This window comes from Oncorhynchus gorbuscha, linkage group LG04, assembly GCF_021184085.1.
Source record: "Oncorhynchus gorbuscha isolate QuinsamMale2020 ecotype Even-year linkage group LG04, OgorEven_v1.0, whole genome shotgun sequence".
NCBI lineage: Eukaryota > Metazoa > Chordata > Actinopteri > Salmoniformes > Salmonidae > Oncorhynchus > Oncorhynchus gorbuscha.
In genome coordinates this window covers 33428376-33534322 of record NC_060176.1, presented here as the reverse complement: position 1 = coordinate 33534322, position 105947 = coordinate 33428376, and the positions used below count along the sequence as shown (strand labels likewise).

The 105947-nt window shown below is 43.8% G+C and overlaps 2 protein-coding genes across 4 annotated transcripts; one reads left to right on the top strand and one right to left on the bottom strand.

The window, feature by feature from the left end:
- Window positions 1-5921: 5921 nt before the first annotated feature.
- Window positions 5922-35481, top strand: mfsd14bb (major facilitator superfamily domain containing 14Bb). The gene is made up of 12 exons (XM_046346535.1): window positions 5922-6149; window positions 20414-20506; window positions 26719-26781; window positions 27355-27482; window positions 27944-28058; window positions 28365-28583; window positions 28879-28992; window positions 29566-29637; window positions 29804-29916; window positions 30094-30191; window positions 30474-30628; window positions 32447-35481. The coding sequence occupies exons 1-12, from the start codon at window positions 6117-6119 to the stop codon at window positions 32660-32662; spliced, it is 1419 nt and encodes a 472-aa protein (XP_046202491.1). The 5' UTR covers window positions 5922-6116; the 3' UTR covers window positions 32663-35481.
- A 2440-nt stretch (window positions 35482-37921) lies between these two features.
- Window positions 37922-84018, bottom strand: lrrc2 (leucine rich repeat containing 2). Of its 3 annotated transcripts, none has more exons than XM_046346534.1 (11): window positions 83901-84018; window positions 79767-79803; window positions 78711-78858; window positions 65033-65163; window positions 63803-63864; window positions 63530-63686; window positions 63215-63348; window positions 54679-54824; window positions 53999-54151; window positions 38591-38715; window positions 37922-38400 (listed from the first exon to the last, which is right to left on the bottom strand). In XM_046346534.1, the coding sequence occupies exons 3-11, from the start codon at window positions 78845-78847 to the stop codon at window positions 38351-38353; spliced, it is 1095 nt and encodes a 364-aa protein (XP_046202490.1). In that variant the 5' UTR covers window positions 78848-78858; window positions 79767-79803; window positions 83901-84018; the 3' UTR covers window positions 37922-38350. The 3 variants fall into 3 exon arrangements, 2 of the variants coding, with proteins under 2 accessions (XP_046202490.1, XP_046202489.1); XR_006838481.1 differs by lacking the exons at window positions 79767-79803; window positions 83901-84018 and adding an exon at window positions 79118-79345 and having other exon boundaries at window positions 37946-37998; window positions 38184-38400; XM_046346533.1 differs by lacking the exons at window positions 79767-79803; window positions 83901-84018 and adding an exon at window positions 79118-79344.
- Window positions 84019-105947: the final 21929 nt, after the last annotated feature.

The following is a 105947-nucleotide window of genomic DNA, read 5'->3' as shown; positions in this document are numbered from 1 at the left end:
TTCCACTAGAAGACATTAGATGGCATATGCACATTTTGAAATCAATTATTTGAATCAATGAGGAAGATCCCAATGCCCCAGGGCAGTGATTGGGGACACTGCCCTGTGTAGGATGCCGTCTTTCGGATGGGACGTTAAATGGGTGTCCTGACTCTGTGAGGTCATTAAAGATCCCATGGCACTTATCGTAAGAGTAAGATTGTTGTTTAACAATATTTTTAAAAATGAATATAGCATTGACAATATGTTTTACAGAATTAGAAGTAATGATTACTAGATCGTTATTATGGTAGCAACAGTCATCCAAATAACAAAACATTATTTATAATGCAACTGTTAATGATAATATTAATAGCAATATTAATAATAATATTATAATAATCAACTTTAGAGAACCCATTTAAATCCCATTGTTATTTAGTCCATTAGTATTGAATGATGTTCAGTATGCTTTTCAATTTGCACCGTACATAATTGCCTGTACATTGTATCGCAGTAAAAGGGGGTCCATTCTACTCAGGAGCACTTTTACTTTCCAAAAGGGCCAGAGTTGCTGTTCATTTTGCGGCCCTTAAAGTAACAGTCCAGCGAAAATCTCACTTTTAAAAGTTAATCATCTGTTAACTCATACCCAAATAATGTTGTTGACTCATCATGATAACTAGCGTTGAAAAAGTGAATCCATTGTTCTATAATTCCCTAATTTTTGAATCACGTCTGTAATGTCAGTAGCTATAGTGAACTATGCATGCTTCAGAGGAAGGGGGAGGGGCAGGGCCCACACACACACACACACACACACACACACACACACACACACACACACACACACACACACACACACACACACACACACACACACACACACACACACACACACACACACACACACACACACACACACACACACACACACACACACACACACACAAATAATTTTTCTCTGCCAGGAGTACCCCCTCATGTACATTGTACTAGTAGGCCTATGGTCTCATGAGTCTTCTCAAGTACCTCCTGTGGATAGGACCCACAGGGGTCCTAGTACCCCTGGTTGGGAATCATTGACGTATAGCACCGCCCACCGGGTGAAATGGCTTGAAAAGAGTGGGCACATTCGAGCAGATTGACCAATGTTGATCACTGCCTTACAATGTGTGTTGCATTATGGGTATAAAAATTGTCTGACTTGCGGCTACATTCCCTCGGGGGAATCCCTGTTGAAACCGGATGCAGTTTGATTGCCATCTTAAGTGGAGGTCCAATTCACAAATGTTGCCCTCTCGTTCCCTCGGTTTAGTTCGAGGGAGCGAGTTAAGAACTTTGATCTCTTGTGGGGTTGATATGACCCACAATTCAATGCCAATTGTAGTCACTTGTCAAGCTCTGGTAACTGCGAAGTGTGAAATTTAATCAACACGGCTGCATTTTCGGCATGTCAGACAAAATTATGATGCTAGCGTGCTAAAATATATACATTTACAAGTAGATGACATTGATTTTAGCATTGGCAAAGTGGCTTAGTCACGTAGTGAAGAGCCTGTAAAATGTAGCTAGCTTCATGAACATATTTTTGGGAATTCTGAAATGTTATTGGAATAAATGACCAAACTGTAAAACTAGCTAGCCAGCTATGGGTAACTGTAGCTAGTTTCCTGACAGGAGTGCTAGCTAGCTACATTAGCTTGCTAAGTACAATAATAGCTTTAGGTTGGTTGTTTTTAGCTCAACTTCAAGATTTCTACCAAGAATGCTGCCTCTCCGGTCATCACTCTCCCTCGCATGGGCAAGAGACATTTAAGGTACACTTGGATGTGACGATGTAAAACGTCATTCAAGGGCTGAGGATTTAGGGCCGAGGGCTGTCTACTTTGAGTTTGGACTGCAGCCAATGTTGCCCATATGACCTTTATAACAAGCATGTGATCAAAGGTGATGAACTTTCGACAGCAGTTGACTGGAAATTTCTGCAGTTGCTTCCACAACTGCAACTTGAAGTCGGAACCAAAGCATTGTGGGAGACAACCTTTTTATGTTTGTTTTTTTTAAACGCAAAAGGCACTACAAGCTCATAAATGGTTGATTTCACCACCTATCATTGGTTATTATCAATGCATTTTTAGTGTTTTGGGTCTATGACTATTTAGAGCTTAAATACATGTTTATCCTTACAATCTAAATACATTGGCCTACATATGCTGCAAATTTCTAACATAAATAAATACAATATCCAGTTTGCAACAACATAGCTAATGTATTTATCTGTTTGGCCCTGTCCGGGGGTGTCCTCGGATGGGGCCACAGTGTCTCCTGACCCCTCCTGTCTCAGCCTCCAGTATTTATGCTGCAGTAGTTTATGTGTCGGGGGGCTAGGGTCAGTTTGTTATATCTGGAGTACTTCTCCTGTCCTATTCGGTGTCCTGTGTGAATCTAAGTGTGTGTTCTCTAATTCTCTCCTTCTCTCTTTCTTTCTCTCTCTCGGAGGACCTGAGCCCTAGGACCATGCCCCAGGACTACCTGACATGATGACTCCTTGCTGTCCCCAGTCCACCTGGCCGTGCAGCTGCTCCAGTTTCAACTGTTCTGCCTTATTATTCGACCATGCTGGTCATTTATGAACATTTGAACATCTTGGCCGTGTTCTGTTATAATCTCCACCCAGCACAGCCAGAAGAGGACTGGCCACCCCACATATGCTCTCTCTAATTCTCTCTCGGAGGACCTGAGCCCTAGGACCATGCCCCAGGACTACCTGACATGATGACTCCTTGCTGTCCCCAGTCCACCTGACCGTGCTGCTGCTCCAGTTTCAACTGTTCTGCCTTATTATTCGACCATGCTGGTCATTTATGAACATTTGAACATCTTGGCCATGTTCTGTTATAATCTCCACCCGGCACAGCCAGAAGAGGACTGGCCACCCCACATAGCATGGTTCCTCTCTAGGTTTCTTCATAGGTTTTGGCCTTTCTAGGGAGTTTTTCCAAGCCACCGGGTCAGGACCCGGTTACGAACCCGGGTCTCCAGAGTGAGAAACAGTCACTTAAACAACTGAGCCACGAATAGTCGGCAGAACCCAGAAGATGAGGCAGACACAGCAGTACTTGAGACGGTGTATTTAATGAAGTAAAAAGTGAAGTTCTTCAGGAAAACATGTAACTCCACAACCTCAAAAGGAATTCCATAAGAACAAAGGTAATCCTCCAAGAAAAAAAGGTAAATCCACAAGGTGGAAGGTATAGCACAAAAAGCCTCAAAAGATACTCCAAAACGAACAAACGAACAAACAAGAACAAACAAGAACAAACAAGAACAAACAAGAACAAACAAGAACAAACAAGAACAAACAAGAACAAACAAGAACAAACAAGAACAAACAAGAACAAACAAGAACAAACAAGAACAAACAAGAACAAACAAGAACAAACAAGAACAAACAAGAACAAACAAGAACAAACAACAGAATTCCTCAAGAGAGTCCACCGGGATCAACAAGCGTACACAGAGTACTAGGGCTTGGTGCTAACATACAAACCCAGAGCACAGAACTGAGGAAAACAAAGGGTTTAAATACAATCAGGGGAAACGAGGCACAGGTGCAAATAATAATGGGGATCAAGGGAAAACAAAAGGTCAAAAGGCACAATGGGGGCATCTAGTGACCAAAAACCGGAACAACCCTGGCCAAATCCTGACACACCGTGCTTCTACACCTGCATGGCTTGCTGTTTGGGGTTTTAGGCTGGGTTTCTGTACAGCACATTGAGATATCAGCTGATGTACGAAGGGCTACATAAATAAATTGGATTTGATTTATCTAGATGTTATTGTAATGTTTTGTCCAATGTTATAGTCTACACTTTCTCTTGTCTGTAATATTGTTCCCCAAACAAATTCAAATTTGTTGATCGTTTATTTTATGTGAATAAAATGTAATACATATTGTAGGATATATGTGTTATTGTAGTGGATTTCTACACTGGGGATTTCTACACTTGCAATTTTGGAGAATTAATCTGTGTCTGGGGAACTGTCCCTTAATGAGCAAGTACCCCAGACACCAGTTGTGGTGTCAATACCAAGCGTTTTTGACTGCTTAGCATATTGCTTGGAATATTGTTAACCCAGTAACTTATGTGAACTGATGTACATGTATTGTCTAATAGCTTTCTGCACAATGAGTGTTTTGTCCTTCATGTGATTGAATCAAATTCTGTTCTTTACATGCTTACTGACAAAAGCAACAACAGTTGAGAATTAAAGAAATACACTGCAGGCTGTAGTGATGCTGACATGCAATCAATTACCATACAGTAACAATCTTTGTGGACTGCATTTAATCACATCTATTACAATTCCATGTTGCACAATCACAAATAATAATGAGGAAGGTACAAGGGCATGAAGTAATGGCAAACAACAGAGTATAGCAGCCCATAGGCTGCAAAACACCTATATGTTCTCGTTCTAGTAGCCTATGTACTAACTACCAGGTTATATGGCATATAAATGGCATATATTATTATATAATATATTATTATTATTATTTTGAGAAACCATCACAAAAATACAAAACAAGTCTCGTGAATGTTAGAAATAGCTTGGACTGGTATATAATTTCCTTATCATCAGGATATTCATTCATTGGAACATGTTGATAATGTTCTGCTTTGTCTAGGAAAGGTGAATTTTCGATACCATCAACTTCATCGGCAATAACAAAGACGAATGCCAATGTGTGCCTTTTTCGTCTGTCCTAGAAACAGCAGAAGTTGTCCGACTTGCTATCGGGCAGATGTACCTCCCTCCACTTTACTCGTTGACTTCCGTCTACCGTCGGCTACTTTCGCCTTACCACTCAAACGTGTGTCCGTTATTTTGAAGGATTCCAAAAATCTTTGACCCAGACGTGCTTAGTTATTCTTGCCTGCTTCTCAAGGTTGTCACTAGATAACACAGCCACTGTCATAAACCTCACCTTTTTCTACAATTTATATTTTTAAAACCTTAACTACACTGCTAACCTAATGCCCAACCCTAACCTTAAATTAAGACCAAAAAGTTAATTTTTGTTTTCATTAATTTTCACGGTATATCCAATGTTTACTTTGTAGCTGTGCTAGCTGATGGAATCTTCTTCACACAGCCGAATCAGGGACGGAAGAGGAAGCGAGACATCCCACTCCCTAAGCTTTTGTGCTGAACCCACTAAAGTGTTTCAGATGCCAAGCTTATGGTCATGTTGCATCAGTGTGTAGAAGGGAGATTCTGAGATGTGATAAGTGTGCAGTAGGGCATGGGACAAAGGAATGTGTAGTATTGGTGGGGAAAATGGTGTCAATTGTGGTGGTGTCCATGTTGCTGGGGATCAGAAGTGCCTGGTGCGAGAGAGTCAGGTTGAGGTTTCCAGGGTCAGAGTAGAAAAGAAGGTGTCTTATGCTGAGAAAGTGAAGAGAGTAGAGGATGATGGATCAAGGGTGAGTAGTAGCCCTAGGCCAATACAGAGTGATAGGAATGTGTGCTTTAAGGTTGGCTTCTTAGCATTCATTGCCAACTGTACTGCAGAAATTGAATGTAAATCAGAGAAAATAAATGTTTTAGTGGCAGCTGCAGAGAAGTACTTAGGTGTATGGCGTTACAAGGTGTGTTGAACAAAAGAGGCCTGTCCTCCCAGGCAGTAGGCCTGGTGTAGAACCAGTTAAGGTCAAGGTAGTGAAATGGGGTGATACCTTCTTTTTTTGTAGTATTGGTATATACAGTAGGTGTATGGTTAGTTGGTAGAGTATTATTTTCCTTCCTTTTCCCTTTTTTATTTTTGTATCACAAAATGTAACGTGATCGACCACACACGACCGAACAGTAGGTGACCTCATGCGCAAACAAAATGTGCGAACGCCACATAATACCAAAGAAGAAGAACGTCATGACGTAAATTCAGAATCTGACAGAAAAACTCACAGCAGTTTACTCAGTCCGAGTAATAGTCATACTCATCAAGACAAACTGGAAGAGACGGATGTAAATCTAAGAATATTACACAGCATGGACTTTATGTAAATATCGTTACAGCAAGATGTGAATTGACCCAGGAGAAAATACCGACTGAGACCAAAGACGACATGTTGGTTCGAAACATGAGAGATGGGACCCCTGTAAGTTAAATTAACGTTACCCACGTTTGGACATCCTTCAAAAACATTAAGCTAGCTACTGTAGTTAGCTAGTAACGCGTTAGGTATGGCTATGCCGGAAGTGTCAATAACGTTATTTATAGCCGAAGTTAGCATGTTATTAACTAGCTACTAGCTAGTACGTTAGCTTTCTAGCTAACTTTAGCTATCTCTTCTGTTTTCGCTAGATAATATCTCTGCCATTTTGACAATCGTATTTTCACGAGGTTTATGTGTCCATAAAGCTTCGTATTTTCACATGATTCGATACATACACGTTAGATAGCTTTGTCGCTACATTTTGCGAACTCGTTAGCAATAAAGTTTGCTGTCCGTGCTCTTGAATTCCAATCTGATATGATTAGCTTGGCGAGGGTCGGTGTCATATGAACAGGGTACACATGACAGTAAGTGGCTATATCTACCACAATAACATACAGCTGGGTGCCCTAAAATGTCTTTATCCAACATAACATTGTAGTAAAGCAAAATGTTTGGTCTTGAGCTATGCATGTAACGTTAGCGAACTAGCAAATCCCATTACTTGGCTTTATTTATTTTTTGACTGATAGGACAGCTGAAAATACAACATTTTTGCTTATGGAAAATATATTTCACTGGTGTTTAGGTGTTACAATCATATTCTACACTATACTTGCTTGTTTTGTCACATAAAAAAAAAATAGTCGAACTATTTGAACTTTAGCAACCAGGAAATGGCGACGCGATTTCTGCATAGTGCATTTTTAATTGATACAATCAAGATGTTTTGGGGCACTGGCCTACACATAATACCCCATAATGTCAAAGTGGGATGATCATTTTCAAAAATGTTACAAATTAATTAAAAATAACATTGAATATCCCTTTGGGCATCGTAAAGTTAATAATTACACATTGGATGGTGTGTCAATATCAATACACCCAGTCACTACAAAGATACAGGCATCCTTCCTAATGCAGTTTCCGGAGAGGACATGAAGCCAAAGGTGACTTTAAAACAGTTAAGAGTTTAATGGCTGTGATGGGAGAGAACTGAGGATGGCTCAACAACACTAGTTACTCCACAATAGTGATTAACACCGGGATCCCGGGACCACTCTTCACATTTCCTGGAAAAATTTAATGACTAGACTTGGGAAATTACAAAATTGTCCCCCAATGTCGCACTAATGCAATTCCAAAAAAGACACAACATGTGCAACAGCAGATCGGCCAAAAGTAAAATTGCACATTATCCAAACAGGTTGTTGCATCGAATCCTTTAGACTAGCGTATTTCCTTCACACGAAGATGCAATAATTTCAAAGCACACGCATAATTGACACTGCCGGACTGCACACGAGAACCGAATGCAGTTTAGAGTTCTCATCAGAACTGAAAATTAGATTGTGGTACGACCCATGCCCGGTGAGTTGAAGCCCGAGCCCCAGTGTGTTAGAATAAAGTAGACTAATGCAATTGAAGATATGTATCAAATTCTTGCTTATACTGAAACTCCCAAAGTCATATCCAACCGTTAACTAATTTAAAGCAATAGTCGTGTGTGTTTGTGGTCACCTAGATTATAATTTCAGCACCATTTTGATTGGGACAGCACCATTGCATTGCTTTCAGACAAGCGTGGGGGACATGTTAGCTAAATTGAGTTGAGCGCTAATGTTTGCTCATATATTAGTAGAGCAGAATCTTTTGCTAGCACATTATACAAATCTGCTTGCTCTTCACTTGTGTAGTAGCCTGTCCTACTCTTGACCAAAAGCCTTTGGTTAATTCATCTCTGGCTGGACAAGTGGAAGTGGTAGCTCATTTATTCATTTACTCATCTATCTACTGATCAGAAACATTTAGCATAATGTAAATCAAGTGTATTATTTATCGATTGACTCATGTATTAGCCTTATATAAAGCCTAGGCTATTTTCCCACTGAATCCCGGTGAAAGAGTAGGCAAAAACACATCTGCCACGCTGATCCTTAACACTGGGTCCCCTCAGGGGTGTGTACTTTGTCCCCTCCTGTATTCCCTGTTCACCCATGACTGCGTGGCCTAACACTACTCCAACATCATCATTAAGTTTGCTGACGACACAACCCTGATCACCGACAGCGATGAGACGGCCCATAGGGAGGAGGTCAGAGAACTGGCAGTGTGGTGCCAGGACAACAACCTCTCCCTCAATGTGAGCAAGACAAAGGAGCTGAACCAGGACAGCGGAGTCAATCACCACCTTCCGGAGACACCTGAAACCCCACCTCTTTAAGGAATACCTAGGATAGGCTAAAGTAATCCTTCTCACCCCCCCCTCCCCCCCCTTAAAATATGTAGATGCACTATTGTAAAGTGGCTGTTCCACTGGATGTCATAAGGTGAATGCACCAATTTGTAAGTCGCTCTGGATAAGAGCGTCTGCTAAATGACTTAAATGTAAATGTAACGTGGACTACAGGAAAAGGCGTGCCGAACAGGCCCCCATTAACATCGACGGGGCTGTAGTGCAGCGGGTCGAGAGTTTCAAGTTCCTTGGTGTCCACATCACCAGCGAACTATCATGGTCCAAACATACCAAGACAGTTGTGAAGAGGGCACGACAAAACCTTTTCCCCCTCAGAAGACTGAGAAAAGATTTGGCATGGGTCCCCAGAGCCTCAATAGGTTCTACAGCTGCACCATCGAGAGCATCTTGACCGATTGCATCACTGCCTGGTTTGGTAACTGTCCGGCATCTGACCATAAGGCGCTACAAGGGTAGTGCGAACGGCCCAGTTACATCACTGGGGCCAAGCTTCCTGCCATCCAGGACCTACTATATAATAGGCGGTGTCAGAGGAAAGCCCTCCAGTCACCCAAGTTATACTGTTTTCTCTGCTACCGCCCGGCAAGCTGTACCAGAGCGCCAAGTCTAGGACCAAAAGGTTCCTCAACAACTTCTATCCCCAAGCCACTAGACTGCTGAATTGTTCATAAAACTGCCACCGGACAATTTATATTGACCACCCCCCCCCCCCCCCCCCCCCTTTTTGTATACTGCTGCTACTCGCTGTTTGTTACCTGTGCATAGTCACTTCACCCCCACCTACATATACAGATTACCTCAACTAGGCTGTACCCCCGCACACTGACTCTGTACCTGTGCCCCCTGTATATGTGTTACTTTTTATTATAACTTTTTATTTTAGCCTACTTGGTAAATATTTTCTTCTTCTTGTTCTGCACTGTTGGTTAAGGGCTTGTAAGTAAGCATTTCACGGTAAAGTCTACACTTGTATTCGGCGAATGTGGCAAATAAAGTTTGATTTGATTTTGAAACCCAGAATCGCATGAAAATTGATAACTTTATTTTGTAATCCATAGGTTGCATTATCAAAGCACGTCTCACCTAGTCATGTCAAAATACCGTTATAACATTTACCCCGCTGTCTCCTGTTGCGGCCCATATGAGAGCTTCGGGAGAGGATGTGTGATCAACAGACTGAATGAGAGTAGGTATGGATAGTTTGTTTACAGAGTTGGTCCCTGTTAAGATACCTTGATATTTAAACTATTTCCTCTCTTCATCTCCCTGTTTTATTCATGAGCTGATCTGTTTAATCAACAACTCAATTTAGCCAAATAGGGGATATTCTGTCATTTGTTGGGAGGTTATCGAGCAACGTTGGTAATTTGACGTTTGTTTGACTGTCGTTACAAAGTTTGTATGGTTCAAAAACGCTATAGCCTACTCTGGGTGCGTTCTGTGCATCCTGAGCACACTCTGTGGAGATAGCCTAGGCCTACTGCTTAATTGCGCTGAATTAATTGAGGAATATGATAACACTTGGAATTTATGAACAGCCTGTTTCACAATTGTCGATCAAAGTTACTCTATCATTACTAAATATCAGTTTCACTTGCTGTGAAATCTTAACATAGTGGTGTAGCTGGCAATGTGTCGCACCGACAATGTAATAGTGACCGTATCTTGGTTTTAAACACTTTAAATGGGCACTTCTAATTTTTTGCTGTATTTCCTGGGACACTAACCTAACTGAGAGAGTGAAAAGAGGGAAGCCTGTACAGAATAAAAATATGCCATAACATGCATCCTGTTTGCAGCTAAATGGCTTTAAATTAATACCGCAAAAAATGTGGCAAAGCAATTTAACTTTTTGTTCTGAATTCAAAGTGTTACTTTTGGGGTAAATCCAATCCAGTACATTACTGACTACCACTCCACATATTTCAAGCATTGTGGTGACTGCAGCATGTTATGGGTATGGTTGTAATCGATAAGAACTGTGGAGTTTTTCAAGATAAAAAAATAATGGGAGTAGAGCTAAGCACAGGCAAAACTTTGGAGTCTGCTTTCCACCAGACACTGGGAGATGAATTCACCTTTTAGCAGGACGATAACCGAAAACACAAGGCCAAATATACACTGGAGTTGTGCATTCGGAAAGTATTCAGACCCCTTCTCCTTTTATACATATTGTTATGCCTTATTTTAAAATGGTTTAAATACAAATTTCCCCTATTAAATCTACTCACAATACCCCATAATGATAAAGCAAAAACAGGTTTTTATACATTTTTGCAAATATATAAAAAAAAACTAAACAGAAATACCTTATTTACGTAAGTATTCAGACCTTTTGCTTTGAGCCTCAAAATTGTGCTCAGGTGCAACCTGTTTCCATTGATCATCCTTGATGTTTCCACAACTTGATTGGAGTCCACCTGGGGTAAATTCAATTGATTGGATATGGTCCCACAGTTGACAATTCAAAGGAATTGTCCGTAGAGCTCAGACAGGATTGTGTCAAAGGATTGGGGAAGGGTACCAAAAAATGTCTGCAGCATTGAAGGTTCCCAAGAACACAGTGGCCTCCATCATTCTTAAATGGAAGAAGTTTGGAACCACAAAGACTCTTCCTAGAGCTGGCCACCCGGCCAAACTGAGCAATCAGGGGGAGAAGGGCCTTGCTCAGGCAGTTGGCCAAGAAACCCGATGGTCACTAACAGAGCTCCAGAATTCCTCGTCTGAAGGAAACCTGGTACCATACCTACGGTAAAGTGTGGTGGCAGCATCATGCTGTGGGGATGTTTTTCAGCAGCAGAAACTGGGAGACTAGTCTGGATCGAAGAAAAGATGAACGGTGCAAAGTACAGAGAGATCCTTGATGAAAACCTGCTCAGGACCTCATACTGGGTTGAAGGTTCACCTTCCAACAGGACAATGACCCTAAACACAGCCAAGACAATGCATGAATGTCCTTGAATGGCCCAGACAGAGCCCGGACTTGAACCCGATCCAACATCTCTGGAGTGACCTGAAAATAGCTGTGCAGCGACGCTCTACATCCAACCTGAGAGTCTGCAGAGAAGAATGGAAGAAACTCCCCAAATACAGATGTGCCAAGCTTGTAGTGCCATACCGACAAAGAATTGATGCTGTAATCGCTGCCAAAGGTGCTTCAACAAAGTACTGAGTAAAGGGTCTGAATACTTATGTAAATGTTTTTATTTGCAATAAATTTGCAAAAATTTCTCAATGTGTTTTTGCTTCGTCATTATGGGATATTGTGAATAGACCAGGGGAGGACCTTCCTCAGTGAATTTCATAAAAATAATTAAACATTTTTAGATAACGATGCTAAATATAGTCACGTCACCAAATAATTTATTAAAACACACTGTTTTGAAATGAAGGTCTACAGTAGCCTTAACAGCACTCTATAGGGTAACACCATGTTGTAGCCAGAGGACAGATAGTTTCTATCCTCCTCTGGGTACATTGACTTCAATAAAAAACCTAGGAGGCTCGTTGTTCTCATCCACTTCCATTCGGGCTGGGCGATACTGTATATCGAATTAATTTGATTTAATTCAAATTTAGTTTTTGAGCTATATTACAAATGTCTGTAGGTTTTGTTGTTTTTCTTTTTTATGAGCGCTTACGTCCACTTGCTCTAATGTTGTATTTTTGGTCTCGTCTCCTTCACTCACTGGGGCGGCAGGTAGTCTAGTGGTTAGAGCGTTGGACTAGTAACCGAAAGGTTGCAAGATCGACTCCCCGAGCTGACAAGGTAAAAATCTGTCGTTTTGCTCCTGAACAAGGCAGTTAACCCACTGTTCCTAGGCTGTCATTGAAAATAAGAATTTGTTCTTAACTGACTTGCCTAGTTAAATTAAGATAAAATAAAACTCCTGTGCTGTGTGCACCTTCTCATTTACATCAGAGATCTGTATATAACGACGAAAGGCACATCTCCGCCCTAACAATGGGAGTCGTTGTCTCAAATGCGGGAAGGCAGGCGTCAAGCTTCGGTCCAAAATAAGCCCACACTCTAAGCCTCTTCCCCTGCCTCTCACACCAAAGTTGAGAGTTCACATCTTCCTCTTTCACCAGGGTTGCCATGTTCACGTTTTTCCTGCCAAATTGGGATACGTTCAAAATGTATTGGTTGCAGATTTTTGGGCTACTTCTAAGTTGCACTGCGGCTGCCATTTGTGTGTGTGTTGAGAGAGCATGCAGCTTAGTCCACTATTGGCTGAGTCATGTGAGTGAGAGGAGACAAAGCAGCACACATGCTCGGCAACTTATTACCAGTTGTAGGTAGACTATTTAACTTGTCATTATGCGCAAGTGGAAACTTGTCCTCCAATTAATATATTTTCATCTGTTGGCCATCAAGTAGCCTACTTGGAGCTGACAAACAGATTGAATAAATAGCCTATAACTTCAGTGTATTCTAGTTGTAGCCTTGTGTTATGCAATTATTAATGGCCACATTTAGTTAATCAAATTGGAAGTTATCAAAGCTGTATCGCAATTGCCAGTCAGTGGTTAGAATGCATTAGATTGATGGTAAGAGACAGATTTAGGCCCCAGGTAAAAAAAAGAAAAAAAAAGTAAAAAAAAAAAAGAGAATAATAACTATAAACACTGGCTGTTGACAAGCATATTCCGTTCATAAACATATTATTCATATTTAATTCAGTGATTGAAATTATGACCCCATTCTCAGTAGCCTATTCCAGCAGGCTATTGAGAAACACAAGCACTTCTTATCTTGAAATCGCCAAACTATTCATGTTCAAAAAATTAGTCTAACTTTGAACTAAGCAAGCTGCTAAATCGTTCAGATGACATCTTGCCTACGTTAGGCTACTATAGACTGAAGATGTAGGCCAATCAGGGGCTATAGGCTACTTGCATCTATCTAAGCAAACCATGGCAAAGTTGAAGTACAATCGTAAACCCAGATTTTAGTTTGTAGCCTATGCCTATTGAAATAACAAGTCAGTCTCGCAAATGGGCCATTTATAACTGTTTGTAGTCTTAATAGCTGGCACATAATAATGGCACAATGGCCAGAAATTAGCCTAACATTTAAAAAAAAAATGTAGTTCATCGAAGTGTTTCTTGCTCAGAGATTGAGATCCTTTGTCCATCTTTTATTACTCAAACTCCCCTGTCAGATTTATCTATAGTTATGCTCATGGCAAAAGGGGCGGCAGCCTAGTGGTAGCCTAGCGGTAGCCTAGTGGTTAGAGCGTTGGACTTGTAACCGGAAGGTTGCAAGTTCAAACCCCCGAGCTGACAAGGTACAAATCTGTCGTTCTGCCCCTGAACAGGCAGTTAACCCACTCTTCCTAGGCCGTCATTGAAAATAAGAATCTGTTCTTAACTGACTTGCCTGGTTAAATAAAGGTAAAATAAAAAATTTACTTATAATTATAAACCGGGTTCGAGCCCTGAATGCTGTTTGGTTGGCATATCAGACCATATACCATGGGAATGACACAATTACTTTTACGTTGGTAACCAGTTTATAATAGCAATAAGGCACCCTAAGGTATATGGCCAATATACAGTACCATGGCTAACGGCTCTATCCAGTCGGCTTGTTTGTGCCTTATTGCTTAATCGTAGCAGTCAAACAAGTTCAATCGAAATCCATTGATGGAAAATTCTGGCGACGTTAAGTGCAAATTCTTTTCTCTTGCGACAATCAACTTAGCTTATTAAGTCTAGTCATAATTTGCAAGGCCACTTGATTTCAACATCTGAACGAAGTGGAAAGGCTAACATGCTTTTCAAGCATTTGGAGACACACAGAAGGGTGTGTTTAACAATTAAACTGTTCAACCTTGTTAGCTAGCTAATAGATCCAAATAGGCTGAACTTGAAATATAAAAATTAGCTGGCTAATCACTAGCAGGTGGGTTTGACAGATTTTTGATGAGACCTGTGTTAATTTTTAATAACCTAATGCATGTTACAAGAAGTTTGTCATTTTTAGTGAATGTGCATTATGCATGGTTCTAGTTACATTAACAAAATAATTTAATTTTTGTGGATAGACTTGAAAGCCAGATCAGTGTTTTTTTTTTTTGCCCCAAAAAAGCAGGTTAAACTATTTTAAGAAAATAATAAAATTATTAGTGGGTCTTATGGTTGTGGAAGGCTTATATTTAGCCTAGTTATAACTTCACAAGCCCTGAATTCGTTAGATTATTGCTGACTGTTTGAAATGCAGTGCATTTGACCTTTAATTGTAGAACAACACTTATTTAGAGAACATAAAAACCATCAACATATATATTGTGAATCTCCCATAAGTTTGAAAAAAAAATCTGTATGATTTTTAGGCCATGTTGCCCACCCTTTACCTTCCATAGACTTACACAGTAATTATGACCTCACCCAGATGATGTCCTCCAACCTATCACAGCTCTTGCAACATGAACTGACATGTTGTCCACCCAATCAAAAGTTCAGAGAATGAATCTAGTACTGAAAGCTTAAGCTACAGCTTGGATCACTGCAATGGATGAAATGTGGTTGAGTAGTTTACTCAGAGAAAGTCAATAGTTGAACAGTTTTGAACAAATTAATTTGTTCAAAAATGAAAGAAGCGAGAGAGAGCTATATTTTGTATTTTTTTAACTTCGCTTGCGAAGGCTGTTAGCTAGTTTAGCATACTCAAGCAGACTGGGATCTTATGTTAGCTAGCTGGCTATGGCTTTCCAACACTAGAACTCTTCCAAGTCAAGGTTTTATAAATGTATTGCCACCGGGGCCCGCAAGTGTAACTGCTAAAATGCTTGCTGACTACACTGTACTGCATGATTGTAGCGGGTTTACTAACACGTTAGGTCTAGTAGATATGTTAACTAACATGGTGACAACGATGTAGGCAGTGTATAGCGGTTATAACATTAAGATTTGACTTGATAACTTTTCTTCACCTGGTTACACACAGCTGATGTCCACAAGCGAAGGGAAAAGATGAGTAGGAGGCGAGCGCATAGATGCGAGAAGGAATTATACAATGATCAAAGGGACCATACCTGTTTGTAGCTACTATGAAAGTGAACTGTGTTTGCGTGTGATCAGGGGTTTATTAATTCTGCCGACTCTGTTTGAAAACGTTTCTTAAATGGAACCAAGCGGAATGAAACAAGGGTAAACATACCTGAACTTGTTTGTAACTGTTGGCCTAATGATTACACCCTACATCAGCTAGATGCAGGCAAGAGTGTGAAGGTGATGTTGAGTGTGTTAGTGCCTGTCACCTTGATTACTCAAATTTCTCTCGACCTGTGCACCTATGTTTTAAACTTTTATTTAGGGCTGTCCCCAACTAAAAAAAATATGAGTTGCCCAAGAGTTGTCTGTTCTTTCCACAAATAGATTCATAAAAATTTTAACATGTATTTTTCCATATCGACATCCTGTGTGTTTTAACCTCTCTGGTACAAGTGGGATGCTAGCGTCCCACCTCAACAACAGCCAGTGAAATTGCAGGGCGCCAAATTCAAAACAGAATCCCATAATTAAAATTCCTCAAACATACAAGTATTTTACACCATTTTAAAGATAAAATTCTTGTAAATCCAGCCACAGTGTCCCATTTCAAATAGGCTTTACAGCGAAAGCACACCAACCATGGTCTAGGGCATCGCAGCGCTAGCTGTGCCACCAGAGACTGGGTTCGCGCCCAGGCTCTGACGCAGCCAGCCGCGACTGGAAGGTCTGTGGGGCGATGCACAATTGGCCTAGCGTCTTCCGGGTTAGGGATGGTTTGGCCGGTAGGGATATCCTTGTCTCATCGCGCACCAGCAACTCCTGTGGCGGGCCGGGCGCTCTCCGTGCTAACCAAGGTCACCAGGTGTTTCCTCCGACACATTGGTGCGGCTGGCTTCCGGGTTGGATGTGCGCTGTGTTAAGAAGCACTGCGTCTTGGTTGGGTTTCGGAGGACGCATGACTTTAGGCCTTCGTCTCTCCCGAGCCCATACGGGAGTTGTAGCGATGAGACAAGATAGTAACTACTAATAATTGGATACTACAAAATTGGGGAGTAAAAGGGGGTAAAAGAAAAAAAAGAAAAAATGCATAGTCTCAAACAAACATCTGGTGAAAGTGCAGAGAGCCACATCAAATAACAGAAATACTCATCATAAACATTGATAAAAGATACAAGTGTTAAACATACGAATACAGAAACTTCTCCTCAAGTCTTTATTACAGCAAAGTTAAAAATAATTGCTTTCATTTAATGAACGCAATTTCCGAAATGGAAAGGTTTATTTATTGTTTACTTTAATTATTCAAAAGTCTCTCTATTTTTATAAGTTTTGCACCTGTGTTCTTACTTAATATTAACATATACCATTTCAGTAGCATATGTCTTGTGATGGACTGTCATCCCCACAGCCTCCATGGTGAATTAGTCCACTCAGAGAGGCAGGAATCAGACTGGTTTCTTGTTCACCATGATAAAAAATATGTACTGTCAAATATCTGGACTCACCTCTACTCATTCAAGGATTTTTCTTTAGATTGTAGAATCATAGTGAAGACATCAAAACTATGAAATAACACCGATGGAATCATATAGTTACCAAAAAAAGTATTTAACAAATCTAAATATACATTATATTTGAGATACTTTGCCTTGACAGCTTCGCACACTCTTGGCTTTCTCTACATATGCTGAGCACTTTTTGACTGCTTTTCCTTCACTCTGTGGTTCAACTCATCCAAACCATCTCCATTGGGTTTAGGTCAGGTGATTGTGGAGGCCAGGTTGTCTGATGCAGCACTCAACCACTCTCCTTCTTGGTCAAATAGCCCTTACGCAGCCTGGAGGTGTGTTGGGTCATTGTCCTGTTGAAAAACAGTCTCACTAAGCTCAAACCAGATGGGATGGCATACTGCTGCAGAATGCTGTGGTAGCCATGCTGGTTAATTGTGCCTTAAATTCTAAATACGTTTCTGACAGTGTCAAAAGCGAAGCACCCCCACACCATAACACCACCTCTATGCTTCACGGTGGGAACCACACATGCGGAGATCATCCTTTCACCTACTCTGCGTCTTACTAAGAAGACACAGCGGTTAGAACCAAACATCTTAAATTTGGACTCATCAGACCAAAGGAAAGATTTCCACCATTCTAATGTCCATTGGTCGTGTTTGTTGGCACTAGCAAGTATCTTCTTATTACTGGTGTCCTTTAGTAGTGTTTTCTTTGCAGCAATTTGGCCTTATTCACACAGTCCCCTCTGAACAGCTGATGTTTCAATGTGTCTGTTACTTGAACTCTGAAGCATTTCCTTGGCTGCAATTTCTGAGGGGCAGTTAACTCTAATGAACTTATCCTCTGCAGCAGAGGTAACTCTGGGTCTTCCTTTCCTGTGGTGGTCCTCATGAGACAGTTTCATCTTAGCACTTGATGGTTTTTGCCACTGCACTTGAAGAAACTTTCAAAGTTCTTGAATATTTCCGGATTGACTGACCTTCATATCTTAAAGATAGGATGCATGGTCATTTCTCTTTCCTTATTTGAGCTGTTCTTGTCATAATATGACATATATAAATAGGGCTATCTTCTGTATACCACCCCTGCCTTGTCACAAAACTGATTGGCTCAAATGTATTAAGAGAAGGAAAGAAATTCACTTAACAAGGCACACCTGTTAATTGAAATGCATTCCAGGTGACTATATCATGAAGCTGGTTGAGAGCATTTTTATTTAATGTTTTTATTTTGTGTTTAACCTTTTATTTAACTAGGCAAGTCAGTTAAGAACAAGTTCTTATTTACAATGACTGCCTACCAAAAGGAAAAAGGCCTCCTGTGGGGACGGGGACTGGGATTAAAAATATATGACAAAATGCACATTACGATAAGAGAGACAACACTACATAGAGACCCTAAGACAACAACATAGCAAGGCAACAACACATGACAATACAGAATGCCAAGAGTGTGCAAAGCTGTCATCAAGGAAAAGGGTGGCTACTTTGAAGAATCTCAAATATAAAATGTATTTAGATTTGTTTAACACTTTTTTGTTTTTGTTGGTTACTACATGATTCCATATGTGTTATTTCATAGTTTTGATGCCTTCACTAATTATTAGACCAATGTAGACAATAGTACAAATAAAGAAAAACCCTGGATGAGTAGGTGTGTCCAAACTTTTGACTGGTACTGTAGGTGCTGGGCTTATAAAGAATTCTAGTAAAGAACAGTAATTCCCCCACACTGTTAAAGCTCCCAAATCACTGCTTATTGACAAAGTTTCGATCCGGAACGGATCTTCGTCAGGACAAACGCACAAACTGGGTGCTCACATCCCAAAAAATACACATTTCACCTCACATGACCATTGCAGACATGACGTATGTTGGGTGCAAAAACTATTTGTGTATCTCTAATAATTTGATAACAATGAGATGGGTACATGTAGTTGTTCCAGATAATTACAAAATGTCCAAGTAGGTGACCTGGAAGACGAGACAAATCAAAGTGACATAGTCATGTAAAAAATGGTCAGATATCAAACTCTTGGTTCAGACCTCCAGGAGGTATGGTACACATGGTGACTCCAATCCATTACATTTCTCTTCTTCAATAATAGATTATCAGTATCTTCCCCCCTCTTAGGAGTCTTAACATGTTCGATGCCAATGTATCTCAAAGAGCTAATGTGGTGACGAGCCTCCATTAAATTATTTAAACATCCAATTCTAATTTTCCCCTTAAAATCAGGGGTTCACATACTTTTTCACACATGGATATTGCATGTTGAATCATTTGTGGATAAATAAATGTTGAAAAAGTATCATGTTTTTGTGTAATTTGTTTAATCCGGTTATCTTTATCTATTATTAGGACATAGATCATAATCTAACATTTTAGGTTTGAAAATGATAAGGGGTTCACAAACTTTCTCCGCACTGTACATCTAATAGCCAATTAGCTATATTAGCTAGCTACTAGCTCCCTGTGTCCCCTCCACTGAGATTTATAGTCCCCTCTTGCAAACTCCTTGCGCACATTGTCTGTTTTTCTTAATCTGTGGGGTTTCACACTGGCTGTTGTTGCCTGGACAACTGGCTGCACACTGGCTGTTGTTGCCTAAAAACACACCACATCGATACAACTATGACTAAAAGTTACTGTTCCCAACAAGCATAGGCAACCTCTTCCGCCTCATGTTACCAAAACCCGCCCACAAGTCAAAACCGATAACCTAAACTAAATTGCAAAATGAAGAATTGCGATTTGATTTATTGAATTTGATCATTTGAATTTTGACATTCTTAAACCACACAGAGTATGGAAAAGCATTGTCAATTGCCAGTTGAGAATTCATTAGATTTGTCACAATTCATGTTATCACAACAATGCAATTTAAATGGCAAACATGAGAAATGATTTGTCATTTACACATTTACGTGAGATTTTTAAACGTGTCCGTGTTGTACTGGTTAGTACCATGGAAATTAAATGTCACACATTTTTCTTTTTCAAATTGACAGACATGCGTACTCAATCATGAAAATGATAATGCAATTTATTTTGCATTTCAATTTGAATTTTGTCACCCATTGAGGAAAAGGAATTGCAATCTTGATATTGATTTATCATTTGCCAATTTGCATTTCCAATTGAGTTTCGGCAGGTAACTCCTTCCATTAATATTAATCAGAATCAAGCAATGGGAAGCTTTAAGAGTCTACGTAACTAACTTACATTAATTCTGAGGTCCCGAATTTCCGACATGACATGAACGCGGCAGTAGTCCTCCTATTGTAGCATCTCCCCACTTTGACATATTTTCACTTTTGAAACAACAAGGAAGGGTGTGGCAAGTTCTTGCTCAATGCTGTTATTATAGATCAGGCACTGCTATTTTGCACCGTGGAATGTCCTAAACCGCCTCTGTCACTATCTTCCCATTGCAGCACACCACCGGCCGTGCCAAGGTGTCCCATGCAGTTGTGGTCATCTTTCTAGAGTTCTTTGCTTGGGGGCTGCTTACAACACCAATGCTGACTGTAAGTAAACACACCAGATACCCAAGTTTTAAGTTTGATATTTTATTAGTCATTTTAACACAGGAGACAGTTTTATTACTCATCCTTGAGATGTTTCTACCTGTGGTAAATTCAATTGATTGGACATGATTTGGAAAGGCACACACCTGTCTATATAACGTCCAATAGTTGACAGTGCATGTCAGCCAAAACCAAGCCATGAGGTCAAATTAATTTTCCCTATAGCTCCGAAACAGGTTTGTGTCAAGGCACAGATCTGTGGAAGGATACCAAAACATTTCTGCAGCATTGAAGGTCCCCAAGAACACAGTGGCCTCCATCATTCTTAAATGGAAGAAGTTTGGAACCACCAAGACTCTTAGAGCTGGCCGCCCGGCTAAACTGAGAAATCGGGGAAGAAGGGCCTTGTTCAAGGAGGTGACCAAGAACCCGATGGTCACTCTGACATAGCTCCAGAGTTCCTTTGTAGAGATGGGAGAACATTCCAGAAGGACAACAATCTCTGCAGCACTCTCCCAATCAGGCCTTTATGGTAGAGTGGCCAGACTGAAGCCACTCCCTATGACAGCCCACTTGGAGTTTGCCAAAAGTTACCTAAAGGACTTTCAGACCATGAGAAACAAGATTCTCTAGTCTGATGACTTCTCAGGACCGAAGGAAAGATGAATGGAGCAAAGTACAGAGAGATCCTTGATGAAAGCCTGCTCAGGACCTCAGACTGGGGAAGAGGTTCACCTTCCAACAGAACAATGACCCTAAGCACACAGCCAAGCCAAGCCAACACAGGAGTGGCTTCTGGACAAGTCTCAATGTCCTTGAGTGGCCCAGCCAGAGCCCGGACTTGAACCCCAATGAACATCTCTGGAGTGACCTGAAAATAGCTGTGTAGTGACGCTCCCCATCCAACCTGACAGAGCTTGAGAGGATCCACAGAAAACAATGGGAGAAACTCCCCAAATACAGGTGTGCCAAGCTTTTAACGTCATACCCAAGAAGACTCTAGGCTGTAATCACTGCCAAAGGTGTTTCAGTACTGACAAAGGGTCTGAATACATATGTACATGTGATATTTCAGTTTTAAAAATGTCTAATGAACTGTTTTGCTTTGACATGATGGGGTATTGTGTAGATTGATAATAAAAATATATATTTTTAGAATAAGGCTGTAATGAAACTAAATCTGGAAAAAGTCAAGGGGTCTGAATACTTTCCGAATGCACTGTAAATAGGTAGATGCTACCAAATGTCATTATTGGTGAGTTTGGACATTTACATGTGGATGTGAACGAGAGACATTGTGCAAATGAACAGTACTGGCTATGGAGCAGCATGTGTACATGCTGTGTCTGTGTGGAGTCTGGAGTTGTTAGGGCAATGGGCCTGCCTGGAGAAGAAGGCGAAAGAGCAGACAGGCCGAGAACGGAGAGGAGAAAAAATGCAAGGAAGTCAAAAGGCAATTCATCCAAAGGGCTTTGACTTCTCAAACACGACAGAAAGCCCAAACAATATGATGCCCCGTCACCTTATTAATTCAGCCACATACTTAGATAACTAGAAAGTTGAACTTAAGGGTTGCTTTAATGTAGAATTCTTTGTTTTTCACACTGGGAAAAAAAGTTTACGCATAAAAATCTTTCTTCTCGGCATCAGACAACTTTGTGCTTTTTTTGCACTTCTCCACTGGGATGAGAATTCAAAAACGGGCATTCTATCAGCAGACAGCGCTCTGACTGATGTGTAGCTACTTTTCTCTGGTACTTTTCAAGGTGTGGCCAGCCAACTTTTCTCCGGTAAAATGCAAGCCGGCTACATTCTTTCTGCGATCAACTGAAATATGATGGCCGTGCATTGATTTAGCAAAAAAATACCTTGCTTTTTCATTGTAAGCTAATTTAGCCTACTTCCCAGCCAAATAGCGTTCCACTTCTGTTGTCATCTGATGAAAATGACTATTTTCTGCCAATTGTGTTGCACTAAAGTACTTTCTGTAATGGGAAACTATAGTTGCACGTCCCTGAACAGTCTCTTGAAGCAAAAAATAAAGACTTTCAATATAAAACGCAACTGCTGTCAATAAACAGCTGTACTCATCTGCTTCTGCTTTCTCCAGTTGTGCTATTTACAAACAAACACGTGACTGGCTCAAATGTTCTGGGGAACTACGGTATGCTTCATATTGTGACAGGTGAAATGGAGAACGCAATCTGCTTTATCTTCTAACATATTGCACAAGTTGACAGCAGGTATTTACTTAAAAAAGTAGCTAATAATGTTAAAATGTATAGAAAAACATGTAATAAATAGTTTTACCGGTATTGAAAAACCATCCCGTGGCTATTTTCAAATACCTTGGAATACAGTATACCACCCAAGCCTAGTGTTCACCACCCGCTGGCGGTAGTTAGTGGAGCAATTCCGGTACCAGGCTGCGATGCAACTGGTCAGGATGCTCTCGATGGTGCAGCGGTAGTATTTGGAGAGGACCCGGGGTGGCATGCCACATTTCTTCAGCCTGCCTTAGGAAGTAAATGTGCTGTTGCACCCTCGACGAGAGGTGGTGTTGGTCCATGTCAAGTCCTCTTTGATGTGGATGCTGGCCCATGTGTTAAGAGTCTGTATGGAGGAGGGTCTGTTGCTATTCCTCACAGCCTGTGTTCTGCCCATCAGGAATTCCAGCGTCCAGTTTTAGAAGGTAGTGTCCAGAGTCGGGACTCTGACCTTAGAGGGAACAATAGTGTTGAATGCTGAACTGTAGTCAATGAACAGCATTCTCACATAGGTGTTCCTCTTGTTCAGATGTGTTAGGGCCGTATGAATAATGGTTGTAATGACATCTTCCGTGGATCTGTTGGAGCGGTAGGCAAATTGGAGTGAGTCCAGTGTGCCTGGCATGCTGGCCTTGATGTGAGCCATGACCAGCCTCTTGAAGCACTTCATGATGACCGGTGAGTGCGACTCAGTATTGTCTGCCTCGAAGAGTGCATAGATAGTGTTAATCTTATCTGAGAGGGAGGGCACCACACAGCTGGATTTGCCTTTGTAGTCCGTGATAGCCTGTATTCCTTGCCACATGCGTTGCCAGTCTGAGTTGTAAAACATTGATTTAAAATTTGAGCATCTTTTTGCATCCCTAAAGGTTTGTAAGCGCTCGTTCATCATGCTTGACCCTATCCCCTCCTCTCTTCTCCAGACCATTTCCGGAGACCTTCTCCCTTACCTCACCTCGCTCATCAACTCATCCCTGACCGCTGGCTACATCCCTTCCGTCTTCAAGAGAGCGAGAGTTGCACCCCTTCTGAAAAAACCTACACTCGATCCCTCCGATGTCAACAATTACAGACCAGTATCCCTTCTTTCTTTTCTCTCCAACTCTTGAACGTGCCGTCCTTGGCCAGCTCTCCCGCTATCTCTCTCTGAATGACCTTCTTGATCCAAATCTGTCAGGTTTCAAGACTAGTCATTCAACTGAGACTGCTCTCCTCTGTATCACGGAGGCGCTCCGCACTGCTAAAGCTAACTCTCTCTCCTCTGCTCTCATCCTTCTAGATCTATCGGCTGCCTTCGATACTGTGAACCATCAGATCCTCCTCTCCACCCTCTCCGAGTTGGGCATCTCCGGCGCGGCCCACGCTTGGATTGCGTCCTACCTGACAGGTCGCTCCTACCAGGTGGCGTGGCGAGAATCTGTCTCCTCACCACGCGCTCTCACCACTGGTGTCCCCCAGGGCTCTGTTCTTGGCCCTCTCCTATTCTCGCTATACACCAAGTCACTTGGCTCTGTCATAACCTCACATGGTCTCGCTTATCATTGCTATGCAGACGACACACAATTAATCTTCTCCTTTCCCCCTTCTGATGACCAGGTGGCGAATCGCATCTCTGCATGTCTGGCAGACATATCAGTGTGGATGACGGATCACCACCTCAAGCTGAACCTCGGCAAGACGGAGCTGCTCTTCCTCCCGGGAAGGACTGCCCGTTCCATGATCTCGCCATCACGGTTGACAACTCCATTGTGTCCTCCTCCCAGAGCGCCAAGAACCTTGGCGTGATCCTGGACAACACCCTGTCGTTCTCAACTAACATCAAGGCGGTGGCCCGTTCCTGTAGGTTCATGCTCTACAACATCCGCAGAGTACGACCCTGCCTCACACAGGAAGCGGCGCAGGTCCTAATCCAGGCACTTGTCATCTCCCGTCTGGATTACTGCAACTCGCTGTTGGCTGGGCTCCCTGCCTGTGCCATTAAACCCCTTCAACTCATCCAGAACGCCGCAGCCCGTCTGGTGTTCAACCTTCCCAAGTTCTCTCACGTCACCCCGCTCCTCCGTTCTCTCCACTGGCTTCCAGTTGAAGCTCGCATCCGCTACAAGACCATGGTGCTTGCCTACGGAGCTGTGAGGGGAACGGCACCTCAGTACCTCCAGGCTCTGATCAGGCCCTACACCCAAACAAGGGCACTGCGTTCATCCACCTCTGGCCTGCTCGCCTCCCTACCACTGAGGAAGTACAGCTCCCGCTCAGCCCAGTCAAAACTGTTTGCTGCTCTGGCCCCCCAATGGTGGAACAAACTCCCTCACGACGCCAGGACAGCGGAGTCAATCACCACCTTCCGGAGACACCTGAAACCCCACCTCTTTAAGGAATACCTAGGATAGGTTAAGTAATCCCTCTCACCCCACCCCCCCTAAGTTTTAGATGCACTATTGTTAAGTGACTGTCCCACTGGATGTCATAAGGTGAATGCACCAATTTGTAAGTCGCTCTGGATAAGAGCGTCTGCTAAATGACTTAAATGTAAATGTAAATGTAAATGTAATGCTTGCCTTGTACGCGTGTCACGCCACCGAATTGTTGAGGTTCGCGCTGCTGACATTGAATGCTGCAGTATGGGCTCTCTGCATGGTATGGATTTCTCTGTTCTTCCAGGGTTTTGTTTGGGGCATGTCCGGATTGTTTTTGCAAGTACATCAACACATTTCATAATGAAGCCTGTGACTGACAATGTATATACCTCAATATTGATGGATGAGTCCTGGGTGAATGAATCTTTGAACATATTCCAATTAATATTCTTAAACCCTCCTACAGCATTGAGTCTGCATCTGTCCAGCACTTCACTATTCTTTGTGTTGGTGGCTCCCTCTTGAGTTGCTGCTTCTAGGCAGGGAGTAGGAACAGAGACATGATCTGATTGGCCGTTGTGGAGGTGGGGAAGGCTTTATATGCATCACAAATGTTTGTGTACACATGGTCCAGCACGTTGCTTCCTCTTGTGGTCCCGGATACATTTTGATGATACTTTGAAATAATAAAAAATAAACTTGCTTTGTTAAAATCTCCGCCGTCCATAAAGACTTCTTCCGGGTGAGAGGATTCTTGCTGGCCAATCCTCTTGTACGATTCGCTGAGTGCTGCCTTGATGTTTGCTTGTAGCTGTATGTACGCAGCTGTGCTAATAACGCATGTGAATTCCCTCGGCATATCATGGGGTCTGAATTTTAGCACCAAAAACTCCAGGTAGGGTGAACAGGAGCTTGATGTTTTTAACTTCGGTACACCATGAACTGTTGACGAGGAAGCCTATGCCTCCCCCTACTCTTACCAGAAGCCTGCGTTCAATCAATACAGAAAATTGAAAAGTTGTCTGGTTGAATAACAGTCAAGTGAATTGTCCATATGCCTTGTCTCTGTAAAAACCAAGACTCAGCATTCCCTGATGTCCCTCTACAATTTGAAGCCTTGCTCGGAGTTCACAAAGTTAATTTTCCAGCGAAAAAAAAGCCATCAGGATGCTAGAAAGAGGAGGCCGTCTAGCCTGTCTTTTCAGCTTTGCTTGGAGTCCCCCTTTCGTTCTTCTTCGTCACCGGCATTGTTTTCTGTCGTCTCGGCCAGGAGCAACAGGTAAGCCAGCTGTGCGAGACATTTATTATTCCAGATCTGGGAGGCTGAGCGATAATTCTGTAGCTTCTGATTCATGATCCAGAAGTTTGTCGCTTGTAGGAAATTATTGCACAAACATTCTGAGCAAACATAGTCATAATTAATGCAAAAAAAATACCAATGAATAAAAGCAAAGTCGGGCAGGAAGCGGCAAGACGTGCGCCCTCCTCAGTGCCCCAAAGGTCATGAATAAATGACAGCATTATCTGTAGAGACTTTGCAAATGACCTAACAAGGGTATTTATATTGTCTCATTCCTTTGTCCTCCAGGTTCTTCATGAAACATTCCCCCAGCACACATTTCTCATGAATGGTTTGATTCAAGGTGTTAAGGTAAGAGGCATTTCCATTTGGGTTGCTTTTAAGAATCAATGTTTACTATATAATTTTTAATTAGGAACTTTTATTTCAAAGTTGCGATGAGAGGATATTTGGTCACTATGCTCACTTTGAGAGGTGCAGGGGGGAAAACCTGATTGTCAAGTTTCTACTAGGCATAGTCTTTTCGCCTATCTGGTTTGTTCAGATCAGCATTAGTCAATGGTGAAAAGAGCTCAGTATTACAGCATTGTAATATAACTTATTTTCATTTATGACATAGAGATGGTTGTCAGTCAAAATCACAGAGGATAGAGCTTGCCTGGTAACCCAGGTCTGCCTACGGCTTGGTCATCATCGTCTTTGTGCTGCATTTGCTACCCACAGCAAGACCCCATGTTACTATACTTCAGTTAGCTATGTCACAATCTTTATGTGCTTAGGTGAGCAATTTTAACACTGGTAATGTAGCTCTTTCACACCTAAATTGAGTTGTGTCAAACGCCTTCCCATATAGGTCTCATTCTTGATGCATTTTTGGCGTAGCATTGTGATGACATTTTACCCACCCCCCTGTGTCGTGTGTAGGGGTTGCTGTCTTTCCTGAGTGCCCCTCTGATAGGTGCCTTATCAGATGTTTGGGGCAGGAAGTCCTTCCTGCTGGTTACAGTGTTCTTCACCTGTGCCCCAATCCCCCTAATGAGGATAAGCCCATGGTAAGAGGCACCGGTAGACATAGCACCCTTTGTGCTCAGTCACATGCTTCTCATGTGAGTGATCTCTACAGCGCTCTCCGTGGCTTCTGACTGCAAACCTGCTGGGAACAAGGGTTGTATGTGTGCAATGGTTAAATCTCAATTGCATACTCCTCGTGTCCTCTCTCTTCGCCTCCTTCTCAAAACCTATTGGATGAGAAAGCCATAGGTCCCTCCCCTCTGATCTTCTCCTCCAATGGGTTTTGAGAAGGAGGAAAGAAGAGAGGAAGCGAGGAGTATGAAATTGAGATTCTCCCTATGTGTTTTCTGCTGATGCTTACCTTCTCACACTGAGACAAATGTGTCTTTGCTGCTGAATGTTTTCAACATTGTTCTCAACTATACATTTCTATCAGTGTTGAATATATGTGACATTTCCTCTGTTTTGAGTAAGATTTTTACTTTTGAATGTCTCTCTACAGGTGGTATTTTGCCATGATATCAGTCTCTGGTGTCTTCGCTGTGACTTTCTCTGTAATATTTGCATATGTTGCTGACATCACTGAAGAACATGAAAGAAGCACCGCATATGGACTGGTAATGGCTCTTGTCTGTCCCCCACCACTTTTTTTTTTTTTTAAACCTTTATTTAACTAGGCAAGTCAGTTAAGAACAAATTCTTATTTTCAATGACGGCCTAGGAACAGTGGGTTAACTGCCTGTTCAGGGGCAGAACGACAGATTTGTACCTTGTCAGCTCGGCGGTTTGAACTTGCAACCTTCCGGTTACTAGTCCAACACTCTAACCACTAGGCTACGCTGCCGCCCCATATGACTTATATGTTAAAGAGGATCAAATAAATTAACACACACATGTTGAGGATGTTCCACCTTCTGCTTCAGGTGTCAGCAACGTTTGCCGCCAGTTTGGTCACGAGTCCCGCCATCGGTGCCTACCTTTCTGCAAATTACGGCGACAGTTTGGTGGTGCTAGTGGCCACTATCATCGCAGTGGTGGATATCGCCTTTGTCCTTTTGGTTGTGCCAGAATCTCTCCCAGACAAAATGAGACTGACGTCCTGGGGGTCGCCTATCTCCTGGGAGCAAGCTGACCCCTTTGCTGTGAGTGACATTGACATAACCTTACCCAAATTGAATGAACTGTTATACCGTATGTACATATACAATGCAAGAAGGCAATTAGCTCCGTAAAATGGCCATTTTGTGGAGAAAAAAATTGAAGGGCTGCATACGTCTGCGTATTTTGGCTACGCAGGATCGTCATTTTGCATTCTTGCGTATGTTGGTTGGGTACAAATTAGCCTCATGTCTTACAGCTGTTCAATATGTTTAGAATTTCACTGTGATACTGAATGTTGACCACTTGGTTTTTCTTCCTCCCATGTCATTTGTCCAGTCTCTTAGGCGAGTGGGAAAGGACCCGACAGTGTTGCTTATATGTGTCACAGTGTTCCTGTCCTACTTGCCAGAGGCAGGCCAGTACTCCAGTTTCTTCCTCTACCTGCGACAGGTGCGACTGGTTATAAGTCAATTATAAGCATCATGGGAAGTCTTAAGTCATTCTAGCATTGTTATCAATCATTATGTAATGTTATCTGACCAGTGTTGCCAACAATTTTGCGGTGAGTTTCGCTATTGGCTCCTTGATTTGTCGCTAGAAGTCTCTAGATGTTTTGCCATTTCTGTGACGACGTCACAGCACATATTTGGCTTACTGCGGCATAGCTGCAGTCCCTGTTTTCGCACCCTCTCTCGCCGCACATCCTCTCCCCGTGTGCTTCTCAGCTGGTGTGTGTGTCGTTGCTGTGAATCCAACTCTCGTTTGTGGCAGAATTTAGTGTGCAAAGCCCTTGTGTCAAAACTTCCCAAAGGCACCCTGAAAAGTAGCTGAATTTGTCACTAGAACCAATAAAAGTCACTGGAGTGGTCTGAACTTGCATAGGATTAGCAACAAAGTCACTCAATTGGCAACATTGCATCTGCCTTGTCTAAATTAATTGGATATGGGGAGGGTGATGTGTATACTTCACTTTTATCCACGCTGTGTAATATGAGATGCACTGTGCTTTGCGTTCCCTTTCAGGTTATTGAATTCTCGCCTGCGGCAATTGCTGCTTTTATAGCAATGGTCGGGATCCTCTCTATTATCGCTCAGGTATTTTGTTGCTATATTAGTATTTCCTCTATTCATCAACTGTGAAAAGTGTCACTATTTACGATGTTCCACGTCAATATTTACCTCAGTAAACTATTAAAAGATAATGAAGAATACAATATTTTGGATTTACTGTAATTTTTCCTCTCCCCTTTTCTTTTAACAGACATTGCTCTTAACCTATTTTATGAGAACTATTGGAAATAAAAACACAGTGTTACTTGGACTGGGGTTTCAGCTGTTCCAGTTAGCCTGGTATGGCTTTGGATCAGAACCATGGTAAGTTTGTGTTTGATCCACAGCCAAAATGATATCTCATACGTGCTAGAATACATAGGGTTGGTCTTTAGTGTTGTCCAGCTGTCCAAGTGTTGGCACCGCGTCAGTGTGGAGGGGATTTGTCCATTGTCCGTGTGAAATAGCTCTAACCCCACTGTGGGACCTCCTGCCTTTCAGGATGATGTGGGCTGCGGGTACAGTCGCAGCCATGTCCAGTATCACCTTCCCTGCAGTCAGTGCTTTGGTGTCCCGGATAGCAGCCTCTGATCAGCAAGGTAAGACAACACTAGTCTCCTCTCTGTGGCTCTACCTTTTCCCCTCCACACATTGCCCTTACACGGAGCTGCAGAGGTCACTGCCACTGACCAACTAAAGAGCAACAGCTGACATGTGACAACTGATTCAAGCCTTGGTCTATGTAATCTCTACCTTGTTCTCCCTTTCACCATAACAGGCATTATGCTTTTATACCCTTTCTACCTGAGGTGTCTGAAAGGAGGTGAATTGTGAGTTTATCTGTGCCGTCAGAGTAAAATCTGGTTTTGTTACGCTTACAGGATGTGTCCAGGGAATGATTACGGGTATCAGAGGCCTATGCAATGGGCTGGGTCCAGCTCTGTACGGCTTCATATTCTTCCTGTTCAACGTGGAGCTGAACGAGCTTGACCCTATGACAGGAAGAAACAAAAGTACATCTCAGGAGCCCAGTGAGGTACAGAGCCCAGAATATGCTTACATCTTTAATTTCATGGCTGTGTAACTCTGAGATCATATGAGTACAGCTGTGATGGTGAATGTGATAGTCAGTTTGCTTTAGGCCCTTCGAGCACAAAAAACCCTTCTGTTGGCTAAAAAACAGTAGTTTTATTTTATGGAGTTGGATTAGAAAAACAAAGTTATCCCATTAAGAGAAGCTTCTTCTACTTTTTGATGATGGTTAAAATAATCATTATCAAAGTAAAACCTATCATCAATACATACACTGCATTACAAAAGTATTCAGACCCCTTCCTTTTTTCCATATTTGGTTATGTAAAAGCCTTATTCTAGAATGGATTAAATAAATAAAAAATCCTGATCAATCTACACACACTACCCCATAATGAAAAAGCATAAGCAGAAATACCGTATTTACATAAGTATTCAAACCCTTTGCTATGAGACTTGAAGATGAGCTCAGGGGCATCTTGTTTCTATTGATCATCCTTGAAATGTCCACCTGTGGCAAATTCAATTGATTGGACATGATTTGGAAAGGAACACACATGTCTATATACGGTCCCAAAGTTGACAGTGCATGTTAGAGCAAAACCCAAGCCATGAGGTCAAAGGAATTGTCCATAGAACTCCAAGAGGATTGTGTCAGCACAGATTTAGGGAAGGGTATCAACACATTTCTGCAGCATTGAAGGTCCCCAAGAACACAGTGGCCTCCATAATTCTTAAATGGAAGAAGTTTGGAACCACCAAGACTATTCCTAGAGCTGGCTTGCCCGGCCAAACTGGGCAGAGAGGTGACCAAGAACCCAACGGTCACTCTGACAGAGCTCCAGAGTTTCTCTGGGGAAATGGTTGTCCTTCTGGAAGGTTATCCCATCTCTGCAGCACTGCACCAATCAGGCCTTTATGGTTGAGTGGCCAGACGGAAGTCACTCCTCAGTAAAAGATGCATGACAAGCCCGCTTGGAGTTTGCCAAAAGGCATCTAAAGACTCTGACCATGAGAAACAAGATTCTCTGGTCAGATGAAACCAAGATTGAACTCTTTGACCTGAATGCCAAGCGTCACGTCTGGAGGAAACCTGGCACCATCCCTACGGTGAAGCATGGTGGTGGCAGCATCATGCTGTGAAGATGTTTTTCAGTGGCAGGCGCTGGGAGACTAGTCAGGATTGAGGCAAATTACAGAGAGATCCTTGAAAACCTGCTGCAGAGCGCTCAGGATCTCAGACTGGCTTGAAGGTTCACCTTCCAACAGGACAACGATCCTAAGCACACAGCCAAGACTAACGCAGGAGTGGCTAGAGGACAAGTCTCTGAATGTCCTTTAGTGGCCTAGCCAGAGCCCGGACTTGAACCCAATCGAACATCTCTGGAGCGACCTGAAAATATCTATGCAGCGACGCTCCCCATCCAACCTGACAGAGCTTGAGAGGAGGATCTGCAGAGAGGAATGGGAGAAAGTCCCCAAATACAGGTGTGCCAAGCTTGTTGCGTCATACCCAAGAAGACTCGAAGCTGTAATCGCTGCCAAAGGTGCTTCAACAAAGTACTGAGTAAAGGGTCTGAATACTTATGTAAAAGTGTAAGTTTTATTTGATACATTTGCAAAAAATATAATCCTGTTTTTGCTTTGTCATTATGGGGCATTGTGTGTTGATTGATGAGGGGGGGAAACAATTCAATCCATTTTAGAATAACACTGTAACGTAACACAATGTGGAAAAGATCAAGGGGTCTGAATACTTAACGACAGCATTGTACATGCAAGCGGTTCATTTTGGTAACCGTTATTGTGAATTTTCTTTCAGAAACCGACCATTCCCGGTCCGCCCTTCCTGTTCGGAGCCTGTTTAGTGTTGCTGGCTCTCCTTGTGGCCATCTTCATCCCTGACCACCACAGTATGGCAGTGAAGACCTACACGGACACGCGCAAAATCAGCACCAGCAACAACCTCCAGAGTTTAAACCCCCTGCCTGCCAGCGAAGAGGACATAGAGCCTCTCCTGCAGGACAGCAGCATGTGACTACCTGAAAGAGACTCCAACATGAGCCCCCCAAATGGCCCCTAAACTACAACCTCAACCAGCAGCAGCCGACATGGTGCCATGCCGGGTATATCCTTCAACCACGTTGAACACAGTTCTGTTTCTATGATTAGGGATCGGTCTTTTGTCCAGCGAGATGGTTTTATCGTTTACTGTGATTTTTACATTGCGACAAGGACAGAAACACTTCTTAATGCACCGGGTTGAGTGACAATGTGTTTTGGTGTCAAACATTGGCCTAGACAGTGTTTGTGGAGTTGAAGAGATGGCCGTAAACTCTGCTGGTTTCTCATATGCTTAAAGAACTCCCCTCCTATTAATGGGTTTAAAATGCCAATCAATGCCCACTCCAGCTTTATGTTAATAAAATATTGACCTGTATCTCATCAAAGTTACTGTGCAATCTAGATTGTAAACGGATTGGTGTATAGTTAGGTAAATACACTACATGACAAAGTATGTGGACACCTGCTCTTAGACCATCTCATTCCAAAATCATGGGCATTCATGTGAAAGTCACTGAGCTCTTCAGTAAGGACATTCTACAGCCAATGTTTGTCTATGGAGATTGCATGGCGGTGTGCTTGATTTTTTTTATACACCTATCAGCAACGGGTGTGGCTGAAATAGTCGAATCCACTAATTTGAAGGGGTGTCCACATGCTTTTGTGTGTATATATAGTGTATGTACCTTAAAGGTGATGCAATTTATTATAAATGCTGTGCCATATATTATTTTTTATTTTTGCCTTTTGTCATGCATTGTTGAATCAGCCGAGTGAGACTTGACTTGGACTTGAATGTTACAGAAATCGTTGCTGAAAGAGTTGAACATGACATTCCAAATATGCCTATCCACCCTACAAATCCCAACCTGAGTATATTGTCAGCTACCTCAAATTTTTACCTCTTCATAAGATGTAAATTAAAGACAAATCTTGGCCCCCTGATTTGGTATAGAATCTCATAACCTTTAAAAACTAAATCATCACTTTTACAGGAACTGTTACCTTTTTACATCTGAGTGTTAGTTCTTGTGTTGCATAAAGGTCTGGTGGGATTGTGGCTACCCGTGACGTATTAATGGATTTAACTTGAGACCCACAGTACAGTTGTACTCCTCAGTTTTTAACTTGAGACTTTAACATTTTAACTGCCAATCCTGAATTGAAATTAAAACCGTGATAATGGCATATTGTGGTACTTTAAAAATGTATTTTCAGAGTACAGTTGTTTGGCCTCATAACTATTGCAACTAGTTGGAAAGTGCTTTTTTTGTGGTATGGTACAGGTAACTGTCAAAATAAAGGATACACTTGAGTAAATGAGGGTTCTGGCCATTCTGTTATGGTGCATTTTCCTGGTATGGTTTAGTTCCACTCGACCCCTTTAGAGGACAAGGTAAACACCAATGAATACACAGCCATTGAGTGATCACCTTCAACCTATGGTGAATCCTTTCTGTCCTGATGGAAGTGGTCTCTTCTAGGATGACAATGCCCCCATCCACAGGGCACGAATGGTCACTGAATTTTTTGTTGAGCATGAAAACGATTTAAACCATATACCATGGCTGTCTGTTTCCAGATCTCAACCCAAATGAACACTTATGGGGGATTCTGGAGCGGAGCGTGAGACTACGTTTTCCACCACCAACAAAGCACCAAATTATGGATTTTCTCGTGGAAGACTGGTGTCTCATGTAGTTCCAGACAGTTGTAGAATCTATTGTATGCCAAGGTGCACTGAAGCTGTTCTGGCGTGGTGACCCAATGACCTATTAAGACACTTTGTTGGTGTTTCCTTTATTTTAGCGGTTTCCTATTATGACCCCAGACTGAATGGAGACCAAGATGTTGCTCTGTCAGATCTTAAGATTTTTTAAATGTTGCTCTCTAAGATAGTTGGTGTAAAAAAACACAATACAACCTATATTTTTGCATACAATCATAACTAACCTGTAAAAGTGGAATTTAGTGTTACATTTTCCATGTTGTGTACTGTATTAATTTTGCCAGCAGGTTTGAATCTAAATTATGACATATCTCATGTTGATGAAACTGTATGAATCTGTTCAATAACTTATGTAAGACCCAAGTCTTGGACTTTCGTAATGCAGCACTTAGTATATTTTAAGAACAAGGTTAATATATTTAGCCATTGTTATTGCTAAAGAAAACGATTCAATTATGCAGTTAAAATACCTATTTCTACTCTTGCAGTGTAAATGATGCATTCATTTGCTGAGTACTGCATCTTAATTTCAATGAATATGTGTGCCTAAAAATATATATACATGTTTAATATACTGAACAAAAATATAAGCGCAACTTGCAACAATTTCAAAGATTTTACTGAGTTACAGTTCATGTCAGGAAATTAGTCAATTGAAATGAATTCATTCGTCCCTAATCTATGGATTTCATATGACTGGGCAGTGGTGCAGTCATGGATGGGCCTTGGAGGGGATAGGCCCACCCAATGGGGAACTAGGTACAAGCAATCAGAATGACTTTTTCTCCAGAAAATGGTTTTATTACAGACTGTAATATTTCTAACCCCCTACAGTTTTGAGGCCGGTTGGACGCACTTCCAAATTCCCTAAAACGACGTTGGAGGCAGCTTATGGTAGAGAAAGTAACATTCAATTATCTGGCAACAGCTCTGGTGGACATTCCTGTAGTCAGCATGCTCCCAACAGACTTGAGACATCTGTGGCATTGTGTTGTGTGACAACTGCACATTTTAAAGTGGCCTTTTATTGCCCCCACCACAAGTTGCACCTGTGTAATGATCATGCTGTTCAATCAGCTTCTTGATATGCCACACCTGTCAGGTGGATGGATTATTTTAGCAGAGGAGAAATGCTCATTTACAGGGATGTAAACAAATTTGTGCACAAAATTTGAGAGAAATACGCTTTGTGCGTATGGAACATTTCTGGGATTTCTTTTTATTTCAACTCATGAAACATGGGACCAACACTTTACATGTTGCGTTTTATATTTTTGCTCAATCTATTTTGAGGTCTTTTTTTAATTGATGTTGAATTATTTCTTCATGGGTTGTGCATTTGTAATAGCTTTGTTTTCTCTTAAATCATAATTCTGAATAATATCTACAATAATAAAGAAATGTATAGCCATTGTTGGATGTCTGCATTACATAATTTAATACTAGTATGTATGGATTTTATAATCCACACATTTTGACCACCATTATGTGGGTATTATATAAAATTTGATTTTGTGAAAAGGATTCCTCATATTTGCTCTTTGTATCAGAGTGCAGACTTCGAAAGTGTTTAATCATACAGCATTGTCTATAACAAATCATACAAACTGCTCACTTGCAGAACACTCAGCATCCCAGACACTCATTCAGTAAACTTGATTGACAATTGTTGTCTTTGAGAAAACAGTTAGAAAAATATAATAATATAAACCTAGATTCAGGCCTTTAACTATTGCAATGCAACAAGTGTTTGGTCACATCAGAACACATATACCATATTACAACTACCGTATGGTCTCCCATAACATGTGAGAGACCTTTCGTAAATATTGAAGCTAGTGCTAGCCCAATCTGCACAAATTCTACACCTAACAAATGTATATCGATATGGTCATGTCATTTACAAGCCTTATTGATCATGGACTAAAAAGTGGGGGACCATGCTTTCCTTTGCAAAATGCAAGGTCCCCAAAAGGCATTTGATATGTCAAGTAAAAATCACACAGCATACTATATTGCAACATTTTAAAATGATATTGCACTCCAGCAGAGACTAGTAATCATGGCACAACATTAACCCATCCATAATCTTGAAAAACTAACTGAACTGTTCCAGGTCAACTTCATTGCAGACATTGCATTGCATCAACCAATGGTTGCGTGAAATGTCATCGACTGCGTTGGCATCAGATTGCAAAATCATATGATGGAGTTATTTTATGTGTTAGAACAGTGGCATGGGCCAATTTTGTGTTTTTTTTCATGGGGCAAAGAGAAAAATGTGCTGTTTTATAGCTAATCTCATGCTATTCTTTACATTTTGCCATAAGGCTGAGAGAAAATGTTGCTGTTTTAAAGATCATTTCCTGGAATTTTATAGCTAATTAAAGATCAAATTTAGGTGGTTGACTGTGATAAAGGCACTGGAATATGAGCTGTCTTGTTTGCTAAATGAACAAATGAAACAGGAAGTGGCATAGAAGCACAAGGATATAAGCTTCATTGCAGTCATATTTGTGGCTTATTGGGGGTGTGGCTTCCAGTTAGTTATTTTTGGCAACCCATCCCATGAGAGTGAATTTCATTCACTGGACGGTTCTGACCTAGAATACGTGGACAACTACAAATACCTAGGTGTCTGGCTAGACTGTAAACTCTCCTTCCAGACTCATATCAAACATCTCCAATCCAAAATCAAATCCAGAATCGGCTTTCTATTTTTGCAACAAAGCCTCCTTCACTCACGCCGCCAAACATACCCTAGTAAAACTGACTATCCTACCGATCCCCGACTTCGGCGATGTCCTCTACAAAATAGCTTCCAATACTCTACTCAGCAAATTGGATGTAGTCTATCACAGTGCCATCCGTTTTGTTACCAAAGCCTTATGCCACCCACCACTGCGACCTGTATGATCTAGTCGGCTGGTCCTCGCTACATATTCGTTGCCAGACCCACTGGCTCCAGGTCATCTATAAGTCTATGCTAGGTAAAGCTCCGCCTTATCTCAACTCACTGGTCACGATAACAACACCCACCCTTAGCACGTGCTCCAGCAGGTATATCTCACTGGTCATCCCCAAAGCCAACACCTCCTTTGGCCGCCTTTCCTTCCAGTTCGCTGCTGCCAGTGACTGGAACGAATTGCAAAAATCGCTGAAGCTGGAGACTTACATTGCCCTCACTAACCTTAAACATCAGCTATCTGAGCAGCTAACCGATTGCTGCAGCTGTACATAGTCCATCTGTAAATAACCCACCCAATCTACCTACCTCATCCCCATATTGTTTTCATTTACTTTGCTGGTCTTTCGCACAACAGTATCAGTATTTACACACCATCATCTGCTCATCATCATCTGCTCATCTATCACTCCAGTGTTAATCTTCTAAATTGTAATTACTTTGCTACTATGGCCTATTTATTGCCTTACCTCATGCCATTTGCACACACTGTATATAGACTTTCTTTTTTTCTATTATGTTATTGACTGTACGCTTGTTTATTCCATGTGTAACTCTGTGTTGTTGTTTCTGTCGCACTGCTTTGCTTTATCTTGGCCAGGTCGCAGTAGTTTACCTGGTTAAATAAAGGTGAAATTAAAAAAATAAATAATAATAATTCCAGTTCATCTCTTCTGTTATATTTATTCAAATCTGACTAATCCAATGCACTGCTTGCTATGAATTCTATCTGATGGTGTTTGTATGTTTAAGTAAATAATATCCCATTTGGAACACTGACAAGTAAAGAGCGTTACATACCTACGCCCCTGTGTTAAACATCTATCCAGGTGATGTGAGTTTTGGCATGCATCTGCAATGTAGTCAGCCTGGAACTCGGCCACTGTTTACAAGTGTTCAGAGGATTGACATGCAATGCATGCACAGCAGCATGGTTGTCCGTTTTCTTCTGGTCATCTGAATCTCCATTACAGACAGCATGAGAATGACACTTTGGTGGTGTATGTTGGGGCAGTTTCTGGAGAGAAATTATACATTTACATGTCGAACTCTGCATTTATAGGCTACACAATAATACAGTAATAGACATATGAGTGCCTTGAGTGGTAAAGAAATCATCTGTGGTGGATGGATCTAATGTCTTGCTAAGTGATTGTTAACTTGGCCAACAGTGAAACAACCCACAAATATGAAAAGTGATGTCTTACCTCTGTCCTTCACTGTGTCAATGTATGTCTGCATAAATTCTTTGTGATGGTCTTGCCGTGTTTCCAATATCTCATCATCCCCCTCCATTATTTCATCAACCATGTTGTCATATAGCTTAATGAATCTGAAAAGAAAAGGCATATCAGATTGCAAAATCATATGATGGAGTTAGTTTATATGTTAAAAACAGTGGCATGGGCCAATATATATATATTTTTTTTTCATGGGGCAAAGAGAAAAATGTGCTGTTTTATAGCTAAGCTGTCACGCCTTGGTCATTGTATTTTGTGTTTTTGTTATATGTTTGGGTAGGCCAGGGTGTGACATGGGTTTATATGTTGTTTTTCGTATTGGGGTTTGTAGTATTTGGGATCGCGGCTAATTAGGGGTGTTGTATAGGCTTGGCTGCCTGAGGCGATTCTAATTGGAGTCAGGTGCTTATCGTTGTCTCTGATTGAGAACCGTATTTAGGTAGCCTGAGTTCGCTTTGTATTTGGTGGGTGTTTGTTCCTGTCTCTGTGTAGTAGTTCACCAGATAGGCTGTAATTAGTTTCACGTTCCGTTCTGTTGTTTTTTGTATTTAGATTCTGTTATTTTCTTGTACCGCGTTTTCATTCATTAAAGTCATGAGTAACCTACACGCTGCATTTCGGTCTGACTCTCTTCATTCAACAGACTAAAGCCCTTACAGAAACACCCACCACCACTCACAGACCGAGCAGTGTGTAAACTGGCAGGAGCTAAAGGAGGACGTTATGGATGGTAGAGGCATGGAGTATATGACAAAATCGACAGGTGGGCGGCCGACCCAGAGCGAGTGCAGGAGCCTGCCTGGGATTCCCTGCAGCAATGCGAAGAGGGCTATAGACGAATGGAGTTTAAAAAGTAACCCCCAAATATTTATTGGGGTAAAGCGCAGAGAGAGAGTGGCTGAGTCAGGAGTCAGACCTGAGCCTACTCTCCCTGTTAATTGTGAGGAGCAGCAATATAAGGACTTCTGGTCTTGGGAGATGATATTAGACGGAAAAGGACCCGGAAAAGCAGCCCAAAAAAAATGATTGGGAGGTGGCTAGAAGGGAGAATAGTTATGCCAGGTAGGAGACCTGTGCAAACTCCCTGTGCTCACCGTTGGGCTAGAGAGACCGGGCAGGCATCGTGTTATGCTATGGAGCGCACGGTGTTTCCAGTGCGGGTGCAGAGCCAGGTGCGGCACATACCAGCCCTTCCTATTGGCCGGGCTAGAGTGGGCATCGAGCCAGGTAAGCTTGGGCAGGCTCGGTGCTCAAGAGCTCCAGTGCGCCTGCACGGTCCGGTCTATCCAGAGCCACCTATACACACCAGTCCTCCGGTAGCAGCTCCCCGCACCAGGCTTCCTGTGCGTGTCCTCGAGCCAGTACCACCAGTTCCAGCACCACGCACCAGGCCTCCAGTGCGCCTCGCCTGTTCAGCGCTGCCAGCGCTTTTCTCCTCTCCTGCGCTATCGGAGTCTCCTGCCTGTTTAGCGCAGCCAGAGCCTTTCTCCTCTCCTGCGCTGCCGGAGTCTCCAGTCTGCCCAGCGCCGCCAGTGCTCCCAGTCGGCCCAGCGCGGCCAGTGCTCCCAGTCTGCCCAGCGCGGCCAGTGCTCCCAGTCTGCCCAGCGCCGCCAGTGCTCCCAGTCTGCCCAGCGCCGCCAGTGCTCCCAGTCTACCCAGCGCCGCCAGTGCTCCCAGTCTGCCCAGCGCAGCCAGTCTGCCCAGAGCCGCCAGTCAGCCCAGCGCTGCCCGACAACCAGTCTCTTCCAGATCTGCCCGACAACCAGTCTCTTCCAGATCTGCCCGACAACCAGTCTCTTCCAGATCTGCTCGACAACCAGTCTCTTCTAGATCTGCCAGCCAGCCAGGATTTACCGGAGCCTACTACCTGCCTGAGCTTCATTACATTTACATTTACATTTAAGTCATTTAGCAGACGCTCTTATCCAGAGCGACTTACAAATTGGTGCATTCACCTTATGACATCCAGTGGAACAGTCACTTTACAATAGTGCATCTAAATCTTAAAGGGGGGTGAGAGGGATTACTTATCCTATCCTAGGTATTCCTTAAAGAGGTGGGGTTTCAGGTGTCTCCGGAAGGTGGTGATTGACTCCGCTGTCCTGGCGTCGTGAGGGAGTTTGTTCCACCATTTGGGGGCCAGAGCAGCGAACAGTTTTGACTGGGCTGAGCGGGAGCTGTACTTCCTCAGTGGTAGGGAGGCGAGCAGGCCAGAGGTGGATGAACGCAGTGCCCTTGTTTGGGTGTAGGGCCTGATCAGAGCCTGGAGGTACTGAGGTGCCGTTCCCCTCACAGCTCCGTAGGCAAGCACCATGGTCTTGTAGCAGATGCGAGCTTCAACTGGAAGCCAGTGGAGAGAACGGAGGAGCGGGGTGACGTGAGAGAACTTGGGAAGGTTGAACACCAGACGGGCTGCGGCGTTCTGGATGAGTTGAAGGGGTTTAATGGCACAGGCAGGGAGCCCAGCCAACAGCGAGTTGCAGTAATCCAGACGGGAGATGACAAGTGCCTGGATTAGGACCTGCACCGCTTCCTGTGTGAGGCAGGGTCGTACTCTGCGGATGTTGTAGAGCATGAACCTACAGGAACGGGCCACCGCCTTGATGTTGGTTGAGAACGACAGGGTGTTGTCCAGGATCACGCCAAGGTTCTTAGCGCTCTGGGAGGAGGACACAATGGAGTTGTCAACCGTGATGGCGAGGTCATGGAACGGGCAGTCCTTCCCCGGGAGGAAGAGCAGCTCCGTCTTGCCGAGGTTCAGCTTGAGGTGGTGATCCGTCATCCACACTGATATGTCTGCCAGACATGCAGAGATGCGATTCGCCACCTGGTCATCAGAAGGGGGAAAGGAGAAGATTAATTGTGTGTCGTCTGCATAGAAATGATAGGAGAGACCATGTGAGGTTATGACAGAGCCAAGTGACTTGGTGTATAGCGAGAATAGGAGAGGGCCTAGAACAGAGCCCTGGGGGACACCAGTGGTGAGAGCGCGTGGTGAGGAGACAGATTCTCGCCACGCCACCTGGTAGGAGCGACCTGTCAGGTAGGACGCAATCCAAGCGTGGGCCGCGCCGTAGATGCCCAACTCGGAGAGGGTGGAGAGGAGGATCTGATGGTTCACAGAATCGAAGGCAGCCGATAGATCTAGAAGGATGAGAGCAGAGGAGAGAGAGTTAGCTTTAGCAGTGCGGAGCGCCTCCGTGATACAGAGGAGAGCAGTCTCAGTTGAATGACTAGTCTTGAAACCTGACTGATTTGGATCAAGAAGGTCATTCAGAGAGAGATAGCGGGAGAGCTGGCCAAGGACGGCACGTTCAAGAGTTTTGGAGAGAAAAGAAAGAAGGGATACTGGTCTGTAATTGTTGACATCGGAGGGATCGAGTGTAGGTTTTTTCAGAAGGGGTGCAACTATCGCTCTCTTGAAGACGGAAGGGACGTAGCCAGCGGTCAGGGATGAGTTGATGAGCGAGGTGAGGTAAGGGAGAAGGTCTCCGGAAATGGTCTGGAGAAGAGAGGAGGGGATAGGGTCAAGCGGGCAGGTTGTTGGGCGGCCGGCCGTCACAAGACGCGAGATTTCATCTGGAGAGAGAGGGGAGAAAGAGGTCAGAGCACAGGGTAGGGCAGTGTGAGCAGAACCAGCGGTGTCGTTTGACTTAGCAAACGAGGATCGGATGTCGTCGACCTTCTTTTCAAAATGGTTGACGAAGTCATCTGCAGAGAGGGAGGAGGGGGGGCGGGATTCAGGAGGGAGGAGAAGGTGGCAAAGAGCTTCCTAGGGTTAGAGGCAGATGCTTGGAATTTAGAGTAGTAGAAAGTGGCTTTAGCAGCAGAGACAGAGGAGGAAAATGTAGAGAGGAGGGAGTGAAAGGATGCCAGGTCCGCAGGGAGGCGAGTTTTCCTCCATTTCCGCTCGGCTGCCCGGAGCCCTGTTCTGTGAGCTCGCAATGAGTCATCGAGCCACGGAGCGGGAGGGGAGGACCGAGCCGGCCTGGAGGATAGGGGACATAGAGAGTCAAAGGATGCAGAGAGGGAGGAGAGGAGGGTTGAGGAGGCAGAATCAGGAGATAGGTTGGAGAAGGTTTGAGCAGAGGGAAGAGATGATAGGATGGAAGAGGAGAGAGTAGCGGGGGAGAGAGAGCGAAGGTTGGGACGGCGCGATACCATCCGAGTAGGGGCAGTGTGGGAGGTGTTGGATGAGAGCGAGAGGGAAAAGGATACAAGGTAGTGGTCGGAGACTTGGAGGGGAGTTGCAATGAGGTTAGTGGAAGAACAGCATCTAGTAAAGATGAGGTCGAGCGTATTGCCTGCCTTGTGAGTAGGGGGGAAGGTGAGAGGGTGAGGTCAAAAGAGGAGAGGAGTGGAAAGAAGGAGGCAGAGAGGAATGAGTCAAAGGTAGACGTGGGGAGGTTAAAGTCGCCCAGAACTGTGAGAGGTGAGCCGTCCTCAGGAAAGGAGCTTATCAAGGCATCAAGCTCATTGATGAACTCTCCGAGGGAACCTGGAGGGCGATAAATGATAAGGATGTTAAGCTTGAAAGGGCTGGTAACTGTGACAGCATGGAATTCAAAGGAGGCGATAGACAGATGGGTAAGGGGAGAAAGAGAGAATGACCACTTGGGAGAGATGAGGATCCCGGTGCCACCACCCCGCTGACCAGAAGCTCTCGGGGTGTGCGAGAACACGTGGGCGGACGAAGAGAGAGCAGTAGGAGTAGCAGTGTTGTCTGTGGTGATCCATGTTTCCGTCAGTGCCAAGAAGTCGAGGGACTGGAGGGAGGCATAGGCTGAGATGAACTCTGCCTTGTTGACCGCAGATCGGCAGTTCCAGAGGCTACCGGAGACCTGGAACTCCACGTGGGTCGTGCGCGCTGGGACCACCAGATTAGGTGGCCGCGGCCACGCGGTGTGGAGCGTTTGTATGGTCTGTGCAGAGAGGAGAGAACAGGGATAGACAGACACACAGTTGACAGGCTACAGAAGAGGCTACGCTAATGCAAAGGAGATTGGAATGACAAGTGGACTACACGTCTCGAATGTTCAGAAAGTTAAGCTTACGTAGCAAGAATCTTATTGACTAAAATGATTAAAATGATACAGTACTGCTGAAGTAGGCTAGCTGGCAGTGGGTGCGTTGTTGACACTACACTAATCAAGTCGTTCCGTTGAGTGTAATAGTTTCTGCAGTGCTGCTATTCGGGGGCTAGCTGGCTAGCTAGTAGTGTTGTTTACGTTACGTTGCGTTAAAAGAATGACAATAGCTGGCTAGCTAACCTAGAAAATCGCTCTAGACTACACAATTATCTTTGATACAAAGACGGCTATGTAGCTAGCTATGTAGCTAGCTACGATCAAACAAATCAAACCGTTGTACTGTAATGAAATGAAATGAAAATGTGATACTACTTGTGAATGCGACCGGGTTGTGAGACTATTCGGTAGACGTTGGCTAGCTGTCGGCTAGCTGTTGGCTAGCTGTTGGCTAGCTAGCAGAGTCTCCTACGTTAAGGACGACAAATAGCTGGCTAGCTAACCTCGGTAAATTAAGATAATCACTCTAAGACTACACACTCTAAACCTAAACTACACAATTATCTTGGATACGAAGATACGAAGACAGCAAAGACAGCTATGTAGCTAGCTAACACTACACTAATCAAGTCGTTCAGTTGAGTGTAATAGTTTCTCCAGTGCAGCTAATCAGTGGACGTTAGCTAGTTGGCTAGTGAAGACTACGTTAGGACGGCGAAATACGATAATTACGCAATTATCTTTGATACAAAGACGGCTATGTAGCTAGCTAAGAAGAAATTGCTAAGATTAGACAAATCAAACAGTTGTGCTATAATGAAATGTAATGAAAAAGTTATACTACCTGCGGGAGCGAAGTGCCGATGCGACCACTTGCTCCAACCCGGAAGTAAGACACTAGACGGTTCCACTTCACAATAACAGCACTTACGGTTGTCTGAGACGACTCTAGCAGTACATAAATTTGATGAACTGACTTGTTGGCACTAAGGGGGTCGATTTAAAAAATGGTGCCGATAGAGAGGGCAGCCATGCTTCTAGCCCCTAGGCAACGTTGCAGCATTTTGTTTTGATTATGTGTTATTTCTTACATCATTAGGCCAGAATAATTTTTGTGTTATTACATACAGCCGGGAAGAACTTTTAGATATCAGTGCGGCGATATCTCACCAGCATTACCAGCATTACGACCAGGAATTCGACTTTCCTGAATCAAATCCTTTGTTTGTACCCCCCAGGGCAATTTAACTGATTCCAGAGGCTGACCCAAAACATCACCGTCTGACTCAGGAGGCGCGCACAGCACCAACCGCTTCTGAGTATATTACTCACTAATGTTTAGTCTCTCGATAATAAAGTTGATGACCTGAGGATTTCCTTCCAGATATACATCAGGGATTGTAACATACTCTGGTTCACGGAAACAATGCTCTCTTTGGATTTACGATCTGAGTCCGTACAGTCAGTTGGGTTCTCAGTTCATCGCGCAGCCAGAAATAAATATCTCTCCAGGAAGAAGGAGGGCGGGGGTGTATGTTAAATGATTTACTAATCATTGTGTGATTGTGATAACAAACAGGAACTCAAGTCCTTTTCTTCATCTGACCTAGAACACCTCACAATCAAATGCGGGTATAGTCACAGCCGTGAATATTCTCAAGCCGATACCACGACAGCCCTCAAAGAACTTTACTGGACTTTATGCATACTGGAAACCAAATATCCTGAGGCCGCATTTATTGTAGCTGGATTTTTAACAAGGCAAATTTGAGGAAAGTGCTATCAAAATTCTATCAACACATCGACTGTAGTACTCGTGCTGCTAAAACACTTGAACACTGCTACTCCAACTTCCGGGATGCCTGCAAGGCCATCCCTCGCCCTCTATTCGGCAAATCTGATCATGACTCCATTTTGCTCCGCCCTTCCTATAGCCAGAAACTCAAAAAGGAAGTACGGACTATTCAACGCTGGTCTGACCAATCAGAATCCACACTTCAAGATTGTTTTGATCACACAGTCTGGAATATGTTCCGGGTAGCCTCCAAGAATAACATTGATGAATATACTGATACTGTCATGCAGGTGAAAGAGGACCCAAAAGCGACTTGGCGAAAACAGAGTCTTTAATCCAGTAAAGTAAATACAAACAAAAAACACAACTTTCACTCGAAATGACGAGGACAAACTGGAGACTCGATCTTGAACAGCAGGTGAACAGCAGGTTGCCTCGGGAAGGCACTTGAACCAGACAGACTCAGACACCTGCTCACCACGCAGCATCTGAGGAAAACACGACACGACAGGGCGATACACAAACACAGCACGGTGAATTCTAGACAAGGAACCGACAGGACAGGAACGGAACACAAAGGAAGAAATAGGGACTCTAATCAGGGGAAAGGATCGGGAACAGGTGTGGGAAGACTAAATGATTGATTAGGGGAATAGGAACAGCTGGGAGCAGGAACGGAACGATAGAGAGAAGAGAGAGCGAGAGAGTGAGAGAGGGAGGGGGAGAGAGAGGGATAGAAAGAGGGAAAGAACCTAATAAGACCAGCAGAGGGAAACGAATAGAATGGGAAGCACAGGGACAAGACAAGATAATAAATGACAAAACATGACAGTACCCCCCCACTCACCGAGCGCCTCTTGGCGCACTCGAGGAGGAATCCTGGCGGCAACGGAGGAAATCATCAATGAGTGAACGGTCCAGCACGTCCCGAGACGGAACCCAACTCCTCTCCTCAGGACCGTAACCCTCCCAATCCACTAAGTATTGGTGACCCCGTCCCCGAGAACGCATGTCCATGATCTTATGTACCTTGTAAATAGGTGCGCTCGACAAGGACGGGAGGGGGAGGGAAGACGAACGGGGGTGCGAAGAAAGGGCTTAACACAGGAGACATGGAAGACAGGATGGACGCGACGAAGATGTCGCGGAAGAAGCAGTCGCACAGCGACAGGATTGACGACCTGGGAGACACGGAACGGACCAATGAACCGCGGAGTCAACTTACGAGAAGCTGTCGTAAGAGGAAGGTTGCGAGTGGAAAGCCACACTCTCTGGCCGCAACAATACCTTGGACTCTTAATCCTGCGTTTATTGGCGGCTCTCACAGTCTGTGCCCTGTAACGGCAAAGTGCAGACCTCACCCTCCTCCAGGTGCGCTCACAACGTTGGACAAACGCTTGAGCGGAGGGAACGCTGACTCGGCAAGCTGGGATGAGAACAGAGGAGGCTGGTAACCCAGACTACTCTGAAACGGAGATAACCCGGTAGCAGACGAAGGAAGCGAATTGTGAGCGTATTCTGCCCAGGGGAGCTGTTCTGCCCAAGACGCAGGGTTTCTGAAAGAAAGGCTGCGTAGTATGCGACCAATCGTCTGATTGGCCCTCTCTGCTTGACCGTTAGACTGGGGATGAAACCCGGAAGAGAGACTGACGGACGCACCAATCAAACGACAGAACTCCCTCCAAAACTGTGACGTGAATTGCGGGCCTCTGTCTGAAACGGCGTCTAACGGGAGGCCATGAATTCTGAATACATTCTCGATAATGATTTGTGCCGTCTCCTTAGCGGAAGGAAGTTTAGCGAGGGGAATGAAATGTGCCGCCTTAGAGAACCTATCTACAACCGTAAGAATCACAGTCTTCCCCGCAGACAAAGGCAGACCGGTAATGAAGTCTAGGGCGATGTGAGACCATGGTCGAGAAGGAATGGGGAGCGGTCTGAGACGACCGGCAGGAGGAGAGTTACCCGACTTAGTCTGCGCGCAGTCCGAACAAGCAGCCACGAAACGGCGCGTGTCACGCTCCTGAGTCGGCCACCAAAAGCGCTGGCGAATAGACGCAAGAGTGCCTCGAACACCGGGATGACCAGCTAACTTGGCAGAGTGAGCCCACTGAAGAACAGCCAGACGAGTGGAAACAGGAACGAAAAGGAGGTTACTAGGACAAGCGCGGCGACGCAGTGTGCGTGAGTGCTTGCTTAACCTGTCTTTCAATTCCCCAGACTGTTAACCCGACAACACGCCCATAAGGAAGAATCCCCTCGGGATCAGTAGAAGCCACAGAAGAACTAAACAGACGGGATAAGGCATCAGGCTTGGTGTTCTTGCTACCCGGACGGTAAGAAATCACAAACTCGAAACGAGCGAAAAACAACGCCCAACGAGCTTGACGGGCATTAAGTCGTTTGGCAGAACGGATGTACTCAAGGTTCTTATGGTCTGTCCAAACGACAAAAGGAACGGTCGCCCCTCCAACCACTGTCGCCATTCGCCTAGGGCTAAGCGGATGGCGAGCAGTTCACGGTTACCCACATCATAGTTGCGCTCAGATGGCGACAGGCGATGAGAAAAATAAGCGCAAGGATGAACCTTATCGTCAGACTGGAAGCGCTGGGATAGAATGGCTCCCACGCCTACCTCTGAAGCGTCAACCTCGACAATGAATTGTCTAGTGACGTCAGGAGTAACGAGGATAGGAGCGGACGTAAAACGTTCTTTTAGAAGATCAAAAGCTCCCTGGGCGGAACCGGACCACTTAAAACACGTCTTGACAGAAGTAAGAGCTGTGAGAGGGGCAGCAACTTGACCGAAATTACGAATGAAACGCCGATAGAAATTAGCGAAACCTAAAAAGCGCTGCAACTCGACACGTGACCTTGGAACGGGCCAATCACTGACAGCTTGGACCTTAGCGGAATCCATCTGAATGCCTTCAGCGGAAATAACGGAACCGAGAAAAGTAACGGAGGAGACATGAAAAGAGCACTTCTCAGACTTTACGTAGAGACAATTCTCTAAAAGGCGCTGTAGAACACGTCGAACGTGCTGAACATGAATCTCGAGTGACGGAGAAAAAATCAGGATATCGTCAAGATAGACAAAAACAAAGATGTTCAGCATGTCTCTCAGAACATCATTAACTAATGCCTGAAAAACAGCTGGCGCATTGGCGAGACCAAACGGCAGAACCCGGTACTCAAAATGCCCTAACGGAGTGTTAAACGCCGTTTTCCACTCGTCCCCCTCTCTGATGCGCACGAGATGGTAAGCGTTACGAAGGTCCAACTTAGTAAAGCACCTGGCTCCCTGCAGAATCTCGAAGGCTGATGACATAAGGGGAAGCGGATAACGATTCTTAACCGTTATGTCATTCAGCCCTCGATAATCCACGCAGGGGCGCAGAGTACCGTCCTTCTTCTTAACAAAAAGAACCCCGCCCCGGCCGGAGAGGAAGAAGGCACTATGGTACCGGCGTCAAGAGACACAGACAAATAATCCTCGAGAGCCTTACGTTCGGGAGCCGACAGAGAGTATAGTCTACCCCGAGGAGGAGTGGTCCCCGGAAGGAGATCAATACTACAATCATACGACCGGTGAGGAGGAAGGGAGTTGGCTCGGGACCGACTGAAGACCGTGCGCAGATCATGATATTCCTCCGGCACTCCTGTCAAATCGCCAGGTTCCTCCTGAGAAGTAGGGACAGAAGAAACGGGAGGGATGGCAGACATTAAACACTTCACATGACAAGAAACGTTCCAGGATAGGATAGAATTACTAGACCAATTAATAGAAGGATTATGACATACTAGCCAGGGATGACCCAAAACAACAGGTGTAAACGGTGAACGAAAAATCAAAAAGAAATAGTCTCACTGTGGTTACCAGATACTGTGAGGGTTAAAGGTAGTGTCTCAAATCTGATACTGGGAAGATGACTACCATCTAAGGCGAACATGGGCGTAGGCTTCTCTAACTCTCTGAAAGGAATGTCATGTTTCCGAACCCATGCTTCGTCCATGAAACAACCCTCAGCCCCAGAGTCTATCAAGGCACTACATGTAGCACCCGAACCGGTCCAGCGTAGATGGACCGACAAAGTAGTACAGGATCTTGATGGAGAGACTTGAGTAGTTGCGCTCACCTGTAGCCCTCCGCTTACAGATGAGCTCTGGCTTTTACTGGACATGAATTAACAAAATGTCCAGCAACTCCGCAATAGAGGCACAGGCGGTTGGTGATCCTCCGTTCCCTCTCCTTAGTCGAGATGCGAATCCCTCCCAGCTGCATGGGCTCAGACTCTGAGCCAGAGGAGGGAGATGGTTGCGATGCGGAGCAGGGAAACACCGTTGATGCGAGCTCTCTTCCACGAGCCCGGTGACGAAGATCTACCCGTCGTTCTATGCGGATGGCGAGAGCAATCAAAGAGTCCACATCTGAAGGAACCTCCCGGGAGAGAATCTCATCCTTAACCACTGCGTGGAGTCCCTCCAGAAAACGAGCGAGCAGCGCCGGCTCGTTCCACTCACTAGAGGCAGCAAGAGTGCGAAACTCAATAGAATAATCCGTTATGGACCGTTCACCTTGGCATAAGGAAGCCAGGGCCCTAGAAGCCTCCCTACCAAAAACTGAACGGTCAAAAACCCGAATCATCTCCTCTTTAAAGTTCTGGAACTTGTTAGAGCAATCAGCCCTTGCCTCCCAGATAGCTGTGCCCCATTCTCGAGCCCGGCCAGTAAGGAGTGAAATGACGTAAGCAACCCGAGCTCTCTCTAGAGTATGTGTTGGGTTGGAGAGAGAACACAATCTCACACTGCGTGAGAAAGGAGCGGCACTCAGTGGGCTGCCCGGAGTAGCAAGGTGGGTTATTAACCCTAGGTTCTGGAGGCTCGGCAGGCCAGGAAGTAACAGGTGGCACGAGACGTAGACTCTGGAACTGTCCAGAGAGGTCGGAAACCTGAGCGGCCAGGTTCTCCACGGCATGGCGAGCAGCAGACAATTCCTGCTCGTGTCTGCCGAGCATGGCTCCTTGGATCTCGACGGCAGTGTAACGAGCGTCTGAAGTCGCTGGGTCCATTCCTTGGTCGGTTCCTTCTGTCATGCAGGTGAAAGAGGACCCAAAAGCGACTTGGCGAAAACAGAGTCTTTAATCCAGTAAAGTAAATACAAACAAAAAACACAACTTTCACTCGAAATGACGAGGACAAACTGGAGACTCGATCTTGAACAGCAGGTGAACAGCAGGTTGCCTCGGGAAGGCACTTGAACCAGACAGACTCAGACACCTGCTCACCACGCAGCATCTGAGGAAAACACGACACGACAGGGCGATACACAAACACAGCACGGTGAATTCTAGACAAGGAACCGACAGGACAGGAACGGAACACAAAGGAAGAAATAGGGACTCTAATCAGGGGAAAGGATCGGGAACAGGTGTGGGAAGACTAAATGATTGATTAGGGGAATAGGAACAGCTGGGAGCAGGAACGGAACGATAGAGAGAAGAGAGAGCGAGAGAGTGAGAGAGGGAGGGGGAGAGAGAGGGATAGAAAGAGGGAAAGAACCTAATAAGACCAGCAGAGGGAAACGAATAGAATGGGAAGCACAGGGACAAGACAAGATAATAAATGACAAAACATGACAGATACGGTGACTGAGTTTATCAGGAAGAATATAGGAGAAGTTGTTTCCACTGTGACTATTAAAACCTACCCTAAAAAGAAACCGTGGCTAGATGGCAGCATTCGCGTAAAACTGAAAGTGCTAACCACCACATTTAACCATTGAAAGGTGACTGTGAATATGGCAGTACAAACAAGTAGTTATTCCCTCTGGAAGGCATTCAAACAGGCAAAACGTCAGTATAGAGACAAAGTGGAGTCGCAATTCAACGGCTCAGACTCAAGGGGTATGTGGCAGGGTCTACAGACAATCACGGACTACAAAACACCTTCTTCGCCTGCTTTGAGGATGAGAGCACCATCGATGCGGCCCGCTTACCGAGGACTGTGGGCTCTCCTTCTCTGTGGCCGACAAGAGTAAGACTTTTAAACGTGTTAACCCTTGAAAGGCTGCCGGCCCAGACGGCATCCCTAGCCGCGTCTTCAGAGCATGTGTAGACCAGCTGGCTGGTGTGTTTATGGACATATTTAATCTCTCCCTATCCCAGTCTGCTGTCCTCACATGCTTCAAGATGGCCACCATTGTTCCTGTACCCAAGAAAGCAAAGGTAACTGAACTAAATGACTATCGCCCCGTCGCACTCACTTCTCACAAGTGCTTTGAGAGACAAGTCAAGGATCATGTCACCTCTACCTTACCTGACACCCTAGACCCACTTCAATTTGCTTACCGCCCCAATAGATTCGCAGACGATGCAATCGCATTACACTGCCCTATCCCATCTGGACAAGAGGAATACATTCAACACCATAGTACCCTCCAAGCTCCACATTAAGCTTGAGGCCCTGGGTCCTCGACTTCCTGACGGGCCGCCCCCAGGTGGTGAAGGTAGGAAACAACACCTCCACTTCGCTGATCCTCAACACTGGGGCCCCACAAGGGTGTGTAATCAGCCCCCTCCTGTACTCCCTGTTCACCCATGACTGCGTGGCCACGCACACCTACAACACAATCATCAAGTTTCCAGATGACACAACAGTAGTAGGCGTGATTACCAACAGTGACAAAGCCTACAAGGAGGAGGTGAGGGCTCTGGGAGTGTGGTGCCAGGAAAAGAACCTCTCACTCAATGTCAACAAATCAAAGGAGATGATTGTGGACTTCAGGAAAGAGCAGAGGGAGCATCCCCTAGACAGTGTGGTGAAGAAGGCGCAACAGCGCCTCTTCAACCTCAGGAGGCAGAAGAAATTTGGCTTGGCACCTAAAACCCTCACAAACTTTTACAGATGCACAATTGAGAGCATTCTGTCAGGCTGTATCACCACCTGGTATGGAAACTGCACCGACCACAACCTCAGGGTTCACCAGAGTCTGCCCAATGCATCACTGAGGGCAAACTACCTGCCCTCCAGGACACCTATAGCACCCGATGTCACGGTAAGGCCAAAAAGATCACCTGTCTCAGCGTCAACAGTGAAAGGCGACTCCGGGATGCTGGTCTTCTAGGCAGAGTTCCTCTGTCCAGTCTTCTTTTCCCCATCTTAATCTTTTCTTTTTATTGGCCAGTCTGAGATATGGCTTTTTCTTTGCAACTCTGCCTAGAAGGCCAGCATCCCGGAGTTGCCTCTTCACTGTTGACATTGAGACTGGGGTTTTGCAGGTATTATTTATTTAAGCTGCCAGTTGAGGACTTGTGAGGCGTCTGTTTCTCAAACTAGACACTCTAATGTACTTGTCCTCTTGCTCAGTTGTGCACCGGGGCCTCCCACTCCTCTTTCTATTCTGGTTTGAGCCAGTTTGCAGGTTCTGTGAAGGGAGTTGTACACAGCGTTGTACGAGATCTTCAGTTTCTTGGCAATTTCCCGCATGGAATAGCCTTCATTTCTCAGAACAAGAATAGACTGACGAGTTTCAGAAGAAAGTTCTTTGTTTCTGGCCATTTTGAGCCCTTAATCGAATCCACAATTGCTGATGCTCCAGATACTCAACTAGTCTGAAGAAGGCCAGTTTTATTGCTTCTTTAAGCAGCATAACAGTTTTCAGCTGTGCTAACGTAATTGCAAAATGGTTTTCTTATGATCAATTAGCCTTTTAAAATTATAAACCTGGATTAGCTAACACAACGTGCTATTGGAACACAGGAGTGATGGTTTCTGATAATGGGCCTCTGTACGCCTATGTAGATATTCCATTAATAATCAGCCCTTTCCAGAAACAAAAGTCATTTACAACATTAACTGTATTTCTGATCAATTTGATATAATTTGATGTTATTCTGATCAATTTGATACAACAAATGTGATTTTCTTTAAAAAACAATGACATTTCTAAGTGACCCCAAACTTTTGAACGGTAGTGTACATAGACATGAAATCACTGGCCACTTTAATAAATTAAACACTAGTCACTTTAATAATGTTTACATATTTTGATTTAGTCATCTCATTTGTATATACTGTATTCTATTCTATTGTATCTTAGTCTATGCCGCTTTGACATTGCTCGTCCTTATATTTATATATTCTTAATTCCATTCCTTTACTTAGATTTGTGTGTATTGTGTGTATTCTTGTGAAATTGTTTGATGTTACTTGTTAGATAGTTTTGCACTGTTGGAGTTAGAAACACAAGCATCTGCTGAATGTGTATGTGACCAATACAATTTAATAGAATTTTATCCTATGACAGTACCAAGTTGAAACTGAGCTCTTCAGTAAGGCCCTTCTACTGCCAATGTTTGTCTTTGGAGATTGCATGACTGTATGCTCAATTTTATACACTTGTCAGCAATGGGTGTGTCTGAAATAGCCAAATCCACTAATTTGAACGGGTGTCCACATACTTTTGTATATATAGTGTATATGTGACCACCAGGCGTAGTTATACAGTGATATTATGATACTAATCACTCTCAGTCATCTCGTCAGACTTACTTGATGGCAGGATTTTCTTTAAGCCCTGAAGGCCAGCAGATCAATGTGTCTCCACTAACAACAATCATCTTGAGTGTAGTGATATTTACCAAACACTTTGGCAAATATGACATGTTATTCTTATGAACAAACAAGGATTCCAATTCTTCCAACCTGAATCGGACACAGGAGATATTGGGAATAGTTAAAGAAGCGGCGGCCAACCCTCCTCCTAGAGAGCTACAAGGTACAGGCTTTTACCTTAACCCAACACTTATCTAATTCAGGGGTGTACTCACTAGGAACTAAACCAAAGCAAATGTGACAAAACGTGGAGGGTCCTACCTAAATTTGTCCAAAAATTAACTAGTTTTTCTTGCAGAACATTTTTCGTTGCCAAATACTTTGCTACGATTTGCACTAGCAAATACACCCCAGCTAATCAAGATCCTGATGAGCAGCTGATTAACAGAGCATTCAGCAGGGTTGGAGAAAAAACCTGCACACTCAGTAGCTCTCCAGGCAGAAGGTTGCCCCCACCCAAAGTGGAAACATGTCATCATTATAACCATTTTAATATCATTTATGAATATGAAACTTTTATCATTAGATGATCATGATGATAATACATTATGGTAATGTGTGAGTGATGAATGATGAAATGGTAATCTGTTATAGTATTAAGGCTATGCTTCACATACCTGTCCATATCCTCAGGCAAATCCGTCAACATGTTGATACTCATATCCAACAATTGTAGGCTTGTCATACGAAGAGCACAGATGGGTATGCTGGCGAATTGGTTTTCTGCTATATCCAGATGTGTGACTTTCTTGAGATTGCTTAACTGAAACAAAGACTCTGATTTATTCTGTGTTTACATAGAAGAACAATAGCAAGAAAACAAATCCCTACAATAAAGGCCTTATAAAACATTATCATCACAGAATGAGACCTTTTGCATTTTTGTTAAGTTTTCGCATGGTTGTGGTTCGCCATTGTTGCTTGTTGTACAGTATACATACTGAGTGTACAAATATTAAGAACACCTTCCTAATATCGAGTAGCCCCCCTTTAGGACAGCCTCAATTCATAGGGGTACGGACTTTAAGGTGTCGAAAAGTGTTTCACAGGGATGGTGGCCCATGTTGACTACAATGTTTCCCACAGTTGTGTCAAGTTGGCTGGATGTCCTTTGGGTGGACCATTCATGATACACACAGGAAACTGTTGAGCTTGTAAAACCCAGCAGTGTTGCAGTTTTTGACACAAACCAGTGCTCTTGGCACCTAGTACCATACCCCATTCAAAGGCACTTAAATCTACACTGATTGAAGTGGATTTAACAAGTGACATCAATAAGGGATAATAGCGTTCAACTGCATTCACCCGGTCAGTCTATATCATGGAAAGAGTGTTCTTAATGTTTTTTACACTTAGTAGAAATACCTGGTTCTAATACAGTTAACTGACAAAATAATGGAAACACTTGAGTAAATGAGGGATACAAAGTATATTGAAAGCAGGTGCTTCCACATAGGTGTGGTTCCTGAGCAATAAACATCCCATCATACTTAGAGTCATATATAAAAATGATGGATAGGCCATTATTTTGGCTACCATGGCTATGCCCCCATAGGATGCCCCCATCTACAGGGCACAAGTGGCCACAATGGTTTGATAAGCATGAAAATGATGTAAACCATATCCCATGGCAGTCTCAGTCACCAGATCTCAACCCAATTAAAGACTTATGGGAGATTCTAGAGAGGCGCCTGAGACAACATTTTCCACCTCCATAAACAAAACACCAAATTATGGAATTTCTCGAGAAATAATGGTGTTGCATCCCTCCAATAGAGTTCCAGACACTTTTGGAAAGAACATGGACACTGTAAACATCCAGCTAGAGGTCAGAGATCAGCGGAACAACAGTAATATAGCATGGCTGCTATTCAGAGGATTGTTGCTCTGTAAAATAACTTGCAGCGACTGCCACGCAATTGGCTGGTGTATATAAATGTGCATATTCACAACAACCTGAGCCCGTTGCAGACTCACAATGATGGGGCTTTCCTTAAAAAATACAGGGTCCCACGAGAGGAGATAATCAGACTGCTTGACCTCGTGTCTCCCTCAATATGCCGACCAACCCACTGCAACTTTGCCTGAGTGCTGCAACCTGGGCTTAGGGTAGATGTAACATAGTAAACAAAAATCTGGGACACTCTAATTAGTATGATATGTTACGTTTGTATGTATTACTTTGTGGATGTCCATCATCCATTTCGTATGATATGTTACAAATTACAATTAGCATGATATGGTTTGAATTACAATCCGTATATGTCAGAAATTGCAATTCGTACAATATGTTCAATATATGCAATACATGATATTTTATGAATTCCAATTTGTTGTTGCTAATGTTAGCTAGGTGGTAGGTGGTGTTAGGAAATTATGATTAATATGACTGAACAAATAATTTTAAATGGAACTGTAACTAAGTAAACTTATACACTGTTTTATTATATCTGATTAACAATATGAGTTCATAAGGACACGGACAAGGAGTAATTAAAGTTAATGAACACCATTCCAACTAGGAAGAAACTAATGGGTTGGGGACTGTGTAAACAAATAATGTCGTTAACCTAACGTTGAACCTACAGAAACTTAGCTCTGGGGTTTTTAGATAAGGCAGTGAGTGCATTCCTGGGTTTTCTGTTAATTAAAACTGTCAATTCACTGGTGATCGATAATGTTGAGGGGTCAAAAGTTATCTGGGAGTGTGTTAGTAAGTTAGAATGAACTTTTCACCTTACTTTGTCCCAGTCGAGATTCTGTTAAAGCAATGAAATGGCGTCATGATCTGTATATAAACTGCTGCACGTGATTAAGTGGGAGCACGCTCCGAGAATAAATTCTATGACCTATTATTGAAAGACTGGTCTGCGTCTATTTTATGCAGACAAGAAATCTTAGAAATTCTCATAAAATAGATTAAGGGCTTTCAATTGATGAAAGCACATTTCTTTAAATTACAGTAACAGGTGGCTAACGCTAACATTAGCTAGGTGGCTAACGTTAGGTAGGCTAGGGTTTAAGGATAAGGTTAGAAGTTAGGTTAAAGGGTTAGGGTTCATTTTGGATTTTCATTTACGATGTTACATCTAGTCTATGAGACCAGAGTGGTATCATACAAATTAGGTTTGAGGAGTTAGTGACGTAACTTTGGTCAACTCTGAGTTCAACTCGGGATAACCAGTCATATGATTATGGCTTACCTTTTAGTCAGGTCAATTTCTATAGCAACAAATCCTTCAGATCTAACCTGCTCAGGGGCAGACTAACTCAGGGCTAACTCCATTTATCCTGAATGAAGTGTTTGAGCTGCGAGTTGAGGACCAATGAAATCAGAATGCCTCCCTCTTGCAAAGATTGTGTCATCACCCCCTTTGTTCGAGGAAGACAATTTATTAAATATTGTATTATTCAACTGTTTTTGTGTGTAAATACATACAGTACCAGTCAAAAGTTTGGACACCTACACATTCAAGGGTTTTACTTTATTTATACTATTTTCTACATTGTAGAATAATAGTGAAGGCATCAAAACTATGACATAACACATATGGAATCGTGTAGTAACCAAAAATGTTTTAACCTCTTTGGCCTGGGGGCAGTATTGAGTAGCTTGGATGAATAAGGTGCCCAGAGTAAACTGCCTGCTACTCAGGCCCAGAAGCTGAGATATGCATTTTAGGATGTCTTTGAGTATAACAGAACTCATATGGCAGGTGAAAACCTGAGAAAAATACAACCAGGAAGTGGGAAATCTGAGGTTTGTAGTTTTTCAAGTGAGTGCCTATCCAATATACAATGTACATTGAGTCCGATTGCACTTCCTAAGGCTTCCACTAGATGTCAACAGTCTTTAGAACATTGTTTCAGGCTTTTTCTATGAAGGGGGAGGGAATAAAAGCTGTTTGAATCAGGGGTCTGGCAGAAAGCCATTAGTTTAGTCACGCGTGCAGCCGTGAGTACGAGCTGAGCTCCTATTCCTTTTTAAAGACAAAGGAATTATCCGGTTGAAACATTATACAAGATTTATGATAAAAACATCCTAAAGATTGATTCTATACATCTTTTGACATATTTCTACGAACTGTAATATAACTTTTTAGACTTTTCATCTGGACCTAGTGCTCTCGCCTTGTGCATTTTGGATTACTGGACTAAACGCGCTTACAAAAATGAGGTATTTGGACATAAATCATGGACTTTATTGAACAAAACAAACATTTATTGTGGAACTGGGATTCCTGGGAGTGCATTCCAATGAAGATCATCAAAGGTAAGTGAATATTTATAATGCTATTTCTGACTTTTACTGACTCCACAACATGGCGGGTATCTGTATGGCTTGTTTTTGTAGCTGAGCGCTGTACTTGCAGTAAAGCTTTTTTGAAATCTGACACAGTGGTTGCATTAAGGAGAAGTATATCTTTAATTATATGTGTAACACTTGTATCTTTCATCAACGTTTCTGATGAGTATTTCTGTAAATTGATGTGGCTCTCTGCAAAATCACTGGATGTTTTGGAAGCAAAACATTACTGAACATAACGTGCCAATGTAAACTGAGATTTTTGGATATAAATATGAACTTTATCGAACAAAACATATATGTATTGTGTAACATGAAGTCCTATGAGTGCCATCTGATAAAGATCATCAAAGGTTAGTGATTAATTTTATCTCTATATCTGCTTCTTGTGACTCCTTTCTCTGGCTGGATAAATTGCGTTTTTTTGTGACTAGGCGCTGACCTAACATAATCGCATGGAATGCCTTTGTCATAAAGCATTTTTGAAAACGAACACCGTGGTGGGATTAACAACAGCTTTATCTTTAAAATGGTGTATAATACTTGTATGTTTGAGGAATTTTAATTATGAGATTTCTGCTGTTTGAATTTGGTGCCCTGCACTTTCACTGGCTGTTGTCAAATTGATGACAGCTTTGTACACTCTTGACAATCTCTCAATCAGCTTTATGAGGAATGCTTTTCCAACAGTCTTGAAGGAGTTCTCACATATGCTGAGGAGCACTTGTTGGCTGCCTTTCCTTCACTCTGATGTACAACTCATCCCAAACCATCTCAATTGGGTTGATGTCAATTGATTGTGGGGGCCAGGTCAACTGATGCGATCAGACAGATTTCCACCGGTCTAATCTCCATTGCCCGTGTTTCTTGGCCCAAGCAAGTCTCTTCTTATTATTGGTGTCCTTTAGTAGTGGTTTCTTCGTAGAAATTTGACCTTGAATGCCTGATTCACGCAGTCTCCTCTGAACAGTTGATGTTGAGATGTGTCTGTTACTTGAACTCTGTGAAGCATTTATTTGGTCTACAATTTCTGAGGTTGGTAACTCTAATGAACTTATCCTCTGCAGCAGAGGTAACTCTGGGTCTTCCTTTTCTGTAGAGGTCCTCATGACAGCCAGTTTCATCATAGTGCTTGATGGTTCTTGTGACTGCACTTGAAGAAACTTTCCAAGTTCTTGAAATTTTCCGTATTGACTGATCTTCATGTAATGATGGACTGTAATTTGTCTTTGCTTATTTGAGCTGTTCTTGCCATATTGTTCTTGCCTTATTTGAGCTGTTCTTACCAACTACCTACCTCCTCCCCTTATTTGATTTTGTTTTTCTGCTATTTTGCACACCAGTATTTCTACTTGCACATCCTCATCTGCACATCTATCACGCCAGTGTTAATTGCTAAATTGTATTTACTTCGCCACTATGGCCTATTTATTGCCTTACCTCCTTACTTAATTTGCACACACTGTATACAGATTTTTCTATTGTGTTTATTGACTGTGCGTTTGTTTATCACATGTGTAACTCCGTGTTGTTGTTTTTGTCACACGACTTTGCTTTATCTTGTCCAGGTCGCAGTTGTAAATGAGAACTTGTTCTCAACTGGCCTACCTGGTTAAATACATGTGAAAAATTGGGCTATCTTCTAAATACCACCCTTACCTTGTCACAACACAACTGATTGGCTTAAAAGCAATAAGAAGGAAAGACATTCCACAAATTAACAAGGCACACCTGTTAATTGAAATGCATTCCAGCTGACTACCACATGAAGCTGGTTGAGAGAATGCCAAGAGTGTGCAAAGCTGTCATCAAGGCAAAGGGTGACAACTTAGAAGAATCTCAAATATAAAATGTATTTTATACACTTTTTTGGTTACTACATGACTCCATATGTTATTTAATTGTTTTATTTATTTAAAAAAAATGCACCTTTATTAAACCAGGTAGGCAAGTTGAGAACAAGTTCTCATTTACAATTTGATGTCTTCACAATTATTCTACAATGTAGAAAATAGTCTAAATAAAGAAAAACCCTTAAATTCATTTTTTGTATGACTTAATAAAATTCAAACTTTTTTATGACTTAATCAAATTATTTTATTGATAAGACAGAAGCTGACACCAAGACACCCAAGACCCACTCCAATTTGCATACCACCCCAAAATATCCATAGATGACGCATTCTCAATTGCTCTCCACACTGCCCTTACCCACCTAGATAAGAGGAATACATACTGTATGTGAGAATGCTGTTCATTGACTACTGCTTGGCATTCAACACCATTGTCCCCTCCAAGCTCTCCACCAAGCTTAAGAGTCTGGGTCTGAACACCTCCATCTGCAACTGGATCCTGGACTTTCTGACGGCCCGAGCCCAGGTGGTGAGGGTAGGCGAAGTCACCTCCGGCACGCTGACCCTCAACACAGGGTTCCCCACAGGGGTGTGTGCTTAGTCCCTTCCTGTTCTCCCTGTTCACCCACAACTGCGTGGCCACGCACGACTCCAATACCATCATCAAGTTTACTGATGACATGAAGGTAGTAGGCCTGATCACCGGCGATGATGAGTTAGCCTACAGGGAAGAGATCTGTAACCTGACAGTGTGGTGCCAGAACAACAACTTCTCCCTTAATGTCAGTAAGACCAAAGAGCTGATCATGGACTACAAGAAACGGGGGAGCGAGCTCGCCCCCAACCACCTCGACGGGGCTGCAGTGGTGCAGGTTGAGAGCTTCAAGTTTTCAAATCACTAAAGACCTAAAATGGTCCAAACACGCGCACAGTTGTGAAGAAGGCGCGACAGCTCCTCTTTTCCCCTCTGGAGGTTGAAAAAGTTTGGCATGGGCTTTCAAATCCTCAAACAGTTCTACAGCTGTACCATTGAGAGCATTTTGACTGTCTGCATCACTGCCTGGTATGGCAATAGCATCGCCCTCAATCGCATGGAGCTACAGAGGTTGGTGCGGATAGCCCAGTACATCACTGTGTCCGAGCTCCCTGACATCCAGGACATCTATATCAGGCAGTGTAGTAGGAAGGCCAAGAAATTTTTTAAAGACTCCAACCACCCAAGCCATAGGACTATTCTCTCTGCTTCTGCACGGCAAGCGGTACCGGTGCATCAAGTCTTGCACCAACAGGCTCTTGAACAGCTTCTATCCCCAAGCAATACGACTGATAAATAGATAACAAAATAGCTATTTGAGTTAACCTTGTATCCTTATTGACCTTTTACTTTTTATTTTTGCACTGCACTCTCACAGGGCCCTACACACTCACACACACACTCACTCCATCATCTTCTCAATCACACATAATATGCACACACATTTATACTGACTCTACACACACCCACTCACATACAAGCTGCTACTACTCTGTGTATCTTATATCCTGTTGCCTAGTCACCTTACCCGTATACATATCTACCTCCATCACTCCAGTATCCCTGCACATTGTAAATGTGGTATTGGAACTGACCCTGTATACAGTATGCTTACTTACTTATTGTGTTCTTCATATTTATTTTTATTTCTTGTGTTTTTTTTCTTCTAGTTGTACATTGGTATTGATTATTGCATTGTTGGTTTTCGAGTTTGCAAGAAAGGCATTTCACTGTATTGCATGTGACTGTCACGACTCCTACCAAAGGTGGCTCCCCCTCCTGTTCGGGTGGCGCTCGGCGGTCGTCGTCACCGGCCTACTAGCTGCCACTGATCCCTTTTCCCCCTTTTCTGTTTATTAGTTACACCTGTGTTTAGTTTAGGATAATTGGTTGGGCTTTATTTACCAGCCGGCCCGCCTGCCCACTGGATTGTTTTCAGTGTACATGTTGTACACGGCTGTCGGTCACGGTTGTCTGTGTATTTTGTATTTTGCTGGACTGTTTAAGTTCCCCGTGTTTGGGGCATTTGTTTGGGTTGCCGTCGTTTCCCCGTTGTGGTGCAAATAAAGTAGCGCCGCCCTGAACTCTCTGCTTCCTGACTTCTTCCTCCACTACACCCTGGGCGTTACAGTGACATTAAAACTTCAAACTTCAATCTTGAAAAGAGGTGCTCGTGTATTGATAAGCACACAAAAGACGGCATTAATGATAAGGAAAAAAATAAAGATGACACTTCTAAAAGCCTATTTCACACCATGGCCTGCTTGATTTGATTGATCTCTAGAGAAACTGCGCAATGTGCACATTGAGCTCACAGAAAAAAATAATACCAAAATTCAATTAGCTCAGCACTAGAGCTTAAGCACTGTAGAAAAGAAGATGACAGATTCAAATCTTGAAATCAATGGATTGTTTGTTATTTATTTTTGTCATTTATTTTCATTCTTAAAAACAAATCTGTGAAATGTATTGACATAGCTTACATTTCACATGAAATGTGGGCTATTAGTTGTGTTTGCGATTTCAGCACCAGGGAACTGGACGGGCTCACGTGAAAAAAACGAACATGGCAATGATGCTCTTAGCTGTCACACTTACAAATTCACTCTGCGTGCTTGTTTGGGAAACACTAAAAAGTAAATAACTTGGGAAGCACTGCATCTGGTACTATAATCGTAATGCTTAATTTGTGTCACAACTAGGAAACGAGGCCCAGATCTGTCTACAAATGCAAGATATTCAGATCCAATGTGTGCATGACTAACTCCGGAGGTGGGCAAGAAGATCTGATCACAATCAGATCACAATGTGTATTTTGATTGTCTACCCCTGTCAAAAAATGTTGGGCACAATCAGAATCTGGATGAAATCAGGAAAATGGATGCATGTTAGAACAAGGTATAAATGGAGCTTTTGAAGATATCATACCACACAAGCCATTTCACACAAATACCCCTTACCTCAAAAGGCAACTGTTCAAGATCATTTCCAGTTAGCTCCAATCTCTCCAGATTCTCACATTCACCAAGTTCTGGAGGAATACTGGACAGCCTATTGTAATTAACTTTCAGCACCCTCAGCTTTGTTAATTGACCTTACAAAAAAACATTGGAAAGACATGTAATGGAATGAAGAAACAGATATGTTCTAAATCACATTTAAATTCAATTCAAATGAAGGATGTTTAATGAGCTAATGTAACAAATAGAGTCATAGGAGAGACTTCAACTTTCATATTTTCAAATAGGAGGACATGCATGATACATAATAATTACCTATTTCAACAGGCAGCTTGTCAATTCCGTTTTGTGGTATATCCAATACGCAGAGGTCCGGAAACTGCACAATCCACTCTGGTAGTTTGCAGATTTTAGTTCTTCTTATGTGCCATTCTCGAAGGTATGTCATATCAAGAAGATTATCAGGAAGTTCCTGCATCGAATGTAATACAACATGAAAACAACAATAATGTGGATACATACAATGGTAGTGATTTTATCTGAAAACAATCACGATGAAAAAGAATGAGATGGTATGAGCCAATTTACCATCCATTTATCACCATCCAGCTCAAAAATGAATTTGATGCCCTCAATTATGGAATTTGCATCTGTAGGATAAAAAAGTCAGTTAAAGAGTGGAGCATGGCATTGATTGAGAGTGAGAAGAGAGAGATCACAGTAACTATGGCACAAGTACTTATTTAGATAAATGTACAGTGCATTCGGAAACTATTCTGACCCCTTCCCTTTTTTCACATTTTGTTACATTACAGCCTTACTCTAAAATTGATTAAATTATAACATGTACTCTACACACAATACCCCATATTGACGAAGCAAAAACATTTTTTTTGCACAAATAAAAAAACAGAAATACATACAGTAAGTATTCTGACCCTTTGCTAATGACACTCGAAATTGAGCTCAGGTGCATCTTGTTTCCATTGATCATCCTTTAGCTGTTTCTACAACTTGATTGGAGTCCACCTGTGGTAAATTCAATTGATTGGTCATAATTTGGAAAGGCACACACCTGTCTATATAAGGTGCCACAGTTGACAGTGCATGTCAGAGAAAAAGCCAAGCCATGAGGTCAAATTAATTATCCGTAGAGCTCAGAGACGGGATTGTGTCGAGGCACAGATCTGTGAAAGGATACCAAAAAATGTCTGCAGGATTGAAGGTCCCGAAGAACACAGTGGCCTCCATTATTCTTAAATGGAAGAAGTTTGGAACGACAAAGAATCTTCCTACAGCTGGCCGTCGGCCAAACTGAGCAATCGGGGGAGAAGGGCCTTGGTCAGAAAGTTGACCAAGAACCCGATGGTCACTCTGACAGAGCTCCAGAGTTCCTCTATGGAGATGGAATAACTTGCAGGACTGCACCGATCAGGCCTTTATGAATGAGTGGCCAGACTGAGGCGAAGGTTCACCTTCCAACAGGACAACGACCCTAAGAGCACAGCCAAGACAATGCAGGAGTCTCTGAATCGAACACCTCTGGAGCGACCTGAAAATAGCTGTGCAGCGACGCTCCCCATCCAACCTGAAAGAGCTTGAGAGGATCTGTAGAGAAGAATTGGACAAACTCCCCAAATACAGGTGTGCCAAGCTTGTAGCGTCATTCCCAAAAAGACTCAAGGCTGTACTGAGTCTGAGTAAAGGGTTTGAATACTTATGTAAATGCATATTTGTTTTATTTTTATACATTTACAACATTTTCACAGGACATGTTGGATTGCTGTCCTAATGATTTAATTGTTTTGCTGAGCTTGCCTGTGTTTGGTATATCCTGGTGGGGCTGAATTTCATTCAGAGCTGTTCTCGTCAGGTAGTGTTGGAGCACTTCCACCTCGTTGGACTTCAATGTCTTGCATGCTATGCGATACTGCCATTGTTGATTGATCCTTGGGAAAAACATTTAAAAGATTTTCTGGAAATGTTGACATTTGCGTAGTAGCATATTTACAAAAGGCATGGTTCGACCAGATCATCACAGCACCATCAATTGTTGAAAATACATTGTCTGGATGAGAGCAACTAGAAAGACACTGCTGTTTAATGTCATTATTATCACATAGCTGAGGTGAATCTAGTTTACCGGGGTACCAGTCTTTTTTTGTGCCATCATGCTATTCGTCTTGTCACACCAAATATTTTGCCGCTCGAAACAAGGAGTTGCATGATGGTACAAACAGACTGGTAATCTAGGTGACTTAAAAGGAAAACTCCACCCAAAAACTATCTTTTGGTATTTGTTTCATTAGAACATTGTTGGTATAGTTCCAAAATGTTTTGCATGCCAGCAATCAAGATATATATATATATAAGATATATATGAAATCAAGATATATAACTTTCAAAATACAGCAATACAGCTGGTATGATTAATTTTGCATCAAATAATGCTGCGTTCAAATCAAATCAAATTTTAGTGGTCACATGCACATGGTTAGCAGATGTAAAAAGGGCTGAAAATAAATTTGATTGCTGTTTTTGCAAGTGTAGCGAAATGCTTGTGCTTCTAGTTCTGACAGTACAACAATATCTAACATGTAATCTAATAATTCCATAACAACTAACTAATACACACACATCTAAGTAAAGGAATGGAATAAGAATATAAACATGCAGTTAAAGTCGGAAATTTACATACACCTTAGCCAAATACATTTAAACTCGTTTTTCACAATTCTTGACATTTAATCGTGGTAAAAATTCCCTGTCTTGCGTCAGTTAGGATCACAACTTTATTTCAAGAATGTGAAATGTCAGAATAATAGAAGAGAGAATGATTTCTTTCATCACATTCTCAGTGGGTCAGAAGTTTACATACACTCAATTGGTATTTGGTAGCATTGCCTTTAAATTGTTTAACTTGGGTCAAACGTTTCGGGTAGCCTTCTACAAGCTTCCCACAATAAATTGGGTGAATTTTGGCCCATTCCTCCTGACAGAGCTGGTGTAACTGAGCCAGGTTTGTAGGCCTCCTTGCTCGCACACGCTTTTTCAGTTCTGCCCAAATAATTTCTATAGCATTGAGGTCAGGGCTTTGTGATGGCCACTCCAATACCTTGACTTTGTTGTCCTTAAGCCATTTTGCCACAAATTTGGAAGTCTGCTTGGGGTCACTGTCCATTTGGGAGACCCATTTGCGACAAAGCTTTAACTTCCTGCTTGATGTTTTGAGATGTTACATTTACATTTACATTTAAGTCATTTAGCAGACGCTCTTATCCAGAGCGACTTACAAATTGGTGCATTCACCTTATGACATCCAGTGGAACAACCACTTTACAATAGTGCATCTAAATATTTTAAGGGGGGTGAGAAGGATTACTTTATCCTATCCTAGGTATTCCTTAAAGAGGTGGGGTTTCAGGTGTCTCCGGAAGGTGGTGATTGACTCCGCTGTCCTGGCGTCGTGAGGGAGTTTGTTCCACCATTGGGGAGCCAGAGCAGCGAACAGTTTTGACTGAGCTGAGCGGGAACTGTACTTCCTCAGTGGTAGGGAGGCGAGCAGGCCAGAGGTGGATGAACGCAGTGCCCTTATTTGGGTGTAGGGCCTGATCAGAGCCTGGAGGTACTGAGGTGCCGTTCCCCTCACAGCTCCGTAGGCAAGCACCATGGTCTTGTAGCGGATGCGAGCTTCAACTGGAAGCCAGTGGAGAGAGCGGAGGAGCGGGGTGACGTGAGAGAACTTGGGAAGGTTGAACACTAGACGGGCTGCGGCGTTCTGGATGAGTTGTAGGGGTTTAATGGCACAGGCAGGGAGCCCAGCCAACAGCGAGTTGCAGTAATCCAGACGGGAGATGACAAGTGCCTGGATTAGGACCTGCGCCGCTTCCTGTGTGAGGCAGGGTCGTACTCTGCGGATGTTGTAGAGCATGAACCTACAGGAACGGGCCACCGCCTTGATGTTAGTTGAGAACGACAGTTTGTTGTCCAGGATCACGCCAAGGTTCTTAGCGCTCTGGGAGGAGGACACAATGGAGTTGTCAACCGTGATGGCGAGATCATGGAACGGGCAGTCCTTCCCCGGGAGGAAGAGCAGCTCCGTCTTGCCGAAGTTCAGCTTGAGGTGGTGATCCGTCATCCACACTGATATGTCTGCCAGACATGCAGAGATGCGATTCGCCACCTGGTCATCAGAAGGGGGAAAGGAGAAGATTAATTGTGTGTCGTCTGCATAGCAATGATAGGAGAGACCATGTGAGGTTATGACAGAGCCAAGTGACTTGGTGTATAGCGAGAATAGGAGAGGGCCTAGAACAGAGCCCTGGGGGACACCAGTGGTGAGAGCGCGTGGTGAGGAGACAGATTCTCGCCACGCCACCTGGTAGGAGCGACCTGTCAGGTAGGACGCAATCCAAGCGTGGGCCGCGCCGGAGATGCCCAACTCGGAGAGGGTGGAGAGGAGGATCTGATGGTTCACAGTATCGAAGGCAGCCGATAGGTCTAGAAGGATGAGAGCAGAGGAGAGAGAGTTAGCTTTAGCGGTGCGGAGCGCCTCCGTGATACAGAGAAGAGCAGTCTCAGTTGAATGACTAGTCTTGAAACCTGACTGATTTGGATCAAGAAGGTCATTCTGAGAGAGATAGCGGGAGAGCTGACCAAGGACGGCACGTTCAAGAGTTTTGGAGAGAAAAGAAAGAAGGGATACTGGTCTGTAGTTGTTGACATCGGAGGGATCGAGTGTAGGTTTTTTCAGAAGGGGTGCAACTCTCGCTCTCTTGATGTTGCTTCAATATATCCACATAATTTGTTTGCCTCATGATGCCATCTATTTTGTGAAGTGCACCAGTCCCTCCTGCAGCAATGCACCCCCACAACATGATGCTGCCACCCACATGCTTCACGGTTGGGATGGTGTTCTTCGGCTTGCAAGCATCCCCCTTTTTCCTCCAAACATAACGATGGTCATTATAGCCAAATTGTTACATTTATGTTTCATCAGACCAGAGGACATTTCTCCAAAAAGTACAATCTTTGTCCCCATGTGCAGTTGTAAACCATAGTCTGGCTTTTATATGGTGGTTTTGGAGCAGTGGCTTCTACCTTGCTGAGCGGCCTTTCAGGTTATGTCGATATAGGACTCGTGTTACTGTGGATATAGATACTTTGTACCTGTTTCCTCCAGCATCTTCACAAGGTCCTTTGCTGTTGTTCTGGGATTGATTTGCACTTTTCGCACCAAAGTACGTTCATCTCCAGGATACAGACCGTGCCTCTTTCCTGAGCGGTATGAGAGCTGCGTGGTCCTATGGAGTTTATACTTGCATACTATTGCTTGTACAGATGAACGTGGTACCTTCAGGCATTTGGAAATTGCTCCCAATGATGAACCAGACTTGTGGAGGTCTACAATTTATTTCTGAGGTCTTGGCTGATTTTATTTTGATTTTCCCATGATGTCAAGATAAGAGGTACTGAGTTTGAAGCCATGACATAATTTTCTTGAATTTTCCAAGCTGTTTAAAGGCACAGTCAACTTAGTGTATGTAAACTTCTGACTCTCTGGAATTGTGATACAGTGAAATAATCTGTCTGTAAACAATTGTTGGAAAAATGATTTGTGTCATGCGCAAAGGAGATTTCCTATAACCGACTAGCCAAAACTATAGTTTGTTAACATGAAATTTGTGGAGTGGTTGAAAAACAAGTTTTAATTAATAACTCCAACCTAAGTGTATGTAAACTTTCCACTTCAACTGTATAAATATATGGATGAGCAATGACGAAGCGGCATAGGCAAGATGCAATAGATCGTATAGAATAGAATACAGTACATACATATGAGATGAGTGATGAAAGATATGTAGACATTATTCAAGTGACATTATTAAAGTGGACAATGAATTCAAGTCTGTATGTAGGAAGCAGCCTCTCTGTGTTAGTTTTGGCTGTTTAACAGTCTGATGGCCTTGAAATAAAAGCTGTTTTTCAGTTTCTCGGTCCCAGCTTTGATGCACCTGTACTGACCTCGCCTTTTGGATGGTAGTGGGGTGAACAGATAGTGGCTCGGGTGGTTGTTGTCCTTCCTGTGACATTGGGTGCTGTAGGTGTCCTGGAGGTCAAGTAATTTTCCCCCGGTGATGCGTTGTGCAGACCGCACCACCCACTGGAGAGCCTTGCGGTTGTGGTGGTGGAGTTGTCATACGAGGTGGTGATACAGCCCGACAGGATGCTCTCAATTGTGCATCTGTGAAAGTTTGTGAGGGTTTTAAGTGACAAGCCTAATTTCTTTAATTTCTTCAATGTTGCACCTTCATCACCACACTTGTGACGGCCCTGAATTTTTCTGAACCGTCTCAGTGCAGCTCCTTCCAATAGGGCGCTTTCCCTTTAATTCCCAATTAAATAGCCAGTATCAGCTGCGCAAAAGTGGGGTTGTGATGGAGACGTGCATGAGGATGTGTTCAACCCTCAGTTCCGAAGCTTCTCTATTCCGTTTGTTTTGTTGCCGTTAAACGTGTGTTTTGTAGCCTAAGAGAGTTTACCCAGGATCGGATCCACTCTTTGCGTCCCTGGACTACACCTCTCCGTTCTTCGTGGCCTTTCTCTGCTGGAGATCTATTGGCGGATTGGATTGTCTGACTGACCGACTGACTACCACCTTTTTGTATACGGTATTTCATTTGTTTGGATGTGATGTATACTGTGATTTATGTAGTTAGTTGTAGTTGAGGACTTATTAAGAGTGATACGCTTTAAAGTTCTGTGGTAAACTTATTGTTCTATTGATGGTATGATTAATACTGGGTTTATGCTACACGGAATGAACGGACAAACATTGCGTGACAGAAGTCACTTGAGTTCCCTGAACTCTACCGGGCAGGACTCTTTTTAGGCCCGAGGTACAGGACATTTCTGGAGGAACCAGAACTCATTGTGTTATATTATTATATGTGTGTGTAATCATTGATGTTGTTAATACAACCCATGCAAAAGAGTATAGTTGTTTTTGAAGTTCTTTCCAATGTTTTAAGGGTTTATGAAAAGTTTATTTCCATCCTGACTTTTACATAAGTCCTTTGTATTGGTGTAGACTTGACGGACCAGATGGGACTCATTCCCACCCAAACTAAAAGGAGAAACCAATGTTTTCTCTGGTAGGCACAACCTACCTGGCACCCCTATAAATAATAACCTCAAGTCAAAACCGTTACATAAAAAATGGCACCCCAGATGGGACAGCTCAACATTGAGAACTAACCAAAGCAAATATTTTGTGTGGAATTAAAACAATGGATTCACCCCAAGATAATGTGCTCATCCATGTCATACCTGTCAATGGGAATACACAGGGCCATTCTGACCATCAAGCTGACAACACAAATCATAATGTGAATGGAGATAATGGAGTTGATTTGGGCCAGAGCCCTGGGAATCTGAATGCTCTGTCTGAGCCACAGGCCACAGGAGGTCTAACCAGTTACTCACTTATTGACATGGATCTGTGTGGAAGTACTGAGCTAGCCCTCCCTCTGACACCCAACCTTCCTCCATTGTCTGGGTTATCTCCAGAGGTTGTAGTTTTACAACTCCAAGGTGACATCCTTGATATTCGTCGGACTCAACAACATCTCCAAACTATTATCCACCATAATTTCAAATGTCTGAGGGAAGAGCAACAACAGAGTACAATGGAATTCAGAAACTCACTGAGCACTCTAACCCACATGCTGACAGAGCTCAGTGAGAGTGGAAGACGGGAAATTACTGGTGCCATGGACAGGCAGTTTGACTACCAACGAAACCAACTCACTGCCACTCTCCAATGGCGCCTGCAACATCACCACACTGAGGTCCTCAAGGACGTTAATTCTGTTTTTTCTCCCATGGTTAACACTGTAGGCCACTTGCAGAGAGAACTCTCTAATTGTGTTAAAATGTTGGATGACGTGTCTGTGGACATGGCCTCACACAGAGTTTCTCTGGTGTCCACTTCTGTTCAGACCACTGAGGGCCAAGCTGGCACCTCTGAACAGCCAAGACAAGGCCATGCTACAGTCATCACTGTCGATGGACTGGTTCGCTTGGGACAGCAGTTTGAGAAGGACAGAGAATGCCAACAGCAATATGACCAGAGAAAGAAACAGACACCCAAACAGTTGCCCAAGACAGACCATCAACAACAGCCAGAGTCTCCAGCCAAGACCTCTCTCATGTTCTGTTGGAGATGTAGCCAAAAGGGACATTCTTCAGCTAGATGTCCAAGACCGTATCAAGTAAACCCTTCCAGAAACCACAAATCACAACAGGCCAACACACCTAACTCTCTTCGCAGCAATGACCATCCTTCTCTGGGTGCTTTAACCAGAGCTGAAACCCCAAGAGTCACTGCCTACGCCCCCCCATCGACATCCCCTTCCTTTCAGTTAATACCGCACCAATCAGAAGCTAAAAAGTTACATGATTGGGGTTCAAATGTGGCACTCTTCTCTGCCGTTGCTCCGGTACCACTAACCCTTGATAATCCTTCTGACGATCTCCTTTTACAGGCTGTGAGAAGAGCTCAGCTGGAACAGCCAGAGGAGTTACAGCTGTTGGAACAGCTGCAGAATAATGCTGATGTATGTACTTCAAAGCTAGGACGCACCGGGCTCCTGAAGCACAAAATATTCCTTACACAGGAAATGCCGATCAAGCAAAAGCCATATCGTTTGTCCCCAGCGAAGCTAATCATCCAAAAGGGACTCATAAATGATATGTTAGCACAAGATATAATAGAACGTTCCTCCTCTCCCTGGGCTGCTCCTGTTGTCCTCATCCCAAAAAAGACTGGTGGTCTTAGATTTTGTGTGGACTATAGGAAGACCAACAATGTTTCCCAGACTGATGCCTATCCTCTTCCCACCATCCATGAGATCCTGGAGTCATTGTCTGGCGCTGTTGTGTTCACTACCCTTGACCTCAATAGTGGTTATTAGCAGGTTGAGATGGACCAGGAAAGCAAGGACAAGACTGCGTTTGTCTGTGCCGAGGGCTTGTTTTCCTTTAAGGTGATGTCCTTTGGATTAAAGAATGCCCCTGCCACTTTCCAAAGACTCATGGAGATTGCGTTAGGTGAGCTCAAAGGGAAGATCTGTTTCGTCTACCTGGACGATATAATTATCTACTCTCAGAACAGAGAAAGACACTTTCAAGATCTTCAAGCAGTGTTGGACAAGCTAAGAGAAGCTGGTCTGACCTTAAATATGAAGAAGAGCAACTTCTGCCAAACCTCCCTGAAGTTCCTTGGCCATATTGTGTCTTTCGACGGCATTCATGTGGATCCTGAAAAGACAAAGGCTGTACAAGACTTCCCTGTGCCAACCACACTCAAGGCCCTTCAACGGTTCCTTGGTATGGCTGGATGGTACCATCGGTTTGTGTCGAACTTCTCCCAGGTGGCAGAACCCCTCAACGCGATGAAGCGAAAAGGAGCGAAATTCCAATGGACGGCAGAGTGCCAGACTTCCTTTGAAACCCTGAAACGACATCTCGTCACACCTCCCATTTTAGGTCATCCCAACTTTGATTGCCCTTTTGTTGTTTACACTGATGCAAGTGATGTTGGACTTGGTGCTGTCCTAGTCCAACAGACTGGACTTGGCACTGAAGAAGTGCTAGCGTTCGCCAGTCGGGCATTGAATGGAGCAGAACGGAACTACTCCACAACCGAGCAAGAGTGCCTTGCAGTGGTCTGGGCTTTGGAAAAGTGGAGGTACTACTTGGAGGGAAGACACTTCACTGTGGTCACTGACCATTCCTCCCTTGTGTGGGTGTTCAAGACCAACAAACCAAGCACCAGACTCATAAGATGGGCTCTACGGTTGCAAGAGTTCACATTTGCAGTGGAATACAGGAAAGGAAAATACAACACTTTTCCAGATGCCTTGTCCAGAGCTCCTACTTGTGATAACGGTGGCCCTGATCTTACATGTGCTACTGTCCTGTCAAGCAGTCGAGACTCGCCCAAAACAGACTTTCCCATCTCTGATGAGGCAATATGGAAAGCTCAACAGGATGATCCAGAAGTACAGGCTTTGTACCAGACTATCCTGGAAGATGGAGAAAAGATGGTGAATCCTACCACAAAGCTGACCATCATGGAAGACAAAGTCTACAGAGTTGTACAACTACCTCACAGAACGCTCTACCAAATGTACATACCTGAAACTCTACGCCTTCAACTGCTTCAACATTTTCATGAAGACCCATTAGCTGGTCATTTGGGCAGGTTCAAAACCTACAAGCGGTTGCAAGCGTTACTGTACTGGCCACATCTGAGCATGGATGTGAAGTCACACATCCGAAACTGTCAGGTTTGTCAAATGTACAAACCAGAAGGTAGAAAGCCTGCTGGCATGTTGCAGCAAACGGTGGTTACCCGACCTTGGGAAATGTTAGGAGTGGATTTGATGGGTCCATTTCCTAGAAGCTCCAATCAGAATGTGTACATACTTGTTTTTGTTGATTACTATTCAAAGTGGGTGGAACTCTTTTCCCTGCGTCAGGCCACAGCAAGGACCGTCTCTAACATCCTTACGAAAGAGATCCTGACTCGCTGGGGAGTGCCTGATTACATCCTGTCTGATCGAGGTTCCCAATTTGTCTCTGATCTCTTTGAGGAGACCTGCCAAAGATGGAACCTGAGGCAGAAGTTGACCACGGCCTATCACCCACAGACCAATCTCACTGAGAGAGTAAATCGAACCTTGAAGACAATGATTGCTTCCTATGTAGGGACCCAGCACAAACACTGGGACAAGCACCTTCACAAGTTTCGATTTGCCCTGAATTCTGCTGTGCAAGAGTCCACTGGAGTCACACCTGCAGAGCTGAACCTAAGTCGTCCTCTCAGAGGACCCTTGGATATGGTGCTACAGCCCCAGCAGCTTACTCCAGACGCTGCTTGCTATGACCAGGTAGGCCATCTCCATGACTTGAGAGCTCTTGTCTCAAAGAACATGATCCAGGCTCGACTCAAGCAGAAGAGAAATTATGATAAGAACAGACGAGACATGCAGTTCCAGCTTCGTGATCGGGTGTGGCTTCGCTCTCATCCTTACTCGAAAGCTGAACAATTCTTCTCGGCCAAGCTCGCTCCTAAATGGCAAGGACCATATAGGATTGTGGAGCAGATGGGCCCTTTTGAACTACCGAGTGGTGAAAGAGGACACAGGTGAAGATATGCGCGTTGTTCATGTCTCACGCCTTAAGGCCTGTTACCCCTCGGCTGAGGAAATGGAGGCGATTGAGCGCCGCAAGGTCCTGGATATCTTTGAAGAGGAAAGTGAGGAGACTTTTCTCGGATTCCCAGACCCAGAAGTCTCGCACCTTAAGGCCGGTGACTCCTCAGCTGAGGAGCGTGAGCTCCAAAAAGTAATGAATATTTTTGTAGAGGAAAGCGATGAGGAGACCTTTCTCGGTTTCCCCGACCAAGATGTGCCTTCCAGGGCAATGGTCGGCTTTTTCCAGGGGAGGGGGTGTGTGACGGCCCTGAATTTTTCTGAACCGTCTCAGTGCAGCTCCTTCCAATAGGGCGCTTTCCCTTTAATTCCCAATTAAATAGCCAGTATCAGCTGCGCAAAAGTGGGGTTGTGATGGAGACGTGCATGAGGATGTGTTCAACCCTCAGTTCCGAAGCTTCTCTATTCCGTTTGTTTTGTTGCCGTTAAACGTGTGTTTTGTAGCCTAAGAGAGTTTACCCAGGATCGGATCCACTCTTTGCGTCCCTGGACTACACCTCTCCGTTCTTCGTGGCCTTTCTCCGCTGGAGATCTATTGGCGGATTGGATTGTCTGACTGACCGACTGACTACCACCTTTTTGTATACGGTATTTCATTTGTTTGGATGTGATGTATACTGTGATTTATGTAGTTAGTTGTAGTTGAGGACTTATTAAGAGTGATACGCTTTAAAGTTCTGTGGTAAACTTATTGTTCTATTGATGGTATGATTAATACTGGGTTTATGCTACACGGAATGAACGGACAAACATTGCGTGACAGAAGTCACTTGAGTTCCCTGAACTCTACCGGGCAGGACTCTTTTTAGGCCCGAGGTACAGGACATTTCTGGAGGAACCAGAACTCATTGTGTTATATTATTATATGTGTGTGTAATCATTGATGTTGTTAATACAACCCACGCAAAAGAGTATAGTTGTTTTTGAAGTTCTTTCCAATGTTTTAAGGGTTTATGAAAAGTCTATTTCCATCCTGACTTTTACATAAGTCCTTTGTATTGGTGTAGACTTGACGGACCAGATGGGACTCATTCCCACCCAAACTAAAAGGAGAAACCAATGTTTTCTCTGGTAGGCACAACCTACCTGGCACCCCTATAAATAATAACCTCAAGTCAAAACCGTTACACACTGTCATGATAACACCCACCCGTAGCACACGTTCCAGCAGGTATATCTCACTGATCATCCCCAAAGCCAACACCTCATTTGGCTGCCTTTCCTTCCAGTTTTCTGCTGCCAGTGACTGGAAAGAAATGCAAAAATCGCTGAAGTTGGAGACTTTTATTTCCCTCACCAACTTTAAACATCAACTATCTGAGCAGCTAACCGATCGCTGCAGCTGTACATAGTCCATCTGTAAATAGCCCACCCAATCTACCTACCTATCCCCAGACATTATTTATTTGATTTACTTTTCTGTTCTTTTGCACACCAGTACCTCTACTTGCACATCATGAGAACTTGTTCTCAACTAGCCTACCTGGTTAAATATAGGTGAAAAAAAAAACTGTCTGTGTGGGTGGAACACTTCAGCTTGTCCATGATGTGTACGCCGAGGAACTTAAAACTTTCCACCTTCTCCACTGCTGTCCCATTGATGTGGATAGGGTGGTGCTCCCTCTGCTCTTTCCTGAAGTCTTTATTTTTTATTGACGTTGAGTGAGAGGTTATTTTCCTGACACCACACTCCGAGTGCCCTCACCTCCTCCCTGTAGACTGTCTCGTCATTGTAGCTAATCAAGCCCACTAATGTTGTGTCATTTGCTAACTTGATGATTGAGTTGGAGATGTGCATGGCCACGCAGTCATGGGTGAACAGGGAGTACAGGAGGGGGCTGAGCACATACCCTTGTGGGGCCCCAGTGTTGAGGATCAGTGAAGTGGTTTCATACCTTCACCACCTGGGGGCGACCCGTCAGGAAGTCCAAGAACCAATTGCACAGGGCAGGGTTGAGACCCAGGGTCTCAAGCTTAATGATGAGCTTGGAGGGTACTATGGTGTTTAATGCTGAGCTACAGTCAATGAACAGCATTCTTACATAGGTATTCCTCTTGTCCAGATGAGATAGGGCAGTGTGCATTGTGATGGCGATAGCATCGTCTGGACATATTTGGGCGGTAAGCAATTTGAAGTGGGTCTAGGGTGACAGGTAAAGTGGAGGTGATATGATTGATCCTTGAGTAGTCTCTCAAAGCACTTTGTGATGACAGAAGTGAGTGCTACGGGCGATAGTCATTTAGTTCAGTTGCCCTTTCCTACTTGGGTACAGGAACAATGGTGGCCATCTTGACGCATGTGTGGACAGCAGACTGGCATAGGGAGAGATTGAATATGTTTGTAAACACACCAGCCAGCTGGTCTGCGGCATGCTCTGAGGACGCGGCTAGGGATGCCGCCTGGGCCGGCAGCCTTGTGAGGGTTTAAATGTCGTTTAAATGTCTTACTCACGTCGACCACAGAGGAGAGCCCCAGTCCTTGGTAGTGGGCCGTGTCGGTGGCACTGTATTATCCTCAAAGTGGGCAAAGAAGGTTTAGTTTGTCTGGAAGCAAGACGTCAGTGTCCGTGATGTGGCTGGTTTTCATTTGTAGTCTGTGATTGTCTGTAGACCCTGCCACATACGTGTGATGTCTGAGCCATTGAAATGCAACTCCACTTTGTCTCTATACTGACGTTTTGCTTGTTTGTTTGCCTTGCGGAGAGAATAACTACACTGTTTGTTTTCGGCCACATTGCCAGTCACCATTCCATGGTTAAATGTGGTGATTCGTGCTTTCAGTTTTGTGCGAATGCCACCATCTATCTATGTTTTCTGGTTAGGGTAGGTTTTAATAGCCACAGTAGCTACAGCATTACCAATACACTTACTTAAAAACTCACTCTCCGAATCAGCGTATACGTCAATATTATTGTCTGAGACTACCCGGAACATGCCTAATCCGCGTGATCAAAACAGTCTTGAAGTGTGGATTCCGATTGGTAAGACTAGCGTTGAATAGCCCTTAGCACGGGTACATCCTGTTTGAGTTTCTGCCTCTATGAAGGGCAGAGTAAAATGGAGTCGGGGTCAGATGTTTCGAAAGGAGGGCGGGGGAGGGCCTTGTATGCATTGCAGAAGTTAGTGTAGCAGTTATCCAGTGTTTTATCAGTGTCAGTACTACAGTCAATATGCTGATTGAATTTAGGTAGCTTTGTTCTCAAATTTGCTTTTTGAAAATCTCCAGCTACAATAAATGCAACCTCAGGAATGTGGTTTCCAGTTTGCATAAAGTCCCGTGAAGTTCCTCGAGGGTCGTCAAGGTATCGGCTTGAGGAGAATTCCCTTGGGTGATAAATATGGTTGGCATTTTATTGTGCATTTTATTGTAGGTCAGGTGTAGGTCAGGTGAACAAAAGGACTGTATGTTGTTACAATTCCACTATGAGATGTTAATCATGAAACATACACCCCCACCCTTCTTCATCCCGGAGAGATGTTTATTCATGTTGGCACTACTCACAAAGAATCCATTTGGCTGTACCGACTCCAACAGCATATCCCGAGAGAGTCATGTTTCCGTGAAACAGACTATGTTACTATCCCTGATGTCTCCCTGGAAAGCAACCCTTGCCCTAATTTTGTCTACCTTGTTATCTATAGACTGGACACTAGCGAGTAATATACTCGGGTGGGTGGTGTGCGCGGAAGTCTGACCAGAAGACCGCTCCGTCTGCCTCTTCTCCGGTGGCGTTGTTTTGGGTCAGCCTCTGGAATCAGTTCAAATGCCCTGGGTGGTTTGGACAAAGGATCCGCTTCGGGAAAGTCGTATTCCTGGTCGTGGTGCTGGTAAGTTGACGTCGCTCTGATATCCATAGTTCTTCCCGGCTGTATGTAATAACACTTAAGATTTTCTGGCCTAACAATGTAAGAAATAATACATAAAAAATACAAAATACTGCTAAGTTTCCTCAGGACTAGAAGTGAGGCAGCCCTCTCTGTCGGCGCCATATTTTCTCCACAATGCATCATACCAGCGGTACTCTACTTTGAAAGTTATGTATATTAAAAACTTGATTGCTGTCATGCAAAAAAATGGGACCATATTAACAATGGACTAATGAAACAAATACCTTAAATATAGTTTTGGGGTTTAATTTTCCTTTAAGTTAAAAATAATATGAGAATATATCTAGAATATGGTTGTCAAACCTCTGAGCTTTGATTAATAAACATACTTTGCCAGAGCGCTTTTCTGTACTCGCTCGTGTTCCTTCTTCTGCTTGTTTTTGTATTTTTTCTCTCTGCCTTCCCAAATGTTCCTGAGCAGTGAGATGTCATAAACTGGTATATCAACCGTCCTGTCCACCCTCATGTTAATTTCCCCTGTGGAAAAGTGCATACATTTAGGGTATGTAAAAAACATGACATTATAGCCACAAACAAAAAGATATTTCACCTCAAGCCTCTATCCTTTTGAGAAAATCTGTTATAAAATTATATTTAAAAAAGGATTGGGTTTAGCTAAAAGTTAAGCAGCATCAAGGGGGTAAAATGTAATATCTTGTTAGAAATCAGATGACAATCTACCATAAAACAAGGGCAATCCAAAAATTGTGTCTAGCCGTTTGACCCACCATCTTACCTCTGGAACTGTTAGGTTGAATCTCACAGTTGAATGTTGATTCCATGTTATGTGTTTTAAACATGTCTGCCAATATGAATGACACTGTACAAGTTCAGATGTAGAGTTGTAGATCTTTGATTCCACATTGAAATTGGTATCAATTGACACTCCTTTTTTGGGCTCCCGAGTGGAGCAGGGGTCTAAGGCACTGCATCTCAGTGCTAGAGGCATCACTACAGAACCTAGTTAGATTCCAGGCTGTATCACAACCGGCCTTGATTGGGAGTCCGATAGGGCGGCACACAATTGGCCCAGCGTCGTCCGGGTTACGTTTGGCCATTAGGGTAGGCCGCCATTGTAAAAAAGAATTTGTTCTTAACTGACTTGCCTAGTTAAATAAAAATGTATTAATTAATACCATAGTGCAGGAAGTGCCTTTGAAAACAAACATTGGTTTTGTGCCCTTTGTCTTTTATGTGTACATTAGATTTTAGTCAATTAGCAGAAACTTTTATCCATAGCGACTTGACATGCATTTTCTAGAGCTTTGGGAGAAAATCTTACACAAATAATTTACTCTACAGTTGTTAAGACAAGTATTAGCATCAGAAGCACAGGCTTCCCCAAGCGAGATTGGACAAGAACAAACATGCTTTACCATGCTTACTTTTCAGTGCGCTGAATAGGAAAAGTCTTGATTTCTCCTGTAAAAAAACATTTTATATTGATTAAAAAAAATATCATGCTATATACAATAAATGCTTAATTTATTATTATTTTTGTACTATTTTCCACATTGTAGAATAATAGTGAAGACATCAAAACTAAAAAATAACACATATGGAATCATATAGTAACCAGAAAAGTGTTAAACAAATCTAAATATATTTGAGATTCTTCCAAGTATCCACCCTTTGCCTTGATGACAGCTTTGCACACTCTTGGCTTTCTCTCAACCAGCTTCAAGAGGTAGTTAACTGGAATGCATTTCAATTATCAGGTGTGCCTTCTTAAAAGTTAATTTGTGGAATTTCTTTCCTTCTTAATGCATCTAAGCCAATCAGTTGTGCTGTGACAAGGTAGGGGTGGTATACAGAAGATAGCCATATTTGGTAAAAGACCAAGTCCATATTTTGGCAAGAACATCTCAAATAAGCAAAGACAAATTACAGTCCATCATTACTTTGAGGCATGAAGGTCAGTCAATGTGGAAAATTTTAAATCTGAAAGTTTCTTCAAGTGCAGTCACAAAAACCATCAAGCGCTATGATGAAACTGGATCTTATGAGAACCACCACAGGAAAGGAAGACCAATAGTTACCTATGCTGCAGAGGATAAGTTCATTAGAGTTACCAGCCTCAGAAATTGCAGCCCAAATAAATGCTTCACAGAGTTCAAGTAACAGACACATCTCAACATCAACTGTTCAGAGGAGAGTGCGTGAATCAGGCCTTCATGGTTGAATTGTTGCAAAGAAGGCACTACTAAAGGACACCAATAATACAAATAAGAGACTTGCTAGGGCCAAGAAACATGAGCAATGGAGATTAGACTGGTGGAAATCTGTTCTTTTGTCTGATGAGTCCAAATATGAGATTTTTGGTTCCAACCGCCGTGTCTTCGTAAGACACAGAGTAGGTGAATGGATGATCTCTGCATGTGTGGGTCTCACTGTGAAGCATGAAGGAGGAGGTGTGATGGTGTGGGGGTGCTTTGCTGGTGACACTGTCAGTGCTTTATTTAGAATTCAAGGCACACTTAACCAGCATGGCTACCACAGCATTCTGCAGCGATATGCCATCCCATCAGATTAGCACTTAGTGGGACTATCATTTGTTTTTCAACAGGACTATGACCCAAAACACACTTCCAGGCTGTGTAAGGGCTATTTGACGAAGAAGGAGAGGGATTGAGTGGTGCATCCGATAAACTGGCCTCCACAATCACCCGTCCTCAACCCAATTGAAATGGTTTGTGATGAATTGGACCACAGAGTGAAGAAAAAGCAGCCAACAAGTGCTCAGCATATGTGGGAACTCCTTCAAAACTGTTGGAAAATCATTCCAGGTGAAGCTGGTTGAGAGAATATCAAGAGTGTACAAAGCTGTCAAGGCAAAGGGTGGCTACTTTGAAGAATCTGAAATCTAAAATATATTTTGATTTGTTTATGTCACGCCCTGACCTTAGTTTTCTTAGTTTTCTTTATTATTTGGTTAGGTCAGGGTGTGACAAGGGTAGTTTGTTTAGTTTTTGTATTGTCTAGGGGTTTTCATGTCTATAGGTTTTTTTTTAGTCTAGGTGTTTATAAGTCTATGGTTGCCTGGATTGGTTCTCAATCAGATGCAGCTGTTTATCGTTATCGTTGTCTCTGATTGGGAACCATATTTACGTAGCCATATTCCTTGGTTATTTTGTGGGTTGTTATTCTATGTTTAGCTGCCTGTTTGCACTCGACATATCGCGTCACGGCTCGTTTTGTATAGTTTTGTTCAGTGCTCGTTCTTTTCATTAAAATAGTTATGTACGCTTATCACGCTTCGCCTTGATCTCCTCACTATGACGACCGTGACAGAACAACCCACCATAAAAGGACCAAGCAGCGTGAAAAGGAGGAGCAGCGTTTGATGGAGCAGACAGCAATGACATGGGACGAAATACTGGACGTGGGAGGAAATACTGTCAGGAGAGGATCATCTATCATGGAGGCAGGTGGAGATTGCACTGGAGGAATGGCGACGATATGAGGGTACACGTCTAGCAAGGAAGCCCAAGAGGCAGCCCCAATAAAAAAATGTGGAGTGGCACATGTGGAGATTGCATTACTCCTCATGCTTACTGTGGGGAGCGTGTTACTGGTCAGGTACCGTGTTATGCGGTAGAGCACACGGTGTGTCCAGTGCGCTATTCTAGCCCGGTGCGCTCTATTCCAGCTCCTCCCATTTTGGCCGGGCTAGAATGGGCATCCAACCAGGAAGGAGGGTGCTGGCTCAGCGCTCCTGGTCTCCAGTATACCTCTTTGGACCAGGATATCCTGCGCCGGCTCTGCGTACTGTGTATCTGGTGAGTCTGCACAGCCCAGTGCATCCTGTTCCAGCTCCCTGCATTTGCAGGGTGAAAATAAACATCCAGCCAGGACGGGTTGTGTCAGCTCTACGCTCCAGTGCGCCTCCACGGTCCAGTACGTCATTTGCAAGCTCCCTGCATTCGCCCTGAGGTGCGTGTCCCCAGCCTGGTACCACCAGTTCCGGCACCACGCACAAGGTCTACAGTGCGCCTCCAGGGTCCAGTATGCCCTGTTCCTGCTCCTCGCACCCGCCCTGAGGTGTGTGTCCCCAGCCTGGTACCACCAGTACCGACACCAGGCCTACAGTGCGCCTTGGCAGTCAAGATCATCCGGCGACAGTACCCAGTCCAGAGCGTCCGGCGACGCGTCCGGCGACCCAGTCCGGAACCTCCATCAACGGGCCACAGTCCGGAGCCTCAATCGACGGGCCACAGTCCGGGGTCTCCAGTGACGATCCCCAGTCCAGAACATCCGGTGATGATCCACGGGTCAGTGATACAAAAGAGTACTCAGAGTAAAGAAGGGGGGCGGCTTCCAGAACCAAAGCCGGCACCAAGGTTAGATGCCCACCCAGACCCTCCCATATAGGTTTAGGTTTGCGGCTGGGAATCCGCACCTTTGAGTGGGGGGGGGTGTACTGTCACGCCCTGACCTTAGTTATCTTTGTTTTCTTTATTATTTGTTTAGGTCAGGGTGTGACAAGGGTGGTTTGTTTAGTTGTTGTATTGTCTAGGGGTTTTTCTAGTCTAGGTGTTTATGTCTATGGTTGCCTTGATTGGTTCTGGCAGCTGTTTATCGTTGTCTCTGATTGGAAACCATATTCCTTGGTTATTTTGTGGGTTGTTATTCTATGTTCAGTTGCCTGTTTGCACTTGTCATATAGCTTCACGGTTCGTTTTGTTCAGTGTTCGTTCTTTTCATTAAAAGAGTTATGTACGCTTATCACGCTGCGCCTTGGTCTCCTCATTATGATGACCGTGACAGTTTAACACTTTATTGGTTACTACATGATTCCATTCCATGTAGAAAATAGTCACACAAAAAAATAAAAAAGTGAATGAGTAGGTGTGTCCAAACTTTTGACTGGAACTGTATACAGTATATATTATGTATGCTAAAGGTAACCATGCCCTATATGTGGAGCACATCAATCATCACCACAGCACAACAGTTACAGCAGTCAGCTTTGCTAAGCTCACCTCGCTCTCTAATGCCTCTGACCACACTGATACATTTGGTCTCTGATCACAGTCATACCACACTGAAACCTAGAGAACATGTGACTTGACTTTAACCCTGTGTTGAACAGTCTGAACTGAATATTCATTAATGGGGAATTTCAGGATTGTACAACTTTATTTTAGATGGTTTTAAAGAAAAACAAACCATTGGGGATAGTTTTCCTGGTCCATAGACTACAGGAGGGTATGGTAGCAAGCACTTGAACCGGCTTGAATGCTTTCATAAATGTATGTCTTCATATATATTACGTTCAGCTCACGAGTCGGTTCATTTATCAATCTAATTTGGAAACATATTGGTTTCTCTCTACTTTTAGATCCAAAACAGTTGTTTGCTGTAGTTTGTCTGTACCTTGAATTGCACAACACACATTTATTATTGTTTGAAAATAACCAGATGTCCCCCTAAGCTATAAATCCTGTATGAAAACAATGAAGACATCCATAGGTACGATTAGTGATAAGACAATGCGTACAACAAATACATTTTCTTACCTGTGTAAATTGACCACTTCTGTGTAACTTCAACTGCTTGTTTAGTTGTTTACAAAGTTGTTAGGCTAAAATACAGATGACTAATAACGGTCTGCCTCTCTGTGACCAAGGTGCTATTTTTACACTGGAGATATGATTCCATGGGTCACATGGAGGCACTCTCATGAGTACCAACATTACAGCATGAGCCCTACCGTCTGTCACCTTATGGAATCTCTTATGGAAACTGTTCTACTAAACTGCTCTCAAGTTTCAGTGGTTAAGAAACTAAAAAGCTCTCATATTGCAGTGGTTCCAAGTGAATAGAAGTGATACATTGCAAGTTATAAAATGGGTGGTTCGAGCCCTGAATGCTGACTGGCTGACAGCTGTGGTACAGTATATCAGACCGGGTATGACAAAACATGTATTTTTACTGATCTAATTACGTTGGTTACCAGTTTATAATATAAATAAGGTACCTCTGGGTTTGTGGTATATGGCCAATATACCAAGCCTAAGGCTGTATCCAGGCACTCTGCATTGTGGTGCGCATAAGAACAGTCCTTAGCCATAGTATATTGGCCATATACCACACCCCCTTGTTCCTTATTGCTTAACTATACATTCTACATCAGTAAAGAAAACAGTTGGAATGTTAAACTTACATAGGCAGGTGCGTGCGTGCAAATGTGTGTGTGTGTGTGTGTATGCTTGCATGCAAGAATACTCAACCCTTAGGATGCATGCATATGAATGGTATTTCACATGGGATGTTGTGACCTCTGTCCTACCTTCTCTGACCTACAGTACCAGTCAAAAGTTTGGGCACAGCTACTCATTCAATGGTTTTTCTTTATTTTTAATATTTTCTACATTGTAGAATAATAGTGAAGACATCAAAACTATGAAATAACACATGGAATCATGGAGTAACCAAAAAAGTGTTAAACAAATCAAAATATATTTTATATTTGAGATTCTTCAAAGTAGCCACCCTTTGCCTTAATGACAGCTTAGCACACTCTTGCTATTCTCTCATGGATAATGAACAGCGAGTAGCAGCAGTGTACAACACAACTATTGGGGGGACGTCAATGCAAATAGTACAGTGATTAATTGTTCAGCAGTCTTATGGCTTGAGGGTAGAAGCTGTTAAGGAGCCTTTTGGTCCTAGACTTGGCGCTCCGGTACCACTTGCTGTGCGATAGCAGAGAAAACAGTCTATGACTTTGGTGACAGGAGTCTCTGACAATTTTATGGGCTATCCTCTGACACCGCCTATTACTTCCTGGATGGCAGGAAGCTCTGCACTAGTGATGTACTGGGCCGTACGCACTACCCTCTGTAGTGCCAAGCAGTTGACTTACCAGGCGGTGATGCAACCGGTCAGGATGCTCTCAATGGTGCAGCTGTAGAAGGATCTTGGGACTTATGCCAAATCTTTTCAGTCTCCTGAGGGGAAATAGGTTTTGTCGTGCCCTCTTCACGACAGTCTTGGTGTGTTTGGACCATGATAGTTCGTTCTCGACTCTCTACCCGCTCCACTACAGCCCTGTCGATGTTAATGGGGGCCTGTTCATCCCTCCTTTTCCTGTAGTTCACAATCAGCTCCTTTGTCTTGCTCACATTGAGGGAGAGGTTGTTGTCCTTTCACCACACTGCCAGTTATCTTACCTCCTCCCTATAGGCTGTCTCATTATTGTCGGTGATGAGGCCTACCACTGTTGTGTCGTCAGCAAACGTAATGATTGTGCTGGAGTCTTGTTTGGCCATGCATTCATGGGTGGACAGGGAGTACAGGAGGGAACTAAGTACACACCCCTGAGGGGCCCCATTGTTGAGGATCAGCATGGCAGACGTGTTGTTGCCTACCATTACCACCTGTGGGCGGCCCGTCAAGAAGTCTAGGATCCAGTTGCAGAGGGAGGTGTTTAGTCCCAGGGTCCTTAGCTTAGTGATGAGCTTCGTGGGCACTATGGTGTTGAACGCTGAGCTGTAGTCAATGAATAGCATTCTCACATAGGTGTTCCTTATTTCCAGGTGAGAAAGGGTAGTGTGGAGTTCAAGAAAGTTCCCTTTGTAGTCATAGCCCTGCCACATCTGACGAGCATCAGAGCCGATGTAGTAGGATTAGATTTTAATCCTGTATTGGCGCTTTCCTTGTTTAATGTTTTGTCTGAGGACATAGCGGGTTTTCTTATAAGCATCCGGATTAGTGTCCCGTTCCTTGAAAGCAGCAGCTCTAGCCTTCAGCTCAATGCAGATGTTGCCTGTAATCCATGGCTTCTGGTTGGGATATGTACGTATAGTCACTGTGGGGACGACGTCATCGATGCACTTACTGAGGAGGTGGTATACTCCTCATTGCCATTGGATGAATCCCGGAACATATTCCAGTCTGTGCTAGCAAAACAGTCCTGTAGCGTAGCATCCGCTTCATCTGACCACTTCCGCATTGAGCGAGTAACTGGTACTTCCTGCTTTAGTTTTTGCTTGTAAGCAGGAATCAGGAGGATAGAATTATGGTCAGATTTGCCAAATATAGGGCGAGGGAGAGCTTTGTATGCTTCTCTGTGGGTGGAGTAAAGGTGGTCTAGAGTTTTTTTGCACATGTGACATCCTGGTAAAACTGATTTAAGTTTGCCTGCATTAAAGTCCCTGGCCACTAGGAGCGCCACTTCTGGATGAGCATTTTCTTGTTTGCTTATGACCTTATAGCGTTGGTTGAGTGAGGTCTTAGTGCCAGCATCGGTCTGTGGTGGTAAATAGATGGCTACAAATAAAATAGATGAGAACTCTCTGTGTAGGTCTTGTGGTCTACAGCTTATCATAAGGTACTCTACCTCAGGCAATCAATACCTCGAGACTTCTTTAATATTAGACATTGCACACCAGCTGTTATTAACAAATAGACACACACCCCCACCCCTCGTCTTACCAGACGTAGCTTCTTCTCTGTTCTGCCGGTGCAAGGAAAATCCCGTCAGCTCTTTATTATCCGTGTCATCGTTCAGCCACATCTCAGTGAAACATAAGATATTACAATTTTTTATGTCCTGTTGGTAGGATAATTGTAATCATAGGTCATCAATTTTATTTTCCAATGATTGCACGTTAGCCAATAGAACGAATGGCAGTGGGAGTTTACTCGCTTGCCGAAGGATTCTCAGAAGGCAACCCAACCTGTGCCCCCTTTTCCTTAGTCTTTTCTTCATGCAAATGACAGGGATTTGTGCCTGTTCCCGGGAAAGCAGTATATCCCTCTCGTCGAACTCGTTAAAGAAAAAGCTTCTTCCAGTTTGAGGTGAGAAATTGCTGTTCTGATGTCCGGAAGTTATTTTTGGTTGTAAGAAACGGTAGCAGCAACATTATGTACAAAATAAGTTAAAACATAAGTTACAAACAACACACAAAAAAACAGCACAGTTGGTTAGTAGCATGTAAAAACGTCAGCCATCCTCTTCGGCGCCATCTTAAATGAAGCATGGAGGAGGAGGTGTGATGGTGTGGGGGCGCTTTGCTTGTGACACTGTCGGTGATTTATTTAGAATTCAAGGCACAGCATTGCTATCACAGCATTCTGCAGCGATACTCCAACCCATCTGGTTTGCGTTTAGTGGGACTATAATTTGTTTTTCAGCAGGACAATGACCCAACACACCTCCAGCCTGTGTGAGGGCTATTTGACCAAGGAGAGTGATACTGTCACACCAGTCTTCGCTTAGGCTCCCCCTCTTGTCCAGCTCAGGCGTTTGGCATCACCGGCTTTCTAGCTGCTGCCGAACCTACTGCTGGCAAACGCCCTTCACTCATCAACCCCGGACTTTTCCCGTCATCATTACACACACCTGGTTCCAATCCACACTCTATTACTGTATACAGTACCTTGCAAAGGTAAACGCCCTTGGCGTTTTTCCTATTTTGTTGCATTACAAACTGTAATTTAAGTAGATTTTTATTTGGATTTCATGTAATAGACACACAAAATAGTCCAAATTGGTGAAGGGCAATGAAAAAAATAACTTGTTTCCAAAAATTCAAAATAATTTAAAACGGAAAAGTGGTGCATGCATATGTATTCACCCCCTTTGCTATGAAGCCCCAAAAGTAGATTTGGTGCAACCTATTACCTTTAGAAATGTCACGTAAGTAGTTAGATTGCACACAGGTGGACTTTATATAAATGTCACATGATCTCAGTGTGTATATATACACAGCTGTTCTGAAAGGCTCCAGAGTCTACAAAACCACTAAGCAAGCAGCACCACCAAATAAGCGGCACCATGAAGACCAAGGAGCTCCCCAAACAGTTCAGGGACAAAGTTGTGGAGAAGTACAGATCAGGGTTGAGTTATAAAAAAATCTTTGGAACTTTGAACATCCCACGGAGCACCATTAAATCCATGATTAAAAATGGAAAGAATATGGCACCACAACAAACCCGCCAAGAGATGGCCGTCCACCAAAACTCATGGACTAGGCAAGGAGGGCATTAATCAGAGAGGCAACAAAGAGACCAAAGATAACCCTGAAGGAGCTGCAAAACTCCACAGCGGAGATTGGAGTATCTGTCCATAGGACGATTTTAAGCCGTACACACCACAGAGCTGGGCTTTATGGCAGAGAGGCCAGAAAAAAAGCCATTAATTAAATAACAAAATAAGCAAACACGATTGGTGTTCACCAAACGGCATGTGCGAGACTCTCCAAACATATGGAAGAAGGTACTCTGGTCAGATGAGACTAAAATGTTACTTTTTTGCCATCAAGGAAAACACTATGTCTGGCGCAAACCCAATACCTCTCATCACCCCGAGAATACCATCCCCACAGTGGAGTATGGTGGTGGCAACATCATGCTGTGGAGATGTTTTTATCGGCATGGACTGGGAAACTAGTCAGGTCAGTCAAAAGTTTGGACACACCTACTCATTCAAGGGTTTTTAATATTTTCCACATTGTAGAATAATAGTGAATACATCAAAACTATGAAATAATGCATATGGAATCATGTAGTAACCAACAAAGTGTTCAACAAATCCAAATGTATTTTATATTTGAGATTCTTCAAAGTAGCCACCTTTTGCCTTGATGACAGCTTTGCACACTCTTGGCATTTTCTCAACCAGCTTCATGAGGAATGCTTTCCCAACACTCTTGAAGGCGTTTCTACATATGCTGAGCACTTGTTGGCTGCTTTTCCTTCACACTGTGGTCAAGCTCATCCCAAACCATCTCAATTGGGTTGAGGTCGGGTGACTGTGGAGGCCAGGTCATCTGATGCAGCACTCCATCACTCTCCTTCTTGTTCAAATAGCCCTTACATAGCCTCGGTGTGTTTTGGGTCATAGTCCTGTTGAAAAACAAATGATAGTCTCACTAAGTGCAATGGTATGGGATGGCGTATCGCTGCAGAATGCTGTGGTAGCCATGCCGGTTAAGTGTGGCTTCAATTCTAAATAAATCCCTGACAGTGTCACCAGCAAAGCACCATCACACCTCCTCCTCCATGCTTCACTGTGGGAACCACTCATGTCGAGATCATCCGTTCACCTACTCTGTGTCTCACAAAGACACAGCGGTTGGAACCAAATGTCTCAAATGCCAGGTGCACAGTGTTTCCTCTGACACATTGGTGCGGCTGGCTTCCGGGTTGGATGCGCGCTGTGTTAAGAAGCAGTGTGGCTTGGATGGGTTGCGTATCGGAGGACGCATGACTTTCAACCTTCGTCTCTCCCGAGCCCGTAGGGGAGTTGTAGCGATGAGACAAATAGCTACTAACAATTGGATAACACAAAATTGGGGAGAAAAAGGGGTAAAATTCAGCACAAAAAAAGAAGAAGAAGAAAAAAAAGAGTAGGTCCTGCTGACCTATGTCCAGATTAAGCATCCAGGGTGAAAAAGTATCTTCAAAAACGTTGTGTGAGGACAAAACTAAGACCTTGGTAAACTTGTTAAATACAGAGTTTGATTAAATAATTATTTAAAAAACTTAAAAGTTTTGCAGGTAGCCAAGTAGCAACAAACCGTACAGCAGTACAGAGACAACACGGATGTGCGTTGCTTCGCCAGTCACGTGATCCAACTCAACAGTGAGGCTAAGAAACATAATATGCACACACATTTATATTTACTCTACACACAGGCACACACATCCACATATGGTCATCATATACAGTGCATTCAGAAAGTATTCAGACAACTTAACTTTTTCTTATTGTTTTGCTTCTTCCCAGCTGCATCCAATTCATTAACAACTGTAACTAAGGTTGGGATCCTTTAAGAAAACAGATCTAATACCAGTGTCATCCCAGATAAGACACTATTTTAAAGCATAGTACTGTAATGTTTCCCTAAGTACAATGTAATTACTAGTTGTTACACTTCATTTTAACTAGCTAAATCCTGTGTAACTAATGTGTACTTATACAGTACATTACCCATCCCATCCTCTAACCCTGTTACGGGGGGCTGAGTCACTGGATTGCTGGGGCTCTCTCGTGCCGTCTCTGGGGGGGGTGCGTCACCTGGGTGGGTTGATTCACTGTTGTGGTCGGCCTGTCTGGGTCCCCCCCCCCCCCCCCTTGGGTTGTACCGTGTCGGAGATCTTTGTGGGCTATACTCGGCCTTGTCTCAGGATGGTAAGTTGGTGGTTGAAGATTTCCCTCTAGTGGTGTGGGGGCTGTGCTTTGGCAAAGTGGGTGGGGTTATATCCTTCCTGTTTGGCCCTGTCCGGGGGTGTCCTCGGATGGGGCCACAGTGTCTCCTGACCCCTCCTGTCTCAGCCTCCAGTATTTATGCTGCAGTAGTTTATGTGTCGGGGGGCTAGGGTCAGTTTGTTTATCTGGAGTACTTCTCCTGTCCTATTCAGGTGTCCTGTGTGAATCTAAGTGTGCGTTCTCTAATTCTCTCCTTCTCTCTTTCTTTCTCTCTCTCGGAGGACCTGAGCCCTAGGACCATGCCCCAGGACTACCTGACATGATGACTCCTTGCTGTCCCCAGTCCACCTGGCCATGCTGCTGCTCCAGTTTCAACTGGCCTGGGCCCTAGGACCATGTCCCAGGACTACCTGACATGAGGACTCCTTGCTGTCCCCAGTCCACCTGGCCATGCTCCTGCTCCAGTTTCAACTGTTCTGCCTTACTATTATTCAACCATGCTGGTCATTTATGAACATTTGAACATCTTGGCCACGTTCTGTTATAATCTCCACCCGGCACAGCCAGAAGAGGACTGGCCACCCCACATATGCTCTCTCTAATTCTCTCTTTCTTTCTCTCTCTCGGAGGACCTGAGCCCTAGGACCGTGCCCCAGGACTACCTGACATGATGGCTCCTTGCTGTCCCCAGTCCACCTGACTGTGCTGCTGCTCCAGTTTCAACTGTTCTGCCTTATTGTTATTTGACCATGCTGGTCATTTATGAACATTTGAACATCTTGGTCATGTTCTGTTATAATCTCTACCCGGCACAGCCAGAAGAGGACTGGCCACCCCACATAGCCCGGTTCCTCTCTAGGTTTCTTCCTAGGTTTTGGCCTTTCTAGGGAGTTTTTCCTAGCCACCGTGCTTTTACACCTGCATTGTTTGCTGTTTGGGGTTTTAGGCTGGGTTTCTGTACAGCACTTTGAGATATCAGCTGATGTACGAAGGGCTATATAAATAAATTTGATTTGATTTGACAACCTGGCCCTAATTTAAGTTTCTGGAAGCGCCATCCAAGTAGGAGAATAAATGCACTAATACACCATAGAGTACATGTAATATTTGTATAAGTACAGTGTAATTACTAGTTGTTACACAGGATTTAGCTGGTTAAAATGAAGTGTATCTTGAGGGGTACACACTTGTAAAAATGTGTATTTACATAGTACGTTACCCATCCTGACTCTCATTTTAAGGCTTCCGGATGCTCCATCCAGGTGGGAGGATAAACATAATAGTACATGTAATATTCTTTTACCCTTATTTTACCAGGTAAGTTGACTGAGATCACATTCTCGTTTATAGCAATGACCTGGGGAATAGTTACAAGGGAGAGGACGGGGAATAAATGAGCCAATTGCAAGCTGGTGATGATTCGGTGACCATGATGGTATGAAGGCCAGATTGAGAATTTAGCCAGGACACCAGGGTTAACACCCCTACTCTTACAATAAGTGCCATGGGATCTTTAGTGACCACAGAGAGTCAGGACGCCGTTTTAACATCCCATCCGGAAGACAGCACCCTGCACAGGGCAATGTCCCTAATCACTGCCCTGGGGCATTGGGATATTCTTATCTTATTCTTCTTATTCTTCTTATTCCTCCTACTGGCCCTCCAACACCACTTCCAGCAGAAACTGGTCTCTCATCCAGGGGACAACCCTGCTTAGCTTCAGAAGCAAGCCAGCATTGGGATGCACGGTGGTATGCTGGCTTGCTTCTGAAGCTAAGCAGGGTTGTCCCCTGGATGAGAGACCAGTTTCTGCTGGAAGTGGTGTTGGAGGGCCAGTAGGAGGAATAAGAAGAATAAGAAGAATAAGAATAATAAGAATAATAATAAGAATAACAATCAAATATCTGCTTAAGTACAACGTAATTACTGGTGTTAACACATAATTTAGCTAGTTAAAATGAAGTGTACATTGAGGGGTACTTATGTGTAATTATTGTGTACCTACATATATAGCTTACCAATGAGCAATTACCATATACAGGACCTACTTACTAATCATTACCAAGTGAAAATACCAACAAACAAAATATGAGCTTCTAGTTAACTCTATTACAACATGTAAAACAACCTTACATTTCTTACAAAGTAATAAGGATTGTATTATTGGATTAATCATTTGATTAACTAGATTAAACAAAGATATGGGCTTACTCAATTAACTGTTTTAGTGGTGATTCAAATCTGCAGCCTATAGTATGTTGAGTAGCCTAGGTAGCTAGGTAATTCAGAGAAGACAGAAATGTATTCCCCCTTTTACAAGCAACAATATAAATAACAATGGAAACATCTATGTCTTCATCTGTTTGATTCTTGTAAACATTTTTCCTATCCTGGTGTCACGCCTTGACCTTAGATATCTCTGTTTTTCTATATATTTTGGTTAGGTCAGGGTGTGACTAGGGTTGGTAATCTAGTTTTTGTATGTCTAGAGTTTTTTGTATGTCTAGGGGTTTTTGTATGTCTATGTTGGCCTGATATGGTTCCCAATCAGAGACAGCTGTTTATCGTTGTCTCTGATTGGGGATCATATTTAGGTAGCCATGTTCCTCATTTGTGTTGTGGGATCTTGTCTATGTATAGTTTCCTTAGTGCACATCAGTAGAGTCACGATTCGGTCGGTCGGTCGGTCGGTCGGTCGGTCGGTCGGTCGGTCGGTCGGTCGGTTGTTTTGTTCAGTGAGTTTCGATTTATTGCAATTATGTGGAACTCTACTCACGCTGTGCCTTGGTCCGATCCTTATGACGAATGTGACACCTGGAGTCTGAGAACTTGTGGTAAAATTAGAGAAAAATAATGCATCGTTAGCAAAGACAATTAGCCTACTAGTTAGCTATCATCAGACTCAGACGCAGTATAGCTAGAAACCTTCCTCTGTAATGATCATTATCATGATTTCTATCATTTAGGGTCTAGTCCGTAGCTTTGCATAGATACCTAGTTGTGTTATTCAACTAGTATTATACAAATAATGGTTGCTTAATAAGTTAAGTAGTGTTTCCATTGAAAAGGACATAGCCTCAGTGGTGTAAAAAGTACCCAATTGTCATACTTGAGTAAAAGTAAAGATATCTTAATAGAAAATGACTCAAGTAAAAGGGAAAGTCACCCAATAAAATCCTACTTGAGTAGAAGTCCAAAAGTATTTGGTTTGAAATATACTTAAGTATCAAAAGTGAAATTATAAATAATTAAACAATCTTTATATTAAGCAAACAAGACTGCACAATTGTCTTTTTTTAAATTTACGGATAGCCCAAGTACTTTTGGGTGTCAGGGAAAATGTATGGAGTAAAAAGCACATAATTCTCTTTAGGAATTTAGCGAAATAAAGTAAAAGTTGTCAAAAAACAAATAGTAAAGATACCCAAGGAGTGTATACACAGGTGTGTTGACACATGTAGCTAGCTACCTAAGGTTAACATGCTGAATGTGCTTCACGTAATACTCTTGGGTACAGATACCCTGAGAACAAGGTTCAGGGAAGAACTTGACCGTAGAGCCCAGCTAGCTAGCTATTTGCCAGCTTTAGGTAGTTAGCTAGGTAACTAATGTTAGCTGTCAAGGTTAGAAAACTAGCTAGCGTGGAAAGTATGTTCTGTGGAGATGTTAACTAAGTTAGCTAGCCCCCTGTCTAGCCTAGTTGGTAGGCCTACCAAAAATGGCAGCTAATGTAGCTAGCTAGTTTTTGGTATTATGCTGGACGATTTAGCATAGATAATGTTAGCTGGCTAGTTAGCAAGCTAGCCAACACTAGGCTGGCTAGCTGGCAAATGCTAACTAGCTACCTGTGCTAAATCATCCAGCACAATTACTGTATCCAAAAAGCTAAAACAAATTTCATCGAAAAACCTACATTCTCTCTCACTTCTTCTCCTATGGTATATTGGCGCCAGTACACCTTGAAAGTCTCCAATATAAACTCCTAAGTCCAAAAACAATTGCTGCCGCAGCCACAATAATGTCTAGTTTCTTTGACACTCAAGCTGTACAGTTTATAACTGTGAATGAACACCACAAAATCCCCCTTAACACACATGGTATCTTTTGACTGGCAGCAATCATTTACATGGCCTACAGGCAAAGTCACTTGTTTTCTCAACTCTTTTAATCACCTCCGCATAGGAGATTAGATTGACCGCCCAAACTTTTGCCACCTGAATTTCCTTCACCCTTACAGGGTACTCCCGGAACTCGGGATCATGATCCCCACCACTAAGAAGAGGGGCGGGGGCATATGCTTCATGGTTACCGTGACGTGGTGTGATCATAACAACATACAGGTACTCAAGTCCTTCTGTTCACCTGATTTAGAATTCCTCACAATCAAATGTCGACCGCATTATCTTCCAAGGGAATTCTCTTCGATTATAATCACAGCCGTATATATTCCCCCCCAAGCAGACACATTGATGGCTCTGAACAAACTTTATTTGACTCTTTGCAAACTGGAATCCATTTATCCGGAGGCTGCACTCATTGTAGCTGGGGATTTTAACAAGGCTAATCTGAAAACAAAACTCCCTAAATTTTATCAGCATATCGATTGCGCAACCAGGGCTGAAAAAACCTTGGATCACTGCTATTCTAACTTCCGCGACGCATATAAGGCCCTGCCCCGCCCTCCTTTCGGAAAAGCTGACCATGACTCCATTTTGTTGATCCCTACCTACAGACAGAATCTAAAACAAGAAGCTCCCGCGCTGAGGTCTGTTCAACGCTGGTCCGACCAATCTGATTCCACACCCCAAGACTGCTTCCATCACGTGGACTGGGATATGTTTCGTATTGCGTCAGACAACAACATTGACGAATACGCTGATTCGGTGAGCAAGTTCATTAGAACGTGCGTTGAAGATGTCATTCCCATAGCAACGATTAAAACATTCCCAAACCAGAAACCGTGGATTGATGGCAGCATTCGCGTGAAACTGAAAGCCCGAACCACTGCTTTTAATCAGGGCAAGGTGAGCAATCAAACAAGCTAAGCGTCAGTATAGAGACAAAGTAGAATCTCAATTCAACGGCTCAGACACAAGAGGTATGTGGCAGGGTCTACAGTCAATCACGGATTACAAAAAGTAAACCAGCCCAGTCACAGACCAGGATGTCTTGCTCCCAGGCAGACTAAATAACTTTTTTGCCCGCTTTGAGGACAATACAGTGCCATTGACACGTCCCGCAACTAAAACATGCGGACTCTCCTTCACTGCAGCCGACGTGAGGAAAACATTTAAACGTCTCAACCCTCGCAAGGCTGCAGGCCCAGACGGCATCCCCAGCCGTGCCCTCAGAGCATGCGCAGACCAGCTGGCTGGTGTGTTTACGGACATATTCAATCAATCCATATCCCAGTCTGTTGTTCCCACATGCTTCAACTGAGCTAAACGACTACCGCCCCGTAGCACTCACTTCCGTCATCATGAAGTGCTTTGAGAGACTAGTCAAGGACCATATCACCTCCACCCTACCTGACACCCTAGACCCACTCCAATTTGCTTACCACCCAAATAGGTCCACAGACGATGCAATCTCAACCACACTGCACACTGCCCTAACCCATCTGGACAAGAGGAATACCTATGTGAGAATGCTGTTCATCGACTACAGCTTGGCATTTAACACCATAGTGCCCTCGAAGCTCGTCATCAAGCTCGAGACCCTGGGTCTCGACCCCGCCCTGTGCAACTGGGTACTGGACTTCCTGACGGGCCGCCCCCAGGTGGTGAGGGTAGGCAACAACATTTCCACCCCGCTGATCCTCAACACTCCCCACAAGGGTGCGTTCTGTGCCCTCTCCTGTACTCCCTGTTCACCCACGACTGCGTGGCCACGCACGCCTCCAACTCAATCATCAAGTTTGCGGACGACACAACACTGGTAGGCTTGATTACCAACAACGACGAGACGGCCTACAGGGAGGAGGTGAGGGCCCTCGGAGTGTGGTGTCAGGAAAACAACCTCACACTCAACGTCAACAAAATGAAGGAGATGATTGTGGACTTCAGGAAACAGCAGAGGGAACACCCCCCTATCCACATTGATGGGACAGTTGTGGAGAGGGTGGTAAGTTTTAAGTTCCTCGGCGTACACATCACAGACAAACTGAATTGGTCCACCCACACAGACCGCATCGTGAAGAAGGCGCAGCAGCGCCTCTAAAACCTCAAGGGGCTGAAGAAATTTGGCTTGTCACCAAAAGCACTCACAATTGTACAGATGCACAATCGAGAGTATCCTGTCGGGCTGTATCACCGCCTGGTACGGCAACTGCTCCGCCCACAACCGTAAGGCTCTCCAGAGGGTAGTGAGGTCTGCACAACGCATCACCGGGGGCAAACTACATGCCCTCCAGGACACCTACACCATCCGATGTCACAGGAAGGCGATAAAGATCATCAAGGACAACAACCTCCCGAGCCACTGCCTGTTCACCCCACTATCATCCAGAAGGCGAGGTCAGTACAGGTGCATCAAAGCTGGGACCGAGAGACTGAAAAACAGCTTCTATCTCAAGGCCATCAGACTGTTAAACAGCCACCACTAACATTGAGTGGCTGCTGCCAACACACTGACTCAACTCCAGCCACTTTAATAATGGGAATTGATGGGAAATGATGTAAAATATATCACTAGCCACTTTAAACAATGCTACCTAATATAATGTTTACATACCCTACATTGTTCATCTCATATGTACATGTATATACTGTACTCTATATCATCTACTGCATCTTTATGTAATACATGTATCACTAGCCACTTTAACTATGCCACTTTGTTTACATACTCATCTCATATGTATATACTGCACTCAATACCATCTACTGTATCTTGCCTATGCCACTCTGTACCATCACTCACTCATATATCTTTATGTACATATTCTTTATCCCCTTACACTTGTCTCTATAAGGTAGTAGTTTTGGAATTGGTAGCTAGATTACTTGTTGGTTATTACTGCATTGTCGGAATGAGAAGCACAAGCATTTCGCTACACTCGCATTAACATCTGCTAACCATGTGTATGTGACAAATACAATTTGATTTGATTTACTCTGTCCATCTGCACACATTTGAAACATGGCCAAATCCTCCTTCTTATTTTTTTACACTGCAGTGATTTGGGGATGAAAGCTTTCACAGCTAACATAAACAAGCTTCACATGCATAGGTAGGTGCTCTTCATTAAAAAAAGAACAGGACCATGAAATGTTCTTATTTAATTACATTCAGTTAAGTTAAGATCTCCCTTCACTGAAATTTAAGGGGATTAAGGGGACTAGCCCGAATCATGAAAAACAGCCCCATACGAGTATTCCTCCTCCACCAAACTTTACAATTGGCACTATGCATTCGGGCAAGTAGCATTCTCCTGGCATCTGCCAAACCGAGTTGGACTGCCGGATGGCGAAGCGTGATTTATAACTCCATAGAGCATGTTTCCACTGTTCCAGTGTCCAATGGCGGCCAGCTTTCCACCACTCCATCCGTTGCTTGGCATTGCACATGGTGATCTTAGGCTTCTGAGCGGCTGCTTGGCAATGGAAACAACCTTTCATGAAGCTCCCGACTAACAGTTATTGTGCTGACATTCCTTCCAGAGTCAGTTTGGAACTCGGTAGTGAGTGTTTCAATCCAGGACAGACAAATTGTACGTGCTACGCGCTTCGGCCCTCATCGGTCCTGTTCTCTGAGCTTGTGTGGCCTACCACTTCGTGGCTGAGCCGCTGTTGCTCCTAGACGTTTCCACTTCACAGTAACAGCACTTACAGTTGGCAGCTCTTGCAGGGCAGAAATTTGACGCGCTGATTTGTTGGAAAGGTGGCATCCTATGCCGGTGTCATGTTGAAAGTCACTGAGCTCTTGGCAGTAAGGCCATTTTACTGCCAATGTTTGTCTATGGATATTGTATGGCTGTGTGCTCGATTTTTATACACCTGTCAGCAATGGGTGTGGCTGAAATACCCAAATCCTCTCATTTGAAGGGGAGCCCACATACTTTTGTGTACACAGTGTAGACTGACCAGGTTAATCCACGTGAAAGCTACGATCTCTTATTGATGTAACTTAAATCCACTTCAAATTACTGTAGATGAAGGGGAGGAGACAAGGTAAAGGAAGATTTTTAATCATTGAGACAATTGAGACATGGATTGTGTATGTGTAACATTCAGGGGACTGTTTTTTTGGGGGGGGGTTGTTTTTGTTGTTTCCGCCTTATTGTAGGCAATATCAAGTTGGTGTATGAACGAATGGGTTATAGAGCAAACAAAGCAATTATCATAACATAGGTTGTAATATAGCTTTTTTTACTGGCTTGGCTTCCCCAGTAATTTTACCCATGTACCGCTACTGCAACCCTGGCAACCACTTCCGCCATCTTCCCTTTTCCTGCTCAAACACTTGGTTCTTTCGTAGCAATCTCTTATGTCTGGATTTTGCACACAACCTTTGTCTCAATCCCTGTTATTTGCGTACTTTCATGTCAGTGTCAACACAAATTGTGGGCACGTTTGAGGTCTTCCTTTTTTAGAGCGCGTTGCACAGATGGGCAGATCTTGACATGATGCCTTAATTTCTGTGACATATAAATGCACCAATGCATCTCATCCAAAAATGAGAATGGGCTTCAACCGTGAAACCCTTAAAAAAAGAGGTTGTCTTATGACCATTTAAAGTGCATTTATAAACCATTAATCAACCAAGCCTAATAGGCTCACAATTTGGCAAGCACTGAATGACTATCTCTCAATTTGAACCATAACTGTTTATTATGTCTAAAAATATATATTTATAGTTCTAGTCCAAGGGCCACCCACCAAAAAATAAAAGGCATTCAGAAAAGGCATTCTGTGACACCAAGAAACAAAAAAGTTTCAACATCATTATGTGGATAATTTTATTAATATGAACACTGTGGTTGAAAACTTGTGAAAGTTGCACATTAATTAAATATTATAATAATATATAATAATAATATATGCCATTTAGCAGACGCTTTTATCCAAAGCGACTTACAGTCATGTGTGCATACATTCTACGTATGGGTGGTCCCGGGGATCGAACCCACTACCCTGGCATTACAAGTGCCATGCTCTACCAACTGAGCTACAGAAGGACCACTACCACTAAATATTATAAATCAAAGGTACAATTTTAAAAGCATAGTGCATTTGGGGGAATTTCCCCTAACAACATTATGAGGTTGCCATGTCACACCTTGGTTTCAATTGTACACACTTTCCATCCCACTGGGCAAATATTTGTTGAATCAATGTTTCCACATAATTTCAACAAAATTCAATGTGACGATGCTGAATCAACGTGGAAACTGATTTGATTTTAAAAAAGTCAACAACATAAGGGAATTTAGTATTTGTTTCACCTAAATCCAATGACATCGTGACCTTTTTTGTTGACAAGACGTTGAACTGACGTCTGTGCCCAGTGGGGTTGTCCATACTTACAGAAAGCAACACATGTACCGGCCTGGAGGAATCCCAAAATAATTTGAGATAAGAAGCTGTTGAAGGGTTCATTTTAGGGACTCCCATGGTAGCGATAACAAGTTGAAAGGCCACTGTGGAGTGGATTTACAGTGGTTTAAATAGACACCTAAAATCAGATTTTTTATTTGTCAATAACTCAGCCATCTCTTAACCAACGCCTTAGCTTTTATCAAACTAAGTTAAGAGATATACCATGGGCCTACATACACATTGTGGTGTTATTTGAACTTATGATTCATGAGAATATTTTTTTCAAAGGTTTTCCAAAATTTCCAAGATGGAGGAAAATATATCCTGACAGACCTACAAACAAGACCCTAGGTCAAACGGGGCAGTGGATATGAGGGGTTATGTGAGACTGCTTATAACGACGCCACCTATAGGCCAATCGGTGCCATTATTTTTGACCAAGTTACTCATGTCCTCTAGTGTGCCAAAACAAAACAAAAACAATCTATGCTTGAGTTAATTGATAAGGTCAATAAATGTTTTTTGAATAACAATAGGTTCCAATTTGTAAGTCGCTCTGGATAAGAGCGTCTGCTAAATGACTTAAATGTAAATGTAAATGTTTCACAGTTTACAGTGAACCCCTAATTACACTGTAATAAGGACCCCATAAATGTGTTACCAATCTTATGCTACACCCAGAGAGACCCCATTTTGATATTTAAAAATATCTATGTAAAAAAGTGATGTAATCAATGGCCAATGTTTACTCTTTTAATTGAGGCTATGACAGTCTATTACAAATTAGTCTGACAGTACTTTTGACAGTATTTCAATCTGAAGGAAGTATGGTTTGAAGTGACTGAAATGCATCAGAAAGGTATGTATTGTTCAGAAGATCATCAGGCAATAATTATGTATGATCTTATGTATAGAAAAGAACATCAGTAGCTCGGTTTCCATCCAATTGGGAATACATTTATGTGAATATTCTGGAATTTGAGCATTTTCCTCCAAACGGACTTCAATGTGTTTCCATCACATTTTCAACTCTACCTGATAGTTTAGTCACAAAAACTGTCAAATAGCAAATGTGCCTACTCTGGTCCTGGCACCTGCGCTCTAGTCAACAGCTTGCAAATACAGTGCGGGTATGCTGTGAGGGTTGGCTAGTCTACATGCTGACATTATTATGGATAAGAGCGAGAATATTTGTATTTCTCAAATGGCAGTCAAGCATGGATCATCATGTCACCAGAAAAAGACCCTCTGTCATGTTTTGTCATTAATTATCATGTCTTGTCCCTGTGCTTCCCCTTCTATTCGTTTCCCTCTGCTGGTCTTATTAGGTTCTTTCCCTCTTTCTATCCCTCTCTCTCCCCCTCCCTCTCTCACTCTCTCGCTCTCTCTTCTCTCTATCGTTCCGTTCCTGCTCCCAGCTGTTCCTATTCCCCTAATCAATCATTTAGTCTTCCCACACCTGTTCCCGATCCTTTTCCCTGATTAGAGTCCCTATTTCTCTCCTTGTTTTCCGTTCCTGCCCCGTCGGATCCTCATCTATAATTCACCGTGCTGTGTCTATGTTTTGCCCTGTCGTGTCGTGTTTCCCTCAGATGCTGCGTGGTGAGCAGGTGTCTGAGTCTGCTAGGTTCAAGTGCCTTCCCGAGGCAACCTGCAGTTCTCGATCAAGTCTCCAGTCTGTTCTCGTCTTTACGAGTAGTATTATGCTTTTGTTTTGTAAAGTTTCTTACTGGATTAAAAACTCTGTTTTCGCCAAGTCGCTTTTGGGTCCTCATTCACCTGCATAACAGAAGGATCCGACCAAGGAATGGACCCAGCGACTACAGAGGCTCGTAACACTGCCGTCAAGATCCAGGAGCCATGCTCGGCAGACACGAGCAGGAATTGTCTGCTGCTCGCCATGCCGTGGAGAACCTGGCCGCTCAGGTTTCCGACCTCTCTGGACAGTTCCAGAGTCTTCGTCTCGTGCCACCTGTTACTTCCTGGCCTGCCGAGCCTCCGGAACCTAGGGTTAATAACCCACCTTGCTACTCCGGGCAGCCCACGGAGTGCCGCTCCTTTCTCACCCAGTGTGATATTGTGTTCTCTCTCCAACCCAACACATACTCTAGTGAGAGAGCTCGGGTTGCTTACGTCATTTCACTCCTTACTGGCCGGGCCCGAGAGTGGGGCACAGCTATCTGGGAGGCAAGGGCTGATTGTTCTAACAATTACCAGAACTTTAAAGAGGAGATGATTCGGGTTTTTGACCGTTCAGTTTTTGGTGGGGAGGCTTCTAGGGCCCTGGCTTCCCTATGCCAAGGTGATCGATCCATAACGGATTACTCTATAGAGTTTCGTACTCTTGCTGCCTCTAGTGACTGGAACGAGCCGGCGCTGCTCGCTCGTTTTCTGGAGGGACTCCACACAGTGGTCAAAGATGAGATTCTCTCTCGGGAGGTTCCTTCCAGTGTGGACTCTTTGATTGCTCTCGCCATCCGCATAGAACGACGGGTAGATCTTCGTCACCAGGCTCGTGGAAGAGAGCTCGCATCAACGGTGTTTCCCTGCTCCGCATCGCAACCATCTCCCTCCTCTGGCTCTGAGACTGAGCCCATGCAGCTGGGAGGGATTCGCATCTCGACTAAGGAGAGGGAACGGAGGATCACCAACCGCCTGTGCCTCTATTGCGGATTTGATGGACATTTTGTTAATTCATGTCCAGTAATAGGCCAGAGCCCATCAGTAAGCGGAGGGCTACTGGTGAGCGCTACTACTCAGGTCTCTTCATCTAGATCCTGTACTACTATGTCGGTCCATCTACGCTGGACCGGTTCGGGTGCTACATGCAGTGCCTTGATTGACTCTGGGGCTGAGGGTTGTTTCATGGACGAAGCATGGGTTCGGAAACATAACATTCCTTTCAGACAGTTAGACAAGCCTACGCCCATGTTTGCCTTAGATGGTAGTCATCTTCCCAGTATCAGATTTGAGACACTACCTTTAACTCTCACAGTATCTGGTAACCACAGTGAGACTATTTCTTTTTTGATTTTTCGTTCACCTTTTACACCAGTTGTTTTGGGTCATCCCTGGCTAGTATGTCATAATCCTTCTATTAATTGGTCTTGTAATTCTATCCTATCCTGGAACGTATCTTGTCATGTGAAGTGCTTAATGTCTGCCATCCCTCCCATTTCTTCTGTCCCCACTTCTCAGGAGGAACCTGGCGATTTGACAAGAGTGCCGGAGGAATATCATGATCTGCGCACGGTCTTCAGTCGGTCCCGAGCCAACTCTCTTCCTCCTCACCGGTCGTATGATTGTAGTATTGATCTCCTTCCGGGGACCACTCCTCCTCGGGGTAGACTATACTCTCTGTCGGCTCCCGAACGTAAGGCTCTCGAGGATTATTTATCTGTGTCTCTTGACGCCGGTACCATAGTGCCTTCTTCCTCTCCGGCCGGGGCGGGGTTCTTTTTTGTTAAGAAAAAGGACGGTACTCTGCGCCCCTGCGTGGATTATCGAGGGCTGAATGACATAACGGTTAAGAATCGTTATCCGCTTCCCTTTATGTCATCAGCCTTCGAGATTCTGCAGGGAGCCAGGTGCTTTACTAAGTTGGACCTTCGTAACGCTTACCATCTCGTGCGCATCAGAGAGGGGGACGAGTGGAAAACGGCGTTTAACACTCCGTTAGGGCATTTTGAGTACCGGGTTCTGCCGTTTGGTCTCGCCAATGCGCCAGCTGTTTTTCAGGCATTAGTTAATGATGTTCTGAGAGACATGCTGAACATCTTTGTTTTTGTCTATCTTGACGATATCCTGATTTTTTCACCGTCACTCGAGATTCATGTTCAGCACGTTCGACGTGTTCTACAGCGCCTTTTAGAGAATTGTCTCTACGTAAAGGCTGAGAAGTGCTCTTTTCATGTCTCCTCCGTTACTTTTCTCGGTTCCGTTATTTCCGCTGAAGGCATTCAGATGGATTCCGCTAAGGTCCAAGCTGTCAGTGATTGGCCCGTTCCAAGGTCACGTGTCGAGTTGCAGCGCTTTTTAGGTTTCGCTAATTTCTATCGGCGTTTCATTCGTAATTTCGGTCAAGTTGCTGCCCCTCTCACAGCTCTTACTTCTGTCAAGACGTGTTTTAAGTGGTCCGGTTCCGCCCAGGGAGCTTTTGATCTTCTAAAAGAACGTTTTACGTCCGCTCCTATCCTCGTTACTCCTGACGTCACTAGACAATTCATTGTCGAGGTTGACGCTTCAGAGGTAGGCGTGGGAGCCATTCTATCCCAGCGCTTCCAGTCTGACGATAAGGTTCATCCTTGCGCTTATTTTTCTCATCGCCTGTCGCCATCTGAGCGCAACTATGATGTGGGTAACCGTGAACTGCTCGCCATCCGCTTAGCCCTAGGCGAATGGCGACAGTGGTTGGAGGGGGCGACCGTTCCTTTTGTCGTTTGGACAGACCATAAGAACCTTGAGTACATCCGTTCTGCCAAACGACTTAATGCCCGTCAAGCTCGTTGGGCGTTGTTTTTCGCTCGTTTGTGATTTCTTACCGTCCGGGTAGCAAGAACACCAAGCCTGATGCCTTATCCCGTCTGTTTAGTTCTTCTGTGGCTTCTACTGATCCCGAGGGGATTCTTCCTTATGGGCGTGTTGTCGGGTTGACAGTCTGGGGAATTGAAAGACAGGTTAAGCAAGCACTCACGCACACTGCGTCGCCGCGCGCTTGTCCTAGTAACCTCCTTTTCGTTCCTGTTTCCACTCGTCTGGCTGTTCTTCAGTGGGCTCACTCTGCCAAGTTAGCTGGTCATCCCGGTGTTCGAGGCACTCTTGCGTCTATTCGCCAGCGCTTTTGGTGGCCGACTCAGGAGCGTGACACGCGCCGTTTCGTGGCTGCTTGTTCGGACTGCGCGCAGACTAAATCGGGTAACTCTCCTCCTGCCGGTCGTCTCAGACCGCTCCCCATTCCTTCTCGACCATGGTCTCACATCGCCCTAGACTTCATTACCGGTCTGCCTTTGTCTGCGGGGAAGACTGTGATTCTTACGGTTGTCGATAGGTTCTCTAAGGCGGCACATTTCATTCCCCTCGCTAAACTTCCTTCCGCTAAGGAGACGGCACAAATCATTATCGAGAATGTGTTCAGAATTCATGGCCTCCCGTTAGACGCCGTTTCAGACAGAGGCCCGCAATTCACGTCACAGTTTTGGAGGGAGTTCTGTCGTTTGATTGGTGCGTCCGTCAGTCTCCGGGTTTCATCCCCAGTCTAACGGTCAAGCAGAGAGGGCCAATCAGACGATTGGTCGCATACTACGCAGCCTTTCTTTCAGAAACCCTGCGTCTTGGGCAGAACAGCTCCCCTGGGCAGAATACGCTCACAACTCGCTTCCTTCGTCTGCTACCGGGTTATCTCCGTTTCAGAGTAGTCTGGGTTACCAGCCTCCTCTGTTCTCATCCCAGCTTGCCGAGTCCAGCGTTCCCTCCGCTCAAGCGTTTGTCCAACGTTGTGAGCGCACCTGGAGGAGGGTGAGGTCTGCACTTTGCCGCTACAGGGCACAGACTGTGAGAGCCGCCAATAAACGCAGGATTAAGAGTCCAAGGTATTGTTGCGGCCAGAGAGTGTGGCTTTCCACTCGCAACCTTCCTCTTACGACAGCTTCTCGTAAGTTGACTCCGCGGTTCATTGGTCCGTTCCGTGTCTCCCAGGTCGTCAATCCTGTCGCTGTGCGACTGCTTCTTCCGCGACATCTTCGTCGCGTCCATCCTGTCTTCCATGTCTCCTGTGTCAAGCCCTTTCTTCGCACTCCCGTTCGTCTTCCCTCCCCCCCCTCCCGTCCTTGTCGAGAGCGCACCTATTTACAAGGTCCGTAAGATCATGG

Bases quoted from the DNA above. Each gene is read 5' to 3' on its own strand.
- lrrc2 (XM_046346533.1), bottom strand. From the start codon at position 79,181: ATGTTTAAAACACATAACATGGAATCAACATTCAACTGTGAGATTCAA. The intron at 65,164-78,710 runs GTATGTTTATTA...GTTTTTCCCAAG, and splicing joins CAGAAAAGCGCTCTGGCAAA to GATCAATCAACAATGGCAGT. The intron at 63,349-63,529 runs GTAATTATTATG...TTTTTTTGTAAG, and splicing joins CAAGCTGCCTGTTGAAATAG to GTCAATTAACAAAGCTGAGG.
- mfsd14bb (XM_046346535.1), top strand. From the start codon at position 6,117: ATGTTGGTTCGAAACATGAGAGATGGGACCCCT. The intron at 28,059-28,364 runs GTAATGGCTCTT...CTTCTGCTTCAG, and splicing joins GAAGCACCGCATATGGACTG to GTGTCAGCAACGTTTGCCGC. The intron at 29,917-30,093 runs GTAAGTTTGTGT...CCTGCCTTTCAG, and splicing joins GGCTTTGGATCAGAACCATG to GATGATGTGGGCTGCGGGTA.